General features: G+C 39.3%; 8 protein-coding genes across 11 annotated transcripts; 6 read left to right on the plus strand and 2 right to left on the minus strand.

Moving 5' to 3' along the window:
- The first annotated feature begins 8,945 nt into the window (after positions 1 to 8,945).
- On the plus strand, positions 8,946 to 73,506 carry LOC106181013 (uncharacterized). Of its 4 annotated transcripts, XM_086997421.1 has the most exons (7): positions 10,015 to 10,222; positions 32,185 to 34,092; positions 34,237 to 34,824; positions 35,048 to 37,308; positions 65,321 to 65,614; positions 70,246 to 70,551; positions 71,167 to 73,506. In XM_086997421.1, the coding sequence occupies exons 4-7, from the start codon at positions 35,961 to 35,963 to the stop codon at positions 72,072 to 72,074; spliced, it is 2,856 nt and encodes a 951-aa protein (XP_086853547.1). In that variant the 5' UTR covers positions 10,015 to 10,222; positions 32,185 to 34,092; positions 34,237 to 34,824; positions 35,048 to 35,960; the 3' UTR covers positions 72,075 to 73,506. The 4 variants fall into 4 exon arrangements, with proteins under 4 accessions (XP_086853544.1, XP_086853547.1, XP_086853543.1 ...); XM_086997418.1 differs by lacking the exon at positions 10,015 to 10,222 and adding an exon at positions 8,946 to 9,547 and having other exon boundaries at positions 34,237 to 37,308; XM_086997417.1 differs by having other exon boundaries at positions 34,237 to 37,308.
- Positions 73,507 to 74,242: 736 nt separating this feature from the next.
- Positions 74,243 to 75,921, minus strand: LOC106180790 (sarcoplasmic calcium-binding protein). The gene is made up of 2 exons (XM_086998177.1): positions 75,900 to 75,921; positions 74,243 to 75,527 (listed from the first exon to the last, which is right to left on the minus strand). The coding sequence occupies exon 2, from the start codon at positions 75,516 to 75,518 to the stop codon at positions 74,958 to 74,960; it is 561 nt and encodes a 186-aa protein (XP_086854303.1). The 5' UTR covers positions 75,519 to 75,527; positions 75,900 to 75,921; the 3' UTR covers positions 74,243 to 74,957.
- A 1,819-nt stretch (positions 75,922 to 77,740) lies between these two features.
- On the plus strand, positions 77,741 to 80,834 carry LOC106180865 (E3 ubiquitin-protein ligase TRIM56-like). Its single transcript, XM_086996454.1, has 2 exons — positions 77,741 to 77,883; positions 78,384 to 80,834. The coding sequence occupies exon 2, from the start codon at positions 78,403 to 78,405 to the stop codon at positions 80,293 to 80,295; it is 1,893 nt and encodes a 630-aa protein (XP_086852580.1). The 5' UTR covers positions 77,741 to 77,883; positions 78,384 to 78,402; the 3' UTR covers positions 80,296 to 80,834.
- A 2,454-nt stretch (positions 80,835 to 83,288) lies between these two features.
- On the plus strand, positions 83,289 to 85,916 carry LOC106180874 (E3 ubiquitin-protein ligase TRIM56-like). The gene is made up of 2 exons (XM_013565051.2): positions 83,289 to 83,508; positions 83,990 to 85,916. Exon 2 carries the CDS (start codon positions 84,009 to 84,011, stop codon positions 85,914 to 85,916), a length of 1,908 nt encoding a protein of 635 aa, XP_013420505.2. The 5' UTR covers positions 83,289 to 83,508; positions 83,990 to 84,008.
- A 1,701-nt stretch (positions 85,917 to 87,617) lies between these two features.
- LOC106177560 (sarcoplasmic calcium-binding protein) lies at positions 87,618 to 89,564 on the minus strand. Its single transcript, XM_086997391.1, has 2 exons — positions 89,505 to 89,564; positions 87,618 to 88,187 (listed from the first exon to the last, which is right to left on the minus strand). Exons 1-2 carry the CDS (start codon positions 89,562 to 89,564, stop codon positions 87,618 to 87,620), a joined length of 630 nt encoding a protein of 209 aa, XP_086853517.1.
- Positions 89,565 to 90,084: 520 nt separating this feature from the next.
- On the plus strand, positions 90,085 to 93,507 carry LOC106180779 (E3 ubiquitin-protein ligase TRIM56-like). The gene is made up of 2 exons (XM_086998259.1): positions 90,085 to 90,281; positions 90,896 to 93,507. The coding sequence occupies exon 2, from the start codon at positions 90,914 to 90,916 to the stop codon at positions 92,810 to 92,812; it is 1,899 nt and encodes a 632-aa protein (XP_086854385.1). The 5' UTR covers positions 90,085 to 90,281; positions 90,896 to 90,913; the 3' UTR covers positions 92,813 to 93,507.
- Positions 93,508 to 96,712: 3,205 nt separating this feature from the next.
- Positions 96,713 to 99,984, plus strand: LOC106155854 (E3 ubiquitin-protein ligase TRIM56-like). The gene is made up of 2 exons (XM_086996458.1): positions 96,713 to 96,912; positions 97,414 to 99,984. Exon 2 carries the CDS (start codon positions 97,433 to 97,435, stop codon positions 99,329 to 99,331), a length of 1,899 nt encoding a protein of 632 aa, XP_086852584.1. The 5' UTR covers positions 96,713 to 96,912; positions 97,414 to 97,432; the 3' UTR covers positions 99,332 to 99,984.
- A 1,863-nt stretch (positions 99,985 to 101,847) lies between these two features.
- LOC106180774 (E3 ubiquitin-protein ligase TRIM56-like) lies at positions 101,848 to 105,006 on the plus strand. Its single transcript, XM_086998154.1, has 2 exons — positions 101,848 to 102,361; positions 102,812 to 105,006. The coding sequence occupies exon 2, from the start codon at positions 102,830 to 102,832 to the stop codon at positions 104,732 to 104,734; it is 1,905 nt and encodes a 634-aa protein (XP_086854280.1). The 5' UTR covers positions 101,848 to 102,361; positions 102,812 to 102,829; the 3' UTR covers positions 104,735 to 105,006.
- The last annotated feature ends 279 nt before the right edge of the window (positions 105,007 to 105,285 follow it).

Raw genomic sequence — 105,285 nt, forward strand, 5'->3', positions numbered from 1 at the left:
TCCTCGTCTTAATTGTGTTTCTATGGCATCTCGCCTTCTGTAAGAAGCATAGGGCCAATTGGCTTTTATCCTATTCTAGAGAATTGAGAAACCTCAGTCGTGTCACACCACGCGGGCCGGGGAAAGAGCCAGCTTGTAGAGCCCCTTGGGACAGAACACTCTGCCGTTGGTGGCAGATCGTCAAGGTTTTAGCGGCTGTTCAGTTGATTGAAGAGGTGACGCCATGTTTAGGTTGAACGGTTCTTTGGTTGGCGCGGTAGCCTATAAAAAGTCAATTATGTAAAATGACTGAATGCAATCATCGGTTATTTTCAGAATAGGATGGTCTTATTATAGGCTCGGATCATATGGAAAAGGAAGAATTGGACCAAAAAAGATGATAAGATTGTTGCATGCTTTTTGTTCTTATTGTTCTCACGTAGAGCGTGTGTTAGTACATGTATCAAATATTCGATTTAATATTACAATGCTGTGCTTTTTTTTTCTTTTATCAGTGAGAGTAGTGAAAGTTGTCATCCGATTAAACCACGTAGGTTCCACATTGAACACAGGGGGATCATGCAATGATCTCGCGTTCGTGATTTTTTTCATAATGTACTCGAGTTGGACGGCATAAGTAAAGGTATTTTTCGAATATAATTTACGATGCAAGGTGCTTAAGAAGAGGGAGAGTTTAAGATGCGTAAACCACTAACTGATTAACTGTAATTGTGGAAGAATATATTTTAATGTGAAATAAAGGAATTCTTGAGCGGTAATTTCAGAAACGGCTAGAAAAGTAAAATAATACGCGTAGTATTCAGTAACCATACTGGGTCGCCTATGATAGCATTCATTTAACTTTTTTCGCATTCGATCCGCGTAATCTACCGCTGTATTTTGCGTGCCATGTGCGGGCAACTTATTCCACTAGCAATAACTAGATACTATATCTTCACAGTGCCATCTGTGCAACCGGAGGACCGTGAATGTGATAAAACTTATCAATGCCGTCAATTAATACATGCTGAGGTATTTACATTTTTATTGGAATCCAGACAAATTCTAAAAGATACGAAGACCACATATCAATCAATGATCCAGGGTTTTGCCCTGGGGTTTTGTTGGAAGGAATGGAGGGGGTAGGAAGAGAAAATAGTCGCCTTATGGGTACCATTATACAGTTCGCTAGGGCACTATTACTGTAACACGCGTGGAGGGATGAAATATGGGTTGGATTCGTTTTATGTCGCTCGGTATACTGTATTTTACGTGAAGGTGAAAAGGGAAGAATGGGTACCTGCCAGTGACTCCCAGGAGGGGGGGGGGGGGTACGAGGCCTCTCTGTCCTCTTCCAAGGCCGCCATTAAATATGTCCCCTGTATGCAGGATTTCGCTGGTGTCTGTCGGTCAATACGTCCTCATCAATTCTAACATTTCAGTCACACGCGTTTGATAAGACATTAGCATGTTTATTAGAAACAGATTGGAAATGATATGCATAGGGGATAAATAGATACGATAACAGACTTTAAAAATGAGTAAAAAAGCGTGGCGCAGTTCTCAGATCCCGAGTAAAGCCAGAAATGTAACCTAAGGAACAATGGGTAATTTACATTTTTATTGGATTGAAACGAATGGAAGGCATAAGCACGCGACGTTGTAATGGGCGTAGTAGACAAAAAGCTGTTTATTCAAGACGCACCGTTACACAACCATTAAATAAAAATTACATTCTTGATATGCGGATGGCGTGTAGGTAAGATTTGGCCCGATCTGTAAAAACCACGAGCACAGTGATAATATAGACACGCGAAACTCGACTTGGATTCCGGAAAAAACAACTTCTAACCACATTCGACCCAACTCGAACAGCGATGTTCATGTCTGTTTCACACACCATGCAATATAGAAGCCACTATTCGTGCGAAGTCACAACAGCAAGTAGTTGATCGAAAAAGCTCAGGGGATTCCGGAACCTATAGAGTTGTTCGTTATAGCGGGAGTGTCCTTAGTGTACAAACTGTTAGAAGAAGAGTGAATTTAGCAAGACCTATAAAACTGTTTGGCTGCAGGCGAAGAAAGATATTGCAGAGGCGGATACAGGATTATTTAATGGGGGAGGGGGTCCGGAACGACAGGCCTACATGTAGGAAGTTAAAACGCCCAACGCCACCTTTGTGTGGGGTTAAGGGCCTGTTCAAAATTTTTTGGTGTTTTGGAGAGTACGGTTAAGAAGTATCATGTAGCTAGTCAACATTCTAATTTCAAGAGGGTAATATTGGTGTGATATCATTTTCACAAACCGAAGGGGGGTCTGGACCCACCTTACCCCCCCCCCTCTCTAAATCCTTCACAGCATTGGTCGCAGGCGTTTTACCTTCAAGTCATTAAGTCATAAAACATTGCTTAATATTCAACATCTTTATATGATATTCATCAACACAAGGAGATCGTCGTTGTAGTAAGTAAGCAAAATAAGATCCAGTGCACATTGTTTTTGTTATTGTAATAAAACAAGAATATTCACAACTAATACCACGGAAATTTTAATACTGGGTGAGCCACACCTTAGATTTTGACCCACTTAGGTCAGGCTAACCCTAACCATTATAACTAAATGGAGGACGGCCTTTCTGTTACACGGATCCTCAGTTTCGTTACCCCGGGTAAGATTCAATAAATCATTTAGACTCGAAATGATATCATTGGAAGGATAACAACAATTCGATTTGAAACAGAATGCGGTATTTACCAAAAGGGAATGTATAATATTACAGCATTGAGACAATTTTGTCGATAATTAACGAACGAATAATTATGGGTTTGGGCTGTTATATTCTAATATGTTTTGTGCAAGAGTGAATCTAAGGAATGCCTGTTCATGCACAAATAAAATCATGGATCTCTCTCTCTCTCTCTCTCTAAACTCACTCATTTAATGAGAACCAAATTGCAAATTACAAATTAGGATCGATCTTATGAACGTATTTGGGACTTAGATGTGAGCAATCTGCAGTTGCACACTGGTCTGCAATTAGTTCATACCCAAAATAGCTGATCTTATAACTCAAGAATGATTCCCTGTAAATTAAAGCGTGGACTTTTTTTAGTTGAAGATGTCTTAGAGGTTATACGGTCCTTCCGTTGTTTTGCTGCTGATCCTTATATAGCATTGGGCATGCTTACTTACGAGAATTCGATGCGGTTTGTGAAATCAATTTGTTTAAGGAACTTATGAACGGAATAATTACGGTAGTATTTGACGGCTGAATAATCAATTATGCTGCGTTCTTGTGTCATCTATGAAGAAGTGGTTACACAGCTAGGCGTGAGGAGAAATCGGATTGTGTGTGCGGGAGTTGATGCGTGTTAGTGTGTGTATGTGTGCATGTTTGTGTGTGTGTGCGTGCGTGAGTCTGTGGACATGTGTCTGTATTTAAACGTGCATTCTCACACGCATGTGGTTTATATTTCATCTGTGTGCATGTATAAAAGTGCATGTGTGTGTGTGTGTGTGTGTGTGTGCATGTGTGTGTGTGTGTTTGTGTGTGTGTGTGTGTGTGTTTGTGTGTGTGTGTGTGTGTGTGTGTGATATCCATACACAAATATCTATACTCCGAGCATTCTTCTGTCATCTTAATCCAAAGACTTGTCGATAAAAAGACACTAAAATGGCCGGCAGTGTACACACGTTATCTTGCTTACACGGTTGATCTGAGTCTAGGAACTTGGCAAATATAATTAGACTCAATAATTCACCGTAATCTACTTGTCAATATTGGCCAACACATCTCAAACAAATCACTGCACGCTCTAATACAGTGCACTTGTTGCTTTGCCTTACGGGAGGAAACAGGCCCGGATAGCAAGGTATATGCATGTATACATGAACATCTATCTAATAGCTAATCCGTCTAATCCAATATCTAAGCATATAATTTTCAATGATAATTTATCATGCGTTTAAAACCAACAGCACTCAGAGTTGCTATTTTTATTAGAGGAAAGAAAAAAGCAAAGTATGAAGAATAAAAACAAATAACAATCATAAAGAGAGGAGGCAGTGTTGTGACAATGAAAAAATACATTATCTATGCACACACTGTACAATACTAATTATCATGCTAGGAACAGGGTGACAAACCCAAACCCTGAAACCTTGGTATCAACGAATTTGAGGACTTTATTAGTTTATATTAGTTTATATGGACGATAAGCGGATTGGGGAGGGTAGCCGCCTGCTCACCTTGTAAAAACTACTAATTCAGGTGGTCGAAAGTCATGTTGCTTTTCGTATTCAAATGGTTGTGTCATCAAATAGTTGAGATATTTTGTTTGAAAAGGAAATCATGTAGACGCCGAATTGCTGTATTGGGTTTTAAGATAAGAAATAAGTAAATAAAAAACGATAAATATTAATAAGGTGGTATATAGAGATAAATAAATAAATAAATAAATAAATAAATTTATCACCTGGCTACGTCGCCTAGGTAGGTGGCAAGTGGAATAATTTCTCATTTAGGTCTGTGCCAGGATTACTTCACCAAGGCCACTGTCTAATGTTATGTCTAATGTTATGCGTCTTGTCCTACATCGGATGTTACATGCGCTGCGCTTTAAGTTCAAGTTGTATCGATCTTATGTCAGCTCGGGTCTTCTTGATAGATTAGCGATTGTAGAAAAATAGAATAGAATATTTGCTGAACCTTGTGCAGCAGCGATCAGGGCGTGCAGAAAATAATGATCCCGCGAATCTGTGTTAAAATATGCTCTTTGATGAATATTTGGTTGATCGTGAGGGGGGATGGGGGGGGCGCCGGGAGAGGGGGCGGGGGGTGGGGGTGGCCCGGGTGTTGATGAAGATGGGGGCGGGGGGGGGGGGGGGGGGCTTGCAGGAATGCTCACCTTTGATTTGGAGGAGCAGCTTAACAAGTTGAGCAATGGAGACACAACCAGGTCAATTTCGCCCCATTTTCCACCCATTCCGTAGCAACATCGTCTTTGACTGGTTTCCCATACCTAGATCGATCTAACAGGATCGATCCATCTCCAAGGGGTTTCTCGCTAAATTGCTTTCAATTTAAGGGGCTTAGATCTCCGGCACGCCTACTGAAGCTGCTAAACGATAATTAATTACTATGTAGCGGCTTCAGTAGGCGTGATTGCAATTTAGCGAGAATCCCCAAGGAGATAGATCGATCTACTTAGGGTCTGGGAATGGTCCCTTCGTCTTTTATTAGCCGGAATCTTGGATCTGAAATATGAACTTGCCCTCCCGCTATATTCATTAATTTCGTAATGGAGATTTTCTTGTTCCAAAGGCTTTTCTCGAAATTAATAATATGTCTGATGAACTTTGCATTAAAAATAACTTTGGCAGGCAAAGAATTATAAATCTTACACGCAAACGTGTGAAAGTTAACTGCTATATCTGTGTTGAAGTTTCCTGTGTCTATTGATGGTTATTTTGAGAGCAGTTTCCTTTATACAATAATAATGCGTAATACAAATACGTAGGGGATAAAATTTTAGTAAATATAGAATTCTGGATACGGTGATCAATAAAGTTGAATGGGGAAACATCCCCAGATCTTCACCTTTACACGCAGTAGTTTTTGACCCATGCCCCTGTGTCTTTGTTAATATCAGGGCGTCCAATATAAGGGCGCATTCCCATAGATTTTAGATCGATCTATCCCCGTGGGGAGTCTCACTAGATTACTGTCAGATAATCCGGCTTAAATGTCCGTCCCGCCTACTACAAGCTGTAAGGGGGTAATTAACTTTCGTGCCCGCTCGGCTGACAGCTATTTAGCGTGAACCCCCAGGGAGTTAGGTCGATCTAGTTGGATCGAGCTAACCTCTGGGAATAGGGTCTAAGTTAAATCGCAATAGGTGGCAGGCACTCACCCCACGGACACTCTTGCTGAATGCAATTAGATTATCAGACTAACACCACCTGGCGTTAAATAAAATACAGAAAAGTTGGTGATTTTACGAGCATATGAAACAAAAGGAGGCCCGCTAGTCTGTTACACTGATTGCATTCAGCGAGATCCCCCCTAGAGTTAGTGCAACGCAACTATCCCAATCATACTTATTATGAGCGCCCCCTATAATTAAGCCACAGAAACATATTTCACTTCAGTTACACGGAACAAAAACTGAAGACTTGCATTGAACAATGAGCAAAGGAAAACCAACAAGACAAAAGCATTTACACTGACCTTATTTAGCGCGTTGTTTTCCTAAAATTGTGACCAAAACCGCAAAGACCAAGTTATAGCAGAAATAGTGGCACTGACGTCACCCAAAACTCGTGTCTCTTAACTTGGGATTTAAGAGCTATTCCAAGGCATATTGAGGATCCCAGTGCAATCTAGTCGGCTAATGAATTTAGTAAGTCGGCTTCCGATTTGTGAGTTCGTCTTTTGTTCAGTTTTAGCTCAAGTCTTATTAGTCTGTTTTACCATTGAGCGGATATTTTAGCCTTACACGATGTACTGTAACATTTTGATAGATTGACAACTTAATGACTTGGTTACTGCGTAAGAGTGTCACCTGAACGACTTTAATTAACTAAACAACAGGAAGCGCACTTGTGGAAACTTATTACAGAGAAAGAACTCTGTAGCGTACATGTAATTACTTGTTACGACCTCTACCGTTGCAGATTTTGTCTCGAATGTGACTAGAATTGAAGACATCTGGTCTGTGTTCGCAGACGGTATCATGTTTAATATACAGCTGCATAACTAGGATGGAAAAGCGTCTAGGAGAAACCGCAATTTCTGTACATATATATGTACATGATTTATTTTAGACAGTCATGCAAACACTCTAAACTCGTTGTCTGAGATGATAATTTGGAAAGCTCTCTTCTAACCTGCACGTGGACTTTCTGTGTGATGTTTCTTTGTACTTTTATACGAAAATAAAACGCGGTTAAACGATTGCCTGGTACCGCCGACGTGACGTCTTTTATCAATCGATGAGGATTAAAATGTGTGCTTTTTGCGACAAGGTTGGTTTTGTGACGCTTCTGTAAATTGTTTTATTAATTGACAATGATATATCTGACAAATCCAAAGAAAAGAAGACAAAGCAGTTGTCAGTCGCGACTGTGAAGTCCTTTTTCGTTGATAACGATGCAATGTTTAGCATACGTCATTCTGTTTAGCCGAACTGACGCGTTCAAATCCAAATGTCTCCACCAATGCTTGGAATTTCCCAATGCGGCGACATATATTTTTTTACGTTCAAAAGAAACTGGTCCATTTAATGAATCGCCGATTGTCGACATCTGTCTTATGTTTATATGTTTAGCCACGGATTATGTATAAGGCACCATCTGCACAACGACAGAAATTTGATAAAGGTAGTCATTTCATATAGCATTTATCAGTACATTTCAGCCCATGAAAATTGCAGATAAGCTGCTAATTTGTGCCCTTCTTGTCAGTTTTTCCCCCCAAGTCCTGGCGGTAAATTTAAACTATTTACTCATTAATATCCATTCTTGGCCAGCTTCTTGTCGGTGAGATACATGTATTGTGGAGAAATCACAAAAACGAAAGCTGGGCGCCACGCGTCCAAACTAAGACCCCATTTCCAGAGATTAGATCGATCTACTTTAGATCGACCTAACTCCCTGGGGGTTCACGCTAAATAGCTGTCAGCCGGGCGGACACGAAAGTTAATTACCCCCTTACAGCTTGTAGTAGGCGGGACGGACATTTAAGCCGGATTATCTGACAGTAATCTAGTGAGACTCCCCACGGGGATAGATCGATCTAAATGTCTGGGAATACAGCCTAAGATGCAGATTGAGAGCGCATTCAGTCTCACACATCGTACCAGCTGGACCGGTCCAACTCTGCGGGGGATTTCCACCGAAGTGCAATCAGTGGAATCAGCTTAATTTTCTGAAATGCCTAGCACTTTAGCGAGAATCCATAGCAGTTGCACCGACCCATGTGTGAACCTGAATGCGTCCTAAGATTGTTGAAGATCAGCAGAAGTTCATATAAAATTGGCCCTGACTTTCCATCGGTAATTATTTCGCCCAACAATCCATGACATCATTAGATATAGCGCAGTTATATGAATTGATTATTTCGTAAAACTGGAATCTTGATTTTACTCACTTAATCATAGGCGTACCGTTATGAGATACGAATGATAAACACTGGATTGACTTTTATTTGTTAATTACTAACGACCAATCGTTTGTTATATAGCGGAAAAACATTTCTCAAAATCGACCATATTGCGTTCAATAGCATTTCACACGTATTGCATGGAACGTCTAGGTCTGATCAAAATACCTAAATTGAGGAAAATGCTACGAGATCATGCTTTCATAATCAGCATATTTTGACGTCATAATCCAGAAAAAATGACTATTTTACAAGCAGTTCGAATTCATATCCATAAAACGTTCGTCGTCTGCGTAAGTAAATAAATACATAAATAGATAAATAAATGAATAAATAAGCAAGTAAATAAATAAATGAATGATTGGCATAGACTGTGAATGTCTTAATTTATTGAAAATGGACATTTTTTGAAGATCGTCTGCTTCAACCTGGGCCGCATCATGTCCAGGGAACAAATCAAACACTCAATAAAATCCCATCTGTCGTCTGCATAAGAATGGAATAGCGAGAAAACGCACATGTTACGTCTGCGACTGCTTTCAGTGATGAAGTCGCATAAATTGCAGAAATTTTGACAATGCCACCAGACATTCGCACATTCCATCTGTCGTCTGCTCCAGATTTAGAATATCAATATAAAAACATAATCACGACGTGATGAAGTGACGTTTACGTATACGACAATCCACCAATCATGGTCACGTCACAAGACAAAAAATCTACCAGTTGCAAAAGACTTCAAAATCGTGAAAACTGGGCACGATTCAACGATCATCCACCTTATATTAGAATCTCACGAAGTATATGTTTTATAAAATCCACCCACTGTAATTTAGAAGCCAGCCTCTTGGTATTCCATTTGTCGTTTATACGCTGCTAGAACATAAAGATATAAAGCTTGATCACGACTTCATTCCGTCATTACACCCGGCGCTTGGAAGGATCGCTTAATACACGTAGGAGAAAATTCATAAAATCTTGCCATGACATCGTCGCCATGAAACATCCTATCTGTCGTCTGCCTGAGACTAAAAAAATCGAGAAAAGCAGCGCGACCACGACTTGATTCAGTGATAATTTATGGCATATTGGAATGGTGTGCGGGTCTATCGCGCTCAGTAGTCATTAAGTATGACGGCCTCCATGCATCAGCGTGAATAGAGATATTGAACAGGAGAAATAGAATAGAGAAAGAGCTAGCGAGCGAGAGAGAGCAACGCCGCGCTGGATACAACACGTTTATTGCATATGGCGGCTTCGGGGGATGAAAAAACAGCACTAGAGTGGTACATTATGCCTTAGGACCCTCTCTAGTTAAACGGTTCTTAAACACTGTGGTTTTGTACATGCCAAAGGCGAGGGCTAAGCCCGTAGGAATACTTTCAGGGATTCCGTGTATAAATCAGGTAAGCAAAGCGCAGTTTATCATTCAGCAATGGATATTACTGTCATGAATGGTGATACTGATGAACAACAGGTTGCAGCGGAGCAGTGTGTTTCAGAACCGTTCTGGCCATTGGGAAACAAAACCGGTAAGCAATAAATAAACGTGTAAGCCGCGTCGCAGCATACATATCAAACGCGCCAGCACCTAATGAAGGCGGCTTTGATTAATTAATAAACAAAATGGAAATATAAAAATCTAGTTCAATAGCGAATGTGGGTTTGTCAGTTCATAGGCGACGGTTTCATTTGGGAAATATTTGCAACGACAAGGCTAGATCAACTAAATAGGCAATATACTTAGAGTGCTTTTTACAGCAAGCATTATGACAGCGTCCATCAGCAGCCTGTGCACATATTAATAGGAAGCAAGTTAATTAGGACATGTAGGTGCGAACCAGGGGGATAGTATTAATGTATTAATCATGTAATTTATAGTGGAAGATTAATATAGCCTAAATAACACGAAGATGAATGGATGTCGTATTTTAACACTTAATGGGACCATGGCGGCTCAGTTAACTGATGAAATGATCCCGGCAGTTTCGGTGCCATGCCACCATATGGTTGACGTGTGAGTACCTTCGCCAGTCTTCCCGCGGGTGGCCATTTGCCAGTTGACGAAGGCAAGGTGTATCGTAAGTAACGGAGTGAATTCTGTGGTTCGTATTTAGATATGTATCGTGTATTTTTCAAGTCAATATTTGTATATTCTAAAAATAGTGATGGCGGCACATGTTAAGCTGAGTTGCCACTGGTTGGAGTGTCATAATCGAATCCCTTCAAAATGTACGTAATGAATTGAAACAGGCTGCTGATTTTAAATGTGATGGTGGTTGCAGAGAGGAGTCAGGGGATTTACTGGGTAACGGGTCTGAAAGAGACGAAAAAACGGGTGGGGAGGGGGCAAAGTTAGGTGCTTAAAGTTGGCCAACAGCTAGCTGAGGTCTCGACTCGCGGTGTGATCAGTTCGTGGCGGTTTACTAAAAAGTATATATTTAACTCGAAGAAGTAGAAAAGGTCCCCACCAACCGTCCCACCTGCCTTCTTCACTTACCGTAGGACTGACGGGATAAACGGTAAGATTGTTGCCTCAGCACCAACATCTCCCTCGATATCAGGGGCTTCTAAAATAAAAGTATAGGGACTAGGTACAATACAATGATTTTGTAACAGTCTACTATCGCACCTTGTAGTCTTCAAATAGGGGAGGTGTCGTGAGGCTTGAACAGTCGTCTGCCAGGCCAGAAAATAGGGCTCGTCTTGGATTCCGATTTAAATGTGCATTTGGTCTGGAGTGTTTGATTATCTCGAAGAGAGCTGCATACGCATTGCAGCATAGAACATCTGACTTACATCCTCCGAGAATTTTATTGATGAATTTGTATTTTGCAACGTGAAGTATTCCAGTGGCATTCTTTGTCTAGGGCCTGATCAAGACCTTAATTGAAAAAAAAAAGATACCCTACTATGCTAGAACCCATATACCACCAAGAAACCACTGCGGTCTTGCCCGCAAAATGTAAGGTTTTTTTTCACGTATTGTTTTCATTATCTTGGCGATTCACATTGTATGCGGGATACTAGGAAACATGATACCTTGATTTATAAAACAGATGCGCATTACGTTTCAATGTCACGATTTTTATTCCCCGGATCTCGCTGTCGTGACGGTATCCTCGGTGTTATGATAGTAAGTCGAGATAATTGTCGGTCGCTTTCTCAAGCACTCAGTGGTATACGAATGCAAAAGGGTTTCATGCTTTTTTTCATAAAAGGCGTGAAAGATCTAATTACCAAGATACGTTAATTAATATAATACTAACATACTAAGGGGTATGACAACAGGAATAAAGCCACGATATTGACGCCAGGCAGCTAGTGAGCTTCTGTGGAAAATTGTGTAGCTGATTAGAAATTTAATCAAAGGCACAGATTGTGTTTTGATGTTTTGTTGCCCGCCTTGGGTTACTTTTTAATGTGTTAACGTGTCTGAAAACACGTCATGATGGAGACTGAAGAATAGCAGTTCTCATTGTTTTATGTACTCAAAGAGCACCCTGAGTTTGACGGGTTGTGAAATACTTATCCTTACTGTCACCATGTCTCTGAATCTTTGAGTAGGTAATGAGCAGCAGGGTGGAAATGAGATAATTGGATGTATACGTTAGGATACGCTGTGTAAGCCCCCCCCCCTCCACCCCACCTCCACCCACCCACCCCCTCAGCACTTTTAAAACGTGCCGGACATCCAAACATCCCGAGAAAAATCATGAGTCCTCCAATTTAACCGCAGTAAAACCCTAGGCTCGCTATAGTTAACGTGTATGATACATGTAGCGAATATGTGAAATACAGTCCCTGTATTAGTCGATGAATAGCAGGCCATAAAACATAGACTTTTACATGTACATCGAAGGTAGCTTGATTCATATTGAACATCACTCCTATAATAATATCGTATTAAGTAAATAAGACCTATCATCGGTGAACACGCTGCGTTCTTAGAAATGAGGAAACGGACAATTGAAATAAGAACGCGCGTGGTTCCAGTGCAGATCAAGTGTGGGGGAGTAGAGCCGCAGATGTGCATGACACTTGACAGTGAGCGTCCGTGATAAAATATCGCCTTTCGATCTTTTTATACTTGCCACTGACATTTGGACTGCTGCTGGCGCAATGTTAAGATAGCTCCAATTACAAATTAGCAAAAAATGAAGGTGGACTGTGAAAGGGCGGCGACGGCAGATGCTGCACGAATGTGACAGATCCGATTTTTTTGTCTGACAGCACAATGTTCTGGAAAGAAAGCCATTTCTCCTACAGAATGGGAAGGAATATACGGGCTAACATAAAAGCATGTTTCAGGTACTCAGTGCTTTAAAATTTACCTAGCTTTACCATTTTGTCAAGAAAACTATGTTAGATACGTGTAGTCGACACAGATTCAAACATAGTGCTCATATCCCCTGTCAGTGTGTGACTTAAGCCCAAGGGGCTGACTTCAAATTAAAACGATAATGATGATAATGATTGAAGAGAGGTATTATGTGAAAGGAAGGTCACCCTCTATAATGCAAATAATTGTTTGAACCTTGCAATAGCCCATTGGCAAAATTTGTTCTCCGCTTTTACACAGATTATTCAGACCTTTTTAATAAAAACTGAACATAAAAACACGAGGAGCGATAAAAAGAATCAGAATCGCTAGTACAACCACATAGTCAACACGCTGACACTGTCATTTTCCCTTTTCTCTTCATAAGTACAGCTATAATTCTACATCTATAAATATGCTCTCTCTTTATATAGTATTTTTAGATCATAGCCATATTATCAAACGGTGCTCGTATCAAGAAAAGAATCTAATAACAATGAATAATATCTGCGCTTTGTCCCTCACAAAGAATGCTTGACTTTCACCGCATTTTCATCACAATTGCGTTCTCTATCTTTATCCTATAATATCGCATAATTCCCCCTTTCGCTTTTTTTAATTAAAATGCCTCCTGAATAGTTGATTCCATATTTAAACACAATAGCCTGGAGGTAATTTACTGCAGGATGGATGACAATACTCAAAGAAACCAGAAGGCATGATGGGAATAACAGAAATGACTCATATGCGTAGGAGTCGGGGAGGGGGAGGGAGGGAGGGGGGTAAACTTATCTGCCCACCCCCACTTTTTAACCACACCTGTAGGGGGAGGGGTGGGGGTAAGAGGTCGTGTTACTCCTGTAAGACAGACGGATATTGTTAATAAATGATTAAACGTTACGTCGAAGTCCTAGTCCACGTACAGTCGACCTACCAGTATGGCGCTGTACATGTACTTCAAAATATCTGTCATCTTTCCCCGTCCGTTGCTATTTTTTTTTCTAAATTGCCCACCGCTTTCAACTCCTAAAATTGGCTTCCAACACCGCTATGTGTGTACGTGGTCCGAAGATAACAGACACTTTACATACCCGGTAGGAATTTGTAGTTTTCAAGTATTTCTGTAATAGTTGGAATAATACCATTAGTCTTTATGTTACGTATCAGTAATCTATATGTTACGTATCAGCGTTAAGCTGGAGCAAGCTGCTGATTTGCGCATGCAGGATCAAATAATGGCCTCCATATGAATGACGTGTTGACTTGGTTTGAAGGGGGATCGTGAAGGCTCCCCCTCCCCCCCCCACCCCCACCCCCTTTCTCATCTCCACAGTTATGTTGATTATTGCAAAATTCCGGTAATGGAAGGACATTTATATGTATACGTGTCTATTTCAATATATATATATATTTTTTCTCTTTTTTTTACTGGTAACCTAGGCTGTGAAGCAGAATTTCAAGTAGTGTTAGAAGTCAATGACCGTTGTTAATGCACCATAATTATTGTGTGCGAGTTCGCACGCGAAGTGCTAATTTCTCGGCCCAGGTCTTAAGCAGTTTTAATTTTGCCTAACTTGTTTTACAACATATGACATGATATGATATATAGATGATGTATATGGGAAGTTATGAGTTGAGATCTACTTTTGAGACCACCTGGACTTTGTTGAGTCACGTTAGATCAATATTATATACCGGTGAAATAGGCGCCAAAATGGTTTGACCCAGGCTGCAGGTAAAATTTCAGTAAAGCGTCTTTCATCTGAGCTTTTCCTGACCACTTCCCACAGTTAGAGCATTCACCTACGAAACATAATTATCTGGCTTCAGAATGCGTCATCTGTAGATTTTTATTGACAAGATGTAAGGCGGGGGGGGGGGAGATGATTCACATACAAAAGCAGATATAGGGGGCGGGGCCTCAGTGAACACGTGACTATCCTTAATTTAACTCTCTCCCCCCCCCCCCCAAACCATGCAACTTTTTCATACAGGAGTCAATTAAAATATCTAGACATAAATTTCAATCGAAGCGACACACTTTTTTGTCGTTCCCAACTGGTTGTGCCAATGGCAAGTTAAAAATTGGTATGTTAAATGTGCCCCGCCCCCCTCTGGGTCCGTCTATGTCACATCCGGGTATCGTCCGGATATCAAGAGAAGCCTTTTCTAGCTGAGCCTCTTGTAATTAGTTTGATCATGTGGACAGTCTGTGAACTGGTTCGTATTAATGACATGCATTAATTCTGAAAGACGCTCGTTCTTTGAACACTAGCACGAGTGATGATTGAATGCTAGCATCTCTTTGACCAGTTGCTATTCTTGAAGAGGTTTTATTTCCCACGTGTTTTTCATTCGATCTGTTTTGCGGCAGGGGTTAATTGAGTATTAGACCAGAGAATATTAGACATAGCGTTCACTCGTTTTAAAACCGGATGGGACCGAGACCGAGACTGTCGTTGTCAAGGGGGTGGAGGGTTGGGGGTGGGGGATGTTAAAGCGAAACATCACTCCCTGGGGCCTTATACATGTATGAATAAAATTGTAATTTCTTGACATTTGTTGTCAGTTTATCCAGATTTTGATCACAGCAGGGGTTAACTGGAAAGACGGGTAGTTATCATCCGGGTATTTACAATCATCCGGGTATTGGTGTCACGGGTGCCAGTAGATTCCCGTTCCTTTATTTGAATGCATATTACAGCAAAAACGCCATAAGTGATCTGATGCCATGATTTCAAAATAAATTTTTAAGTTAAATGTAGGCTAGGTAACTTTGAAGAAAATAGACTGCTGACAAAAATTCCGTGACAAAAACGGGTCTACTGCTAGTTGTTGACCAGATTTGGTAAAAAAAATTGAAGCACTACAATAAAAAGTTAAAAGGTAAAAGAGTTTAAATTACATTCCAGGCAATCAGGACTGGGGGAGAGGATTCAAACGTTTTGTCTTTGATTTTGGGTACGAAATATCGGTTTCCATTACCAAGTCAATTCGTGTGTCATTACTTCAAAGGGGTTCCTGAAGATGGATGACGGCTCACAAATGGTGTGTTTGATTGGTTTTGTGTTCTTTATTTAGTGTTTGAATCTATCAAATATAATGTTCAAACGGATTTTTTAACTTGTCCAGAAATCAGTATTGTTTGAATGAGAACTCGTGTTTCAGTTTAATGCACTAAAGGAATAAGCCTACGCATATACGAAAGGTGGATTCAGATAAAAGCATTTAGCCTCTTCTTTTGTAAAAAAAAAAAAAAAAAAAAAAAAAAAAAAAAAAAAAAAAAAACCCTAAAATGTGTGTTTTGTACAGTCAGCTAGGTGATAATAAATAGAAAAATGATGTGGAAAAAGTACTCTTCTTTTCTCCCTAAGCAACTGGTTTAGGACCAGTCTTACCACTAAAGTAAAGACATATTCATGTACATATACAAATCCTGTTCCTATGCCTAGTATAGATCCTGTTGCTCGATACACGCGGACGCATGCACCGGTACCTTGAACCGAGCGGAGAGAATGTCCGAACGTGTATGAAAAAGCCACTGGCAACTAGATGACTTATCGACCTTTCATCCATCAATTTCAGAGTCGTTATAGGATCGTGATGCCGTAGTTTAACTATCCGTTAACATGAAAATTTATATGAAATGTGGTCTGTCGTTTCTTAGAAAGATTACCATTACCCTGGAGCCATAATCCTCTTTGGCGAATCTTGTTTCTCTGGCCATTAATCCCCCGAACGCGCGCTGTTTCAGTGCGACCTTATCATTTTGTCTTAAATTAACTTACTTTATTACACAGACTTAACCTGCTTGTTTCCTATTAGATATTGGTAAATGGACTCCTTTATCAAAGGTCCCCACAATAAAGTGTCATATTTCATAGGTATTCTACATTTAGCTGTAGTTATACCGGGAATTATCAGCCAAAGTTCGTGTCACACCGAAGAAGAGATCCGGAAAGAAAGAAAGCACCTACTAAGGTAATTGAGCAATTGTGTGGAAATTGAAAATATTTTTTACTTAAGGTTTATTCCCTAACGCATCATACAAGGTGAAGCTAGGCAGAGATGACATAAAATAAATATTGAAAACGATGACAGGCCTATTCCAATAGGTACTGGTGTTCTTTTAAATAGAAACAGTGGTGGACAGTCGTGAGCATGTGTGTGTTGGGGGGGGGGGGGGGGGGGGCATGTCTGGTACTTTAGGCATCTTATGTTACATTCCTTTAAAAAGAATTAAGGAAAATAGGTGACGTCTTGGTGTATGCTTTGTATAAATAAGACTCCAAAATTTCTAACCTCAGGTTGTAAAATAGAAACAGTGAAGTATTGTACATTTTATATAGCTCTATATCCTTATTAAAATATGGCGTATGGGCGATGTAATAATTATGGGCCGGACAAACCCTTGTACTGGGATTCAAAATGGAGCCCCCCCCTCCCCCACCCCCCACCCCACCCCCACCCATGGGCTGGTTTCAGGATCATGCAAAAGGTATTTATCAAACACATGCTCTGCGGTAGGCAAAATCGTTGTGTACCTAATCAGTGGTAGGACAAAATTTACCATGCAGTCACAACGAGCTTGATATTTTATTACATTGTTAATAGCCTGGCCTATAAATATGACAAAGCCTCGAATTATAATTCAGTTTGTATCAGCAGAACATGCATAATTGAACATGCGGGCAATTGTCAATTTTCTGGACATGATAATTTGTTTTTGTATCTTTCTATCATCCACGTAGGGCATGTGCATTTGTTGTACAACTATACACACCAACCATGCTATACATTCTGTAGGGATGAAAAGAGATTTAGGGTAATGTACTGAATTCAGTTTCGGGTGAATAAATAAATGAATGAATGAATGAAAAGCTGGCTAAATGCATCAAGAAATCAAGGTCATTCGTCCGCTTCCACGACCGACTATAGTAAAGTGCTGTGTACCCACATATTCATATCCAAAAATTTACACACATATTAACGTACGGGCATAATTTAGCATTAGTACATACATGCGCACATATTGATAGAAAACCAATTTGGCCCACTTAGAGGTTTGTATAGGAGCAAATATGCACGTCCCAAATTTGTAGTGCAAATACAAATAGTTTCATGTCGGTATTTATCACAACAATTTGCTCTAGTCAAGAGCTTAAGCACGCACTTTAGATATAGAGTGATGTTTGCTTGACGACCTTCACGCTTTTGTATAGTATATGACTACAGCATGACGTCAGCGTGACGTCATTATAAGTCGTATTTCGCACACAAACACACACACACGCGTACACTCACACAGGCGCGCGCATGCACCAACACACACACACACACACGCACACACACACACACACACACGATATCTATGCATATTTCACAAGAACCGAAAAAAATGAGGAAAAAACCCAAGACCACCTGGGCACTTCAGTAATATAGTTTAATTGTTGCATATTTTCAGCGATGTTTTAACCTATTAACGCTAAAAGCACGTCAAAGAGGCGTGACACCTGAGCTTGACAGGCTTTTATCCGGCTCTGCTTAGATAACGCATGGAAATAGAAAAAACTAAACAACTGAAAAGGGTAACCAGGTGCTTTTGAAAATACGGAATATAATTATCTTACTGCAGGTGCGTACTCAAAGGCACAATAGGCAGGATTACGTCAGTCGTGTAATTGCATGTTTACACCCGCTACATCTGGGACTGTTTTTTTAAAAGGCCATTGTTGCTTGGGTTAAAGCTTTCTTGGCGTCCAGTTTTGGTATGAATGGATGCATTATCCACGCCTGATCTTCCGGTTTGGGTCCAAAACTGTATCTTAGATCAGTATCAGTGCACGGGCGTTTACACACGCACAAATTAAAAGACACCAAACACGCAGAGACGCACGCACGCACGCACACACCCAAACATATATATTAACGTTCTGAGTATCACTGCGTACACTTTCACTGGCGCACTCACGTAGACATACACACACGTTCAGGTACACACACACGCGCTCACACACACGCATGTGTTCAATGGAGGCAAGCGCACACATCTTCCACACGCTCACTAACACCGGCAACAGCTGTGGCGATTCATTCCATTGGGACACTCCACAAAAAGTGAAGATTTGAGTCACGTCATGTACAGTGTAGTAACGCATATATTCTGTGTAATATTTGCATAATTACGTCATGCTCTATTATTTTCACTGCTTTTTGATATAGAAGTACCGTCTAATATGGGAAGAAAGCTACAGTATTTATAGAGATCACACAATACCGTCTTGCAAATATAACACAAATGAGTGCGTCGCTTACTGGACAAAAATGTCACCTTTTTTGTGGCCCTTTTTTTTTGCCTGTCGTGTTATATGGAACAAAATACTCTCCGTGATCACCGTGTCACGTCATTAGGGACCTGAATGTTAAAGATTAATTGGTTTATTCTGTTAGAGATGCTCCTCCTCATTATAGCTAAAAGCCTAGCATAAGGTTCTATTAGCATTATTAGATAATTGTTGTCACTGTCTCATGTTCCGCCGGCAAAGATGGCTTCAAACGACAACCTCGACATTGAAACAAAGGGAACAAAGGAGCAGAGCGTTATAAAAAACTTACAGTAAATGGAATTGGAAATGCTTCTTCCATGAAATATTGTTTGTCCCCAAAATTCTCTCTCTCCTCTCTCTCTCTACCTACCTAGACTGCCTGATGACGTCAATTGGATTAATTCCGAGTATACCAGTCTATCAGCTTTAATTGTCTGTGTGTATTAGCGTCCTTATAGGGAAGTTAATCTATTCCTGAAAGTTATCGACGAATACTGATGTTATAGCTCATATGATCTGACAGAGATACGAGCAGCGATTCATGAATTGTAAGACGTATTGAATAAGCAACCCAGCTTGGTTCCAATAGGTTGCCATATTGACGCAAGACGTGCATTAATGATAGGCGCTACTACACTGAAATGAAATAGTGTTTCATTATATTTTATTTATTTTTTTTTTGGGGGGGGGTACACTGACATGAAGGAAAAGTGTGTGTGTGTGTGTGTGTGTGTGTGCGCGCGCGCGCGCGCGGAGTGGGTAGCAGTACTTTTGCAGAAAATATATTTTAGCGTCGTGTCCTTTTTTCGCTTAGCCTTCAGGCTTCTTACATTTTTGACAGATGTGGTTGATAAATTGGGGTGGGGGTTAGGTGGGGAGAGGCCCCCTAACAGAAGTAAATTATTGGGATAAATGACTAAGGCAAGATTGAAATTCAGTCAGATGTTAAATCCGCCTAGGCGAGACTGAAATTTTAATTTTTTGTCTAGACGGGTTGCAAATCATCCTAGGTCCGCTTAGGCCAGAAATCCCCGGCCACAAACCATTTTTAATTATAGATAACTAAATAACATCCCCAATAAAGCCATTTTAGTAATAAAATCTACGGATTGGAGCCTATTGACATTTCAATCTCGCCTAGATGGTTTTGAAATCTGCATGGATTTTAATCTTGCCCGTGAAGTACATGTATATGTACTTAAGTAAGATTAACATTTATATACTGTCAAGTTAATACGACTATCATTTCTTCCAAATCTCTTTAATACTTATTTAAAGACCTTTTGTTAGATCGCCTTTCATTTATTTTAGCACTCGAGCGAATAAGAAGCCTCATTGCTTAATGTAATGAAATGAATCTTGTATCTGTCCCCGTTTTGAGACAGAGAGATATCTAACGTACGTAGAAGCTTGTCAACTTCTGAAGCACTGATAGTGGACGGGTTCATGGTGCATTAATTTCGTAGTGGAAACTGTCTTTCGGTTATTAATTAGGTGCTTCTGAGTGCTTAATTAAGTACGTTGTAGAATCTAAATATATACCCCGGACTGGTTTTGGTAAAAGTCATCTGTGAAGAACAACGAGAGAGGAGTCTTATATCATTATGATGAATTAATTTGAACATCGTATTATCAGCATCACAGATGGCAATGTCCGTTCGGAGCGTTCATCCCATTCTCCGAAGCGCCAGTCGTGGGATAAGTCATTTACTACTCGGCTGCACCTCGATATACATGTAATTACGCTCTTATAAATGGGATACAGTGGATGATTTTTGTTGTAACTAGTACTAAATTCAATAACATATGCCCACATATATGAAACTTTATGATTCAGAACAGAGGACTAACAGATCTGCGGATCAAATCTGACGAGCCACTTAAAAATGTGCCGCTTAATACCCTATAAGACACTGAAAAGATTCCCGGGAGGAATCACGCAAGAAGCATTCAAGTGAGTCGGCCATATTTGATCGGTGGTACTGTCTATAGTCCACTCTTCTGAATGCGCTCTTTGGCTAACGGTGGTGTCAAACAGTCTGTGAATTTTGGGTGCTTTCCCAGAGGTTTAGATCGATCTAAAGATTAAGTTTTAGATCGACCTAATTCCCTGGGGGTTCAGGCTTAATTGCAGTCAGCCGAGCGGACACCATAGTTAATTACCCCCTTACAGCTTGTAGTAGGCGGGACGGACATTTAAGCCGGATTATCTGACAGTAATCTAGTGAGACTCCCCGCGGGGATAGATCGATCTGAAAATCTATGGAAATGGGGTGTTTGTCTCTGCGCAGGTGGTTGACTCGTGTCAGCATAAGGTGGCAATGACCGTGCTAAGACAACAGGCACGGTTACCTTGAAATCAAATGGTTACTAAGGGGATATTTTGACAGGTGTTTATTTTTTTTAACGAAGGTTAAATGTATATTATCACGTTAAGGCGTGTGTAAATCAAGAAAAGTGGGATAAATTTACAAAAATTACGTCTCTTGAATTTGATTTTAGACAGCTGTTGGAAGTTATTGACATTGTTATCATGTATCTTTTTCTTCTAATTATTGTTTTGGAAAATTACCTTATTTAAGTGAATTGTTCATTGCTCTAGAGTGCATGACAATGATGCCAGAATAAGTGACCATCACAGAAGAATAATGCCAGAAAATGTGTCTTTTGACCTTGTTTTGCGAACGCGTAGTGTGCTCCTTATCATTCAAGTATTCCAACACTGAATATTTTGCTTTGATATACAGTCAAGCAACCTTACATAGAATGGCAGCAAAACATGAACCACAGACGTGTTTCCCGGATACCATATCAATGTCTCTCTTAAATGGCTACCCACAAAGGTTGCAATTCCTCTGTGGAGACTCTTAAATCTTACTTAAAAAGCGACCTTGAAATAATGGCAGTCATTGATCCTAGGGACGCTGTATTGCCAGACGCATCAATCTCTCTTTCTTCATTGCCATGTCATCAAAAAGAGATTAAAATCCATGTGAACAAAGTAACAGGCTCGTGGTTAAGAATCATTTTAAGAGACCCTATTGAAAAAAGGCAATAAGGCAATGACCGTACCGGGTAAGTACGTCTTTTTTTTTCTAAACCCAGCAGTGCTTCTTGTAACATTGGATTACCTTCAAATTAAAGCAAATGTCTTTGTGAACGCTTAATAACTTTTGATATAAAAAGATATTTAACTGCCTTTTATAAGATAACGACAAGGCAGAAAGACCGAGAAATGCTTTTTTACCCTAAAACCATTCGGCTTTCCGTTCCCCTTGGGTCTTCATAAAAGATTTTAAAGTGTTTCCTTGAACAGTCAAATGTTTTCAGATAAAAATAGACAAATGTAAATGATGCATCACTGACGTTAGCAAGATCATTCTTTAGGTGATTCTCTTCTGCATTTATGGCAAAAAGAAAACTGTGTTCATCGAATCATGAGAAAGATTCACCGTGTCTGTTCTGGTGTTTTCCAGCATTGTTTTAGTTGCAAGATCGTTCAAGGTCATTTGGAATCTAAAGAAATCATTTTTTACTAATTCTTAGGTTTTTTGGACAATGCTGACTTAAACATATATGTCTTGGTACTTGTGAATGAATTAAATGAATAAATTAAAGTAAATATGTAAATACACGAAAGGACAGATGGACCAAGAAAATTAATTAATTGCGGAAAATTAAAGTCTTAAAGCAGATTTTCCCGTTCACCAGCTCGTCTGTAAAAGAACAGCAGTGCCAGAATACATAATGCTCCTCGCATCCTCACTGGCGATCCTCAAACACATCCTCCAAATGATATCTGTGCAAAAAGGTCACCCGTCGAACGGAGACATATTCTCTGATACCGATATGCAAGGCCCGATCTGCCGAACAAATTGATATCAGATCATAGTCTAAATAGAATATATCGATTTTCGACTTATAATCAATTATCCCGGGGTGACTGCTCACCGATAATACTAGTATAGGTTTGATGGCAGTGGCAGAAAGACACATCCCTATTACAGAGATTTCTATCGACTCGCAGAAAATTATAAAATCGATTTTGACCTGTGGTCGATTTTTATAGGGTTAAAACGTTACACCGGTAATCACATTGAATACCAGATAATAATGACCGCCGAAACCACGCTGTTTGTTGATTGTAGACGAGCATATGGAGATGTTAAGTGTACTGTTGGAGTGTATTTTTTATTTTTGTTTGTTTGTTTGCTTGTTTTTCAAAATAACTTTAACCAGAAACTTGTGATGAATTTTTAGATTAGAAACTCGCTCTGTCACGATCCACAAGATAAATCTCGTGCTTCAGAGATTACTGGAGAGCAATCCTCTTTAGAATTTTCATGCTTTTGGTGAACATATCTGGGGCCTGTTTCAGACACATACCTGATCATATACACGCTTAAACACGCAGGTTTAAAAAGATTAAATGAAATTGGATAAATAAAATGAAATAGGTGATTTAGGTCAATATTGGTTGACTTAACGTTATTCTTATAGCCTTAAGACCATACTGTTAGTCTACTTTGACTTAAGTCAAGTCAGTCCACTGGTAGTCCTGCTTTATAACAAGAAAGACATGGTCAGTGTTTTACGTCAATATTCGCTCCATTTATCTGAACTGCTGTCCATTCACTCTGAGTTGAGATAGACCAAAATTTAGTCTAAAACTTTCTACTGGAACTGTCTTCGGAAATTACGAGTAACAAAAGCTGACTAAGACCAAAAGCCACTGTGGTCTTTGTTCCTCCAATTACGATGATTAAGGTCAATTGCCACTCGGTAAATAGCCACAAGGGCTTGTTTGCCAGACTCTAATCAACTTTAGAATTTAATCGTGTGACGAGTCTGTAATTTGGTTCTTCTGTTGGTTGGTTTAGTCTCGGGTGCAAAGTACGTCAGGGGAGCATGTGTAAGATATGTGTATACACTTAACATGTTTTACCTTTTTTTAATAAAGTTTATTATTATTATTATTATTATTATTATTAATGATCGCCGTCGAACCTTGTTTTAATTTTAGGGCACAGTAGCTTACGTCATGGCTTCTAAATTAACGCCTCAGGAAAAGCACCCAGTTAGAGATGGGCTAAAAATCAATCGATCGCGTTATCACCAATCATTTAAGTCGCTCTTGAATCATTTCATATAGAGGTTCAGAGATATTAGATGAAATGTGAGGTTTTCCATGGACGCACCTTGATGCATTCAATGTCGTCGACTAGCTTTGATACTGTCGTCTGCTTGTCTGCATTCCGTTTAAATCTGTCGTCTGCTATTTTTTTGCAATGTTACCTTGTACGGGTCGCATGAAGCTACCGCGGCATTAACCCACTGCAGAGCTTGTGATTGTAGAATATTTGTCACCATCATTGCTACGGCGGCAAATATTGTCGTCTGCTAGAGGAATAACATGTCAGAAATGAATGGCATGTCAGCTCCCTCTTCCAGAGAATTTTCTCTCACTCCATCTTTGACAGTTGTCCTAGAATTTAAATAATTCACTATGGATTTTACTACATGCTGTTCAAATATGCTAAAGGCTAGAAGGGACGAATTAAAAAAGACACATCCCAGTTTGAAAGTGAAGCCAATTTATAGACCTACATCTTATTTTTACAGCGTTGCAATAACGCATAATGGCATAAGGGATGTTTTTTCCTGCAGCTGCATAAGTTCATAACCTTGTATGTAGTTTGCTTCAGTATGGCGGTTCTTTGTCGGATGATATTCAGAAAACGATCAGAGGAACACGTTTGATGGCATTGCATTAAACGCAAGGTAAGCTTTTTAGACATGGGACAATTTCAATGAATAATAAAGTAGCGAAAGCACGGTCACAATCAAAGCCGTTTAGTTTTTTGAGAAATTCTTACATTGTCGTCTGCTTGATGACAGACTGGTTGTCTGCAAACACGTTTGAGGGCATTGAATTTAACGTAAGATAAGTTTTTCGACATCGGACAATTTCAATGAATAAGAAATTAACAAAAACACGGTCACAATCAAAGCTACTGAGTTTTATGAGACCTTCAAACATTGTCGTCTGCTAGCTGACGGATTTGTCGTCTGCAAGCACATTTGGTTCACCTAACACGGAAAACTGCGATTGATATATTCAACGAAGAATCATGAATGCAAAAAAAAGAACGACTAAGCTCAGATACATGAGTCTGTATGCGGGTCATATGTGGCGTTCTAATGTTATAATGTCGCACAAAATGTTTCATCAACATAACAGAATTGAGCGGTAACGAGCGGATGTAGGCAGTAATATTAGCAGGGAACTTGGGCAAATTTCCAGCTCATATTTCCCTCCATTGTGTATAAAAGTCCACCCCGTTTGGGGTTTGCAAGCACAGTTAAGACGTGTAATGTCTTTATTCTATCTCGCACTGTGCCATGTTGGTTTTATCCCATTTTTTACACCTATCATAGGTGTAGTTGCCAAAGTAACGAGGGGGTTACTCCAACCATGTCGGTCATGGGTGCAGGAAGCGAGTGGGTTCATTGAGGGGGTTCCCCACAGTCGTCGTTATTAATTTCTGAATGGTTACACCACCTCCCCCCCTCTACTTGAATTTTGCTACAAGGTACGTGTCTGCTCCTGGCCTTCTCACACTGTATAATAGTACTTGTCTTTTGGTTTTGAGTAATAACTTGAAACTGAAGCAATCACCATACATACACATACAATGTATGCTATTGGTATTTGTTCACAGATTTTACTTAGTTTAAAGAAAACGTGCATCTGATGCGATAAGTAAGGGTTCAAGTATGCCAACAATTAAAAAAGAATAGTCCAAGACGAATTCAAAGTTAGTTGAAAATAAATGGCTGCTCTGGAAAGCAACTGAGAACATGGTAAGAACATAATGATCGGTTTAATATAGAACCCAAGGCGAATATCAAGTGAGGGATAGGCCGCATTCAGTGGACTAACTAGTCCGAGGACCAAATATAGCCGCCCCACTTGAATATTCCCCCACGGGGAATCTATTCAGTGTCTATTAGCAGAACGTTGGAAACAAGAGGAGGCATGATCAGTTAAACTGATTGCAGTCAGCGAGAGTCCGGGCAGAGTTGGGTCGATACACGTAGACCGATGGTGCCTATGTGAATGTAAATTAATACAAAGAAATGAGCGTGTAATCCTTAAGACGACCTCCATTGATAATAGATCTCGCTTACGCAACATGACGACGGGTCGTATTTTGTATTGTCGGATTACGTGTAAATGTATTCAAAAGCTGTTTCAGGCGCTGAATTTGTGATCGACTCAAATGGAACGGAACGTGTGCCGTTAAATTATTTCACTGCAATAAACGGTTCGACTAAAGATTATACTATACTGATTGCGCTTCGTCTTCAATCTCAGTTCCAAGTAAGTATGAGTATATACATGTATAAGACCCAAGGAAAGAAGGCAACATAGGCTATTTGTCTCACTGTTTATTCCGTATAACCTATTACGAAACTTTATCCTGTTTTGTGTGTCTCGGGGGTACAAACTATGGCATAAGAAAGCTGATCCACGTACAGACCAGACATACTAAATATCCGAGGATTGAATAAATATCGATCGATAAGAAGAGCGAGACCAATCCTCAAATAAAAAAACAGAAATAAAGAGAACAAAATCCATTACGCCGTCGTTACCCATTTTCTGATAAATATTTAACAGTTGAATGTCTGTCGTAGAACAAATGATAACTTTGGGTATCATGGTCATGTCGGAATCCCATTCCCAACGATTTCTGTCTATCTTTTCAATCTTTGAAGAAATCTATCCGCTCAGTTTTATTTCGTGTATATCTACCTATCCATCTCCCTTTTCAACTGAAGTATACCGGTATCTGTAGCTTGCCTTATAAAACGACTTAAGTCAAAAATCGACCTTAGTGCAGACTGAAAATCATTTTATCAGACTTAGTTGCCTTTGATAAAGAATCAAAAAGGTCACCGTCCTGTTGTATTCAGTAATTTATCAGAAAACTATGAATGTCTTGCCAATCGTTTGGCTTGCAGTTGTTATAAGAACCCGTCTAGTAATTCCAAGTACTTTTATTGAGTGCCAGATGTCAAAGTGACGCAACCTGGCCAATATTGCAAAGTCGACCTGGCTTAGTCGTCTATGCATTTATAGCCATCTATAAGCCAATCCCAAAAATATTTTTTTAACTAGGTCATGGCTTTAAATATGTAAACCAAATTTAGACTCCCTCCTTTAATGATAATTGATCGCCAAGGCAACAATTGATACCCAAATTCCCAAAATCTTCACGCATGTCCGGGCAGCATTTAGATATAAATTTACACTGGGTTAAGTCCACTTCAATCCAGGGCCCTGTTTTACTATAATATCTACCAATGATGACAATTTATCGGACATTAAATATGTGGTTATATTCATGAGGGCTGTCTAACTACAATGTTGATGGTGGATTTAGATCTATATTTAGACTGAAATCAGACTATTTATTTCCCAAAGCCTGTTTGTCAAAACCCTTAAGTGCCTGTAGAGTACCAGTATATCGTCTGGAAGTGTTATTTTTCAATAAACAGCTCTTGTTTTTATTGAGCCGAATATTTTGGTAAAATTTCAATATACTCTACAAGGAATGAGACTACTTACACCCTCAATATAAAGTCTGGCTACAAGTTCCCTGTCGAAATAGAATTCCAATAGAATAATTGACAGGTGTGATCCTTGCCCCCAACCCCCTTATCGCCAATTCAGGATCACAAACATTTGTTCCTGTTTTATGAAAGTCTGAACCCTCCTTCTGCTCTCTCTCTCTCTCTCTCTCTCTCTCTCTCTCTCTCTCTCTCTACCTTGACTAAATATCGATCGTGCTGAACAACAGGAGCTCTCTTGTCTATCACATTTGAGGCCGTGTTTCCGCCCCACGGGGCCTAGGCCGTGAGGAGATTACGTCTTCCGAGATGCACGCTTACGATCCATTCTTCGCTGCCGCTCAATATCTATCACTTTTCATTAAACGTCATTAAGGCTGTTCAAAGCGTTCCCGGGGACGATGTTTTGCGGTTTTGTTAGTGGGTGTGGTCAGACTAGAACGATCGAGATTTCGTTTTTGACGTGATGGCGTCATTTTATGTTTATTGCAAGGTACAGTATAGGTGAATGACATTTTCTGTAACATTCTCTTGTTGTTTGAATTGATGACGGCAGATCTAGGTGAGCCACATCTTTTTAAAAAAATCTACTTCAACGAAAAAATTTGGTTCTTATGAGAACTAAAAGAGAACGAATCACTGGGACAACTCTGGTTAGCCGAAAAAAAAATGGTCTTTAAAAGTTAAATTTTTATATAATTTGTAAATCTGTTAAAAAGACCCCGGGATAGTATTAGAAATTCAGAAATACATGTAGAGGATCTCTAGGAATAGCCCTTGACATGGGCAATATGTTATCGTGCAAGAGTTCCTTTTACATTTTCTTCACCAGTTTTTAGTGTCGTTTGAGGCTTAAATTAGTCTAGTAACATCTGTTATCTCGCTTACGCGACTTGGCCCGGTTTCCGGGTGATAAGGGGACCTCGTCCGAACAGTCTACGGTATCATGATAGAGCACACGTAAGCAATATGTGCTCAGCGGACGAGTGATAGTTTATCTCCTATACGTGCATGTATTCATTCTTTTGATTGGTTTAAAGCGTGGGATGCTGTAGTGGGAGAGCGTGACGGTGCTGGACAGGAACCGGAAGCTGCTACTCTGTCAAATGATTAATTAACAAGCACCTGTCAGTTTCGTGTCTGTTTTGGAACTCAACATTCTCTGCTTGATGTCTTAGTGAATACTAGCATTGGCACGAATAGGTGCGTCATTAATTAATTAATTACACTTCTCCGTAGGGTCTGCGTGCTACATGCATGGCATCGTCATACATACATGTACATGTGCATATAACATTAATATTCTTATCAACGTTTGTGCGAAGGGGGCCACATCTAGTTTTTTGTACACCTGTACCTCTCACCCTGTTGCATCTAGCCTTTTTGTTCCACGAACACCATATTTGAGGATTAAAGTCAATTGTGGTTGCAGTAGGACCAGAAAATGTTTATACTGTCTTATTACACGTTTATATACCAGTACGCGTCTTTTAAATAGCATGTCGTGCATGCCGACGACGCAAAGGATACTCAAGTTATCAGAATTTTGCAACAAATCCATCACAATTCAAAAGAAGATCGGTCAAAAACCTCATGAATTACCATTTAAAGCTTAATGTCCTGTTGGTACGTGTATAAAAATGGGAATGCTATAATCAAAATATATTTGAGCAAACAATGCGAGAGTGCAGTCTGTATTATTTATTTATTTATTTATTTATTTATTTATTTATTTATTTATTTATTTATTTATTTGAATTCTCAAGTAATCATTTATACTTTGATCCATCTTAAATTTTCTTTATAAAATGAACAGCAGACATTGTGTATGCATGCATTTTTTTAATACCAACTGACTCATACGTGCAGGGCTATCTTCATCTCATGTCATTTGGACTGAGAAAATAACATAATTTGATCTAACTTCTACCTTATTACCTGGTGACATTATAAGGATAATGGTATAATTTTCTCTAAACTGTAAGGCATCAACTGGCATCATTATGAAAATCCCACACGCAGTGCATTTGAATTGCTCGTATATAACCTCTTCATTGAATAGGGGTTCAATGTAGGCAGAAATATTCAAAACTGTTTTGCAAATGCGATGTATTTAATAACACATAATGTGCATTTGGTCTGAAGTAAGGTTATATACGTGTATATTTAACAACGATCATATTTGAATTATGTACGATTATGTGATGTACAGAAACGAAAACACACTTGACGTTATGGTGGTAAATAATCGGCATGGGATGCTTCATATAATGGTTTTTTTACCGCCATTACCATAATATACAGTATGCGTTTATGCTAAACGGTCTATTCACAATAGTGTTCTTGTTCTCTATATTTTGATTTTCTACTTTTTCCACCCTATTTCTTCGCTCCTATCAGTACTTTATGAGCCCAAAAATGTTGTCGTTACAAAGTAATTCAAGAATCGGTAGCAGAAAGGCGACCAGTGTAGATACTGTGGGCTGGTTCTGAGAAGGCGCTTTCCACGTAAGATGTCTTACACAAGGCAGTCTTACGATAATTGCTTATTTCCTCAACGATATACAGAATAAGAGAGGGAATATATAGTTTATTTTCGGCACTCATTTCCGAACTGAATGAAATTCTTGATATATTTTTATTGGTATTCTCATTTCCTGGATAAATTTTCTAGGAAACTGCATGTAGTTTCTCTGAAGTCAATTTCATAAGGCATGTACTGTATGGAAGACGTAAGGCCCTCGATCTGATTACAATATTTATTCCGTCTTCCGCTCCTCCTTTTGTGAGTTAACGGACCCAGGTCAGTGTAACTGTATGGAACACATCAGCAAAGTTACGGAAAAGGTGTGTCTCTTTATGTTGGTACAGTTAACTGTTTTTCCTTTTCAATCAAGATGTTTTCCTTCTCTGCAAAACTCCATTTTTTGTTTACATTTCAGTCTCCCGTATATTAAACGTAATCTCTCTTTTTTCTTTCTCTCTTCGTACATAAAGGCGAGAGCACACGCACGGGCGCTCTCTTGCACGCGGACTCACGCAAAGCACACACGAGCATTTACCCCCTCCCCCAAGCACACACGCACACACACACACACACACACACACACACACACAACCATGTGACACCCGTCTTTAACTGACACATACCATGAATTCATTGGATAAATCTTTAATGTGGGTTGTTAGAGACTTAATACCGTGCCCTAAAAACACGGCTTCATTTAATCTGTACATTTACTCAGCACTTCAAAAGGACAACCTACAGGTAATTCAAATAATGGGGCTACATCTTGATAACAATGAACGTAGTGGGCGATCACAGGTAGGACTGTTTTATGTTATCAGTAGCGGTATAGTTTTACATGTACAGTAAAAATGGAAGGAGCAGTTCGTCAGAGGGGGGGGAGGAAGGGTTGTTGGACACAATCATAAACCCTTTGGTCCTTGGTCAGTACTTGCTCAACTGGGCCTGTTGCATTAATCCAAGTTTTGAATGTATGATGAGACAAGAAAGGACCCAGAGAAGCATTTCATCAGTTGTGTCGTGTTATAAGGGTAAAGTGATTGTGTTCAATCTACATCTAATATTGAACATGTTTACCTCCAAGTATATCTCCTGAATAGAGGCTATTCACCTGGAAAGCCTCATTATCTGATGAAGATACCCTGGGCAGACATCGGAATATTGGAAGTAAACAATTTCAATATTAGCTGTTGATTAAAGAAAATCACTTTACTCGTTAGAAAGGGACCAGAACTAAATGAGGTCAACGGCCTTGCATACATTTATTCGGAGCTGGAATACATTCAGTATTAGGTCGCATTCAGAACAGTGGACTAACTAGTCCGAGGGTCAAATATGGCCGACCCACTTGAATACCTCCCCACGGGGAATCTGTTCAGTGTCTATTACCAGATTAGACGGCAAGCTTTTTAGAGGGTCGCCATATTTGACCCGCGGACTAGTTAGTCCACTGTTCTGAATGAGGCCTTATACTACTGATCCAATTTATATGGCAAAGGATTTGTAACTATGTCTGTTACACAGCTCAACATTGTGATAATGACGCAATCAGTTTACTCTCATCGAATACTTAGACATAAAGTATATTTGCAAAAGACTCAAAACAACCCGCATTCAGCTCTTGTAGCTATTGTTAGGTCTGTCACAGAAGGAAAGAGAGCATACATCCAATAGAACTTATGAATTATTGCTCTTACTGATATGGTTTATGTCAATGCATCAGAAAGTTGGATGATGTGTATATTTGTGTAAATGATACCGGTAGTCCTATATATGTTAAATTATTGTTGTTGTTGTTGTTGTTGCTTTTCCTCTGCTTCTACTTCTTTATTTCAGTTCATTTTAACTGTCGTTGAATATAAAATGTGTACTGTGGAAACTATTTGTATAGCTTTGAACCATTACACGTCAGTCCTTTTCAACTATATTGTAATGAGCAGTGTATTGGCAATATAACGGTGGACAGGGGGTGTAGGGGGGGGGCACGTTGGGGGGGGGGGGTTCAGCCCCTTCAATGTTATCACTCCAACACACCATGAAATAATATAATGTTGTCTTTGTTTACTTTTTCGTATTTATGTATTGGTACTCGTGAGCTTTGTTGCAAAATACTGGGTTCGCCATAGCAGTCGTATTGACGTACCTGTCGGTGCGACCAAAATCCCTCAATATATCAATTCATGAATACTGGTTACGTGTAAAATCACTAACGAACTAATCGCTTTATTTCAGATTACTCGACAAACGACGGGAGCGTTTTGTGAGCTTCGCATTAATAGAATTAAGGAGGATTAAACAACACATAACGCAGAACTTTCATTCCTAGGAATGGTTTTATAATTGACTCTAAGGTCCCCAGTTCCTTTAGTTGACAACGGAGACGTAGCAGTCGAGAGCTGTGCGCTTTACTGTGCTTGTCTACACTAGATAGTGACAAAAGGCTACTGTGACGTCACGTTATATCTTGGGATTATATACATATCTGCCATAGGAAATTTAGATTTGAAGCTGTAAAAAAATCAGAGCTTATTTCGTGACGCCTTACCTACATCTTTGCCAATTTGGCTTGCATAAAGGCGTCAGCGAATGCTAAATAAGGAAAGTGATTAATTAAAACTACTACGGTGTTCTTAGAACGAAATCCGTGGAATAAGCCCTAAGAGAAGAATTTGTTCTATATTCTGACGAGTGACATAATTTCTGCTGAAGAAACTTGTTGGTTTATCTCGAATAAATGAAGATAAAAGAACGGGGATAAAACACGGTTGTGACAGACGGTCGACAAATGTGAATTCTGAGGATATATACATATATCAATATTACTTGGAAATGACTTGTTATCAAGGGACTTTTAGTTGAACCATTTCCATTGCTGGACATACGCAGAGCCAAACATACCACACGACGTATAGCTTTACATGAAGCCGTCTACGGTCATACATTCGCATAAAAGTGTTTACGAACGCATAAAGATCAGATATAGGACATCGGAAGCAACCGTCTGGACAATTGTTTTGAATTATTGTCGTAATGGCCAAGAAGTTGTATCTTTCTCATAAAACTGGCCGGGTTGCTTATTGATTCTTGTATTACAGCAAAAGTAAACAACGCTTCTGTCACCCGTTACTGCAGTTAATGTCTGATGAATAAAACTTAATGAAAAGGATCAGTTAAAGGTCAAGGCCAATTAAAAGGTCAATAAAAGGTCAGTGAGCTCCTACATTGAAGAGTATTAAGGAATATCATTCGAAGGGAATACGAGTCTTTTGCGTGACTATCCTTAGCGTCACTGTCCTTAGCTTAGCGTCGCAGACGACAGTCGCAGACCACCGGCTTCATGACAAAAAGCAGACGTGACTTTCAAATGAGCAGTGAATTAATACTTGAAGATAAAGATATAACTGAAACAAGACACCTTTTCAAACGATTGACGGAAGCGAAACGCCGTGCTCAACAGATCAACAAAAGCAGACGGCAGCAAAAATCAAAAGTCGGCCAAAGAACGTTCGGGCATATCCTAGATGTATACTAGTAATTTCAATCGACAAATAAGTGAAAGTGGACTGTAAAAAGGAAGGTGAATACTTTTCAAACAATCGACAAAGACGATCGTAGCAGGCAGTGGATCGGTGTAGTCAGTCAATGTCAGGCCAGCTTTGTAGAAACTAGTGGATGCCAGACAAATCACTCCACAAAAATAGAACAGGAAAACGATGTCTGTGCTCTTAAACTACTCGTAAAAGATCACTAAAATCAGTCGAACATCTCTACTTTACGACGGCCGCAGACGACTCCAATTTAAGGGGACGGCCATCAGCAAGCAGACGACGTCTGTAAACGAGAGCAACAAACGACAGGACACTGCCCCCTGCTCGAGATTGCTTGACAGCTGCCGGCGTCCGCAATACGCACGGAGAATACCAACTACGCTACAATCGATTGTGCAGCGTTCAAAGGAACAACTCGTCTTGTTTCCCGCATACAGCCGACTTGCCTTGGGCATTAACGCAGATACAATGTACGGCGAGGACGAAAGCGCGAACGGAAGCGCACACAACAGAGCAGCATGCTACAGAACGGAAGCTTTTCATGTCAATCCCTTAATCGAAGGCCATCTGGTGTGAGTTAAGGACATCTCAGGTGAGTTGCACTTGTAATCAGGTCTCTCAGAATAATCGTCAAGTGCTGTTTGTTACTCTATGGTAATTACGCCTTCACCTCAGAAAATGCTGGTGTTGATGAATTAAATAGTGAGTGTTCTTCAAAGTCTGTTGCTCTTTGCAGGAATGCTTGGTTAAAACAACACTATTAGGAATATTTCAATTTCCACGCATTAACGACATCGCTTTGGATCACAGAGATCGCCGTAGAGCAGTATCCGGTTGCCATTCACGCTGCTGTATACTACTGAAGGGGATTCGATAAAAAAGACACATAGTATCGACTGTTGAGGACCGCTCCCAATACACGGAGGAACATTGTGGTGTGGCCTTAGTAGCACATTTTAACGTGTTCATCATAAAACCTGCCGAGGCGCCGTAGTAATCGCCGACCAAAATTACTGTCGCGAGGATTTCATTCCCGCGTTAAAAACGTTGGCTTGATACGTTAAGTTATTCCTATATTGACGTCCTCTAGCGGCGCTTGCCTTTTTGCACTCCGTAGTAAAAAAAATACGCTGATGCTATTGATTTGTCAGAAGCACGTTGGAAGACCATCCGACCAAATCACCCGTCAAAGTTAGCAGTGACATATCATATAGGGAAACGAGAAACTATATCTTTCCAGGCGTTTTTGACGGATGTGATTCGCCCACTTCTTGCCGGGATGGTAACGATTTACGAGCAGAGTACCGACGTGTGAGGAAAAGAGGTGAGATAAACGTCTTGTTTTAAGTATCGGAAGAGGCGAGAACTTAACCTTAACGTATAATTCAGCCGGGCATTAAAAAATGCATATATCCCTTAAATAGGAAGAAGTTAATTACGTGAATATTCAATCAATAATTTGAGAGGAATAGGTCACATGGTAAAGTTCCATTGGATGTGGGAATGTTCACAGTAATGGTGAGTGGGTGTCTTGCTTGATCTTCCAGTACAAAGAGCACGGTCTGAGTAAGCCCCTATTGTATAACTTGTTGGGAAAATATTCCACCAATCAAAGGCCGGGGCACAAGAATAGATCGGCTTACCAATTAAAGGGTATGAAGTCACTTTAATACACTTTCATTAAAAAGGAAGAGCAATTTAAGCTGAAATACTAAGTTCGAGATAGCACACAAAAAGGAGAGGAAGGATCTGGAATTTAATTTGGCAAACCGCTTAGAGAGGCAATCAGACGCGCTCTCCCAAGAGTGTTTCTCTGGGATTTGTCATGCAGCAGCTCCATCTATTGAGAGAAGGGAACACCATACAAAAGCCGGTGCTTATTTTCTAACCCCAACATACCCTTATAAACATTAGTGATTATTTGACATCAAAGGCGAAGATATAAGATACTGATAGCAAGCCGCGCTTGAAAACGTTCGACTTGGAGCAGCTTGGCTGACTCTGGTAGTTGGAATGCCAACTGACAGCTATTGGAATCGACAGTAAAAATTGCACAAAAAGTAAACTTGGGATTTCAACCGCAGGCACGTAAGTTAAAAGCAATTCCAACAGGTGTTATCAGTCAATATTAACTGCAAATAGAAGGAAATTGAAATATTGTGGACGATTTTTTTGCAGTCTGGGTAATTACACAAAAAGGGATGTGGTTGCGGTAGCGTGTCTTAGCACGCATTTGAAGGACGGGCGCCACTGGTAGTTTCCAGGAGCATTCTGGCAGCCCGATGAGGACAGGGAGACGATTAGTTCCGCACCAACATCACACAAGTTACCCCACCCCCACCAGCAAAGTGTCTCGTCCCCCGGTTCTCGCTGGCGCGCGTGAAGGATACCCGGTTCCCATTTTACTTTCTTTCGGACCCCTTCCAGGTGGTAATACACGGGATTTTCATCAAGCGCCTTATGATGGTCTCGAGGCGGAACAACGCAACCGAGGCCGAGCGCACGGTCAAGTACACCCCCTGTGGCCAAGGAGACCACACGGACAGCAGTGACCACGAGCTCGAGCAGATCGCCGTGGTCAGTAAAGACGGTAGAAAGGAAGAGACGATTGCTCTCAATGGGCCTCACACGCTCCCTGGGCCCACGTACCCTCGCAGTTCGCCCCATGACAGGACTAAACTTATAGGGGAGCGTCTGAGCGGGAGTAAAGGCAGGTCCCTAGATGCCTCTCCCATATACTCTGGTAAGCACCCCATGACGCCCCCGGGAGTGGCTCAAAAGTCTCGTACTCCCTCCAAGCAAAGTCTAATAGACGTTGTAACCAGTAAATTTGACCGCATTAAGCGGAAGAGTACGAAGGATGAAGTGACATTCTTAAACCGTTCTCTCCGCTCGCGTTCGCAGGACGTTGTCACGCCGCGTTCAATCCGGAAACAGAGGAGAAAAGAAATCGAGGAGAAATTTGGGAAAAGGAGCATGAAATATGAAAAAGTGGAAACGTCCACAAATTCCAGTGACAAAGATGGTTGTGCGTGGACGTTCATATTTGACCCATCAGGACGTTTGTGTTACTGGTGGTCCTCTATAGTAAGTCTGGCGTTTCTGTACAATTTCTGGGTGCCCATCTACAGGTTCGCCTTCGCTGAAATTAATGAGAACAATATGGCGTTGTGGTTCACGCTGGATTATACAGCAGATTTTATATACCTTCTAGACATTGTGGTGCATTTTCGGACGGGTTTTCTGGACGAAGGTGTCTTGCAGACTGACGTGACAAAGTTACGGCTTCATTATATGAATTCTACAATGTTTTATATTGACTGTCTTTGCTTGCTTCCACTGGATTTTTTGTATCTTTCGATCGATTTTAATTCATTACTTCGTGGTTTTCGACTGGTAAAAATCTACCGCTACTGGACATTCTTGGATAGAACGGAGAGGCACACAAACTACCCTAACGTTATACGGACTATCACTCTCCTTAACTACCTCTTGGCTATCTTCCACTGGAACGCTTGTCTATTTCACATCGTTGCCGTAAAAATAGACATTAAACACCAGGATTTCTGGGAACTCCGGACCCAGAACGGATCGTCACCGGATGCGGGGATAGAGTATATGTCTGCGTTGTATTGGAGCACCCTGATGATGACCACGACGGGGACGCTGTCCACGCGACCTCAGACCTCCGGTCAGTATTTCTTCCTCATCATGCAGATGATCTGTGCTCTGCTCCTGTTTGCCTCGGTTCTGGGTCACGTGGCCAACATCGTCTCCAACATCAGCGCAGCGCGTAAGGACTTCCAAGGTAAGTCTTTATGTGAAATTATGGGTGAAGTGATCTTATGTGTTTCATGTGTAATTGGTGGTGCAATGGCAGATCCAAAAAAAAGGACAAGCCAGCACGTTCGTAGTCCTAAGGCCCCATTACCATAGACACCATCGGTTTTCATAGATCGAACCAACTGCGCGGGGACTCTCGCTGAGTGCAATCAGCTTAAGTGGTTGACAAGTCCCCTCTTGAAACTGAGTAGAATACAGAGAAGCTGGTAATAAATCAGTTAATCAGTTAAGCTGTTTGCAATCAGCAAGATTCTCCACAAAGTTGGATTGATCTACCTAAACCGATGGTGTCTATGGGGATAGGGTTTTAGCCTCCAAGGTGACCCCTTTCTCCCGTTTCTCAACCCCTTGAAAAACGGATTAATGAACAGAACGAGGGGAAACCAGGTCGTTTCCGCCCCATTTGCACTGATTAATATAGTAAAAACGTCCTCATCTACTGCTTTTATATTTGCCGATTTATAATCCCCTACCCGCATAGCTAAACCTTGGATCCACTGGTGATTTAAGTTAAAGGGTGCAACGCATTATATATATCTATACGTTCATTTCTTATCTTAATTTTGTCAGCCAATATATATATATATATATATATATATATATATATATATATATATATATGTGAAATGAAGATAAGAAGTGAACGTTTTGTTGTCTTGTGTATTACGTGTTCACTATGCCACATTCATTTACAGTATATTGTCTTCTGTATACGTTTTGTTCATACTAACATTTAACCAGATGAGAGACAACATACCGATGTGAAATTTCTCTATGTATGAAGTATATATGTCCCGGTTATAATATGAGTTCACTTGATTATATAGTTTAACATGTCACCTACATTAAGGTCACGCAAGCAAACTGTTGCTCACAGATCTGAAAAGTGTGTTTCACAACTGAAATATGCAGTAGGTCGCGTGTCGTTCATATTGAACTGCTACCTGGATATAATCAGTTATAATCTAAAAAATGATATACTTACTGTGTAACTACGAGTATGGATCACGCATGCTATAATATAAGAGTATGATCAATGGCAGGTACATTTATTAGGCTGGAATGTCAAAGACCTAGATTAACACATAATCATTTCGGGAGATAGCACAGATCGAACTGATGACACGTTGGATTTTTAAAATTAAAATCACTGTCAATGCTCACACAAATTCAAAATTCAGTGAAATGGCGTAGAGGTCTACTAGATTTAGATAAGGTAAAGAGCAAAGAGGAGGCTGAGGCATTAACTATGGTGGTTTTAAAGTATTTAACCCACTAACAACCCATGAATGTTGCACATGTACTTTGGGTCTTAATGGTTAAATTTTTTATCCAAAAGTCCCTAATAATTCCCCTGCAATCATGTGAACCATACAAGATAAATGCACAAACAAACAAACAAGCAATCAATCAAACAAGCAAACGGACAAAGAAACAAATTAATAAACAAGCAAACAAACTCTAAGCATGCTTTCTGCAAATGTTTTAAATGGAAAATTGTTTGTATAGCCAACTGCATATACAATTACCTCCGAGGTTGGAGCTGTTTTTCCTAACCAACTTCAACACACGACCGGATTATCCGGCGGATTATCAGGCGGATTAAATCCATTTTCTGTGATGCTCAGTTGACAATGTCTACGAGGTGTTTTAACCACAATGTGACAACGCACAGTCATGATACCATCATTGCTATTTCACTATCAGTTATTAACACTGCACGATCTGAACCGCTTTAATGACATATAGAACATAATATTTTGATAAGAGTTATACATTAGAAATGTTAATATTAATGATATCACATCAGCAGTGACACAGATTTTGATGTACCTATTACTAATACATCTTAAGACTCTTAAAGATACATAACAAGCTAGAGTACAGCTGAATAATCCCTGTGGCCAACTGAAAATACTACTAAACAAATCAAATAAAGTCCACATACAAAATGGCAGCCGAAAAAAGTGGTTAAACTGTACTTTCTTCAAAACAGTGGTCGTAATTTTGACCTACTTCTCCGATTCCCAGTATGCAGCGAAACGGAATATGAAACGAAAGGGGATACTGAAACGAACCTCTATGGTATTTCTTCTGGTTCTACTATTTTGAAACGATATGTTGGCATTTCTTCTGGCAATTAAATGACATTCTAGTAGGAATTATACGACATGACTACACGCTTAATATGCATCTTAAAGACAAGCTGCTTTACGAACTATGGCCACCAATGCTTTCTTGAAATCTTTTCTGAAATCGTCTATTTTTACGTGAACCAAAGAAGTTGCTTAGTGCCGCAGGCAATATTAAAATGATTTAAACATTTTGGGGAATATTTTCCGTTTTTACAGCATTTCTTACTCCTTGACTCTTAATTATAAACCTTATGAAAAAAGTCTGGAAAATGTTTCTGCTTATTTTAAGTCGGCTATCGTGGGGACAACATGTCAAAATTAGTTGAATCTCCATGCGCGTGCTGTGTGACCATAACCACCAAACATCATTTTCATTTCAAAACTAATAAATATCTTCAGAATTGCTTTATTTACTTATTATTCAAAGCGCTTGTTTATACTTGGTGTGACTATTTAAAATGGAGAAAGATGCAGGCAGATGCATGAAAAAATGAACCGCCAAGTTATGAAATGCAGATTAGAGGCTAAATAATCAATTTATAAAGATGAGAATTGTTATTAACCAGTCTTCGTCAGATGGGATGTGTTATGTCATGCGATAAGTTTTGGTGCAAAACTGCCAGCTTGCACCACGAACCGAACGATTAATAAAGACTTCATTTGGCATATATCCCATCTTATGTGAAAGGCATATATTCATTCCTATCGTTAGGTGACATATGCGCTTTGGATGAACGCTTCGGACTCGTAGAGCATTGAACGTCGAAATCAAGTGATGAAATACGATATCAGAGTGCATATGGCATTTATCAATATTAATGTATACTTTAATCTTAATTGCTTCATTACGCAAGTTTGACCTCAATTTCTGGCAGGAGACATTAGATCCACAGGTCACGGTGCACTTTCTGAAAGGGACCGTTTCAAGGAATTTTACTTCTGTGCAATGTTTAGAACTAAAAGAAAATTCCGTGGATTTATTTTGGTCACACCAATCTTTACTTGCCTTAAGACTAAAGCACAGGTTCTGGGGAAAGAAAAAAAATGTGTAAATCTTGCAATAATAACACTAGATGCAGCTCTTAGTTGAGTATCGCAAAATTTCACCCGATTTTTTTTATATGTATATGTTTTTATAATATTTTGCAAAGTGCCGCGGCACGATACTAATAAACATCAGTTAATATTTTATACTACGTGCACAAATACTTTGCTGTGTTTTAAAAGTTCAGCTCATTCCATGGAATATTTAGCGTTAAGGGTGCCATCACTAATATTTCTTGTACTGAATATCATTTTTGGTATGGTACTGAAAGTCACAACACGCATGCGCAGAAACTGATGTCATCTCACGTTAAACGCAACGTCACAATTATCAATGAAATAATTACATGTATTAATAGTAATAATATTTATTTCTTAAAACCGCACTACACTACCGTCTCAGTGCTGTTTACAGATAAAATTATTATGATTGCAACTAATTATATAGATAATAAAAGCTAAGGTAAAAAAACAATTAAAATAATTAAAGCTGGTTAAAATAGTAATGGTCTGAACAATAAAACTTTTTTCTGATAAAATGAGAAAATATTAATTACAATACTGTTCAAATAAGAATGTTTTTAAGTCTTTTTTAAAAACCTCAACACTATCAATAGTCCGAATGTACTTCTAAATCAACATAGTGGAGTTACATTAAAGAAAAGTGCCTCTACAGAAACTTTTTCAGACCTGGCAAAGTCAATCCGCACACGATGTAGTGTGTATCATAATGTTGCAAGACATGTTGAAGTCAAAGTGGTTCAAATAACGTAAAGTGGTTGAAACTGATAATAACTCCTCTTTTTAAACGGTCCCTGTCTACAAGTAGTTTCTCCCCTCTCCCCCCCCCCCCCAAAAAAAAAAAAAAAAAAAAAAAACGACACACTGTTTGTGACGCACTGCAAAAGGCACCAGCGGTACTGCTGCCGGGATAATCTGTCGTAAGACAATTGACCTATTTGAAAAATATTCGTTTAATTTGGGAGCCGGTAAAATCCGATTCCTTTGGGAAGTCGTTTGATGAATAGAAACGTGCAGTGGTGTGACATAATGTTTTCAGTCCACGCCATATAATCAATTGACTACAAGTACATTGGTTTAGATGCTTAATTGGTTGTCTTACATTTACTGGGCATGCACCGCAACCCACTTCCTTCCAGCTACAACCAAAGTTGTTGTTTCTTTCTATTTTTGTTTATATGCATACGTGTTAACGTTTGTCCGGTGTCTGGTCACACCTTTTTGCCAAGACATGCGCTTCCTTTAACGTACATAATATTACAAGATAAAACGTATGATACGCCTCGATTCAAAACACATAGTACTCGAAATTGACACATGTACTACATAAACTGAACCGACGCTCTGTTCCTTCATTTTCAAATTGAGAAGATGATACGCCATGAGATCGATCAAGCTCTTGAAACTGCATCCAACCCGTTAATGCATCGCTGTTCCTGTCAATACTTATGGCTTATGAAATGAATAGTGATTGATCAGGGATAAATCTATTGTCATTAGGTGGGCCGTTTGAATGCACTGATCAGCGATAAGCTTTTCTAAAATGAGGTTTGGCTGTTATGTTCAAATATGGTTCGTGGAAAACAGACAGTGGGTAATGGATATTCATGCAAAACTAGGATTATACGTCTGTTGGTGGGGCTGTAACATCCCTTTGTGTTCTGCTTTCTCTCTCTCTCTCTCTCTCTTAGAAATAATTATCTCTCTTATCTTTTTTAGAGTATCGCATCTCTTAAAAAACTTAACTCTCTCTGAAAATAATTTTCTCTCTTTTTTTAAAAAAACCCGCATCTCTTTTAGAAAACTCAACTCTCTCTCTCTCTCTCTCTCTCTCTCTCTCTCTCTCTCTCTCTCTCTCCTTCCCACCACATCAATGGAATTAACCAAGTCAAGTGCAAGCAGACAGTTATGACTTTTCCGTGTCGTACATGTTTTATTACACCCAGAATCACTCCGACTCATCAAACCAGTACAGTGAAGTGATCATAACTTCATACCCAAAATACGGCGTGATGAACGGCGGCCATACAGCATGTTTTATGTTAACGTTGTTATGCCGTGCAGTTTATGGTAAAAACTAATAAAACGTACGTCCCAGATTATGCCGTAAGGTTTATTGGCAATATGAGTTGATATACGGGCATGTGTTCGTAAGTACATAGTATAACCAGTATAACTGAGTGCCAGCAAAAGTACATCATAGTCAATGGTGGAACGGTTTAACAAAACTAAGGGACCGTGAAACAGATAGTCCGTCCTACGTTTAGTTTTAATGGTTAGGGTTAGCCTGACCTAAGTGGGTTAAAATCTAGGCTCCCCTGTACAAATGAATGGGAAGCGGACTCTCTAACATGGGGCGGGGACTCTCTGTCACGTTACACCGGGACAGGCCACAGTGGGCAATTTGATTATCCTCTCTACCTGCTCATCCTCTACCTGCTCATCCTCAAGAACAGTATAACGTGTGAAACAAGGCAAAAACCAAATCAATCGCTCCATCGATGCATATATCACAGTAATACTGCCTTTGTCTACTAGTTTATATCTATCGAATGAAATAAGGCAATGTTTATCTTTTCACACCCCCCCCCCACCCTACCATGACAGTAGTTTACATAATCCTGTATTGGCCAAGAGAAGATGCTACGCATTATTGGAGGTGAATATTTCAGATTGGTGAAGATCAGAAACATTCTGTCTATGAAGTTATGAACAAGACAAGATGAGGTTACTGCCCTTCCATGATCGTTGCCCAACGGATACCCTTTTTCGGCCATATATCTCTAAAACTGGAACTACCCAAAAGGGCGTTATTCTGGAACCCCTTCAGTAATTGCTGAGGGTTATGTGATCAAACAATGTAGTATGGTGACCATTTCGTGGTCTGAAATTCATCCCTGATGCGTGTAACTTGTGCATGAAAGATACAGCAACCGCGGGGCGTGTTCGCACGCGTTTTAAATTGGACGGAAACGCTTGAGGTTACATCAATATTTAAGCCGTGTAGTATCGGTTTTGCAATGTAATATAACACCCACATGTATTATCTGTCTGTTAATCTTCTACATTGTTGTTTCAATGTGGTGTGAATACCAAATAATGCCACCTTTAAAAGATTTCTTTACGCTATCTGACCGCGTGTAAATTGAACGATATCATAATAATAAATACCCATTGTGGTACGCGCAGGACCAATATCATTTTGATGACTCTGTAAACAAGTCCATTATATCGTGATGAGCATCGCCTTTGGGTTGACTTTTTTCGGTGAATAGATCGTTTTTACACCAGGTGTTGAGGTGGGCATCATTGTCAATGATTGCTGAGGTGAACGTGGTGTATTATAGATGATAAAGTAAATCCTCTCTACTTAAAACCATCTAACGTCACGGCGAGGCAGGTACCTGTTCAGTAATTGTCTATCGTTCGATCTCAGGTGCTTTAATTCTAACTATCACCGTTTGCTAAGACTTCAGTGTGCGTCATTCTTACATGACTTCTATTAGTCACATCTTATAAACTAGTAGACCGTCTAGATTTATTTGGACTGATCATTTTCATATTTATGTGTAATTTTAAAGTCTTCATCTGAAACAGTTAACCTTTAATCTCATTGGAATTTCAGCGGAATGCTTTGTCGCACTCGTTTTTGGAAATCACTTAATAGTTGTACCACAATGATTGTATTTCTAACTGTCCCTAGTTACTGAGCTTAAGTTGAAACTGAAAATACCGTCTTCTTGGAACGACTAATTCCGCCGAGCAAACTGATCTTCATATCCAAATTGTATTATGATATCGTTCAATTTCCAACGACCTTCTGAAAGCAAATATAATTTATCAGCCCTTGGTCCTAAAGCTGAACAAGTTGATTAATGAATCCTGTTCCAGCACGTTTTCCTTACATATCGGTAATTAATTATTTGTGATCGGGAGTTGAATAATGTTTACACTCCGCCGCTGTGTTATGGCGTCAACCGGAAAAACAGGACATTTATGAAAATTAAATCTTAGAATGATACATGATAATTTTTTCAATTATTTCATTCAACGCTAATTTGCAAGCAGGAAAAGTGGCTTAATGTCTAATGTTGAATCATCAGACACGATTTAAGATATTACTTGATCTAGATTATCATACAACTTTAATGGATGTCTTTTTAATCCGATTTGCCAAAGGCTTTATTTTTTCTGGCAATTTACTCCTTTTTTTAAACATGGGTGCATATAAAACAATTGGATTTTTTTATGTTAACATCAGTTAATGCAAGACAAAGGAACTAGATTTAACGTTATTTAAGTGGATTAGCAAAATACGTTTTGGAGATTTGAGATGCAATAAGGCACTGAAAAAAAAACAGGTGTTTGCGTCACAGTGATGCTTAACACCATTAATTCCGTGGCATTACATATAACCCAGTCATACTGGTAAAGATAAATAAATAAATAAATAAATAAATAAGAAGAAAAACAAAGAGAATGCACTGAATGTTCAACGTCAATCACTGTCATAGCGCGGTTAAATTAACTGGAAAATAATCTTGATACGTTATGCGCCATGACAACTTATTTGATCATTATATGCATGTTTTGCAATATTATCCATTTAACTTATTCTCATTAATCATTTCTATCTTATTATTTCCCTTTGTTTATCAATATCAATAAATAATGTAATTGTCTTTTCTTACATTAACGCTGTAATCATTGAATTGTCGTAAACAAAGTTCTAATTCTCGAAAGTCCAAATTCGCATCATGCATTCATTACATTCTTAATTATAGAAGAATAAAGCATCACGCTTCAAAAGCTCATTATTGGTAACAAAACAAGCTGAAAATAAACGGTATGCGTCTCTTTTGCGATGTCATTGATTATATTCAGGCGTTAATGTAATCACGCGTAAAGGACGCTAGCCAAGGTTTACGGGTTTTTTTCTTGTTGTTTGTACATGCAGGTCTTTAAGTTGTAAATTCGATCCTTTTTTTTTTCTCTGTATCATTAGAACAAAATTTCCTTATTTTCTTTCTTTTATCTTATATTTTTCTTTATTCTAGTTGAACCTTACCATCTTACCCATTACTCGCTCACGTTTCGTTCATGAGCATCTTGCAAACATGACTATTTTAATTTTTATGTTAAAACACCCGTACCAAAGGGATCATTCCCAGACCCTATGGTTCTAACTGTGAATCGATCTATCTCCAATGAGATTCTCGCTCATTGCAATCAACTTAAACGGCTTAGATATCTGTCTCTCCTACTGAAGCTGCTAGGGGGTAATTAATTATCGTTTAGCAGCTTCAGTAGGCGTGACAGACCTCTACGTCGCTGAAGCCGAAAGTAATTTAGCGAGAAACCCCTTGGAGATGGACCTATCCTGTTAGATCGATCTAGGCATGGGAACCCAGTCAAATACTATTTCATGGCCGTAGAAATAAAAACACTCGTGTAAAAGAACATATGGATCCCACTTTTAGCCGCCAGCACTACAAACGTCCTTAACACGACAAAGGGTGGAAGATCAATTGCTTGATTCCCGGTCGAAAGTGAAGTGATAAAAGTGAGTTATTGTTGTGTGAATCATGTTTTCACCGCCGGCGGAAGCTGGCCGTGTAGGTACATGGCGTACTTCCGTGAACAGCGTTTATATCCTGGACGTGTAGGAACACTTCACGGAATGGGCGTGATAATTGACGTGTATTTGATACGCAAAGAGGCCCCGGGAAAGATTGTGAGGGGGGGGGGGGTTGAGAGAGAGAGAGATGCACTTACATTTGCTCTGAATCGCATATTAAACCCAATTCAGCGATCATCATAATGTACTTTAAATTGAAACCGTGCATTTCAAACACCGTGAAACGGATCATAATCTATCTTATCTAACGTAAATCATGACAGAAATAAGGATGAATTAACGGTTACACAAGCTTGATGTGTTTTTGTATGTGTTTCTCTGCTCTGATGTCCTGATGATCTATTCTGTTTAGCTTAAATCCTAACGGCCGTTACATCGATCATCATGAAACAAACCAAATATTAACCCCCTTTTTTTAGAATTTCCATATTACTTTATCAACATACTACTGTTAAAGTTGACAAATCCAAAAGTTAATACGGAATGACGATAAAATATGACGCATGTTTTTATAAAATAGGTTGACCTAAAGCAAGCATGTGCCAACAAAGATAACGAACAGATGTAGATTGGCACTTAAAGGCAAATGATACATGTACTGGCAAGTTAATCATTTTACATATAAGGAATATTGTGTTCCATCATTCAGTATAAATGTGCCTGTACTTCTGTGTATGAGGGTTTGTTACAAAGATTACAGATGGTAACAGACAGAAAGACAGACAGACGGACATACTGACAGACGGAAAGAGCGGCAAGTAGGCAGACCGAAAGGAAAAACCACCAGAATTCCATACAATTATACAAACACAACTAAATGTTTGACATCAATAATTCTTTGCGTAATATGATAAACGTTTGTTTTACTGTGAATGATTGCGCAAAGTTTGCTTACACACGTAGGGCGAGAGACATAAAAAAGATAAACAAAAGGAGAAAAAAATCAAACAAAGACAGCTCACTAGATGTCATCAATACAGTGGGCTTTACGCGCTGTAGATTATGTAGCTCTTCACGTCCGCCGCAATAACTACAGTACTCTATCCCTATCGATCATACCCGCGGCTTTCTATGCCGACGGTCGATACTGTATTCTTTTCTCTAATGAAAATATTGTCAGACCAAGTGTGCTAAAGCATTATCACCGAGTCAAGTCTATTGACCGAAATGATACGCACCATAATTCTTCCATCTTGTCAACATTATTCAACAGGTAGACGACGGTGGAATGGCTTCCATTATACTAATTTTTCCTGGGATTGAAAAGTACCATTAGAAATATGAGTGAGATCTACCGATCTTTGCTCTGCACTAAATTATTCAGATTGATTGCAAGTGGAATATTGGTACGAAAAAAAATAATGTCACTAATTTTTCTTGCGTTTATAGGATATTTTTACATATTTGAATCGCTCTCTGATTAATTTCAAATCAAAGTGTACTGTATATACAAGCATGCACTATTTCTACAAAATCCGTTTGACTTCACTTCGCATAAACAGAGTAATTGATCACCTACGACTACTAGAAGATTCTCGTAATATAGCAACTGACCAGGTACCATGAATAATTATACTTTAATACCTCCCCGTAGTTGTAATGGATGTAGTCTTGACGTAAATCTGATCTGAACGAGAGTGTGAGCAAATATTTTGATGAATTGTACAAGTAAAATGTACAACATGAACTACCTGTAGGTGGGAACTGCTCGTGCCTGGGAGGGGGGGGGGAGGGGAGGGGGGGGTGGGGGTTAGCTGGCACCTGTGAAGGTTACTCTTGGTGATGTCATCTAGGTAAACCACGTGTGTGTGTGTGTGTGTGTGTGTGTGTGTGTGTGTGTGTGTGAGAGAGAGAGATGTGTGTGTGTGTGTGTGTGTGTGTGTGTGTGTGTGTGTGTGTGTGAGAGAGAGAGAGAGATGTGTGTGTGTGTGTGTGTGTGTGTGTGTGTGTGTGAGAGAGAGAGAGAGATGTGTGTGTGTGTGTGTGTGTGTGTGTGTGTGTGAGAGAGATGTGTGTGTGTGTGTGTGTGTGTGTGTGTGTGTGTGAGAGAGAGAGATGTGTGTGTGTGTGTGTGTGTGTGTGTGTGTGTGTGTGAGAGAGAGAGAGAGAGAGAGAGAGATGTGTGTGTGTGTGTGTGAGAGAGAGAGAGAGAGAGATGTGTGTGTGTGTGTGTGTGTGTGTGTGTGTGTGTGTGAGAGAGAGAGATGTGTGTGTGTGTGTGTGTGTGTGTGTGAGAGAGAGAGAGATGTGTGTGTGTGTGTGTGTGTGAGAGAGAGAGAGAGAGAGAGATGTGTGTGTGTGTGTGAGAGAGAGAGAGGTGTGTGTGTGTGTGTGTGTGTGTGTGTGAGAGAGAGAGAGATGTGTGTGTGTGTGTGTGTGTGTGTGTGTGTGTGTGTGTGAGAGAGAGAGATGTGTGTGTGTGTGTGTGTGAGAGAGAGAGAGAGATGTGTGTGTGTGTGTGTGTGTGTGTGTGTGTGTTTGTGTGTGTGTGTGAGAGAGAGAGAGAGAGAGAGAGAGAGGAGTTTTATTGCGTCGCTTTCGGCCCGTCTCTTACTTCAGAAAGTAGAGCTGTCTATCCGATTAATTAATCCACCCAACGAATCAATATGTCTAGCACATGTGGGTGGAAAGGAGAAAGCACCAGCAGAACGGTGAGGTTTAAATTTCCAGTGACGGTGCTTAATGTGTCCGACTTGTGCACTGCTGGATTGGGATCATAAAGGATTTGATACATTTGTATTTAGGATTTTGTTTCTCTGTGTGTGCCGTAGCCCCTAATCACCTGCATACGCGCAAACACACACACGCACACACACACACACACACACACACACACACACACACCCTCTAGTCAGATTACTGGCGTACTATGTGATCTGAATTATGTAATCCCGGGCGAAATATTATTTGATTATTCGATACATGTATATGTATCTTAACTAATAAGTTTAAATGTTGCCGCCAACTAAACCTTTTTTCATGCTTTCCCCCACTTAAGCATTTATGAAATATAAAAAAGGGAGCGGTTCTTAGTGTATGTGATAAGATAAGAGAAGTGAATCCAAATATTTTTTGTAATAATACCATTGGTATCTGGGAGTGGTTATTGCTGCAGATGCAGTGTCCCGAAGGAGCCCATTCCAGTAATGAATTGTACACACAGACCATCCAATCATCGTAATGTATTGTTCCTTGTTAACATTGGGGTATTTGTGCAGCAGATTATGATATGGCTGAGTTATCGGAGCAGTCAATGAAAATGGAAAAATACAACATTACACTTTTATGAGGGGCTATAATCTTATATGGTTTATAAAAAAAGAGGCCAAAGCTCCAACACCAAAGCTTAAAAATTGTTTTCTGAGTATTTTGATTTGCAAGTGTACTGCTACTACAGGCATCTATTAGATAGGAAACACCTATTTCATGTTTAATAATTTCGCAGGATGCGCTGTCCTATTATCTTAGATCTCTTGAATTGGGAAATTCCCTGTGCATATCAGGGTCGGATCCAGAGCTATTTTCTGTCAGTCTTCCAAATTATGTTTGTTGATCCATCTTCCATTTTTGACCGTCTCCCGACAGAAAAAAAATTAGATACCCGTCAATGTAAACACGAAAATCTGACCGTCTTCCAGAAACAGAAGACGGCCTCAATCCACCCCTGTATATTGCAACATACGTAGGGTACAAGGATGAAAAATGTACTTGGTTTTTGCGTCATTTTGTTCGCCATGCTGTTTTTTTATCTTCCTCTTCCTGGGATATCTAGAACAGAGGGAGAGTGATGAGCTGAAGAACCTCAAAATCTTGGGAGGGGCTTATGCACGTTGCCCCCCCCCCCCCCCCCCCCCCCCCCCCGTCCCCCATAGCACCACTAACGTGTAGCTTTCTTGTCCTGCGTTAGTTTGAGTGTTATTTTATACGTATAGGGGTAATTTGTGACAATATTTAAGAACATTCTCAATAAAACAATGGACAGATGTTATCGCTGAATAATACGCATGCGCTAAGGAAAGCAGACTACAGATTCAACAAACAGACACAATAATTGCATACTCTGTCAGTGTTCATTTTTCTCAGTACTACTATTTGTTGGATTTGTTTTTTCTCATTTTTCTCAGTACTACTATTTGTGGATTTGAATCTGCTATGGACAGACATTTGCGGAGAGTACGTCACAGGAATTGGAAAATATATATATCTAGAGGAAGAAATGTTGGGTGGTCTCTCACACAGCACCTAGTACATGCAGATCTGTGCACGTAAAGAAAAAAAAGAGCATATTCTAAATTAAAAAGTATTAATGCCAATCATTATTTTATAACAGCATTAGAGCTGTTACGTCACAACGTGTGTACTTTATGTTTTTGGGCAACACCCCCTTAAGTGGGATTTCTTGTTTTAGTTCGTACTAAATTGATGAACATGAAGTTACACGTGCGTATAATTGTAACTTTCGTTCCTTGCCTGTTCTGTCAGATTCTGCATCCTTGTTGGAATTCGTCCTTGTGATTTTTATCAAAAGTCAGACAGTTATTCGCATGTTACATTTAGATGCGCTGAGAATATTGTTTGACAAATGTGAAAATTCTGTTTAGCAAAGTTCACGTTTGTACACCTCTTTAAACCATTATGGTTAGCGTATTTCTCATACTGCATATACCTGTAGAGTTGAAACGGAAGAAAAAGCGGGGAAGGGCCACATTTTAGAAAGGACGCTAGGAGAAGTAAGTTAAAGTACACCTCCCAAGACCCAAATGGAAAGTACACGTCTGTCACAAGAAGCGACACATTGTTAGAATAATTACATTGAACTCCAGGCTGCTTCTCTCCAGAGATCAAGATATTATACAGTAATAATAAGACATCCGATTACTCCTTTTCATTCTCTGGGGCATGCAGCCCGCACAAGTTCAAACAATTCTTTCCAAGTCCATGTCAATTTTGTACGGGTTAGTCATAAAAGTCCATTTAAAGCGATTATTGATGGGTTTAATCAGATGAGACTGCAGAATAAGAGGTTTATTCTCGTATGAGGTCTTGGTTGGATGACACTTGAGTGTTACAGGACTGAGGGTCATGTAGAAGGCGCAGTAAATTAGAGATTGGAATTAAAGAAATTAGGGAACGAAGTATTTGTATTGGAATAAAGTGAGGTGTGTGACTTATAATGTCACATGCTATAAATGTGTCATGTTAAAACAATTCTGCTTAAATACGAACGCGAGTTCTGGAAAAAAATACATCACAAAAAGGAATCAAATTTCGAAGTTTTATTAAAGCTACAAATATTAATTTTAATTTAAAAATATCGATGAAGGGCGTTGAATTTGAAATTTGAAAAGAAAAGGGAAAACGTGATTGCGATTGCTTGTGAGTGCCTGGGAGCAAGTAATGGGGAGGAGTTAGATTTGGGGTTTAGCGGAAATATGGATGACTATTTGCCAATCATCTTCCCCGTATACCCCTCAGAAAAATTCAAATAATTCCCTCTTTCGACTTGGATACTAAAAAAGTTAACACTGAACTGATACTTGCGGACCCGAAAAGTTCACATACAACCGTCTTTAATTTAATCAACTCATCAATAACTAAAACCTTTCGATCTGTTTGCGGGTTATGTCTTCCCGTCTAGACAGTAATCCGAGTCTTTACCATCGGTCTTGCAAAATACCAGCATGAATAAAGAGGCCTATGAGTTAAGAGTGGCAGCAAATTATAGATTATTGCTTTTAGATTAACACAATTGTTCCCCAACTAAAAGGTCATTTTGGAACAACGTGGGATTGTTGGCTGAGCAATAAAAACCATTAACTTGTTATATTTGTATCACGCAAATGTGTCTTATTTGGCAGGTATACGATATCGGTGATTCCCCGAGAGATTTTTTGCAACAGGGTATAAAATGTGGATTTACTTCAAAACTCCAATTCCCGTGGTGCATTTATGAATGTATTTCTGGCATTGAAATGACGCTGAAGCAAGTTGAAATTTTGTGCCTCTCACTCTATGGCGTAAATGTGTATGTCAAGAGGTTTTGAAGGCAAGGCATTTATACATCGGCCATTCACATTTCAAACCTTTAGTATAGCTATAGACAGCAGCTGAAAACAAGATGGCGGTCTATACAAAGACATCATAGCTCATTTGCTATACGAATTGACTACACTATATATATGAATTTAAATGGGAGATTTTCGAAACGCGAAAGTGTTTAACTAACGAATGCTAAAAACAAAGGTCCCACATTTTCCTGAAGCTAAATATTCCATGCCTGCATAAATTGCACCGGTAATGCTCTCTCCCAATTTAGGCCTAGAAAAAGTTTCCTCAAAAGAAAAGACCTGATGTATGTATTCCCTGTGAAATGCACAGGATAATGTGACAATATAAAGGTAACGAAAAACATTTACAACTAAATTATTTACTTTAAAGTGGTTTAAATAATCGGACCCAAATTACACAGACGAGTCAAGCAATGACCACATGTGTACAGGCAAATTAATTTTTTCAAATAAAACTCGATTCGGAGGGAAAATTCCTCGTAGGATACCTTCACGTATGGTCCGTAAAAACTCTAAGGACTGTACTTTTAAGCTTCTGAGCACGTAACATTACAACGGACAAGGACATGTGAACTAATGACCCAACTTCGCCAATGACGTGTCAGGTGGGACCTCAAAACTTGATCTTATCACATTACAGGGCGCGGAATGACAATCATGATCCATAAATATACAATTGTATCCATTATTCATGGCCGTTCAGTTCCCATTACGGGATCAAAGAGTGAGGTTGAACGGCACATCAATCAATTTAACCTGCAAGGGCATTGGTGGAACCGGGGCAGACACCTGGGCGCGCTAGTACCATCCCTACAGGCGCTTCCAGTTTCTTCGCTAATGTGTAGGGGGAGGGGGCTGTATTAAGGTGTGTCGTGCCATGCTATGCAAATATAAACCCGTCGACGAGGACAGTTTCACTTTCATATTAAGGACAAAGGGGTGTGAAATCGGTAGGGTTTGTCGCGACTTTTACGGAAGTAGAGGAGGGGTTCTCAAAATTCAGGGAAGGGGCGCGTGCTACCAGTAGCTATGCCCTCCTCTGGGTTGATCGGAAATTGAAACATCCCCTATTCGTCTAGCCACCAGTTTCTTTATTACACTTTTAACCCACTTATTCCACCTTGAATCACACCTTCTTCATGTCGGTAAAATGCTGAACTCTACATTCCGGCAGCGGGTCTAGTAGATGCCGTAAGAAAGGAATTGAGAAAGATGAAAAACGCTGTCCCTTCCATGTTTTTTCTACTGTTTTACCTGACATTACAACTCCCTTAACAACCTACAATTTCCTTCACTGCCATCCAGTCTCCCAAATAGAGGAGTGAGCGAACTGCTTTAATTGAAATAAAAACTTGCATCTGAGGAAGAAGAGATATCCAGAAGGTCGCTCACCTCATACAACAAGTACACACGAGAATCAATACACGGCGCTGAGTTCATATTTTTTTTCTTGACACAAACTCTTCCCAGTGAATTGTATGTGTTATATTACAAATGTAGAATAATCTAATATGGTGAACACTGACACAACTACCTGGCCATTTTTTAGCTGAAAGGGATCTAAAACCCTTGGTTCCCCAACCACACCGGTCTTTTGTTAGTTGCTTGATCTTCGAAAATCTTGTCATGCCATTTTCAAGTCATATATAATATTATTCAATTACAAAATGTCCTTTAACTCGATGAACCATATTGCATATCGGTTTAAAATATGAGTACATTCGGAATAGGTTGCCAAAATAAAAAAAAGGATTATGACGAGAAATGTCATTCTGTCTAAAAACAACGGTATGAATATCCCAATCTGTTGCACATTTTCCATGAGAAGTAGATTTAATAAATATGAAATAAGTTCAAGGTAGCTACTGGAATCTGCCTTTGTTGAAGTAGCCATATTGTTCTAATACGATAGACATACATTGGTTGCATCTGCCTTGCATCACGCCAAGCACCATTATTGATCCATATAACCTTACAGCGCCTTCAGACCGACGCAGACGATAAGTTCCCGGCTGAGTTACCGACATCGTGTTATATGACCTACAGCTAAGGTCGCCAACTTGATTTCCATTTCCTTTTCTACAGAGAATGCGGCGTGAAAATCAAAAGTGCGCTCTGTCATTGACTTCCGCACTCTCAGTTTCATAACCCGACCCACGACTGAGCTGAGAGTTCTAAGTGTGCGCTGGGCTTGCAGGAACCCTCCCCCCTCCCCCTTAACCTGGCTAATTATGTGTTATTTCAACAAACACCAGGCTAGATCGATGGCATCCCCAGGCCGCCCAGCTCTACTATCCCCTAAGCTTTACCAATTAAGTAAATGATCAATCGATCGGCCTTAGTTTATCGTGCTCCGAGGAAACATTTGGACGTGTTCATCTCAATAACATATATATTATATCAAGGCTTTTAAATCTATATTCATATATTGTATGCTAGAAAAGTAACTGATATATTATATTAAGGCTTACAAATCTATATTTATATATTTTATAGGAAAAGTACCCGTTCAGAGGACGCGTAGGGAGTTAGTTAGTGTCTAGTTTCTGCACGTTGGCAAGGCAAGGATATTTACTGCAAACGAGATTATCTTGACCAAAGATGGGCCTCTCTTATCTCATTAAATAGATGTACTGTATATGTACCGTAACACGTCAATTTGAAGGCTTCAAGTCACGTTTATAAGTCGATATGATTTACTTCATTTCGGTATATCAACATTTATTTCGCCATATTCGTTCGTACATTTGGGAATTTCCATGTGAAAAAGCAAGAAAAAAATTACATAGCTCCTACTGAGCCTTGCTTTAATGATTACAGTGTCTTTAACTCTACTGAGTCCTGTAGACATTGTTCTTGCAATGTTCTGTGCAGTTTGACAAATGACACACACAGGTCTATCTTAGACGTACACCTGTTGTATGGCTATTATCGAACATGTTACCTTATTCTTAAAGTGTAAGCATGTGAGCGAACAGTGAGTAATTCTCAATAGCAGGCTGGCGGAGACAGTCGGTATGATTTATGAACGTAGCACGATCCGGCAAATGTCTGAAACTGTTTCTAAGGAGAGTTGCTTTTGCTTAAGCACGGATGAGGCCTCCCTCCACTGGGTTGAAACCGAAATCGAGAAATAGAACCGTTTATGATTGATTTGCAGAGGTGTATCATTGGTGTCCTTGCAAATGAAAAATTATTTTGAAAAATCATTTCGAGTTCTATTGCACAAGAGGTGTTTTATTTTGACAACCATATTGAGGAAATATTTAAAATTGAGTATTTTTTTGTGCGCAGGATGCTTAGTTGTTAAAAAGCAGGATAGCATATGTTGCCTTCAGTATAAGCATATGGTTGTCATTCTCTCTAAATATTGACCATATAAAGAGTGTTATCTTTGCTGACCTCCAATCTAGCTATTATAATCCCTGATATTTTACATAAGAAAAACGTCTCAAGATAATTTTAGATCATACAAACACAAATTTTACTGAGAACCTAATTTTTGGAATAAACATGTGTCCTTCAATTATTTCTATTCTAGAAAGTACGACAATACCACCTCAATTTCTCCCACATTTTAAGAAGCTGTGCAATTATTGGAACACTGTTGCTTCACATCAATTATTGCCAGTAACCTGAAAACAGGATATCGAGTTAGACAGCGACAGTTCACCCTACGTGAATTGTGTGTTGCCGTTTACTTGTGTTCTCAGGATTTGCCAGGCTGTTGAGGTTTGAAACCGAGAAAACCGTCAGCACACTGCGTTCTTGTATTAATGGTAGTTTATGGTCTCTAGTCTTTGTTGACAAGAGGCAAACGCCCTCCCTCCACCTCGACCCCCCCCCATCTCCAAAACACTAACACATACACACTCACGCACGCACACACACACACACACACACACACACACACACACACACACACACACATATACACACACACACATACAATCACAAAACAATCACAGACACAAACACACACACAACACATACATTTGGTTAAGCGTCAAGTACTCTCACTTAATTGAGCATGACCTCAACTTTCGCCATATTACTCGGCCTCGACTTAATCTCAGCAAGTGGTCAAAAAATGGTCACGGTCTTGTAGTTAACCCCAACCCCACCCCCACCCCTCCCCCACCCCACTATCTGTAAGACTAGGGGGACTTCTCGCTGGATCTGGCGTTCCTTCGTGTCGTTACCCTTATTGAACGTCCAAACCACGGGGGATCCACGGGGGTTCCAGTGTGGATTAGTGGAGATCAATATTTTGGTTTGAATAACATGTTCTGTAAAACTATAGGTAGTTCCTAAAAGCTGGCCGTTGTGTTGCAACATGATGCGTCATGTTATTGACAACTAAGTTTTGCAATAAACTCACAATGCCAGGTTCTTGGAAACAAAACCATGAGATGATGTCCGAATTGAAAACTCAACCCTTGGTAAATAGCAATCTAGAAAAAGCACCGTGTCACTTCAGTGATTGTTTTTGATCGTTTTCTGGGAAAATATACAAAAATATCCGTTTCAAGCTTTTTTTACCCCCAGGTCATTTATGACCGTAAATTGGTTTAAGTTTGATTGGCGTGTTTTGAGACACCGAGGGCTTTTACTGGAGTGCAGGATATTGTTTCGATTGTATGGACGATAAGTCTATGCCATGAAGATCTCTTAAAGAACTTCGTTTGGCAATGAGTATCTAAGTATATATCCACAGGATTTGCTTCCTGCTTGGCTAAAGTGACAATATCTTTTCTTTTATTTTTGTTAGACAAAACTAATTTTATGACATACTTACCCCGTGTATGTTTCAAATTGGGCAACTTTTTAAAACTTACTTTTAGTTGGGTGGGGTGCTTATTACCTTACCGATGGACCGTTAGAGACCTTCCATTGGCGTCAACGTTATATGAAAGATCATTTTAAGAATTACAATGAGTTAAATGAGGATGAATATTGATTTGTTTCAGGGGGGTTGCTTTAAGAAGTGTTGCAATAAGTATTGCAATAAGCCCCCTTTTATGATTGCTTCTCAGAAACAGAAGTCATTCCTACCTATATGACGCATTTCTGACGTTGTCGAAGACTTAGCGATGTCCCTTTTTCACTGACCATTCCTTTATATTTTGGTCTGAAAAACCAATAGGCTTATCCATACATTTACAAAGTACGCACATTCTGTTCCATACTTTGAAATATACTTATGTACTTAAAAGTTATAGAATGTTCACTGCGTTACGTTGATAAATTTTAAGTTTTTGCTTTGATATACATTATTGTACAGAAATGAGAGTAATTCTCGTATCGTTGTTAAAATGTTGTCAAGATGACGTTTAGCATACAATGCATGGTTTCCCAGTCATGACGCAGTTCCATTCCGAAGACAAAGGTAAATAGAAAAGTACCCATTCAAAGGCCGCGAAGGGCTATGACATAGTTCAGAAAGTGAATTAGTAGAACTCACGGTTTCCTTTGGAAAGGGAAAGTACATATATTGGAGATAATGCATTCTTCAGTATTTAGAAAAAAACGGTACCTTTAATTTTACATTTACAACACAAGTCCTTGTACACAACATTACAGGTGGTAGGAGTGGGACAGCAGATTCTCAATCTAAGACCCCATTTCCAGTTATTAGATCGATCTACTTTAGATCGACCTAACTCCCTGGGGGTTCACGCTAAATAGCTGTCAGCCGGGCGGACACGAAAGTTAATTACCCCCTTACAGCTTGTAGTAGGCGGGACGGACATTTAAGCCGGATTATCTGACAGTAATCTAGTGAGACTCCCCGCGGGGATAGATCGATCTAAAAGCTCTGGGAATCAGCCCATCATTAGCGCCAAAATGCGGCCTTGCAACGTACATGCCGTGCAGAAGAACAATTCTCATCATTTTTCTGCTTATACCCTCCCCTTTCATTAAAGGGTGGTAATTAACTTGGGCAGACATAATTTGAATGATGCCAATAATTCACTTTTCCTCATTTATTGATGTATAACACACATAAATATATTCTATAAGTGTATATAATATAGATTAATGCACAAAATATCAATTTCTTTGGGAAAAAATTGAAAAAATAATGAATAGTCCTTGAGACACCTGTCATGGCTCCCCTAGTATAAGACATTTGAATGGACCTCTACTGACTTTTCCTGTGGCAGACTAAATGTTTGGTCTTACACCCCATTCCCATACCTAGATCGATCTAGCGGGATCGACCCATCTCCGAGGGCCTTCTCGCTAAATTACATTCCGCTTTTACCGCTCTGATGCTTGACACACGTACTGAAGCTGTAAGAGGGTAGTTAACTATCGATTAGCGGCTTCATTAGGCGTGCCAGGCATCTAATCTGAGTGCAATTTAGAGAGAATCCCCTCGGAGATGGGTCGATCTTGCTAGATCGATCTAGGTATGGAGATGGGGTCTTAAAGTTTAGACTAGTCTTCGGGTTACAACCTTTTTGAGAAACATGTACTTTACGTAAACATTTAATAAATTATCGTCTGGAAAATTGTGGCACTGGTTTCTATTAAGAGAATTGCTACGTTCTAAACAAATGGGCACCGGAAAAATGAACAACGAATGAGAAATTCTTTTCCTTAAGATAATTTTCTAAAGTTGTTCCAACTGGTGGGCAGTCAGGCCAAATGTGTTTTTAATGGGTGTGCATTAACTTCCTGTGTCGATGACTTTACAGCAGTTGAAATAAGCGTACTGGTGTGAACTTTTTCTTCCAAGACATCTTTGAAATCTTTAAGTGAAATGCAAAAGTTTTCATAACACGTTTCCTTATTGCAGGAAATAACACGCACGCAAATGTATTGCCCGGGATTCTTTAACTCACTGAATTTGTTCCCAGTGTGTGCAATGAAAAATTGCCTTACTTAACTGAACTTGACATTTTGTGTGGCACCGTGACGACCTTTTTAAATACCAAGTGTAAACATTAAATATTATTTTGAAAAGAATTAAATGCGAGGAAATATAAAGCATAGAACTGTCATGCCCAGAACTTCACTTCCTGTAGACTTTTAATCAATGTGATGGGGGAAACGTACTTTGTAAGAGCAATTTATAATCATCCTATATTGAAGTAATTATACCACTTAATCAGCGGGCTCCCCCATTAAAAGACAATTTGACTGTCAAAAAAAGAGGCATGCTAATTTCATTCTAGAGAAAACGTCTTGTCCTTTGAACACCCTGCCACTAAGGAATTGTAGGGAAGTGTACTTTAACAAAACTGTTCATAATCTACATTGTATTTTCTTGTGTGTTTGAGGACGTCTGCAATAATGGCCTCAGATCCGTTTCGGAAATGGCAAACCGCGAAGGAAAAGAGAAGTAGATTTTTAAATAATGTTTTTAGGGAGTGATTTCCCCTGAGTAAAGCGGAATGAAAAGTTAAAAAGGAAGGATATGATCATAATGATGAACTTCACCTTATGGGGGTGATCCCAAATTCAAATCAAAGTAAGAAGTGAATGCGTTTCATGCCGATAGTTTCTTTTTACGGATTATGATTAAATATATTACAGATATAAAATATCGTTGTTGAGGTCGGAAGGAAAATCGTATATTTTTTCGTACAAAATTGCACTTATATTTTTGTTTTGAGTGAGATACATGTTTAGATACCATAACTCTCTTTCCTTGCAGAAGTAAAGTGTGCACCATATAAGAGTGACTGACAATTTTTGCAATATTATGATTTTCCCAATTGGAATCGTGTGTAGAAGGGAGGGGTAAACGAAGATTAGAAGAGGTGGAAAATAATTTGATCAGCATTTGATGATAATTCCCATATTGAAATACACCATTGGTATACAACGGATACAAGGAAAGGTGTGCAATAATATGTTTGCAATCTTGGGATAATTCCTTTTTCGTAATTAGATTTTGATCAAGACGGAGATAATGATTGGTGAAAAACTAAGTGGTCGTTATCTTTGTTATCACAGTTTGACAGACATTTTCCTTTAGCGTTGGAAGTGCTTAATCATAGGGAAGGGGAAGATCATTAGTGGTGGGGAAATAATTAAACAGTAGCATATAGAATGAGTTTCCATCAAAGGTCGCTGTTGCGTTATGGGTCCAGTGTGTTGTCACAACATAACTCCAGGGAGAGGGCCCTTTCTCGTATTTTGGTCATTTCAGGGCCCGAGTAGACCCTCACTGGTCAAACGGTAAACCAAGAGTCCGACAGGCGGTCATTTAAAACCGGAAGTCTCACACGGATGAGTAGATAGTATAGTAACTTAATCACCGGACTCTACGTTTCACAATTTGTCGGCGGGACCCTCTTTTTCAATCCTGTTTTAGACACCATACATGTACCGGGTCCCTGGTTTCTGTACCTAATAATTCTTGATTTGTTACCGGTCTGAAGATTTGTTATGCAATTCCGTTTGGTCATTGTATAAAAAGATCGAAAAGGATTGAATTATAGAGCAGACTGCCATATTTTCCTCTGGTATCAATCCACTTGGATATCCACCTAAAATCCTAAGCGGTCCTTTGATAAATGTATGCCGACAAAAAATACAATTGTAGAATATTGAAGGCAAAATGTCGTTAAATGATGAAGAAGTACCGTTAAAAGCAAAGCATCTTTTCCTACTAATTGCAATACGTGCGAGCCAGAAGTGATTTTAAAACGATCAACGAGAACATGAATGCAAAATAATTATTGAAGGAATTGGTGAACAAAAAACCCTAACTAAACAAAGCATTTTTGATACACACAATATCCTTCATATAATCATTAGGAATCGAACTGTTTCGAAAAGCGAAGTCGCAGAAAACGCCAGCTGAAATTTCAGGACAAAGAAAATTAAATTGTCCTTAACCAAAGGTCATCATAGCTACGCGATTGTAGGAATATTGTTTTGCTAACATATACATCTAAACGGTCTTGAAACCTTAAATAGCTTAAAAACAATTACTTTGTAGAATCAAAATGCTGCGAGATGAATATCAATGAAACAAAAGTAGAGTCAACAGAAATTTGGGCCATAACGGTAATTGGAGTCACTTTATTGTTCTTTATTTAGATACTAAGTGGACGTCCTCTGTAATGGCTCCATTTCCGAGCAAACCTCATTGGGGCGAATATTTCTGAGTGAAGCATAGAAGTCATTTCCTTAATGTCTATTAGCAAACGGGCAGTAAAGCTGATGAACTTGATAATTTACCCCTATCCTTGGCAATGCTAAAAAATGGAAATTCCACATGACAGTGGCACAATTAAGAGCCTTTGTAGAGAGAGAGAGAGAGAGAGAAAGAGAGAGGAAAACCTAAAATAAGAGAGAGAGAGAGAGAGAGAGAGAGAGAGAGAGGGAAAGAGAAAGAGAGAGTAAAACCTAAAATAAGAGAGAGAGAGAGAGGAAAACCTAAAATAAGAGAGAGAGAGAGAGAGAGAGAGAGAGAGAGAGAAGAAAACCTTACAGAAGAGAGAGAAAGGAAGAGAAAGAGAGAGGAAAACCTAAATTAAGAATTTAGAGAGAGGGGGGAGAGAGAGAGAGGGGAAACCTGAAATAAGAGAGAGAGAGAGAGGACGGGGTGAGAGATCTAGATAATTCAACAGGTCCATTGTGTAGACCGGACCCCTCCTGTATGTACGGTAAAGCAATGCACTATTCGTGATCAATGCCCAGAAGACATACAATAATGTTTCTACGAGGAAGAAAAATGTGCCTAACCAATTCCTATTAGCTGCATGAATTTTCACAATATTGGCATTTTCACCCAGCTAATGACACCAGTAGCAAGGCAATTAGGTAAGCGGTCGTTCCAGGTTATTTATTGCCACGTTCCCTGTTATTTATGATGTCAATTCCATGTTTTTTATGATACCGGAACCTCCTTCACTACATTTTATTGAAGCGTAGATACGTTGTTAGTACCCCATCCATCTCATTCAGAAAGCAGTATGAGGAGAAATATTTCGGTGAAGCACTTCGTGTACTCGTAGTGTGTAAATTACGCCATTTCGTTTAAATAGAAGCATGATAAATAGTTGATAAATTCTACTGCGCAATACTGTATTAGAATTACGTATTTCAAATCAAATACCTTCATGCAAAACTAGATTAATGTGTTGCATCACCTTCTGGGGATAGCGCGGAAGTTAAGCAAACGGAGATAACGGTCTATGAAAGGCAAAGATGCTGATTTAGTGACGGGAAATAAACTGTATGAAATGGGTCACATCGCACTTCAAACGCTTTCTCTTGATGTCAAAGGTGAACTGCGTTTTATTCATTCATTCTAATCTTGTCCAAACGAAGAATGACAACTCTTATTTAACTTCCGTTTGTCCCTGGATTTCGAACCATCTCTTACAAAAATAAATGCGAAATTTAAATCTAAATCCAGTTTCTACAAAACGCTATTTGAAGAAACCCTCTCTGGAACGCGGCCATAAAACTCGGTCCTTTGCTTTTTATTGTACAATGTACTTGTAAGATAAAAATGTTGCTGCTTTGTACTTGACAGCATCTATCAATGCATAACGAAAATATATGTAACTTGTTTGAGGTTTGTCCAACAACGATAGTAATTTTGCTGGTAATTAGGAAATATTGAATAATATCTTAACGCCGCTCTAGCTACAGTGTAGTATCTGTGAGACGCCATTTCAGAATCGAAATGACGTCGGTACGTCGAAAATGTTCTGTTAGGATAAAAATCAACCGAACTAGTAGTTAAGTACAAAGTTATTATAAAGGAACAGAGCTCATCAGGAGGCCGGACAAAAATGAAAACAATTCATTTATTTTGTCATAACCTACTGGGGTGAGATTTCAACAGATAACTCTAAAAAACCTCCTTTTCGAATAAACCGCCAATACGGATTTTAGAATAACGATTTATGGGTAACCAAAGAGCTTCCAGGTCAGCCACAATTAGTCAACTGGAGATAATCGGAGAATAAATCAACGTTTTTGGAGCCATAAGGCCTAATCTCAGTCGCATTAAGAATCCAGCAAAATGCACTCTCATATTTCAGTGTCTTAATTAGAGAATCTATTAATATTCCCATTACTCTGGAGCAGCTTTCACTTCAAACGTAGAGATAAATTGATGCCATAAGTGGAAATTTGTGAAGACAAAACACTGACGGATCCAAGATTTTGCTAAGGTGGGGGGGGGGAGGCACAAAAAAAAAACGAAAATGGTAGCATTGATTTGTAAGGCACAAGGATTAAAATAATGCTTGTTTTCTATCATATCATTCGTAAGACTGTTTTCTTAGTTTTATTTAGTAGAATAGAAAGGGACTCCCTGAGGCTCAAGGATCGATGAGGACTGAATCCACCATTGAAAACAGCTGAAAATAGTAGAGACATGAAAAACTCATGAAAAGTTTTGGAGAATGAGAATAATCCTTCAAAATGTGTACAAACCAATACTTTTATCTGTGTCAGTGGGACATGTTTGGCCTACTGCCAATATACATAGACCAATAAGAACCTTCTCAAGCGAAAGATGCATCTCTAGCGTTTGGCTAAGAACAAAAATAGCTAGTATTCCTCTGACAGTTAATTATCTGCAGCATTTGCATGGGTGGGAACAGCCACGCAAATTGTTTTGACATCTCTCTTTAAGGGTTAATTAAAGGTCGAAAGCCACTGTCCAAACCAATTCACGTAGACTCACGTGGGGGTTCGAAGGTTCTGATTAGGGGGGTCCCAGTGGAGATCAAGGTGCCCCTTTGCGCCTGCGCAGTTGTAACTCGAGTTGTCGTGGACAAGATAGGCCACCAAGTGGTCCTCTGAGTGCAGACAACTTCTGTTGAAGTTGATGGCTACCGCACGATTGCTTTTCCCAATTTTTGACAGATCAGATAACATTTCCGCTAAAAGGCAACCCCCACGCGCCGATAATCTGACTTGCAGTGCATTTGATGTCAGCGGATCCCAATGGCTCTCGAAAAATCTCATCGAAATATGTAAAGGTTTGAAGATGCGTAAAAATTCAATAATAAATGATAATAAAATAAACACACAAAAGGAAGAAAATTAGATAAATTGCAATATTGAACGATCACAATTGGGCTGTATGAAAGAAGAAAAAAGGGGGAACGGGTACTGGTATTGGTCAATTTGGGAAATACAATCCACCTTCTTTGCGTATCGAAATGGAATGGAGGTGGTGAGGAGGTGAAATCATTTACCGTATGGTCATTTATGACGAGATTTCTTCAAGCTTTATGCGCCTGGTCTCTCTTCTCAATTGGTGTTAGCGCTCATCTGCCACAAGCCCTATACTGGAATAAGTCAAGAGAACTGTTCTAACTACCTGATGCAGGGGCGGATTGAGGCCGTCTTCTGGGTCTTCCAGAAGACGGTCAGATTTTCAAGTTTACATTAACAGGTATCTTATTTTTTCTGTCGGAAGACGGTCAGAAGTGGAGGATGGATCAACAAAGATAATTTGGAAGACTGTCAGAAAATGTCTCTGGATCCACCCCTGTGATGTAACTCCGTATGCATGAGATAGTCCTAAACAAAATGAATGGAAATGTATTTACAGATGAATACGTGGTGTGATTACTCACTCAATGTGCCATGATAAATTAGACACGTATTTTTATAATTAGATAAACCACCGGTGTGCTAGTAAACTGATTAATCAGATGAAATCCATTGCAGTGGTCTAAAATAAGTTACGTACATATTACAAAGACGTCCTTCAAACTTACATTGTACCTTGTATGATAAGGAATAGACAGTTGTGGTGAAGGAATTTATTTGAGAAAATTTGTACACATATCTGAATGCATGTCTGTCGATCCTTTAGTCTTACTGCCTCTCTATCTGTCTATCTGGTTCTCTCTCTCTGACTGTCTGTCCGTCTGTTTGATCGTCTGTCTGTCTGTCTGTCTGTCTGTCCGTCTATCTGTCTCATTTTCTGTCTGTCCTATTGTCTGTCTGTTTCTCTGACCACACAAATAACTTATGTAAACTTTTTATAGAACCTTTTTTTGTCAATTAAACTATACAAATATGACAAAAAATGACGCAAGTGATATTACAAACAGCATTTCTTTTTTTTTTCAGCCAAACTAGACAGTGTAAAAACCTTCATGAGCATCCGAAGGGTCCCTCTGAAACTCCAGGACAGGGTCATCAAATGGTTTGACTATCTATGGATGTGTAACAAGTCTGCCGACGAGGACAAAACTCTAAGTCTTCTGCCAGACAAACTGAAGGCAGAGATAGCCATTCATGTCCATTTGGACACTTTAAAACGGGTGGAAATATTTCAAAACACGGAGGCAGGCTTCCTGTGTGAGTTGGTGCTTCGGCTGCGTCCTGTGCTGTTCTCTCCTGGGGATTATATATGCAGAAAAGGTGGGTCTGAGGAATGGGTAACGAGAGAGAGAGAGAGAGAGAGAGAGAGAGAGAGAGGTGAAAATGCAAAAAAAAAGAAATGAAAATGTAACAGAGAGAGAGAGAGAGAAGGAGGAGAGAGAGAGAGGTGAAAATGCGAAGAGAAAGAAATAAAGATGTAACACACACACAGAGAGAGAGAGAGAGAGAGAGAGAGAGAGAGAGAGAGAGAGAGAGAGAGAGAGAGGTGAAAATGCTAAAAAAAAGAAATGAAAATGTAACAGAGAGAGAGAGAGAGAGAAGGAGGAGAGAGAGAGAGGTGAAAATGCGAAGAGAAAGAAATAAAGATGTAACACACACACACACACACACACACAGAGAGAGAGAGAGAGAGAGAGAGAGAGAGAGAGAGAGAGAGGTGAAAATGCGAAGAAAAATAAATGACAATGTAGCACACACACAGAGAGAGAGAGAGAGAGAGAGAGAGAGAGAGAGAGAGAGAGAGAGATGAAAAATCGAAAAGAGAGAGAGATGAAAGAGGACTACATAGTCAGGGGAGCAGAGAAATGATCTGTGCTTGGTCTCTGGTCCTGTCAAAAATGATGAGTGATATTAAACGATAAGCGCTGTGCAACCTTTTATCTTTGATTTATAATGTTGATTGAAAAAAAAATGATACATTGTCATTTTTCAACGGTGGCATATTTATGTTCGATTTTTAAAGAAGGAATTTATGTTTACAACAGTGAAACAAGTCCGATAGAATGATAAGGTCTACTTCCTTCACAAATTTAGCATTTGGATGTTTATAAGGAACATTTCATAAACCTACAACAACTCGCGAATCAAATGTAATTAGAAATACATAAACCTTTCAGTTATCAGTTCTTTTCAACCAAAGTTTTATTTCCCTTGCAGTGTATTTTTCAAGAACTATTTCCTGTGATATATTTTATTAATGGTATAATTTAAGATGTCCTAAAAGGTCATACATCATGCAAACATCGTTAAGGTTGCACTAAGTTTCTTAAGAACATAACTGTAATCTTGATGTGACCGAGAGAGAGAGAGAGAGAGAGAGAGAGAGAGAGAGAATTTAAAATACCAAGCTTAGGTGAATTAGATGCTATTTTCATTTTATTCTCTTTTATCTTCATATTAGTTATCGGTATACCTAATAGCTTTGATTTGCTGTTTATTCTGTTTCTTTGGAACGTAACTGGAATCTTGATATGAGTTTCAGGGAAAGAGAAAGGGGGAGAGAAAGAAATTGAATCACCAATCTTAGGGGAATTAGATGCTATTTTCATTTTATTATTTTTTATCTTCATATTGGTATATTAATGGCGTTGTTTTACGCGCACCTGAATCTTACCACTCGATTTTCTGTCATTTCTCCTTCCATTGCTCGGCATTGTATTCTTATAGAATTAACAAGACCGTGTCAACGGAAGCATGGTGCGCAGATAAAACGCTTTTGACAAATTGTGTCAATAACATCATAATGGTTAAATATATCAATGACACCAAAATTCAAAAGCCACAATCATTTAATTGTGGTTGTATTGAGAAAAATAAACTCTAAATGAAAAAGTATACTGATGAATGAGCTATATGCTGCAAGAGTAGGCTGTTATCAGTTGGTTAGGTCTGGCTCGCGGATTGTCCCCGGTAGATCTTTCTTTTGTGTTCAAACTATCCGTTTGAATGCTTATTTGAATTTGTCTTTTATCGTTTCCGCACACGCGGAGAGGGAGAGAGATGATTTTACTTTCATAGATTTTACAATGCAGAGCTGTTGAAGAAAAATGAGTAGATTTTGTAGCTAGAAAAGACCAATTGAATAAACGTCTTGAATTCTACGCTTCTAACATTTGAGTCCCTCTCTAAATAGAGACAATAAAGCATTGACATGACGCAAAATTAGAAACTGGAACACCAAAAACGGGTTTTCAGATTTCCATTTTTTTTTTTTTTTTTTTTTTTTTTACATTTTGGGGACAATTCATACCTTTGTTTTAAAGACAAAATCGTTCAAATTTCCGAAATTGTTATTTGTTGTTATAAAAAGAGAAAACGGGTATTGTGTGTCCGTAAAAGGTTAATAAATACTCCAGGTTTCCAGGTCTTTGTCCTGAAAACGCATTAAGATTGCCGGCAGGTATAATCACAGACAAAATGGTGTTTATTTAAACGCTTTTCGCCTTCCCTGCGTTTCCGTCTGCAATCAGCTATGTCCGGATTAAATAGCAGACGACACTGGGAGAAAATGGAATTTGTATGCTTCGAATTACCCATACATTTCCGCTGGCCCCTACGTACTTTACTGGGGGCCCTTCAGACTGAATTATTGAACTGATTCATAAAAGTACTGTTTTAATAAACTAAGATTATTACTTATCCCATATGGAAGAGCGATGGCATATCTATCAACAACATCGAGAGTGGATTGTCAACTTCTGTACTGCAGAGCTGCCCCGTATACTATCCATCCAGAGACCACTACAACCTAACACTTCTCTGTATAAGAATATTAAAATAATTTTATTCACATAAGTATTGGTTGGAATTAAAGAAAATATTTTAACGAATTCTTGTTCGAGGCCCACAGGTTATCCCGTCCAGTTTTGTCACTGGATATTCAAGGTGATTTATCAACTCTATTAGCAATCCATGCTGGGGGCCCCTGATGTTTGGCATGATCGTTCCTTGGTCTAAAATTTGCGATATGCAATTGACCGAAACACTGTTTAGTTTTAAACTCCTGTTTTTGCCCTAGGCTTTGAAGAAATAATTTGGTTTTGATCCAAATTGTTCGATGTTCAATTGACCGACATATCACTCAGCCTTGAAATATAATTCAATTTTTATTCAAATTCTTCGATATTCATTAACCCACATACACCGTTTGGCATTGAGAATATAGCACATGATTGATCCTTGATTCATCCTGGGCTGTCAGATTGAGTGTCTAGTTTTGGACATCCAGCTAACATTAAGACGAGTCTAAATTACCGACTTAACCGCACTGATGGTCTTTCGAGGAGAAACGCGAGCATTTCGTAAGACGTGCTTAAAGTCATTGTTCTTAGATTAACTGATGATCTATGAAGACGACGCTGACGTTGATGGTATCAATCGAGACCCTGGGACATTTACCCAGAAAACAGTTTCCAATTTCATGTCTGAGTGGATGGTTAACTGGGTTAAACACGAGTTCTCAACTCTCTCTTTTCTTGTTAAATGGGTCTTAAGTACAGACTATTATCAAAGTATACAGAAAGGCTATAAATGGATAAAACCTTAGCTGGTTTCATGGTCAGATATATTAATTGATAAGTCAATTTAGTTAAAGTCATTAATAAATTGGACAATTAAGGTTCAAGACCAAGGTTAGAAAAAAACTAGAAACAAAACAGCCGAAAGTTGGACATATAACTTTTGCATCAAAATTTCAATCTACTTCTATTTGAAATAAACCCATATTTGTTCCTGTTAGTCGCATCGTTTTTGCGAATTTTTATTGGACTGTACTTTATTTGGTTGTTTTTTCATGGTTCAGCATCAAGGTCAATTAGACTGCCACTGATACCAAGACACATCTGCCGTTTGCGAATTTTTTACAATAGCTTGCAAAAAGCACTTTACTCGGCTGTCTTTGTTTTAGTAGACTAAGGTTTTATCCACAGACTGTCTTTTAGACTTTTTGCGATAAAACAGTTTCTTTGCAAGCAAACCCAGGGCTGTAGTTCTATATACAGCTCTAATGCAGTACCATTTTGTCACCCGTGACATAGAAATCCTGGGATTATTTTCACCTAACAAAAATATCCATATAACGTGAAAAGGTGTATGTAACCATAAAGACATAGCGTCAGAAACAAGTGACTTAGAATTAAGATAATTCCTTCTTCATAGCCACATTTTAAGTAGACAATTTTTCAGCAGAAAAAATGTTTGTTCTCATGTCATTTGCGTTTGAGTGATAGCTCTGGGCTTCCAATTGGCTTTTCTATAATGGAGTTCTGTTTAAGTGTATTCTTACTGCATGTCGTCATTCAAGAGCGGAGTAATAAAAGCCGACAACGGAAGATAAATGTAGCATGGCGGATGTGCCATTTAGCAAGTAAATCCAGACAAAGTGTATGTGATTTGCATGTCATTAATCCAATCGCGCATTTGCTTAACGAGCCTTGAAAATTCGCAAATTAGATGAATAGTAACGTTCACAATGTAGTTTATTTTTTCCAACCGCTATGTAATGTTAGGGGACTAGTTGTTCGTGTGTTTATACCTTTTCATGCATGCACATATAAAGGAAAGGAACCACTTGTCTGTTACAATGTAGAATCGAGTGTTCGGATAAATGGAAAGGGTATTACGTCTTTGGGAAAATTATGGTAAACTCCTTCAGGAAATTTTCCACGCGGTCCCATTAGAAATTGACCCAAAATCCTGCAGGGTCCAGTAAGATATATATTCTAGAATTCTAGATAGGTCCTATAGGACGTCCGGTAGAAATCCTTTCGTGTCCCAGAGAGTCATTTAGGATTAATATTAAGTCCCTAGTGTCCTTAATATAGTCCTTAAAATATTTTCATAAGGGGTACTCACACAAATGATCAATATGTGTATTTATTTCTTTATTTTAGGCGAGGTGGGCAAAGAAATGTACATAGTGAACCGCGGAAAGCTCCAGGTGGTTGCCGACAACGGAAAAACCGTCCTGGCCACTCTGAAACCAGGCAGCTACTTTGGGGAAATCAGCATCCTTAACATGGGCACTGCCGGAAACAGACGAACAGCTTCGGTAAGGTCCGTCGGCTACTCGGACCTGTTTTGCCTTTCCAAGACGGACCTCTGGGATGTCCTTCGAGATTACCCCGCCGCCAGGGTGCGCCTTGAAGCCATTGCCGTAAAGCGGTTAGAAAAATACAAGAAGGCTCCTATTGAACAAGGTAATGGGTTCTCCGGCTGACTTTGGGCACCAGTGAGGGGGGGCAGGGCAAATATTTAGGTTATATGCCATGCAAAATGAAAAGTTATCATGCTTATTGCTCTGGCGCAATACATACACGCAAAGGAAAATCTATAGCGAATGGTGTAAAAACTATTTAAAGAAGTACGGGCCAACGACAATGCCTTTAACGTCCACAATACTTTACTCATATGTAGAAGTTTCTATGCAAAGGAATTTCTTTCTCTAGCTGGATAAGGATGCATGTGTCGTTGTATCTGAGGGGTGCTGCCAAGAAATAAGTGAATTAAACGTTAATATGGTGAAAACACCGCTGCATTCTGTTGTTTCAACAATTCAAAATAGAATGATGTCGTGCCGTTATATACATTTAAAGAATTATAATTTTCAATTTGACAACTCTTTCGTACTATTACGATGTTTGTCTTAGTTTGGAAACACAGAATGATGAAGTATATTGTTCCAAAGAGATACCGTCATGTTTTGGTTTTGTCTTTCAAAATAGTATTTCCGCTGTTCGATTACGGTCTACATTCCACGTTTGTTATAATCCTATATTGTGCGTCTTAACTTAAAAATACGTTTCATTTTACAGCTTCAATGAGCCGAAGTCGTAGCACTCCCGGTCTAGTCGAGTCTTCGGGAAAAATTCCCCTGGAAGCCATGATGATTCAGCGTCATTATACACTTCCGGTTGGCCTCATTTCTCATTCTCCTTCCTGTGGTGCTGCCCATGCGCATAGTATGCAATCCTTACACAGTGACAGTGATAACAATGCAAACCACGGAGATGCTCAAAGCTGTCGGGCCGCGTCACAACAAGAGGGGCTTCTGCAGTTGAGGTCATTATCAAGGTCGCCCATACCGCCGCCTCTGCAGCATATTAATAACTCACACTCTTGCCCGCCTTCTCGTAGCGGTTCCCCCTCCAACATTCGTGTATCTCCTTCCATGACTCCGATTTCCCCGAGGAGCGTTCAAAGTGCGATCCAGCCATCGGATTTAGCGGGGCGCCTGCTGGAGCCAAACAAACAAAAACATTTCTCATCCACGGCGCCACCGTCGCCGAATTATCTGAATACATCGTCGTTCCAGCTGCCTGCCTCGACTTCGATGAACTTTTTTGCCAATGCGTCGTCGCCATTTACGTTACAACCGCCTAATTTCCTACACCCCACAACTGCGAATTTCCCTACAATGGCCCCCAGTCCGACATTGACAGTACCCATGAACAGTTTGGCAGGTAGCAGCACAGGATCTGTCGGTGCCAGAAATCAGCTTCCAGCCCCTGACGCCCTTTTGGCGGAACTGACGCGGCTGCGGGAAAGGGTGGCGGCACTGGAGTCAGAAAACGCGTCGTTGAATGTCAAGGTCAATCAGCAGCAATGGGAAGTGGAGTCACGCCTGACGGAAATAGAGTTGCAAATTCAGGCAGGAAGTGACGAAGAAAGTGATACCTGTCCCGCAGAAATTGAAGACAGGAATAAAGAGTCCGTGATATGACATAGGGGTTAGAAGTGCGTGAAGCAGAGTTAAGAGGGAAAATATGTCTTTCTCTCTACTAGTACGGTTTTTAGGGCTGAGCTCGATCAGTTTTAACGAAACAGAAAGACGAATCATGACGTTTTCTAAGACATGCAGTGAGGATCGTCGTCGAGTCAGATCCAACTATGCACAAGAAACAAGTGAAGTGGAATTATGGGTAAAATGGTGGTCAAGCTATCTGGAAACCATATAGCTGCCTAACATGCGATCTTCATAGCTATATTGCTGTTCAATTACTCATTAGACAGTGGAAGTATTGATACAAACAATGCTTTTTTGCTGCTGAAAAGACACAGTACAGGGAAACGTGTTTCTTTGTAGTTATGGCCGGCAGAAAAAACAGCTGTAAGCCAAACAAATCTACGTTGTAAATAGTTTCTCTTTTATTGAGGGAAATACTTTCATTTTTTAAATAGAAATCATTGCTTCCTCTACTGAGATGAAAGCGTTGGTGACTTTATACATTCCGCAGATCGGTTGTGAACCTCTAGAAAATGAAAACTGAAACCAACCGCGGGGAATGGCACACGTGCAGCCACTGCTTTGATTACTACATCTGATAGAGACACTCACGTCGTCGGTATACCTAAAACCCCCTTTACACTGGACGGCGTCCTTTCTGCGTCCTTTATGCGACCATGGAACTGGCATCGCTGTGGTCGTAAAAAGGAGGCACAAGCATCGCTTTGGTTGCAGAAAGAATGCTTAATGATCGGCCAGTTGTCGGCACGTAAAGTATTATTGTTTTTTTTTTTTTTATTCTCAAACAGAGCCGTACAACAGGACGCAGACAGGACGCCGTCCAGTGTAAAGGGGGCTTAAGGTATGTGTTAAAACACTGGGAGGTCATTCTTAAAGAGTCAAAACACCAAGTATTTTAAAATTAAAACAATGTTTAGTCTTAAGTACTGCATGAGTCAAGAAAAGATTCACATTGTTTCACAGCAGTACATAATGTACAGGCAGTTCCAATCACGTGACCTGCGTGCGTGTTGCTTTAGGTCCATGTGGATGAAGATTTTATGCCCTTAAAATGAAGCTCAATTTAAAGCAGCCCAGGTTTAAGATATTTCAGAGCACGAATCTACTTTAAAACATTCCAGCTAAATAAAAATCAGCAGCTCACCAACTGAATCTCCTTAACTCATACCATGTAACGTTGGAAACGTCACTAAAACTGCCGCTTTAATACAAATTGAAAAATCGTTGTTTTGAGACGGTGGGGCACATATTTGGTGCTGCGACCACATATAGAGGTTTACGACATGTGCATTTTCAATTATTATATGATATTTATTATGTTTTTTGTTTTCTTTGCCATTTTTGGTGTTTTTGCCTGTCAAATGGTGGCGGCAAATTTAAAGTTTTAATAAAATGAAAATATAACAAGTGTCTTCCGTTTTTGTTTTCAACAGCTTTATTATTAATCATCCCGAAATTTTAAATTTGTTATCTTGATAACAATATCCGTTGTGATCCAATTATATTTTAAGCCCTGCTTCGTACTGTTGCCTCTATATACATGTAGGTTTTGCATAAGTAGCTGTTATATTAAAACCGAGGCACTTTGAATGTTGTTTTAAACTCAATGTCTTGATTTTAAAAGAATTTTGGACAATGGCCCGCATTAATTTTTACCATCATAAGTCAAATGCAACAGCCTTTTTTAACCATAACGAGAGCTACTCTCCATCTTGAAGTTATAACTCAAATAAAAAGCCATCTTTTTTTCATCGCATCTAACACAATCGGTGTGGATTAAAAACGCAATCGTCTACTGCCTCCCCCCCCCCCCCCCCCCCTCCAACCACTGACCAACAGTTCTACCGCACTGCTAGTGCATACTGGAGACGTGAATTACAGCATCACAATTGCCTTGTGCAAACGGAAAAGGTAAGCAACACATTCATCAATCTCTCCTAACACAATCGTTGGAGCACCATTCGAAAACGTCTTAGCTACGAAAATTTGACTTGGAAATCATTTTATGTTGGTAGACTCATGACGTTTCTTATAGATTTTAAACAAATAAAAAATGATGTTACTTTTTACTATATAATTTGTTTTTATTATCAACCAGGCCAATGATTGTTATATATAATCAAATAAAGAAAAATGAATATTACACTGTGCATTTACATTAAAATCCCATTGCGGTCATGCTATTCAAAACATAAACACAAAAAATAAGAAATTAATTCAAATTCTCAAAGCTAGTATAATCTAGGTGAAGGAAAGTAAAATAACGGTTAAGATTGACAATTTCGTAGCCACTTATAGGCTCTATTATATCACTGATATATTCTACATAGACTGACAAATGTAGTTATTTATCTATTTGTTCCTAAACCAAATAGGATTTGTTTATCATGCTGTGATAGATTTTCAATAATGGATCCCACACCAAAATATAGGGATTTCTTTTTCAAAAAAATACTAATGCAAAGTATACATAACCCCATCTGCATCAATCTGCTTTCTCTTGTTATCTCAACTATAGCAAAGTTTGTCGTAAAAGCCAGTTTCAGGATAGATACATACGGTTACAATCCTTTCTCCAAACACCCGTTCCGATAATTAATAATAAACATTGAGCATATTCCTAAGTTACTAACTTGAACGATAGGAAATGAAATTTAATGAAATTAGACGAACTTCACTGTAAAGATGACGTTAGTTATTTCCTTGATTATTCAGGTCTGCCTTCTTTATTCCACTGTATATAACCTCGTGATATGATAAAAATCACAAAGAACGTATTCGCTCAAATTACACTGTCATTACGTGGTACATTTAGTTCTAGCCTAAGGGGAAACAGTCATGTTGTAGTTTAAATAGCCCTCACGCCGTGAAAGGGCCCCAAAATAATTTGGCAGAAGTGTCCACCATGACGCTGAAGAATTTGGTCCCAGTTTCAATGAATTCATCCCTGGTGATCAGTCCACTACCATCAATATCAATGGCCTGAAACGACGGAGTCACGGAAAAAGGATGAACGCCAAAACTGCCTAAAAAATGGGTATACTCTTTCAGGGTGACATGTCCGTCTCCATTTGCGTCTGCAACGCCATCAAAATATGTCCCAAGCCAATCGCGGGCGTTTTTCTCCATGTTGGCGTCAAAATCCATGAAATAACGCGCATGCGCATGTAGCATATCCTCGAATGTCCGAGTGTCCTTCGGTGTTTCGGTTTTCATGAAGGTTTCCCACCCTCCATCCAGGAGTTCATAGAAGACCTTAATCTGCTGTTCGTTCATCCATTTTTTGGCCCTGTTTAAAACGGTGTCCACGTAGTCAGATTTGTGGATGATACCGTCACCATCGCGGTCGAAGAGGATAAAAAATGAACGCATCTTACGTACCCAGAACTCGGGATAAGGGGGTAGAGCTTGGTCGGCCATTCCTGCAATCTAAACAATATCAGACTATATCAAACTCATGTTTCGCCCTACTTCGTACTATTTTCTGGTACTCTTATCGGTAACAAGATAAGATAAGATAATAATGACATAATTATATTTAAACCAATAAAATACAAATGTATAAAATCGGGAATATTTTGCCCTGTAATAGCACAATTATACTAAAATGAAATTACGTAAAACGTAATCTAAATGTTTAAAATTTAATTTTAATGTTAAAAAGAGTTACTGCTGAGGGATAAAAGCTAGATCAAAATCGTTAAGTTATTCATCGTAACACTGTGCAAATTCGATGTTCGTTAGGTCACATGTATTTTTTAATCATCTTCAAATACATATCCTTCAATCAAACAGTGCTACCGTCAAATGCTCAGCCGCATTCAAGAGTAAAGCCTCATTCCCATGAACACCATCGGTCTACGTGTATCGACCCAACTTTGGTGGGACATTCGCTGACAGCAATCAGCTTAACTCAATGACACGCCTCATCCTGGTGTTCAGTAAAATACAGAAAAGCTAGTCATTATACGAGTATGTTGGAAACAAATGGAGTACAGTCATTTGCACCTTCTGTGTAAGGAGAGTCCTGGCAGCGTTGAATCGATCCACGTAAAACAATGGGAAAGAGGTCTAGAGACCCCTGTGTGTTATATAAGTAGAGTGATTTATACCCATAAATATGTAACACTCGATCATGAAATCATAAGTCATTTTAACTCTCTGTTTTTATTTTGTAAGTGTGAAAACGAATCTGTATTTTAATCTACAGTTGGTGGAAAATGTCACGTATTTCATTTTAGTTAGCAAATTTAGTAGTACGTCTTCATCGGTCACGTTAAAATTAGTAATATGGCAGAAGACAGTCCAATTTTCGAAATCATGCAGACATTTTAAAACGCAATGCACCCAGAAGGTGCGGCTCTCCTCGTGCATCAGCAGAAACTAAAACTGTTAACTTATGAAAACATAAACGCATATATATATTTCAAAATAAAGCATGCAGCTACAAGAATATAGTACTAAATCTACTTACTTATAATATACAAATGCTGGCGGTTCGTGTTGCTTCTACTGTAAGCTGCTGGCTTCAAGTGTGCGATTTAGGAAAACCGCACCCCCTTTAAAACACGGCTGTTGTACCCTAGTCCCATGATATTGGTTAAAAACTCGGAGTGGGCGGAGATTTTTGACGCCGGACTGTCATTTTACGCTTGACCAAAACCAACCGGCGTGAGATATCTCTTGCAGACGAGAGAAAGAAGCAAAGTGGCTGACGCGTAGATTAGATTGAAATTTAACTAAGAATACCTTTCATTCGAAAATCAGTGCCACAACACAATCACCTTTCTGCTTTAAAAACTGAATTTTGGTGCAGCCATTGCGCGGTCCTTATAGTGGTATCAGACATACAGTGTAGCTGTCAAACTTTGCACGCGACATAAACGTGTACATGTATTGTGTTTATAGAAGCAAATGTTTTTTTGATAAGCAAAAAATACCATGACATCTAGTATAACATTTTCTTCTAAAAAGATATTATTAATTTTTCAATTCACAGCTTAAATACAGTAAATAAAATTAAATAAAGCAAATTAAAATATGCTGTACGTTTGACTTTGGGTTAATAAGATTCAAATGCAGATTTACTGCGGAGCAGTTCATTTGATTGACGGATACTCGAAATTGCCGTTGTTCGTCAGGGCCACTGTAAAGCTCCCCATGCAAAGGTATGAATAGTGAGCAAGCTAGCTTTATAGTGCCTTGACACTCCTGGCAGGTTGTTGAAACTTGATTGCGATTGTGGAGGCACTCCGGGTTATTTTTACTGCCCCCATTATAGGGCAAGATGTTCAACATGTTACTCATACATTTATCCAGCAATATATCATTTGCAGGTTTCTCCGTCTGCCTCAACACTACCACTGATAAGCCAAAGCATAAATGTTAGATCTCAACGTCATCTCAAACATCAATATATAATTTCTTAAGCTTCAATAAAACATTAAGTTAAAAGGACCGTGCTTGTCTCTCTTAGTCTGTACATTTATTTGTATCCAACTGAGCGTGGTTTGATTTAAATCTATTTTATAAACCCTTACACTAGGTCAGACTTATCAATATAAACAACTCAGTTCAGATAACAGCGATAAAATATGTCACCACGTCTGTATTACACATAGAGAAAGCGCTACATGTATTTTGCTGATTAAGATGACTTTGAAATCTCCATGAACATTGAACGTCTCACCTAACTAGGTGTACATGTCCCGAGAGATAGCACATCTAAATGGCGACTGGAGGCAAGTATCTACCATCAAGAGAAATATAACTGGAGAAAAGAGAGGTAATTAGAATTCTGAAGACATTGGTAGTTATTACAGTCTGTGTCTGCGCCTGTGTAAGGTTGTGAAAAAATAATGGCTGTTGCCCAGTTGGAATTTTATGATTTTTGTTGCTGATGGTTATCCTCTACGTAAAATGTTAACTGTTGTGAATAATATTATTTTCATTTATTTCACATGATTTCCTTTTGTGTTCGTGCTATATTCAGTTCTGTATGTCCTGCTATCAGCCAAAATTTATTCATCTCTTTCTGCTGTGGGTAGATCTTACTGCAACTGCGCTCATCTTAGTGGTGTAAAGTATTGTAATATACATTATATACATAGGCTTAAGGGTCCTCCACGCGTCTTTCGTAGGTCAGATATTGTTTTATTTCATCAACACATTTCGTCCCATAAATATCTCCATATTTACATGCATTTAGATATAGTTTAATGGTGTGTTTACCTCCATCACTAAATCTATATCATTAAACCCATGTCCCTCATTGCTCTATTTTAGGATATTGGTCCTAGGAGAAATGTCTTTGTCCAAGATCCTAACGGAAGATTTCCTAACGTGCAGCATATGCCTTGAAAAGTTTAAAGTCCCCAAGGCCCTTGGCTGTTTACATACGTTTTGCCAGCATTGCCTCCAAGACCTTTTGGAAAGAAATTTCCAAGGTCAGCCTCGATTCCCTTGTCCTATCTGTAGACGTCAGTGTGACCTCCCTGGGGGTGGTGTTAGCAGTTTACAAACAAACCATCTTGTGATCAGCATATCACACGCACTTGCTCAAGTAGAACAAGCCAAAGCTACCAAGAAATGCGAGGTATGTTGTCTGAAGAATATACGCATTCCACCAACGGCAACAAAACGTTGTTTGAACTGTGAGGAAAGTATGTGTGGTGATTGTTCTTCGGAGCATGTACTTCATAAGTTAAATCGTGACCACAAACTATTTCCTGTCGACCAGTTAGGAAGCGACGAGTACGTAACAGAGCTGCGTGCCCGACAGAGCGTCCCTTGTGACCACAACAGCAAGGACCACGTAGAAATCTTCTGCCCAGTGTGTGAAAAGTGCATCTGCGCCACCTGTAGTTTTTTGGAACACAAAGATCATGATTGCCTTAGAATCAAAGCTGCTGCAGACAAACGCAAGGAAAAACTAGAACTCCTCTTTAGGCCCATTGAGAAGAAAAGTCTAGTCTACGATCAGTTCAAGACCGCCGCTGAAGACCAGAAAAAGTCGGTTGAAGAAGGAAGAAAGAAGGCAAAGAGTCAAGTAAACAACCATTTGGAGCTACTTATTAAGATGGCCAGTCAACGTGCCGAGGATCTTCTGGAAGAAATAGATGCCAAGTCGAATGCCAAACTAGAGGTTTTAAATGTATTAATTGCAACTGCAACCGCTGAGCAAAATCAACTGGTTGACGTTGTAGAATTCTCGAGAAAGCTCATTAACCATGGGAACGACATGGATGTCCTGCAAATGGCCTCCGCCTGTGAGCAAAGCAGCGAGAGCATTCACGCCCTCAAAATTCCAACCCTGCCCGCAGCCATGACCCAACTACAGCTTATCACCAACGACATGGAGGAGTGCGTTACCAATATCAACCGTTGCCTTGGAGACGTGGTTCCAGCTGTAAGTGGAAGATTGTTGACATCATTCAGAGTAGATTTGGATCCAAAGGAGATATTCAGCGACGTGACCACTGATACAAATGGTGACATCCTTATTGGTATTTGGTGTAATGAGGACTTTTCAAGGAATAGAATCCACATCTACGACACCACCTTTGTACTACAGGGCAGTGTTCCAAACCCACGAGCAGCAGAAAAAGGCGCCTTTGGTGGTATTGCCATTGATACTTACGGTAACATCGTCACTAGATGTCAGGGGTCGAATGAAATCATTGTCTACACCAAGACAGGGGACCAGGTGAGAACATTCCACAGTGAGTCACCACATGCAGTAGCGGTCAACAGCAAGGGTCACTATGTGGTGGCCGGTCGTAATACTCTGACTGTGCACCACAAGGATGGCAAGGTCCTGCAGACGAAACAAGATCCAGAAGGTAAATATTCCAAATGCATCCACTGCAACATGAATGACGATATCATCGTCACAGGAGATGATCACATCCGTGTATACGATTCCACTCTCCAGCTTAAATTCAGATATGGTTCCCAGGGTGATGGGGACGGACAGGTGAACATTCCGCGTGGTACATGCTGCTTGGATAATGGAGACATAATCCTAACGGACTTCAACAACCATCGTCTACACCTGGTGTCACCAGATGGGAAATTCAAGTATTTTCTTTTAGGCGAACACAATGGACTATGCTATCCAACAGATGTTACTATAAAACATGTAGGAAAACTGGTCGTTGGGGAGAGTGGAGGCAATATTAAATTTTTTGAATTATGATTGATGGATAAGTTAACAAAGGACACTAAAAGGATCATTGAAATACAGACAGTACCCCAGTAAACATTGTATCGGCCCAGTTTTCACGGATTTTGCCGTCGATGAACCGCTGGTGAACCCGTACAGTAAAACAGGCCGAAATTCACTTAATCTAAATTTTTAATTTTTAAACTTTTGAAATGGGTAATAAACATTAATAGCCTCAGGTAACAAATACTAGTGGAAGTTTGTCTTTCGATCAGATGAGACAAAAGAAATTTAGTCTCAATTGGCTCACGACCTACTATAGCAAGTACAGCCAGCAGCAAGGACATCCAACAATTAATATTGTTCTAGAAAAAAATTATAACATCAGCATAGCAAAAAGGGTGATTTATACTACCTCCTTTATAAATATTACCGATGAGGGAACTGACTGTAAAGTAACAACTTGTGGTACGCTGATTATGTGTGTCCAACATCGATATATGTTGCTTGAAGTATGCTTACTTAGAAAAAAATAGCTTTCAATAATACTCTATGTTAATGTTTCAAAAGACCAGTACTTTTTTACTAAAATGCTGCTCATGAACTTCATATGTTTTAAAATGTTTATTCAGTTTTATGCTAATCACTGGATATAATGACTTCGTTCCTGGAAGGGCAAAGAATAAAAAGCGGTATTCACGAGTCACAAGAATGTAGAAAACGGAAATGCCCAATGGGGCGCTCTCTGATATCACAGGGACTTCTTATTATAGCCTGTGGCAAAAGTAAATACGGTCAGCCATTTTAACAGGCTATATACTTGCCACTCCTGTAGTTAAATAAGGGACGTAAAAAGCCCCCCCCCCCCCATGCAGGTATTGTGTAATGTTGTGTTCGAATATTTACTATTTGCGTGTCTCGTCTGTTACGTCACCGAACGCGATGTCTCTGTGTGTAGAAACTTGATCACGTGTCGTTAACGCCCGCCACCCCTCCCCAAGTATGTAACTGATTGGGAATCCACCTGTAACATGAAAATTTGACTCCTCACATGAAACCTTGATTCCCTTTTTTTTCAGCTTTTGAAAACAAATATTGGAAAGAACAACAGCAAGTGTTTTGTTTGGCTTGCTATATATGAATAATTCATTAAAAAGGCCATAGCTGCTGATTTCTTGAGCTAAAAATGTAATATGTAGCATTTGTACATGGGAGGCCAAATCTGTCAGGTAGTAAGATGAATACTTGTTTTAAAAATTATCAATTTTCACCAAAATTTTCAGCACAAATTTTCAAATACCAAGAAAATATGCGTCACAACGCAAACTGCGTGGAAAATAATGGCATGGTGACTAAATATAAAATAGGGCTTTTTCTTCATGGGAGTCCAAATTCTATGGGTGTGAAAATGAAGAATTTTGTTGATTTCTTTTTTTTCGTTTTTTCACCCAATATTTTACCATAAAACTTCCAAATATTCCCAATATATAGTTTTAAATAATAGCGTATAAAATCGTTTCAAAAGACAAGTTTATTTTTAAAAATAAAATCCTGTTTATGAGTTTCAAATATATATTTATACAGTTATGTAATAATCACCGGGTATAATGACTTAGTTTCTCGAAAAGCAAGAATAAAAAGCGGCATATACCCGTTTAGAGTCATGGGAATGGGAAATTAGAAAATGTAAATAACCATTGGGACACTCTTTGATATCAGAGAGGCTTCTCATATAACCTGTGGCAAAAGTTAAGACGGTCAGCCATTTTTACAGATTATATACTTTCCACCTCTGTAGTTATTGACGTAGGTACAAACGTACCTTGGCAAAACTATATCCGTAATAATTGTGACAACAAGGATAACAACTATCCATTTTTACCCCCAAAGAAAGGATTTTTGTAGAGTAGACGACAATTCCCCATACTCATCAATGGTTAATTAATCTGCTCAGACATCCAAAGTTGGTCCATTTTTTATAATTTATTTACTTATGTTTAAGTTATTTTTCTTTTTAATCTCTCAATAAATCGTAACAGAGGTGACAATGACAGATTCCAAAATAATTGCGATAACTGCCGTTTTGGTGGTAAAAGATAATTTATTATTCTTCTATGAGTTGTTTACAGTGTATGTATTGTGAAATATGAATCTCATACGAACAGTTGTTATCCCTTTAATGCTAATGTAGATCAAGACTGTCTTCAACTAACTTCTGGAAGCTGGTCAAGGATATTTCAAGAGCAATAGGGTATGTTGACAGTCTCCATTTGGAGATGATACGTAACATTTTTGCTGAAGCGTCTTTTTTTACCTCAATCAAGAACGAGTTACCGTGTATGGCACGATCACCTGTAGACTAAGATACATGTATAATGCGGTAGGAGAGACATAACACAGTGTGGGGCAGATTGTGGTTGTTGAGACTCAATTGTTGAGGCACTGCGAGTTCTTTTACTGTTCCCACAGTAAACTAAGAGACCATTCCAAGACCCTACCGTACTAACTTTGGATCTCCAAGGGGATTCTCGCTTAATTGGAATTTACTTAAGTGGCTTAAATGTCTGCCACGCCTACTTAAGCTGATAGGGTGTAATTACCAGTAACTATCGTTTAGCAGCTTTAGTAGGCGTCCCAGACATATAGACCACTTAAGCTGAAAGCAATTTAGTGAGAAACCCCGTGGAGATGGACCGATCCTGTTAGGGGTGGGAACCCAGTGTAATGTGTTCAGAATATTACTCAAACATTTATCCGACAATGTGTTCATTTCCAGGTTTCTCTGTCTGCCTTAACTCTACCACTGGCAAGTCAAAATATTAATGTTAAATCTCAACGCCATCTCAAACATCAAAATATAATTTCTTAAGCTTCAGTTTAACATTAAGTTGAAAGGACCGTGTTTGTCTCTCTTAGTCTGTACATTTATCTGTATCCAACTGAGCGTGATTTGATTTAAATATATTTTATAAACGCTTACACTCGGTCAGACTTATCAATGTACACAACTCAATTCAGATAACAGCAGTAAAATATGTCACCACGTCTGTATTGCACATAGAGAAAGCGCTATATTTCTGATTAAGATGACTTTGAAGTCTCGTTGAACATTGAACGTCTCACCTGACCAGGTGTACATGTCACGAGAGACAGCACTTCTAAATGGCGACTGGAGGCGAGTACCTGCCAACAAGAGAAATATAAGTGGAGAAAAGAGAGGTTGTTAGAATTCTGAACACATATTGGGTGGGTAGTTTTTACAGTCTGTATCTGCGTAAGGCGGTGAAAACATAATGGATGTTACAAAGTCAGGATTTTATGATTTTTGTTGCTTGAGGATTAGGGTACCTTCTTCGTAAAATGTCAACTGTTGTGAATAATATTATTTTCTATTTATTTTAAATGATACCTTTTTGTGTTCGTGCTATATTCCGTTCCTAATGCCCTGCTATCAGCCAAAATTTATTCATCTCTCTCTGTTGTGGGTAAATCTTATGCACCCGCTCTCACCCTAGTGGTGTAAAGTATTGTAATACACCGGTACACTCTTTCGGGTTCTCCACACGTCTTTCGTAGGTCAAATATTGTTTTATTTAATCTAAACATTTCATCCCATAAATATATCCATATTTACATATATAGATATATAGATATAGTTTAATGGTGTGTTTACCTCCATCACCAAATCTATAGCATTAAACCCATGCCCCTCATTTCTCTATTTTAGGATATTGGTCCTAGGAAAAATGTCTCTGTCCAAGATCCTAACGGAAGATTTCCTAACGTGCAGCATATGTCTTGAAAAGTTTAAACTTCCCAAAGCCCTCGGCTGTTCACATACCTTTTGCCAGCATTGCCTCCAAGACTATTTGGACAGAAACTTTAAAGGTCAGCCTGGCTTCCCTTGTCCCATCTGTAGACGAAAGTGTGACCTCCCTGTGGGCGGTGTTAGCAGTTTGCAAACAAATCATCTTGTGGTCAGCATATCACATACACTTGCTCAAGTAGAAAAAGCCAAAGCTGCCAAGAAATGCGAGGTATGTTGTCTGAAAAGAGTCGTCAATCCACCAACGGCAACAAAACATTGTTTGAACTGTGAGGAAAATATGTGTGGGGATTGTTCTTCAGACCATGTTCTTCATAAGTTAAACCGTGACCACAAACTCTTTCCTGTGGATCAGTTAGACAGTGACGAATACGTAACAGAGCTACATGCCCGACAGAACGTCCTCTGTGACCACAACAACAAGGAACCCGTAGAAATCTTCTGTCCAGTGTGTAAAAAGTACATCTGCGCTACGTGTATGTTTTTGGAACACAAGGATCATGATTGCCTTAGAATCAAAACTGCTGCCGACAAACGCAAGGAAAAACTGGCACTCCTCGTTAGGCCCATTGAAAAGAAAAATCTACTTTACAATCAGTTCAAGACCGCCGCTGAAGACCAGAAAAAGTCGGTTGAAGAAGGAAGAAAGAAGGCAAAGAGTCAGGTTAACAACCAGATGGAGCTACTTATTAAGATGGTCCGCCAACATGCCGAGAGTCTTCTGGAAGAAATAGATGGCAAGTCGAATGCAAAACTAGAGGCTTTAAATGCTTTAATTGCAACTGCTACAGCTGAGCAAAATCAACTGGACGACGTTGCAGACTTCTCAAGAAAACTCATAAGCCATGGGAACGACATGGATGTCCTGCAAATGGCCTCCGCCTGTGAGCAAAGCAGCGAGAGCGTCCAGAATCTCGACATCCCGACCCTGACCGCAGCCATGACCCAGCTACAGCTTATCACCAACGACATGGAGCAGTGCGTTACCAATATCAACCGTTGCCTAGGAGACGTGGTTCCCACTGTGAGTGGAAGACTGGTGACATCATTCTTAGTAGAGCTGTCCAAGACTCCAAAGGAGATGATCACTCACGTGACCACTGATACGGATGGTGACATCCTTATTAGTATTTGGTGTATTGAGGACTTTTCACGGAACAGAATCCACATCTACGACACCACCTTTGTCCTACAGGGCACAATTCCAAACCCAAGAGCAGCAGAAAATGACGCGTTTTCTGGGATTGCCATTGATGATGACGGTAACATCGTCACTAGATGCCAGGTGTCAAATGAAATCAATGTCTACACCAAGACAGGGGACCACGTGAGAACATTCCACAGTGAGTCACCTCAGGCAGTAGCAGTCAACAGCAAGGGTCACTATGTGGTGGTCGGTCTTAATACTCTGACTGTGCACCACAAGGATGGCAAGGTTCTGCAGACGACACCAGACCATGGAGAGGGTAAATATTTCAAATACATCCACTGCAACGTGAATGATGATGTCATCGTCACAGATCCAGGAGATCATCACATCCGTGTATACAATTCTACTCTCCAGCTTAAATACAGATATGGTACCAAGGGTGATGGGGACGGACAGGTGAAAGAGCCGCATGGCTCATGCTGCTTGGATAATGGAGACATAATTCTAACAGACTTCAACAACCATCGTCTACACCTGGTGTCACCAGATGGGAAATTCAAGCAGTATCTTTTAAGCAAAGACAATGGACTACGCTTTCCGAGAGATGTTACTATAAACCATCTCGGAAAACTGTTAGTTGGGGAAGATGAAGGCGAGATAAAGTTTTTTGAATTATGAGTGATTGCCAAGCTAACAATGAACTCTGAAAATATCATTTATATGCAGAGAATATCCCAGTAAACATTTTATCGGCCCAGTTTTCACGCGTTTCACCATGGTGAACCCGAAGAGGAAAACTGACAGAAATTCATTGATTCTTAATTCTCAATTTTTAACTAGTTGTAGTTGTAAGATAACATAATAGCCTGATGTACCAGATACAAGTAGAGGTTTGTCCTTATATCAGTAGTCAAAAGAGATTTAGTCACATTCGGCTTACGACCTACTGGAACAAGGAAATCCAGCATGAATTGATATTGTTGTAGAAAAATGATAACAGATATAGCTTAAAGGGCCAATTATGCTGCGTTCTTCACAATAATTACCGACGAGGTAACTGAATGTAATAGCAACTTGTGTTACGCTGATTTTCATGCACTTTGTTTGTCCAACTATGATATATATTGCTTGAAGAATGCTTATTTAGAAAAATTATTTTAATTAATACCATATGTTTCAAATAAATCCTGCTTATGAATTCCGAATATTTATATTTTTCAGTTATATAATAATCACTGGGTATAATTACTTTATTTCTTGAAGGGCAAAGAATAAAAAGCGGCATTCACGAGTCTTGAGAATGGGGAGCCTCACGGATCACGCATAATAAAATTGGACCTTTTCGCATCTACGGAAATAAAAAGTGGGAAACGGAAATACCAATAGGAACCTCTGATATTATAGGGAGTTCCTATACAGCTTGTTGCAAAATTAAAGAGGGACAGCCAATTTAATAAACTATAAACTTGCCACCCCTTTAGTTACTGACGTAGGTAACACGTCCCACGGCAAAACTATGACCCCATTCAGAATGCCAACCTACTGTTATCAGGTTATTATAAATATGAGAACAAACATTAACATATACTTTCCTCGAGCACATTTATTAAGAATATTAAAAGTAACGGGAATATTGCATTTGCAGCAAATGTTATTGATATTGTCTAGGTAGGCCTAAATGTAGAAATACAAGGGCTATGATTTCCAATTTTGTATATAATTATAGGTCCCGTTGTAACATCATTCATTTATTTTTTTATAGGATGACAAATGCATTTATTTGTCTTTTTATTTCTAAAACACGAAATATGTTTATCATGCTGTGATATATTTTCAATATTGGATCCCATATATCAAAATGTAAGGATTCTTTAAAGATAATATGTAACGCTAAGCATATAAAAAACAACTGTGTTTCTATGTAATTCTAGAAAAAGATTACATTTATTACCTCCACCAAGGAGGTTGTTTTCACCCCTGTTTGTTTGTCTTTGTCTTTCTTTCTGTCTGTCATCAACATAACTCAAAAAGTTATGTACAGATTTTAATGAAATTTTTAGGAACTGTCAGAAGTGGGCCAAGGAACAGATGATTAGTTTTTGGTGGTGATCCGGATCAATAATCGATCAATAATCAATAAACAAAAATCAAAAAACTAAATCATTATAGAATGAAAATTTAGGGTGAAACGGAATTGGGTGGAGACTTCGCTGCCTTGGCGGAGGTCTGCGCTTTCGGAGTGCTTGTCTAGTTATCTGATAAAATGCTACAAATCAGGAAGAACGAATCCACTTAAATTCCACTGGTATTTTGACATGCCATGTATTCATACCCTCATGGGAAATAGTCATGCCACAAATTAAAACATAAAAAGAGCGTTCAAGCTGTGAAAGGCCCCCAGAATAATTTGGCAGAAGTGTCCACCATGACGCCAAAAAACTGGGTACCAGTTAAAATGAATTCCTCTCGGGAGATAAGCCCATTGCCGTCAACATCAATGGCCTGGAAAGACGGAGTCACGGAAAAAGGATGAACGCCAAAACTGGCTAAAAAATGGGTAAACTCCTTAAGGGTGACATATCCGTCTCCATTTGCGTCTGCAACGCCATCAAAATAAGTCCCAAACCAATCGCGGGCATGCTTCTCCATGTTGGCGGCAAAATCCTTGAAATACCGCGCATGCGCATGCAGAATATCTTCGAATGTCCGGGTGTCCTTCGGTGTTTCGCTTTTCATGAACGTATCCCATCCTTCATTTAGGAGATCAGAAAAGACCCTGATCTGTTCTTCGCTCATCCATTTTTTGGCTCTGTATAAAATGGTGTCAACGAAGTCTGATCTATAGATGATGCCATCGCCATCGAGGTCGAAGAGGATGAAAAAAGAACGCATCTTACGTACCCAAAAATCGGGATAAGGAGCTAGAGATTGGCTTGCCATTACTGCAATCTAGAAAAAAAATACAAATCCTGTAATATCTCAAATTCATAATTGCATCTCTTAATCAATTAAAAAATTTTTTCATGACATTGTGCACATTAGGTCATCGTGCCTAGTAAATTTATAAAAAAACTCTATTCAAATACATGTATATTTATCCATTAACAAAATAGTTATGCTACAAAGGACTATATTCTTTTGACCGAGATTTAACAAAAGGTGTGAAAGATGCGTTTTGTGCCTGTTTCATTAAAGATTTAATATTAAATGGTTAATCTTTAACTGCCACATTCATGGCAAAAGAAAGCCAACTTTACGAAATCAGAATTTTTAAAACGGTCCGACCTTGTGGGGCAAGTGGTAAGTGCGTCGTTCCTCGCGCATCGACAAAAACTGAAAATGTTCACTTTCATGATCTTAAAGGCGTGAAATAAAAACTATAGTCATAAGAGGATAAACAGTTTGGATCTACTTACTTCTTACAATTACCGGTACTGGTACGACTCTCTGTGCGTGTGACGTTGTTGTGTGGCTCACTCACTTGTTCTCCGTCTGTTCGCCTCGAGTGTGACCAATAGGAAAACGCAGTCACCGTAACTACTCCACTGATGTCGCTCAGCGGTTAAAATAATCAATTAAAACAATCTCGTAGTGGGCAGAGGGTTTGGACGTCGACGGTTACAAGTTATCATGTACCCAGTTCGTTTTGGCTGGCATACAATGGCCCCAATCAGAACAATGGATAAACTAGTTCGAGGGTCAAATATGGCCACCCACTACAAAGTTTGCCGCCTAATCCGCTAATAGACACTGAACAGATACCCCGTGGGGAAGTATTCAAGTGGGTTGACCATTTTTGACCCTTGGACTTTTTTTTGTATTTATTTCGAGATATGTTGACTTCCTTCTCTTAACACTGTTATTATATATGTTTTTCTACAACCTGATTTCGTAGTTTTGTCCCCTTTACACGGCCAACTGCTAAAGATTGCGTTTTCCCAAAAACGCCAAGTGTGCATGTAACAGATTGGGGCATGTAACAGATATTTAATTAAAGGGATAACAGCTGTGCATTTTTTTAAACAGAGTAGACGACAATTTCCCATACTCATCAGTGGTTAATTAAACTGCTTGGACATCCGAAGCTGGTCCATTTTTTTACTATTTATTATGATTATCCTTATTATTATTGTAATTTTTTCCTTATAATCCCTTAAAAGATTATAATAGAGGCTACCCATCCATGGAGGTCACGATGACAGCCACAGGTTCCAAAATAATTGCGATAACTACCGTTTTGATGGTAAAAGATAATTTATTATTTACCGACTTCTGGAAACCGGCCAGGATATTTGAAGAGTACTGGGGTGCATTGACAGTCTCCATTTTGATGTATCGTTATCTTACCTGAAACGTTACATTGTTGTTTAAGTGTCGTATTTACCTCAGTCGGGAACTAGATGCCGTGTACAGCACGGTCACCTGTACTCTAAAATAAATGAATAATGCGGTAGGGAAGACACTACACGAATGTGGGGCTGATTGCAGTTGTGAGGACTCAATTGTTGAGGCATTCCGAGTTCCTCAACTGTTCCCATTGTAAAGCACAATGATCAACATGTTACACATATATGTATCCAGATACATATTCATTTAAAGGTTTCTCCGTCTACCTTACCACTACCACCGAAGAGCCAAAGTATTAATGTTCAGTTGCAAAGTTGACTTAAATATCAAAATATAAATTCTTTATCTGCATTACAACATTAAGCTGACGGGTCCATGCTTGTTACTGTTATAATCTACATTTATCCTCCCGAAGGCTGTCTTAAATATATTTTGTACAGCCCTTCCATCTAGTTAGATTTATCAATGTATACAACTGACTTCAGTTAGATAACAGAGATTACTGGTAAATATGTCACCATGCCTGTATTGTACCAAGTGATAGCGCCATATTGCTGATTAAGTTAACTCTGAAGTCTCCTTGAACATTGAACGGCTCACCTGACCAGGTGTACATGTCACGAGAGACAGTACATCTAAATGACGACTGGGGGCGTGTACCGGTCACCAAGAGAAATATAACTGGAGAAACGAGAGGTAATTAGAATTTTGAGCACATTCTAGGTTCGTAGTTATTACAGTCTGTGTCTGCCTAAGATAATAAAACATAACCAGTTGGAATTTTATGGTATTTGCTGCTTGATATTTGGGGTTAGGACATCTTCTTCGTAAACTGTAAATTTTCTTATCTCTGAATATTTGGTATTCTCAATATCTGTGTAGCATTCATTCGTCTTAAACGTAATGTGATATTTCGCTTACCTCGGCCCATTTTCATTTAATTTTAAATTCACTTGATAGATAAGATCATATTTAATTATATATGTGCATTCATATCTTTATATTCAATTCTTTGTTTATTTCCAATTATTTATTTTGTGTTCGTGCTCTGTTCCATTCCGTACGTCCAGTCTTCAGCTAAAATTTATTTATCTCTCTCTGCTCTGTGTACTGTGTCTTGGGGGGGAGAAGTATTGTAATATACACACCATAAAGAGGCTTACATTATCATCGACACGTCTTTCGTAGGTTGGGACTTCTCTTAAATCATCTAAACATTAAGTACCATGCATTACACTACATGTATTTAAATATATTAAATATTATTAAGTCCGTCATTTATACAATACCCTCCATTTCTCTATTTTAAGATATAGGTCCTAGGAACCATGTCTCTGTCCAAGATCCTAACGGAAGATTTCCTAACATGCAGCATATGTCATGAAAAGTTTAAAGAGCCAAAGGTCCTCGGCTGTTCACATACGTTTTGCCAGCATTGCCTCCAAGACCATTTGGACAGAAATTTCCAAGGTCAAGCTAACTTCCCTTGTCCTCTCTGTAGACGTCAGTGTGACCTCCGTGGGGGCGGCGTTAGCAGTTTGCAAACAAATCATCTTGTGGTTAGCATATCACATACAATAAACCAGGTAAAAAAAGCAAAAATTACCAAGAAATGCGAGGTATGTTGTCTAAAAAGAGTCGTCAATCCACAAACGGCAACAAAACATTGTTTGAACTGTGAGGAAAGTATGTGTAGTGATTGTTCTTCGGACCATGTTCTTCATAAGTTAAACCGTGACCACAAACTCTTTCCTGTGGATCAGTTAGACAGTGACGAATACGTAACAGAGCTGCATTCCCGACAAAACGTCCTCTGTGACCACAACAACAAGGAACCCGTAGAAATCTACTGTCCAGTGTGTAAAAAGTACATCTGCGCTACGTGTATGTTTTTGGAACACAAGGATCATGATTGCCTTAGGATCAAAACTGCTGCTGACAAACGCAAGGAAAAACTGGCACTCCTCGTTAGACCCATTGAGAAGAAAAGTCTACTCTACGATCAGTTCAAGACCGCCGCTGAAGACCAGAAAAAGTCGGTTGAAGAAGGAAGAAAGAAGGCAAAGAGTCAGGTTAACAACCAGATGGAGCTAGTTATTAAGATGGTCCGCCAACATGCCAAGAGTCTTCTGGAAGAAATAGATGCCAAGTCGAATGCAAAACTAGAGGTTTTAAATGCTTTAATTGCAACTGCTACCGTTGAGCAAAATCAACTGGACGACGTTGTAGAATTCTCAAGAAAGCTCATAAACCATGGGAACGACATGGATGTCCTGCAAATGGCCTCCGCCTGTGAGCAAAGCAGCAAGAGCGTCCAGAATCTCGACATCCCGACCCTGCCCACAGCCATGACCCAGCTACAGCTTATCACCAACGACAAGGAGGAATGCGTTACCAATATCAACCGTTGCCTTGGAGACCTGGTTCCCGCTGTGAGTGGAAGACTGGTGACATCATTCATAGTAGGGCTATCCAAGACTCCTGAGGAGGTGATCACTCACGTGACCACTGATACAAATGGTGACATCCTTATTGGTATTTGGTGTAATGAGGACTTTTCAAGGAATAGAATCCACATCTACGATACCACCTTTGTCCTACAGGGCACAATTCAACGGGCAGCAGAAAAGGGTGGCTTTGCTGGGGTTGCCATTGATGATGACGGTAACATCGTCACTAGATGTCAGTGTTCAAATGAAATCATTGTCTACACCAAGACAGGGGACCACGTGAGAACATTCCACAGTGAGTCACCTCAGGCAGTAGCGGTCAACAGCAAGGGTCACTATGTGGTGGCCGGTCGTAATACTCTGACTGTGCACCACAAGAATGGCAAGGTTCTGCAGACGACACCAGACCCTGGAGGGGTTATATATTTCAAATACATCCACTGCAACGTGAATGATGACGTCATCGTCACAGATCCAGGAGATCATCACATCCGTGTATACAATTCTACTCTCCAGCTTAAATACAGATATGGTACCAAGGGTGATGGGGACGGACAGGTGAACATTCCACGTGGCATATGCTGCTTGGATAATGGAGACATAATTCTAGCAGACTTCAACAACCATTGTCTACACCTGGTGTCATCAGATGGGAAATTCAAGCAGTTTCTTTTAAGCAGCAATGGACTACGCTATCCGAGAGATGTTACAATAAGCCATCTCGGAAAACTAGTCGTTGGGGAAAGTAACGGCAAGATTAAATTTTTTGAATTATGAGTGATTGCTAAGCTTACAAAGAGCACTAAAAAGATCATTAAAATACAGCCAATATCCGAGTAAACATTGTATCGGCCCAATTTTTACATGTTCTGCCCTATAAATAATGCAATATGAAAATGTTTCAATAATACAAGTACATTTTTTAAAAATAAAATCCTGCTGATGAATTTCAAATATGTATTTATTTTCTCAGTTATATAATAATCGCTGGATATAATGACTTCGTTTCTTGAAGGGCAAAGAATAAAAAGTGGCATTCACGTGGAAGCCTCAAGGATTACGCTAAATAAATCGTGCGTTTCAAGCATCTCGGGAAATAAAAAGCGGAACATGAAATACCCAAATGGACACTCTCTGATATAACAGGGGCTTCCTAATACAGCTTGTTAAAAAGTTTAAGAGGGTCAGCCATTTTAACAGATTATATACTTGCCACCCCGGAAGTAAGCAACAGACGTAGAAACGTCCCACGGATAAATTATATCCGTAATAATTGTGAAACCTCGCATCGCATGGCAAATTCTTGTCTGGCCGCACGATCACCATGAGATAACTGGAAGATACAGTATCAACCCGGGCACTGGGATCTACGAATACCTACCAATTGTGTGTCTCATGGGTTATGTCACCTAGCGCAGTGTCTCCACGACTATGTTTGTAGAAACATTATAACTCCCCCCAAAACCGCCAAGTATGTTACAGATTGCGAAAGCGAAGGCGCATCTTTGCCCGACATAATGATAGCATGTCAAACGTTCGTGATCGCGGACGCCGTACTGAACTTTCGTGATGCGGACGTATAAATATTTACCATATGTATGCGCATCATGCCTGGCGTCAAGAACAGAAACCTACCAATCATGTGAGCCTCATATTCAAGATGCAGAACGTATGATCTTTTGTTCTCGACACCCGCCGTGTAACCATTATTTTGATTAGATAAAAGTTCATAAAACCCATCATTTTCTGGCCTGTTGACCGCCATGATAGACCTAGTATCTATTTGACACAATTGCCATACTAGTATTCCTGCATGGTCAGCGGTCTCTCTTATCCAACAAGCGTTCTGATGGGTTCACATGTCCAAGGCATTTAAAGTGTATGAGTTAGTGTCTGGAAGCAGTATGCAGTTCGGAGCGGGTCACAGATTGTTTTAATCTGGTAAAATATTGATTTGTCATGAAAATTCGAACTTGATATTTCATTTGGATTTCTTAAACAATTTTTATACTTGTTTTCCAATTTTTCTGACTGATAAACGAAAACAATGATTCAAACATTTAATGATTTTATTCGGATCAGTAAAAAAAAATGTGAGAAACGTTATGATAAATTCTATCCAAAATGGTGATATTAAGGTCCTTGAGGTTAAATCTTTCTGTACAGCTCTTAAATTAATATGGCTTAAGAGATTTGTAAGTCTACATAATTTTCCATACATCTAACCTAATAGGCGTAGACTAAAATGCATCTATTCCATAAGCCAAATTAACGCAATCATCTTCTGCCCCTCCACTCCCCGCCCCCCCCCCTACCCCACCCCCTCCTCCCACCCACTCACCAAAAGTCCCATGGCACTGCTCTTGTATTACGGAGGAGACGTGAATAACAGAATCACTATTGTCCTGCGGAAATGGAGAAGATGAGCAACACAATCATCAGTCTCTCCTAACACAATCGTTATATATATTTTATTATGCCGGGTATTTTTTGCAAAGGTAGTACATGGGGAGATTTTTTAACTATAGCTTGTATGTGGGGGGCATACTTTAGGACTAATAAGTGGAGTAAATGAAACATTACAGAATGGCACTTTACTGAAAATCTTAAGATCAGCGTCGAAAATTTGTATTCGTCACCATGCTCCCTATGCAACAATTCCCGTGGTTCTTGATACCCATCTGGCAGTCACTTATCAATTATTTCGGTTCACCATCTATGTATTGATATACCTAATGCAGTCTTTCAGTGTTTAATGTAACCTTAGGTTCAATTTTAGTTTCAAAAGAAATCATGAATGTACTATAAATCAGTAAATCACCCTTTAACAGTGGGGCCATTTGCCTCGGTAAAGGCGGGACGCACTGCACAGCATAGGGCACAACTTCCATTCGTTGTCTGCTCTAAATGCAACAATTCACGCGCCTTTTGATACCCAGAATATACTATACTAGTAAATAGAGTATACTAGAATATAGAGACAACTACCCCCTGTACTTATCAATTCCTTTGGTTCACCATCTGTGTATTGTAGACAGTAAAATCTTTAATGTGACCTCAGATTCTATTCTACTTTCAATATAAATCAATACATCGCCCTTAAACATTGGAAGATTGTATTTTCGATATCAATACACAGCAATAAAATATGCCACAATGTTTGTATTGTACATACAAAAAGCTCCACATTGTTGATCAATGTGACTTTGAAGCTATCTATGGAGGTCCTGTGGTCGGATGACAAGCACAGATTCTAGAATAATTACGTTAACCACCATTTTGGTGGTAAAAGAAAATTTATTATATTTCCCTGAGTTGTTTACAGTGTATTTATTGTGTTATCCCATTAATGCTGGCAACGACCCAAATCGCCTTCTAAACCAGTCAGAATATTTCAAGAGCATTAGGGTAGGTTCACAGTCTCCATATAGAGTTATCACACATGAAACATTTCTTTTTTTGCTGAAGCGTCGTTTTTACTTCAACAAGGAACTAGATGCCGTGTATAGCACAATCACCTATAAACTAAGGTAGACTAAGATACTTGTATAATGCGGTAGAGGAGACACTGCACGAATGTGGGGTTGATTGCGGTTGTTGCACCCTAGGTTCTAGATTTCAGTATTGCAAGCTCGATCATGCTTTCCTATGTAACCCATATCAGCAATACTGACTCTGACCACTAGCGGCAGTTTGGGGGTGTGTTCGAAAAATCTATCCCGCCTGGAGCTGCCTTTCCCGCCTTGAGCTGACGATATATCTTGCAGACGAGACAAAGAAGCAAATTGGCTGACATGTAGTTTGTAGTTTGAACGAAGAATACCTTTCATTCGAAAATCAGTGCCACAACACAATCACCTTTCTGCTTTAAAAACTGAATTTCGGTGCAGCCATTGCGCGGTCCTTATAGTGGTATCGGACATACAGTGTAGCTGTCAAACTTTGCACGCGACATAAACGTGTACATGTATTGTGTTTATATCTTCAGAAGCAAATGTTTTTTTATAAGCAAAAAAAATACCATGACATCTGGTACATTTTCTTCTGAAAAAATAATATTAATGTTTCAATTCACAGCTTAAATACAGTGAATAAAATTAAATAAAGCAAATTAAAATATGCTGTACGTTTGAATTTGGGTTAATGAGATTCAACTGCAGATTTACTGCGGAGCAGTTCCTTTGATTGACGGATACTCGAAATTGCCGCTGTTCGTCAGAGCCACTGTAAAGCTCCCCACGCAAAGGTATGAATAGTGAGCAACCTAGCTTTATAGTGCCTTGACACTCAGGGCAGGTTGTTGAGACTTGATTGCGATTGTTGAGACTTGATTGCGATTGTGGAGGCACTCCGGGTTATTCTAACTGCCCCCATTATAAGGCAAGATGTTCAACATGTTACTCATACATTTATCCAGCAATATATCATTTGCAGGTTTCCTCGTCTGCCTCAACACTACCACTGATAAGCCAAAGCATAAATGTTAGATCTCAACGTCATCTCAAACATCAAAATATAATTTCTTAAGCTTCAATATAACATTAAGTTGAAAGGACCGTGCTTGTCTCTCTTAGTCTGTACATTTATCTGTATCCAACTGAGCGTGGTTTGATTTAAATCTATTTTATAAACCCTTACACTAGGTCAGACTTATCAATATAAACAACTCAATTCAGATAACAGCGATAAAATATGTCACCACGTCTGTATTGCACATAGAGATAGCGCTATTTTGCTGATTAAGATGACTTTGAAGTCTCCATGAACACTGAACGTCTCACCTGACAAGGTGTACATGTCACGAGAGACAGCACATCTAAATGACGACTGAAGGCGAGTACCTGCAAACCAGAGAACTATAACTGGAGAAAAGAGAGGTAATTAGAATTCTGAAGACATTGGTAGTTATTACAGTCTGTGTCTGCGCCTGTGTAAGGTGGTGAAAAAATAATGGTTGTTACCCAGTTGGAATTTTATGATTTTTGTTGCTGATGGTTATCCTCTACGTGAAATGTTAACTGTTGTGAATAATATTATTTTCATTTATTTCACATGATTTCCTTTTTTTGTTCGTGCTTTATTCCGTTCTGTATGTCCTGCTATCAGCCAAAATTTATTCATCTCTTTTTGCTGTGGGTAAATCTTATTGCAACTGCTCTCATCTTAGTGGTGTAAAGTACTGTAATATACATTATATACATAGGCTTAAGGGTCCTCCATGCGTCTTTCGTAGGCCAGATATTGTTTTATTTCATCAAAACATTTCGTCTCATAAATATCTCCATATTTACATGCATTTAGATATAGCTTAATGGTGTGTTTACTTCCATCACTAAATCTATATCATTAAACCCATGTCCCTCATTCCTCTATTTTAGGATATTGGTCCGAGGAGAAATGTCTCTGTCCAAGATCCTAACGGAAGATTTCCTAACGTGCAGCATATGCCTTGAAAAGTTTAAAGTCCCCAAGGCCCTTGGCTGTTTACATACGTTTTGCCAGCATTGCCTCCAAGACCTTTTGGAAAGAAATTTCCAAGGTCAGCCTCGATTCCCTTGTCCTATCTGTAGACGTCAGTGTGACCTCCCTGGGGGCGGTGTTAGCAGTTTACAAACAAACCATCTTGTGATCAGCATATCACACGCACTTGCTCAAGTAGAACAAGCCAAAGCTACCAAGAAATGCGAGGTATGTTGTCTGAAGAATATACGCCTTCCACCAACGGCAACAAAACGTTGTTTGAACTGTGAGGAAAGTATGTGTGGTGATTGTTCTTCGGAGCATGTACTTCATAAGTTAAATCGTGACCACAAACTATTTCCTGTCGACCAGTTAGGAAGCGACGAGTACGTAACAGAGCTGCGTGCCCGACAGAGCGTCCCTTGTGACCACAACAGCAAGGACCACGTAGAAATCTTCTGCCCAGTGTGTAAAAAGTGCATCTGCGCCACTTGTAGTTTTTTGGAACACAAGGATCATGATTGCCTTAGAATCAAAGCTGCTGCAGACAAACGCAAGGAAAAACTAGAACTCCTCGTTAGGCCCATTGAGAAGAAAAGTCTACTCTACGATCAGTTCAAGACCGCTGCTGAACACCAGAAGAGGTCGGTAGAAGAAGGAAGAAAGAAGGCAAAGAGTCAAGTAAACAACCATTTGGAGCTACTTATTAAGATGGCCAGTCAACGTGCCGAGGACCTTCTAGAAGAAATAGATGCCAAGTCGAATGCCAAACTAGAGGTTTTAAATGTTTTAATTGCAACTGCTACCGCTGAGCAAAATCAACTGGACGACGTTGTAGAATTCTCGAGAAAGCTCATTAACCATGGGAACGACATGGATGTCCTGCAAATGGCCTCCGCCTGTGAGCAAAGCAGCGAGATCATTCACGCCCTCAAAATTCCAACCCTGCACGCAGCCATGACCCAACTACAGCTTATCACCAACGACATGGAGGAGTGCGTTACCAATATCAACCGTTGCCTTGGAGACGTGGTTCAAGCTGTAAGTGGAAGATTGTTGACATCATTCAAAGTAGATTTGGCCAAGACTCATAAGGACTTTATCAGCGACGTGACCACTGATACAAATGGTGACATCCTTATTGGTATTTGGTGTAATGAGGACTTTTCAAGGAATAGAATCCACATCTACGACACCACCTTTGTACTACAGGGCAGTGTTCCAAACCCACGAGCAGCAGAAAAAGGCGCCTTTGGTGGTATTGCCATTGATGCTTACGGTAACATCGTCACTAGATGTCAGGGGTCGAATGAAATCATTGTCTACACCAAGACAGGGGACCAGGTGAGAACATTCCACAGTGAGTCACCACATGCAGTAGCGGTCAACAGCAAGGGTCACTATGTATTGGCCGGTCGTAATACTCTGACTGTGCACCATAAGGATGCCAAGGTCCTGCAGACGAAACAAGATCCAGAAGGTAAATATTCCAAATGCATCCACTGCAACATGAATGACGATATCATCGTCACAGGAGATGATCACATCCGTGTATACGATTCCACTCTCCAGCTTAAATTCAGATATGGTTCCCAGGGTGATGGGGACGGACAGGTGAACATTCCGCGTGGTACATGCTGCTTGGATAATGGAGACATAATCCTAACGGACTTCAACAACCATCGTCTACACCTGGTGTCACCAGATGGGAAATTCAAGTATTTTCTTTTAGGCGAAGACAATGGACTATGCTATCCAACAGATGTTACTATAAAACATGTAGGAAAACTGGTCGTTGGGGAGAGTGGAGGCAATATTAAATTTTTTGAATTATAAGTGATGGATAAGTTAACAAAGGACACTAAAAAGATCATTGAAATACAGACAGTACCCCAGTATACATTGTATCGGCCCAGTTTTCACGGATCTTGCCTTCGATGAACCGCTGGTGAACCGGTACAGTAAAACAGGCCGAAATTCACTTATTAATCTAAATTTTTAATTTTTAACCTTTTGCAATGGGTAATACACATTAATAGCCTCAGGTAACAAATACTAGTGGAAGTTTGTCTTTCGATCAGATGAGACAAAAGAAATTTAGTCTCAATTGGCTCACGACCTACTATAGCAAGTACAGCCAGCAGCAAGGACATCCAACAATTAATATTGTTCTAGAAAAAATTATAACATCAGCATAGCAAAAAGGGTGAATTATACTGCCTCCTTTATAAAAACCACCGATGAGGGAACTCACTGTAAAGTAACAACTTGTGGTACGCTGATTTTGTGTGTCCAAAATCGATATATGTTGCTTGAAGTATGCTTACTTAGAAAAAAATAGCTTTCAATAATACTCTATGTTAATGTTTCAAAAGACCAGTACTTTTTTAATAAAATGCTGCTCATGAACTTCATATGTTAATGTTTATTCAGTTTTATGATAATCACTGGATATAATGACTTCGTTCCTGGAAGGGCAAAGAATAAAAAGCGGTATTCAGGTATTGTGTAATGTCGTTTACGAATACCTACTATTTGCGTGTCTCGTCTGTTACGTCACCGAACGCGATGTCTCCGTGTGTAGAAACTTGATCACGTGTCGTTAACGCCCGCCATCCCTCCCATAGTATGTAACAGATTGGGAATGCACCTGTAACATGAACATTTGTCTCCTCCCATGAAATCTTGATTCCCTTTTTTTCAGCTTTTGAAAAAAATATTGGGGAGAACAACAGCAAGTGTTTTGTTTGGCTTGCTATATATGAATAATTCATTAAAAAGGCCAAGGCTGCTGATTTCTTGAGCTAAAAATGTAATATGTAGCATTTGTACATGGGAGATCAAATCCTTCAGGTAGTAAGATGAACAATTGTCTTAAAACATAACAATTTTCATCAAAATTTTCAGCACAAATTTTCAAATACCAAGAAAATATACGTCACAATGCAATCTATGTGGAAAATAATGGCATGGTGACTAAATATAAAATAGGGCCTTTTCCTCATGGGAGTCCAAATTCTATGGGTGTGAAAATGAAGAATTTTGTTGATTTCTTTTTTTTCGTTTTTTCACCCAATATTTTACCATAAAACTTCCAAATATACCCAATATATTGTTTTAAATAATAGCGTATGAAATCGTTTCAAAAGACCAGTTTATTTTAAAAAATAAAATCCTGTTTATGAGTTTCAAATATATATTTATACAGTTATGTAATAATCACCGGGTATAATGACTTAGTTTCTCGAAAAGCAAGAATAAAAAGTGGCATATACCCGGTAAGATCGAGTCATGGGAATGGGAAATTAGAAAATGAAAATAACCATTGGGACACTCTGTGATATTAGAGAGGCTTCTCATATAACCTGTTGAAAAAGTTAAGGCGGTCAGCCATTTTTACAGATTATATACTTTCCACCTCTGTAGTTATTGACGTAGGTACAAACGTACCTTGGCAAAACTATATCCGTAATAATTGTGACAACAAGGATAACAACTATCCATTTTTTATCCCAAAGAAAGGATTTTTGTAGAGTAGACGACAATTCCCCATACTCATCAATGGTTAATTAATCTGCTCAGACATCCAAAGTTGGTCCATTTTTTATTATTTATTTATTTATGTTTAAGTTGCTTTTCTTTATAATCTCTCAATAAATCGTAACAGAGGTGAACGATCCATGGAGGTGACAATGACAAGGACAGATTCCAAAATAATTGCGATAACTGCCGTTTTGGTGGTAAAAGATAATTTATTATTATTCTATGAGTTGTTTACAGTGTATGTATTGTGAAATATGAATCTCATACGAACAGTTGTTATCCCTTTAATGCTAATGTAGATCAAGACTGTCTTCAACTAACATCTGGAAGCTGGTCAAGGATATTTCAAGAGCAATGGGGTATGTTGACAGTCTCCATTTGGAGATGATACGTAACATTTTTGCTGAAGCGTCTTTTTTTACCTCAATCAAGAACGAGTTACCGTGTATGGCACGATCACCTGTAGACTAAGATACATGTATAATGCGGTAGGAGAGACACAACACAGTGTGGGGCAGATTGTGGTTGTTGAGACTCAATTGTTGAGGCACTGCAAGTTCCTTTACTGTTCCCACAGAAAACTAAGAGACCATTTCAAGACCCTATCATACTAACTTTGGATCTCCAAGGGGATTCTAGCTTAATTGGAATTAACTTAAGTGGCTTAAATGTCTGCCACGCCTACTGAAGCTGATAGGGTGTAATTACCAGTAGCTATCGTTTAGCAGCTTTAGTAGGCGTCCCAGACATATAGACCACTTAAGCTGAAAGCAATTTAGTGAGAAACCCCGTGGAGATGGATCGATCCTGTTAGGGGTGGGAACCCAGTCTAATGTGTTCAGAATATTACTCAAACATTTATCCAGCAATGTGTTCATATCCAGGTTTCTCTGTCTGCCTTAACTCTACCACTGGCAAGTCAAAGTATTAATGTTAAATCTCTACGTCATCTCAAACATCAAAATATAATTTCTTAAGCTTCAATTTAATATAAAGCTGAAAGGACCGTGCTTGTCTCTGTTAGTCTGTACATTTATCTGTATCCAACCGCTCTATTAAGGTATTTTATAAACCCTTACACTAGATCAGTTTTATCAATGTACACAACTCAATTCAGATAACAGCAGTAAAATATGTCACCACGTCTGTGTCGTAGGCTACATAGAGAAAGCGCTACATTCCTGATAAAGATGACTTTGAAGTCTCCTTGAACACTGAACGTCTCACCTGACCAGGTGTACATGTCACGAGAGAAAGCACTTCTAAATGACGACTGGAGACGTGTAGCTGCCACCAAGAGAAATATAAGTGGACACAAGAGAAGTAATTAGAACTCTGAAAACATATTTGTTTGGTAGTTATTACAGTCAGTGTCTGCGTAAGGTGGTGAAAACATAATGGTTGTTACACAGTTGGAATTATATGATATTTTTTGCTTGAATATTATGGCATCTTCTAGGTAAAATGTCAACTGTTGTGAATATTATTATTTTTATTCGCAATTAATTTCAAATTATATAGCTTTGTGTTCGTGCTATTATCCATTCCATTTGTCCTGCTATCAGCCAATGGTGTAAAGTATTGTAATATACACCAAATAAATAGGCTTAAGGGGTCCCACACACCCTTATTATGTGACAGATATTGTTTTATTTCATCTAAACATTTCGTCCCATACATAACTCTGCATGTACATGTATTTTAATATAGCTTAATGGTTTGTTTACCAAATCTATATCATTAAACCCATAACCCTCATTTCTCTTCTTTAAGGTATTGGTGCTAGGAACAATGTCTTTGTCCAAAATCTTAACGGAAGATTTCCTAACATGCAGCATATGCCATGAAAAGTTCAAAGAGCCAAAGGTTCTCGGGTGTTCACATACGTTTTGCCAGCTTTGCCTCCAAGACCATTTGGACAGAAATTTCCAAGGTCAGAGTGGCTTCACTTGTCCTTTCTGTAGACGTCAGTGTGACCTCCCTGGGGGCGGTGTAAGCGGTTTACAAACAAATCATCTTCTGGTCAGCATATTACACACAATTGATCAAGTAGAAAAAGCCAAAGCTACCAAGAAATGCAAGTTATGTTGTCTAAAAAATGTCCCCAATCCACCCACGGCAACAAAGCGTTGTTTGAACTGTGAGGAAAGTATGTGTGGTGATTGTTCTTCAGACCATGTTCTTCATAAGTTAAACCGTGACCACAAACTGGTTCCTGTCGACCAGTTAGGAAGCGACAAATACGTGACAGAGCTGCATGCCAGACAGAACGTCTTCTGTGACCACAATAACAAGGATCCAGTTGAAATCTTCTGTCCAGTGTGTAAAAAGTACATCTGCGCTACGTGTATGTGTTTGGAACACAAGAATCATGATTGCCTAAGAATCAAAAATGCTGCTGACAAACGCAAGGAAAAACTAGAACTCCTCGTTAGACACACTGAGAAGAAACGCCCACTCTACGGTCATTTCAAGACCGCTGCTGAAGACCAGAAAACGTCAGTCGAAGAAGGAAGGAAGAAGGCAAAGAGTCAAGTTAACAAGCAGTTGGAGGTAGTCATTAAGATAGCCCATCAACGTGCCGAGGATCTTCTAGGAGAAATAGATGCAAAGTCGAATGCAAAACTAGAGGTTTTAAACGCTTTAATTGCAAATGCTACCGCTGAGCAAAATCAACTGGACGACGTTGTAGACTTCTCGAGAAAGCTCATAAACCATGGGAACGACATGGATGTCCTGCAAATGGCCTCCGCCTGTGAGCAAATCAGCGAGAGCATTCACGCCATCAAAATTCCAACCCTGCCCGCAGCCATGACCCAACTACAGCTTATCACCAACGACATGGAGGAGTGCGTTACCAATATCAACCGTTGCCTTGGAGACGTGGTTCCAGCTGTAAGTGGAAGATTAGTGACAACATTCAAAGTAGAACTGACCAAGTCTCCTGAAGAGATGATCACTCACGTGAACACTGATACAAATGGTGACATCCTTATTGGTATTTGGTGTGATGAGGACTTTTCACGGAATAGAATCCTCATCTACGATAACACCTTTGTCCTACAGGGCACAATTCCAAACCCAAAAACAGCAGAAAATGAGGCGTTTTCTGGGATTGCCTTTGATGCTGACGGTAACATCGTCACTAAATGCCAGGGGTCAAATGAAATCATTATCTTCACCAAGACAGGGGGCAACGTGAGAACATTCCACAGTGAGTCACCAGAAGCAGTGGCGGTCAACAGCAAAGGTCACTATGTGGTGGCCGGTCATAATACTCTGACTGTGCACCACAAGGATGGCAAGGTCCTGCAGACGACACCAGATCCAGGGGGTAAATGTGTCAAGCACATCCACTGTAACGTGAATGATGACGTCATCGTCACAGATCCAGGAAATGATCACATCCGTGTATACGATCCAACTCTCCAGTTTAAATACAGATATGGTACCCAGGGCGATGGTGACGCACAGGTGGACGGTCCACTCGGCACATGCTCCTTGGATAATGGAGACATAATTCTGACAGACTTCATCAACCATCGTCTACACCTGGTGTCACCAGATGGGAAATTCAAGCAGTTTATTTTAAGCAAAGACAATGGACTTTTCAATCCGAGAGATGTTACTATAAACCATCTTGGCAAACTGGTCGTTGCTGAAGAGGGAGGCCAGATTAACTTTTTTGAATTGTGACTGATTGCTTAGCTAAAAATGAACTCTGAAGAGATTTTGTACAGCCAAAAGTGCCAATTATGCTGCGTTCTTCACAATAATGACAAACGAGGTAACTGATTGTAGTAGCAACTTGTGGTACGCTGTTTACCATACGGTTTGTGTGTCCAATAACGATATATATGTTGTTTGAAGTGTGCTTAATTAAAAAATAGGTTTAATAATACCACATGAAAATGTTTCAAAAGACCAGTACATTTTAAAAATAAAATGCTGCTTATGAATTTCAAATATTTAAATTTTTCAGTTATATAATAATCACTGGGTATTACTTCGTTTCTTATAAGTCAAGAAATCATATATATATGAAGAATTCAATAAAAAGACCAACACCGCTGATTTCTTGACTTATAGGCCTTAATAAAATAAGTAGCATTTTTGGCATGGGAGTCCAAATCCTAGAGGTAGTTACCGGTAGATGAATGGTTGTCATGAAAATAATCAATTTAACCAAAATTGTCACCAAACTTTCAAACACGAACAAAATTTACGTTACCATGCAAGCAATGTGG

The sequence above is a fragment of the Lingula anatina genome, chromosome 10 (assembly GCF_051362555.1).
Source record: "Lingula anatina isolate TDL-2025a chromosome 10, LinAna3.0, whole genome shotgun sequence".
In the NCBI taxonomy this organism is placed as follows: Eukaryota; Metazoa; Brachiopoda; class Lingulata; order Lingulida; family Lingulidae; genus Lingula; species Lingula anatina.

What these genes read in the sequence shown, in the direction of transcription:
- LOC106181013 (XM_086997418.1), top strand. Translation starts at nt 35,961, where the DNA reads ATGATGGTCTCGAGGCGGAACAACGCAACCGAGGCCGAGCGCACGGTC. An exon ending in AGCGCGTAAGGACTTCCAAG is followed by an intron (nt 37,309 to 65,320) that starts GTAAGTCTTTAT and finishes TTTTTTTTTCAG; the next exon opens with CCAAACTAGACAGTGTAAAA. An exon ending in GGATTATATATGCAGAAAAG is followed by an intron (nt 65,615 to 70,245) that starts GTGGGTCTGAGG and finishes TCTTTATTTTAG; the next exon opens with GCGAGGTGGGCAAAGAAATG.
- LOC106180790 (XM_086998177.1), bottom strand. Translation starts at nt 75,518, where the DNA reads ATGGCCGACCAAGCTCTACCCCCTTATCCCGAGTTCTGGGTACGTAAG.
- LOC106180865 (XM_086996454.1), top strand. Translation starts at nt 78,403, where the DNA reads ATGTCTTTGTCCAAGATCCTAACGGAAGATTTCCTAACGTGCAGCATA.
- LOC106180874 (XM_013565051.2), top strand. Translation starts at nt 84,009, where the DNA reads ATGTCTCTGTCCAAGATCCTAACGGAAGATTTCCTAACGTGCAGCATA.
- LOC106177560 (XM_086997391.1), bottom strand. Translation starts at nt 89,564, where the DNA reads ATGGAGACTGTCAATGCACCCCAGTACTCTTCAAATATCCTGGCCGGT. An exon ending in TGGCCGGTTTCCAGAAGTCG is followed by an intron (nt 88,188 to 89,504) that starts GTAAATAATAAA and finishes TTTTTTTTCTAG; the next exon opens with ATTGCAGTAATGGCAAGCCA.
- LOC106180779 (XM_086998259.1), top strand. Translation starts at nt 90,914, where the DNA reads ATGTCTCTGTCCAAGATCCTAACGGAAGATTTCCTAACATGCAGCATA.
- LOC106155854 (XM_086996458.1), top strand. Translation starts at nt 97,433, where the DNA reads ATGTCTCTGTCCAAGATCCTAACGGAAGATTTCCTAACGTGCAGCATA.
- LOC106180774 (XM_086998154.1), top strand. Translation starts at nt 102,830, where the DNA reads ATGTCTTTGTCCAAAATCTTAACGGAAGATTTCCTAACATGCAGCATA.